Here is a 144179-nt window from a genome sequence, read left to right on the forward strand (position 1 = left end):
GGGCGCCTTCTCTCCCCTTTCCAGGTCAATCCGAGGGTCATTGTCGACGACCTCCGGAACACGGCCTGGAAGAACCAAGGGGCGTTCACCATCCAAGAGGTGGACAGCGCAGACGGGAGGTTTGTCCTGAATCTCGCTGCTGACAGTGATCGTCGATTTGTGCTAAAGGCGCAACCTTGGCATTTCAAGCGTGACGGTCTCATCTTTGCCAAGTTCGATGGCAAGGGGGACCCAGCAGAGGTCGACCTTGGTGTCATGGCCATATGGGTCCAGGTACGCGATCTTCCATTCGAGCTTAAGACTGAGAGCATAGGGAGGTCTCTTGAGGATCAACTAGGTGAGGTGTTGGAGGTTTCTCACCAAAACCATGTAATTGTTGATAAATACCTGCGGGTGCGTGTCAAGATATTACTGCATGAACCTCTAAAGTGTTCTGTAGAGTTTACACCTCTAGGTAGTTCTAAGGATTTTAAGTATGATGTAAAGTATGAAAAGCTTCCCCTGTACTGTGAGTGTTGTGGCATTGTTGGTCACACTTCTGAGAGGTTTTGTAAAATCCCTCGTGATAAGAGGGTTGTTTGTTATCCTAAAAATCTGAGTGTAGAACCCTACTGGAAGAGCCAAGGCGCTAGTAAGAGGGGTCTCCTCTTCGGGAACTATCTTCGCGACGGCAAGAATTCTTCTTCAGGCACCGTCAACAACACCGCCAAGCCCATGGACGTCGTCAAGGTGGCCACTGTCGTGAGAGGACTCACGGTCTCGGACAAAGGGGCATCCTCATCCGTCAAGTTGACACTCGGCCATGAGGGCCGGGATCGGGGGCTCATGGCGCATGTTCCGGCTGACGCAACACTTGGTCGGGAGGACCAGGCAGGTGCGCTGGCTGTTTCTGGCGAGCGAGACAGGCGGGGCAAAGTGCCTGTGGTGGACCCGCACCATGGAGGACCACACGACCAGGAGGGTGAGGTGCGCCACACTACTGGTCTGGACCAGTCTCTCCTGGGGGTCTGAAGCCCAAATCCTCTCAAGCGCTGGGCATGCCCAGCCTAGTCCCAAATCATGGGCTGATGCTAATAGATTTCTTTTCCAGTCGGGTGTGCCGGAGGCATTAACAAACGCTGTTGCTGCAAGAATGGGTACGGAAGGTGGCGACCCAGAAAATAATGCCCTATGTTTTAAGTTCAGTGCAGGGAAAAACCATACGAAGGGAAGCTCAAAAAAGAGAGAAAAAAAGAAAGGGGGAGCAAACAAAGCTGAGGATGCTCGTAAGAAAGTTTTAGGGAAAAAAGGGGACATTCTTTTGGGGTCCAACCGATGGGTAGTGACTTAGAGTTCTCTTTTGAGAAAGAGATGGACAGCTATGAGCACATGTTATATGGCGATGTAACCGCCTCATCCAAACGGGTGTGTACTGGTAGAGTTGAGGTAGTCCAGGACAAGGAGGGGGTGTTATGCATGTTACAAAGGAGATAGACGAGAAGGAGGAAGAATATACTCCGCAAGGAGTGGAGTCGGTGGGTGAAGAAAAAGATGAGAATGGCGCATCGGCGGCCTCTGAGGAGGAGGACCGACGGACCAAATGAAAATCCTAGGATGGAACTGCCGTGGTATGCTCTCCAACACGGCAGTTCGTGAGCTTCTGGAACTACAGGAGCGTACAAGGGCGGAGTTAATTTTCCTTTCTGAATCCCATTTGAATCCCACAAGTGTAAAGCCGATGAGCTTCGGCGTGTCCTAGGTTTTGATTCTATGTTTGTAGTGGAAAGTGATGGTCGGGCCGGTGGCCTTGTTATGTTTTATCATAAGTCGAATAAAATCGAGTTGAACTATGTATCGTCTTATTTTATTGATGTTCTGTTTATGTATGAGGATGTTGTAAAGTGGCGATTCATGGGCATTTATGGTCATCCGAACTGGAACGAACGTCATTTATCTTGGGATGATATTCGTAATTTACATAGTAAGGGCGACCACCCTTGGGTGGTTTTGGGGGATTTTAATGAAATTTTATATTCCTTGGAAAAGGAGGGCGGTAATGCGAGACCAAATGGAATGATGAGGGACTTCCGTGAATGCCTTATGGACTGTGGGCTGGAAGACTTAGGTTACATGGGCTATCCTTTTACTTGGAGTAGAGGTGAAATCCGAGAGCGTCTCGATCGGGCAGTTTGCAATGTAGGGTGGGCACATAAATTTCCTCGTGCAGCGGTGATTAATGAAGAACATGTCCATTCTGATCATCGGCCCCTGGTCTTGGACACGGATTATTTGGATGACAATATTTTCAGACGACCAAAGAGGTGCATGAAGCAATTTGAAGCTAGGTGGTTAAAGGAAGGGACTGTTACTGAAATTGTTAAGGCTTCTTGGGAAAGAGCAAAGTTAGCAGGTATTGGCCCTTCACTAGCTGATCGAACGAGAGCCGTGCATGCCGATTTGCACACTTGGGATCGTGTAACTCTCAAGGGTCCAAAGCGAAGAATTAATAAATTAAAAAAAGAGTTAGAGAGACTGAGGCATGGTCCCTTGAACACAGAATCACGGTGCCGACAGAAGGAGATTATTGTGGTGATTGAGAACCTATTGGACCAAGAGGAAATTTTCTGGCTACAAAGGGGTCGTGCAAACTGGTTGATGCACGGGGATCGTAATACATCGTTCTTCCACAACGCAGCCACGACTAGAAAAAGAGAAATAATATAAAGAAACTTTTAGATGGTTCTGGGATTTGGAGAGAAGGTAAGGAGCCGAAGAATCACATTACTGATTATTTTTCAAAACTCTTCACGTCAGAAGTCCAGCATCTGAATCAAGAGGTTTTGTCCCTAGTTCGTAGGAGAGTGACGACTGAAATGAACAATGCTCTTCTTGCCCCTTATACTGCTGAAGATGTTCGCAAGGCGCTATTCGAGATTGGGGACTTAAAAGCTCCAGGGCCAGATGGACTCCATGCTATCTTCTATAAAAGATTTTGGCCTATGCTTGGGGACGATCTAGTTGAGGAGGTTCTACAAGCCATCAATACGTGTACTATACCAGCTGGTTGGAACGATACTGCAATTGTGATGATCCCAAAGGTTAACACACCGGAAAAAGTAACCCAATTTAGGCCGATCAGTTTATGCAATGTGGTATATAAAATAATTGCAAAGATGGTGGCCTTTCGCTTGAAGGTTCTCCTGCTAGATATTACAAGCCCGACTCAGAGTGCTTTGGTGCCTGGCAGACTAATAATGGATAATATATTGATAGCTTATGAGTGTTTTCACACAATCAAAAATAAAAGAGAAGGTAGAGAGGGCTTGTGTGCTATTAAACTGGATATGCACAAAGCTTATGATAGAGTTGAGTGGCCTTTTTTGAAGGAGATTATGCTGAGACTAGGCTTCCGTCAAGATTGGGTGAAATTAATTAGGCAATGCGTCTCAACGGTCGAATATAGAGTAAGGATTAACGCGGAGGATAGTGAGAGTTTTAAGCCTACAAGGGGTTTGAGGCAGGGTGACCCATTGTCACCATACCTTTTCTTGTTGTGCACAGAGGGATTGAATGCTCTACTTACACGGGCGGAGGAAATTGGAACTATTTCAGGAGTAAAAGTTTGTAGAGATGCCCCGCCCATCACAAACCTTCTCTTTGCGGATGATTCTTTGATTCTCATGAAAGCCAACCAACACAATGCGGAAGCTCTGAAAACAGCGTTAGATTTATACTGTCAGGTGTCGGGACAATTGGTAAGCATTGAAAAATCTAGCATTTTCTTTAGCCCAAACACGAAGGTGGAGATTAGGGAACAATTGTGTATAACGCTGAATATAATGACAGAGGCCCTTAGTGATAAATATTTGGGCTTGCCAGCAAATGTGGGTGTAGATAAAATAGACTGTTTCCAATTTCTGATTGAACTGATTGTCAAGAAAAATAGTGGCTGGAAGGAAAAATTATTGTCTGCCGGGGGAAAGGAGATCCTGCTCAAGGCTGTGATCCAAGCCATACCCACCTATGCAATGTCGGTCTTTAAAATTCCTAAAAAATTGTAAAGGAATCATTGACGCAGTAGCACATTTCTGGTGGGGAGACGAGGAGAACCAGCGGAGGATGCACTGGATGGCCTGGTGGAAAATGTGCGTACCTAAAAACCAAGGAGGGATGGGATTTCGTGATATTCACTGTTTCAATCTGGCACTGCTCGCCAAACAGGCATGGCGCCTTCTGGACAATCCTGATTCTTTGTGTGCCACAATTCTAAGGGCTAAATACTATCCTGATGGCGATTTGTTAAATTCTAAGCAAAAGAAAGGCTCTTCTTTCACCTGGCAAAGTATTATGGCTGGCATAAATTCTCTGAAACATGGCTATATTTGGCGTGTGGGGAATGGACAAAATATAAATATTTGGGAAGATGCCTGGATCCCAAATTGTGATACTAGAAAAGTTGTGACACCTAGGGGGGACAACTGTTAACTAAGGTGGGTGATTTGATTGATCCTGTTTCAAATTCTTGGGACGAAGATCTGATTACACAAACAATGTGGCCCATTGATGTTCAACGGATTCTCTCAATTCCAATCTCGCAACATGATATGCCAGATTTCATTGCTTGGAGTTATACGAAAAATGGTATGTTCTCGGTTCGGTCTACTTATTTTGTGGAGTGGAACCACCAGTATGGAAGTAGACTAAGACATTCTAACGGGATGGGGCAAAGCACAGTTAATCCTATTTGGAGTAAGATATGGAAGTTATCGTGTCCGGCAAAAGTCAAATTTTTATATGGCGTACATTACATGGAACGCTTCCATGTCGGGTTACGCTCGCAAATAGACATATGAAGGTCACACCCATTTGCCCTACTTGCTCTGAGGGTTCTGAAGATACAAAGCATATGCTTTTCCTTTGCAGTAGAGCAAAGGAGGCTTGGACAAGGCTGGGGATGGATGATATCATTGATAAAGCTTGCAAGGTTGACCTTGCTGGAGAGGCGGTGCTGGAATACCTACTACTTCTGCCAGACCAAGATTTGAGGATAATGGGTCATCACAATGTGCGTGAAATGATTGATGTTTCAACATGGTATCTATGGTGGGAAAGATGGAAGTTAGTGCACAAGGAGACAACTCAGAATGCACTTCAGATTTCAATGGGGATTCTAGCCCTTATGTCAAACTTCGTAAATGCATCATCCCCCAAGGCTACTATGAAAAAGGGGGGTTGGTCATGTCCTCCTAGGGGTTTTGTGAAACTTAACGTTGATGCTTATTTTGACCATGACCTACTTAGGGGCACGATGGGGGCGGTTTTGAGAGATGAAAAAGGTAGGTTTATCGCGGGGGGAAACGGGAAGATGGACTATTGCGAAGATGTGTTGATGGCGGAAACCTCGGCTCTTAAATTTGGTATAGCATTGGCGCAAAGGGCGGGATGTAATCGCCTTATTATTAACTCGGACAACCTGGAGGTGATTGATACCATGAAGAACGGAGGACAGTCGGCGGGTGCGGCGGCGGCAATTTTCGACGATTGTTTTCATTATGCTTGTGACTTCGTTGCTACTAGATTCGAGCACTGCAACAGAGAAGCAAATAAAGTAGCTCATAAGCTTGCAAGTTTAGCTAGATTTTCGTTGATTTATGATTGGTTTGAGGAACCTGTAAATGAAATTGTAATGACCCTCACAAATGATGTACTTGCTATCTCTAATGAATAAAGTTTTTATTTATCTCAAAAAAAAGAGGAGAGAGATGAGTGTGGCGATCCAAAAAAAAAACAATGCTAAGCGCGTGAACCTAGGCAAAACATTTAAAGGAAGGAGGCCCACCAATACATGAAGAGCTTTAGTTGCTAAATCATTAAATGAAGCAAGCTTAGCAACCATAAGCTAAGAGCATCTCCAGCCGCGCCCCCAATAGCGCCCACCCCCCCACCCCCAGGCGAATTTTTAGCGCCGGTGGCCGAAAATCGGCCCAGTCGTGGACCTTGTTTTGCGCCGCTTTGGGCCAAATCCAGAGACGGCGATCCCGCCCGGAACCCAAGCGCCCGGGTGTCGCTTGGGGGCGCCGGCAGATGCGAAAAGTGGCGTGGGGCCGCTCTGTCGGCGAGAGGAGGCCCTTTTCCCACCGTTTCCTCCCGCTTCCCCCCTCGGCTTCCCTATCATTCTCCATTCCTCCTGCCAAACTCCGCCTCCTCCCTTCCAAGCCGCCCGCCATGCCGCCGAAGAAGTACGTGATGCCTCGCGCCGCGACGGATCCCACAGCCGCCACCGTCGCCCAGCCGAAGCAAAGGAAGCCGAGGGCGCCGCCGTCCAAGCCCCTGGGCGACCAACGTCGACTGGAAGGCGGATGTGCAAAGCCGGGAGGTCGTCACCGCTGATAGGCGCAACAGGACCAAGAAGGCCAGGGAGAGAGCGGCGCACGCGGCGGCCACGGCGGCGGCGGAGCATGTGGAGCGCGCGGCGGCCGAACAAGCCGAGGCGGCGCGCGCGGCGATGATGAATCCATCCGGTAGGCACGGCCCGCACGCGGCATGGAGCCAGCAAAGCGCCGGCTCTCCGGCCGGGTTCTCGTCGTCGCCACACCCATGGAGCACGCCGTCGCCGGGCTATGCTGATGGTGAAATCCACGGTGGTTTCAACCCCAACATGACCTTTCCCCATGGACGCCCGGTCTAGTGTACGCCCTCGCCCGTGTTCGCCGGCGTGCAGTACCCTCCGTACACGTACTCGCCGCCGGACTACGTAGCTTCAGCGATGCCACCTCTCCGCCGTGGCCTCTACTCGCAGGCCTCCTCCTTGTCGCATCTTGGCGACGTCGACGCGACGGAGGCCGACATGGAAGACATCATCGCAGCCGGCTCGGCCGCCGCCGCCGCTTCCCCCGGGTTCACTACCCAAGACGGCTCGATCAATCTCGGCGACATGGACGCCGAGCTCGACTACGACGAGGAAGAGCCGGAGGAGGACGAAGAGGAGTAGGAGGAGGAGCCGGCGCTGACGAGGAAAGGCAAGAAGAAGAAGAAGAAGAAAGTGTCAGCCAAGATCGGCGAGCCGCGCATCAAGTGGGCGACCAAGGAAGATGAGTGCCTCGCCGAAGCGTGGAAGGTCGTCTGCCTCGACTCGATTACCGGCACGAACCAGAACATCGAGACGTATTGGGACCGCATCAAGGCCGAGTTCGATGAACGCAAGCTCGTCGACCCCTACTTCAAAGGTGTCCACATGAAGCATGGATCGAAGGCGATGGCGAACCATTGGGGGCTCATCCAAACGGCGTGCAACAAATGGCATGGGATCGTCGAGGAGGTCGCGGCTTGCCTGGAGAGCGGCACCATCGTCGAGGATCAGGTATAGCACGCTGTTCTCACCCTATTGCTTTCGCCGTGTGCGCGCCCTTGCGTGCGCTAGCGTCGACTGATGTTCTTTCCTCGGCGCAGCTCCTACGCATGTTCGCCATGTTCTGCGGTGACAACATCGACCAAGAGTTCAAGTACCTCCACGTCTTCAAGCGGATCGACAAGTGCGAGAACTGGGCGACTGTCCGGGGCACCCTCGCCAAGGCCAAGGAGACGTACAAGCCGGACGCGCCGACCCCGGGCGCGGCCGACGGGCGCCCAGATGGCAACAAAGGGGCCAAGAAGGTGAAACACGCCGAGTCGGCTGCTGCACGCGTGCAAGAGTCCATCGAGCATTGCCTCGCCGACGCCAAGACCAGGGCCACCCACCGAGAAGAGAAAATTGAGGCGAGGTGGGATGCTTTGATGACGAACAACGCCCTCAAACTCGACTTGCTCCGGTCCAACGTCGCCGCGAAGAAGAGGAACAACGACCTGGTTTTCTTGATGGGCGGCGCTGACATGCTCCAGAGCGACGACGAGAAGCTCAAGGCGTGGTTCTTGGCGGAGCGAGGCCTCATCCCGAACCAGATACCGGCGACGCCAACACCGCCGCCGCCGCCGCCGCCCAGCCCAACAGACGATGACTCCATGACGCCCAGCAGCACAGAAGCCGCGCCGACCAGTCCAGAAGCCGCGCCGACTCCTCCCAGCCCGCGCACGCCGACGACGCTGCCGAGGTCGAGCTCGACGTTTGATGCATTCCTTTCGCGTCCTTCCTTTTTTTTGTGCGCCGAACTACTGCCTATCCTTTCATTTGATCGCCGAACTATGGCGCCGAATCGCCGAACTATTGCGATGATCGCCGGACTGTGGATTTTTTGGGAGCGGGAACGATTGAGATTGAATATGGGGCGCGTGTCTGGCGCCTTGGGAGGCAGCACCTGGGGCGTGGCTGGGGCGAAACGAACCCCCGGGGCCAATCTAGTGCCGGTTCGCCCCCAGGCCGCTCTTTTTCGATGCCCTGGGGGGGGGGGGCGAACGGCTGAAGATGCTCTAAGCACTTATGCATTGAGGAGTATTGTTGCTAAGCTATTTAATGTGCTTAGCATCTCATCTAAGCACCCATGCATTGACAACCTTACAAACCCATCACAACAAAGAAATGACTCTCCCAGTATGATACTCCCTAAGTCCCAAAATTCTTGTCTTGGATTTGTGTAGATACGGACTAGATTTGTCGGTCCGTATCTACACAAATTCAAGACAAGAATTTTGGGACTGAGGGAGTAGAACCCAACTTTTTTTGTACCCGTGGCAACCTACAGACGGGCCTCATCCATAATGATATTGAGCAAGAAAGGTGGCAGGGCACTCTTATGGCGGAACACACACATTTCACTCATTCCATACGGTCCAACTAATGAGCATAGGGAGAAATGCCATGGCCTTCGGATCATTGGTGTGGGCATCTGAACGCTTGAACCACCAATCCATGGCCGAGCTCTCAAGGTGCCAGCTGGAAGTGTGGATGTTGTCTGAAGGTTTGAGAGGCGAACGGTGAATTCACGCTTGATCCACACTTGTAGAAGAGGTGTGGCTCGGATTCTAAAAAAAAATCTCTTAGAGCAACTCCAACGCGCGGACCCAAACTGTCCGCTCATATTCGTTTGGGTCGAAACGGGTAGAAAATTCGGCCCAACACGACGAGCCAAACAGACGCATGTCCTCTTTTGTCCACGGCGAGACCCATTTCCAGCCGAAATTTGGGCCTCGTTTGCGTCGGCGCGAACACGAAACGGACGCGTGTGACGCCCGCCTACTCCTCTCCCTGGTCCACCAATTGGTGGCACATTGGCCATTCCATCTTCCTCCAATTGACATTCAGCACACCCGGCTGCCTCACTCCGCGTCGCCGCTGCCCAGTTCCGGTGCCCCGGGCCAGCCCCCGCACCCACGTACCGCCCCCTAGCACACCTGTCGCCGCCCTCCTTGTCGCCACCGCTTCGCCCTACCGTCTCCACAACACTCTGACCTTGCCGCGACCAACCCCCACCACCTGCAGCACCCAAGTTCGGCGACCTCGCTCGCCGTATGCCGGCACGCTCACCGGACGCCGGCAGGCCTACTACCTGGTCCAGGGAAGGCGTGAGGCTCTTCACCGGCGAGCTTCTTCTACGACGCCCACAAGCTGTTTCAATGGACTCCGCCGATGAGTTCTTTTTTCACAATTCCATTTGTGACTCGGATGATTCTTCATCCGAAGATGAGGAGCTTGTGGCTGTTGTGTTGGTCATCCATGATCACCTTAGTAGCACCACTGCAGGAATGCCTAGCAGTGGCGGGCGAAAAAAGCCTAGTAATAGCGAGCAAGGCTCTCAGGGGTGCCCACCACCGACCTTCCACCACTGCTAATATGCCATCAGCGGTGGGCGGCCGCCCGCCAGTGGTAGCCCATAAGTAGTGGCATGCACTCTCTACCGCTCGCCATAGAAACTTTATGTAGCAATGGCGGGCACTTCCTGCAGCCCGCCACAGAATTTGGTGCCCTCCACTGTTGATGCGGAGTTGATGCTATTGCAACATATGCACCTGGATCAGATCATCAGTTTGCATGGGATAAATAAATTTTAGTTTTAACATTGATCCACATACAGACACCACATTACAATGATGTCTTATTAATGAAAAGTAGTAGTTATAAAGAAAATAAGTGCATTATAACAATAAACATCTATATGTCGCTCATCACACATAATTAATGGTTTCATGAGTTGTTTAGGAGTGAAAAGAGTGTCAGGCGATGTTCAACACGTAGAGCGTTAGTAGAAGTCGCACATACTGTATGAATTACTAGTGGATGAAACAAACAGGGACTAACGGGCCGCTTGCTCTGGAATCAGAGATTTAGCCTCTCGAAAATCCCATTGAAGTACCTCACCCGACATGGGTATGGTGGTTGGACTCAGACCCGACCAGATTCTCAGTCTCTCATCCGGGGTCGCCTCCGTTAGGATGAACACCACAAGGTCGTTGAACCGCCTCTCTGTTATCTTCTCCATTGCTAGGAGAGAACACTGGGCCATTGGAACACTTCTGACCCAAGCTAACATTGCCTCCCTAAGGTGCCCTGCTCGATACTTGTCCCGCATCCATAGATAGAGCTTCTCCATGTCCGCCACAGATACGCCATCCCACAATTCTTCTCACAGACTCATCTATTATTTTTAGCACACAATAACATTCAAAATAGATACATATAGAAGAGATGACAAAATAAATATATGAACATATGACACACATACATATAAAGTAAAGATCACAAGGTAACAAGGATTGTGTCATGACATAATTTAATGTTCGATATTTTTCTATAAAGCATATATATCCATCCTTCTGCCATAATATCCTTCGACATTTTGATGTTTAATTCTCAACTCTCGTTCTTCTTGACTCTCTACCTCGCACTAGAACGTCCCCTCATCCCTCACTACATGGCGACTGATGATATTCGTGAGCACCCTCTGAAGGCGCTCATACTCTATCCAAAAGTGAGCTAGCTTAACTTCCTTCTCATTCTTTTCGGACCATTTGTGCAACATTGAATCACTTCTCATAAGTGGTCCTGCACGCACATAGTCATCCATGAGGACCATGGCATAGTAGCTAGACATATGCGTGGTTTGGTCTTTTAGTTATTGCCGACAATAGAAGCTAGTGTGAAATCTGAACTGCGGGAATGCTAAGTTCTTATGGTCGGACTTATGACACATCAAAAGAGCAGCATTTAGAACTATTTTCAGAGCTGCCCACGGCTTCTTTGGGTCTCTCCTGGAATCAAAGAAATAGGCTTGGCTACCCTGGGGCATTAGTGCGATGACGATCTAGTGTTCATTGTTGCGTAAAACAATTCAACAATGTTACATGAATGAGATTGATATCGAAGTAGGCAGGTGTTTATGTGCACGCATAAAGGAATAAACTTACATTACGAAGTAAGGAACGACAAAGTTGTGCTTGTGCCGAGGACTATGAAGAATGGTCTTGTGGAGGTAATTCGCGATAAGACACTGACCTTTATCAGAATCAACATTGCCACAATGCATGATATACGGATCAAGGAAGGCAACTTCTTCATTCTGGAGTAATGGATTTGTAGCATGCCATAGCGCCCAAAGCCTCATTAGAGATGGCCTAACTACGTCCATATAGAAAATATTGTCGTTGACCACACTATCAAACGCAAAAGATATTTTATCAGCAGGGAACGCGTTGACAAATCCAAGATTGTCTATGACATTGGCGGTGTAATACATCTCACTCTTTCCTGACGTAGCTACTACGTCTTTGTGTAGAAGCTGAATTTCAATGCTTAGTGTACTCAACTTCTGTTGTGGTAACATTAGTTCACTGGGCATAAACATTTTCCATACACGCAAACTAGTAGAAACATTCACCACATTTTCTTGTGTTGCCTTATTGGAGATAGGTTCATTAGCTGCTTTCTTCTTTCTCTTTCTGCCCTTTTTACGACGCTGAGCTGAGGGGTCCATAGAAGATGGTTCTCCGGGATCCATTTTTTGCGTTTGCTAAATTTAGTGTGAAAATTATGAGTCGTAAAGCACAAAAACCAAAAACTAAAGAAAATTTGACATGACCTTTCCTAACAAGAGGACATAGCAAGTGCCAAAAATTTGGCAAAACAGAAATGAATCGACGTTTCGCGAAAACATTGGCACTCATGTCATAACTAGCAAAGCTAACCACACACTGGAAGGGTTCTACGCAAAAAAATAAAGAACAATTCAACATGAACTTTGCTAATAAGAGGACACGGCGAGTGCCAGAAATTCGGCGAAACAGAAATGAATCGATGTTTCGCGAAAACATTGGCACTCATGTCATAACCTACAACTTTAATTCAACCACAAGAAGGGTTCCTAGGCAAGAAATTTGGTATGTATTTGTAAATTACTAGTCTTTACCCTAAACACATATCTGACCATCATACAAAATAACACTAAGAAACATTGACATGTATTTCTGTGGTGCCCTTGAAATTAATCATGCACTAAACATCCATGCAGCATGCACACTCAAGATCAGTGACTTATGGTATAATATCACATCACAACTCTATGACTCAAACTAAAACAAAGAAATGAAAATATGACAAGCCGGGGTCGTAATACCCGATATAACATCAGAGTTAGGTCACAATTACAAGGGTTCCTTAAGAAGGGAAAAACAAACAAAGACTCGAGATCGAAAAGGCAAGGCCTCCTGCCTGGGACCTTCGAACTACTCCTCGACGTCAAACTCCACGTAGCAATCATCGACGAAGGAACCTACATCAAGGGCTCTACTATCTGATAGCAGCAACCGGGAAGAAGAAAGGGGGTGCAAAGCAACAGTGAGTACTCATCGAAGTACTCGCAAGACTTACATCGGATCTATACTACATATGCATCAGTATCAAAGTAATGGGGTATATCTGTGGACTATGTTGCAGAAATGCTAGAACTAGAAGGGGAAGTTCTATGTAACACAAGGGCAATCATCTTCCAGCAGTAGACAAGAGGAAAGCAAATCATCTTGCAACAAGGGAAGGAGTATGAGCCCATACAATACCAATTTATAATTAACACATCAATACAATACCCTAAGATCCTTCCTCGACTCCCTGCGAGAAAAGATCCGAGGCATTCCATATTATTGAGCAATGTAATTCATCAAGTATCTGGTTCAAGTTGTATAAGATCGGAATACTCTCATATATCCAAGTGCATCCTGTTACTATGGACATGGCTATTCGAATAGTTTTACTTCACTGCAGGGTGCACCACATTACCCGATTTGCTCGATTCCATCTGGCCGGACACACTTTTTTGGGTAATGCCCGACCTTGGATAATCGACACGACATAGTCCTACCTAGGACACGACATAGTCCTACCTAGGCTCTACAGAGATGTCAGCACATCGGTCTATATCCTAAGCGCGAAGGGGTCATGGTCCAATCACCCTAAGCACTCCTGCATGTTGCATGGACGGTCGAGCTTCACCTGATCTGTAGGATATCTGCTGGTCTTCATGCCACATCTCTGAACTATGACATCAGTAGAGCTTTCAGGAGAATCGTATGATGCCGAGGGTCCCATATACCATTATCCAGTGTGGCAGTGAGTGTGTATATGCCAATGGCAGTCTCAGATCAAATACCCAATCTCATTAATGTATTATTAGTAGCTCGCAGACACGAACAAGGCTCATGTCATGGTGACTTGATAACTTGCAGACCCCGACCGACCAGGCCCACTTCTCTCCTGGATGGTCTTCGCCTGCCCTATCACTCTACCAAAGTGCATGTTTTCATGTTGGCTATCAGGACGGGTCCCGAGCTACCACCACATCCTAGGTGGTACCAATAAACAGCTAGGCGCCACCAGAATATCTCGCGGGTGCTCTCCGAGCCGACCCGACTTTAACATTGGGGTTGTCGTGACTCAGGTCCATACCATCAAGGTGAAACATGAGGAATCACCCTTGATAGATTTACACTTGATATATGATACGTCTCCAAAGTATCTACTTTTCCAAACCCTTTTGCCCTTGTTTTGGACTCTAATTTGCATGATTTGAGTGGAACTAACCCGGACTGACGCTGTTTTCAGCAGAATTGCCATGGTATTATTTTTGTGCAGAAATAAAAGTTCTCGGAATGACCTAAAACTTCAAGGAGGCACTTTGTGGAATTAATAAAAAATATGGCGAAAGAATCAACAAAAGGGGGCCACACCCTGGCCACGAGGGTGGGGGCGCACCCCCCAGGGCGCGCCCCCTGCCTCATGGCCCCCCTGGACCTCCACCGACCTCAACTCCAACTCCATATTTTCATGTTCGAGGAGAAAAAACCCAGAGAGAAGGATTCATCACGTTTTACAACACGGAGCCGCCACCAAGCCCAGTTCTTCCTCGGGAGGACTGATCTGGAGTCCGTTTGGGGCTCCAGAGAGGGGAATCTGTCGCCATCGTCATCATCAACCATCCTCCGTCACCAATTCCATGATGCTCACCTCCGTGTGTGAGTAATCCCATCATAGGCTTGCTGGACGGTGATGGGTTGGATGAGATTTACCATGTAGTCGAGTTAGTTTTGTTAGGGTTTGATCCCTAGTATCCATTATGTTCTAAGATTGATGTTGCTATGACTTTGCCATGGTTAATGATTGTCACTAGGGCCCGAGTGTCATGATTTCAGATCTGAACCTATTATGTTTTCATGAATATATGTGAGTTCTTGATCCTATCTTGCAAGTTATAGTCACCTTCTATGTGTTATGATCCGGCAACCCCGAAGTGACAATAATCGGGACCACTCCCAGTGATCATCGTAGTTTGAGGAGTTCATGTATTCACTAAGTGCTAATGCTTTGGTCCGGTTCTCTATTAAAAGGAGGCCTTAATATCCCTTAGTTTCTAATAGGACCCCACTGCCACGGGAGGGTAGGACAAAAGAAGTCATGCAAGTTCTTTTCCATAAGCATGTATGACTATTTTCGGAATACATGCCTACATTATATTGATGAACTGGAGCTAGTTCAGTGTCACCCTATGTTATAACTGTTGCATGATGAATGCTATCCGGCATAATTATCCATCATTGATCCATTGCCTACGAGTTTGTTTAATATTGATCTTTGCTAAGTTACTTCTCCATTGCACTGTTCCGATTGCTACAAAACTGCTACTGTTACTTTTGCCACCGTTACCCTTACTTCCATACTACTTTGCTACTAAATACTTTGCTGGAGATATTAAGTCTTTCAGGTGTGATTGAATTGAGAACTTCGCTGCTAATACTTGCGAATATTCTTTGGCTCCCCTTGTGTTGAATCAATAAATTTGGGTCGAATACTCTACCCTTGAAAACTTTTGCGATCCCCTATACATGTGGGTTATCAAAACCTTTTTCTGGCGCCGTTGCGCGGGAGCATAGCTCTATTCTTTGAGTCACTTGGGATTTATATCTGTTGATCACTATGAGGAATTTGAAAGATCAAAGAAGCAAGATTTTTCCCTCAACTACGAGGGGAGGTAAGGAACTGCCATCTAGCTCTGCACTTGATTCACCTTCTGTTTTGAGTAAACTTGCGACACCTACACCGGCTATTGATTCTAATATGTGGAATGTTATTGATGATGCCACTTCTGCTATGCATGATGCTTAAGATGATACTACTTCTCTGCTTGATAATAATGTGCCACTAGGTGAATTATTTTATGAACAACTTGCTAGGGTTAGAGAGAATGAAATTACTGAAACTGATGATATTAATGAAAGTGATGATGAAGATTCTCCTCCTAGATATGAATTGCCTGCTGTACCTGAGGGTTATGTTATGGATGAAGAAACTGCTAGAGACTTCTTTGCTTGCAATGATAGATATGATCTTAAGAAACGGTTAGCTAAGCTGAAAGAAATGTCTTTGAATGCTAGAATGAAACATGACCCTGATTTTGCTACTTCACCTATTCGTGTTACTGATAAGGATTATGAATTCTCTGTCGATCCTGAGTTAATTACTTTGGTTAAATCCGATCCTTTCTATGGCTATGAATTTAAAATTGTTGTGACACATCTTACTAAACTAAATGATATAGCCACCCTATTTACTCATGAGGAAAAAATTCGCTATTGCTATATTCTTAAGTTGTTTCCTTTCTCACTAAAGGGTGATGCTAAAATATGGTTTAACTCTCTTGCTCCTGGTTGTGTACGTAGCCCCCAGGACATGATTTATTACTTCTATGCAAAATATTTTCCTGCTCATAAGAAACAAGCTGCCTTGCGGGAAATATTTAACTTTGTGCAAATGGAAGAAGAGAGTCTCGCACAAGCTTGGGGGAGGCTTCTCCAATTACTTAATGCTTTGCCTGACCATCCTATCAAGAAAAATAAATTATTGATATCTTTTATAATGGACTAATCGATGCTTCCGGAGACCACCTGGGTAGTTGTGCTGGTTGTGTTTTTAGGGAAAAACTATTGAGCAAGCTGAATTGCTATTGAATAATATATTGAGTAATGATAATGATTGGACCCTTCCTGAACTAACTTGATGTAGGGTGGAACCCTATAGCGACGATCTTTCACGTTTGGAGTGGGATCCCTCGAAGAACACGATGAACACGGGGAAGAACGGGGAGAAATCACAAGGGGAAACACTCAAGAACAAGTCCAAATCACACATCCACTAGACAATCAAACACACAAGATCACAAGGTACATGAACAACAAAGGGAAAGATACAAGGTAAGGTTCATCTCCAAGAGGAGGTCTTGATGATATCCTAGATGGATCTTCCCACAAGGGGGTCTTGATGATATCCTGCAGGATCTTCTCACATGGAGGTCTTGAACTCCATGGGAGTGATAGTCTCTCTCTCTCTCTCAAGAGTAGAGGTAGGAGCAAAGCTCACCTAAGAATGAGCTATCATATTTGCTAACCATAAAAATGGGGAGGAGGAGGTCTATTTATAGTCTAGTGGGCGAAGGGGTAAGTGAGGGGGCGAATGGGTACATGGGCCTCGGCCCGAAACGTTGCACGCAGGCAAGGCCCGGATGATCCGGATGGGGGTCCGGATGATCCGGCCGTCGTCCGGATGATCCGGGAGGTGGCCCGGATGATCCGGCTTCAGGAGAAACCTTCGGGTATCCTCAGCGCGGTTATCCGGATGATCCGGAGGGGGACCCGGATGATCCGGCTGGGTCCGGATGATTCTGACGGCGGTCCGGATGTCCGGGCTAGCTTCAGCCGCTGCTCCGTCTTCTTCTCCTTTCTTTCGTCTTCTCTTCCATGCTTCCCTCGTGGATGGTGTAGACGTACACTTGCGCTCGCACTCCTCCTCGACATCCCTGAGGTTCCGACAATACCTATGCATGCACACGGGAGAAGTGTCAAGTAGTATACCATCCTCAAGAGTGTCAAGTGAGCACGTGTAAAGGAGATGATTCACCTTTGTGTATGTGAAGTAGATGTCGCACGTGTCACTTGCCAAATGGACTCTTGACATGGTGATGTCCGTAGGATGCTCCGCATCATCCCCTCCCCCTTGGGAAAGATCCGACCTCGGATCGAAAACCAAATCACCATGGGAAAGAGATGGCTTCGCCGTGAGGAAGTGGACGTTCACCAAGTACTCATCATCTTCAAGCTCGCAATGGGCACTCTCCAATGTCGCACCGTCTTGGGATTCCTTCAAAATGATCAAGAACAACAAACACTTGGATAAACAAATGTGGTTAGCGTTAGTGCAAAACCAAGCATTCAAGAGGTGACTCACCAAACAAGTGTTGTCATCAAGCATAGCGTATTGTTTGACAAAGGATTGTGACATGGCATGTAAGCACATAAATTGAGCACAAGGAAAGATATCATGGGGACAAGCATGTAAATGTGAGGTAGAGATGCAAATATGTGTGACAAGAGCATAAGTATCCACCTCAAGTTCATAGCAAACATGGGCAAAGCGCTCAATGAAAGGTCTATGGTAGGCATAGGAATCATTCACAACACCAAATAAGATAAGATGTCTAAACACATGGGTCAAGTGCAAGACAATCGAAACATATTGTGCATAAGGTGTAGTGAATATAGTGTGGCACTCAACACAATAGAAAGAGCAATTGTTCATCATGTGTGAGGCAATCAAGTCAAGCATGTGACATGCAAAGGGACATGACATATGTGAAGAAATGATATTGGTGCAACCAACCATATGATAGTAGCAAGTAGTCCAAGAATTGGATGCAACACACAAGGCATATATATCATGATGCATGGGAATGTGATAATGGCAAGTCAAAGCAAGATCTCTAGCAAGTGCACAATCAAGTGGTCCAAGATGACCAATAAGTCTCACGGTGCAAGCAACACAAGTAGTATTATCCGCATTATCCATGCTCAAGAAAGATGTCACCTTGAAGGCATGTCCTTGTGCATTCTTCACAATGTCCTTGAAGTGGTAGGAAGTATGGTGTACAAGCGTGTCGTCATCGAGTGTATGAGGCTCGCTCTCAAGAGCTCGAATGGTCAACTCACGTGAAGTGGAAGTCGACACGAAGTCCAAGTATCCTACACATGCACAAGACAAAAGAAAGAATGTATGCACATGGTAGATAAACACATCATCCATCATGATGGTTCTCATCTTTTGCACATAACCATTAGAAGCACAAGTGCATGAATAATATGATGCAACAATGGCAATATTCATGGCACTAGGTATATGGTGCAAAGAAGTAAGACAAGCATGCTTCACAAGAATTATGTCAAAATCTCCAAATATATGCAAGAATGCTATGGGGGCAATCTCATGAGCAAGAAGAGAATCATTGTTGCACTCAATACATGGCAAATCTAGCATGAGAGAGGCAACACATGGAGATATATGACACGAAGCAATATGAATCATGTGCAAAGCATATAGATGGTTGTCATCAACCGCATGAGATGAGCACTTATAACACAAGAGACAATGATCAAGATATATCATGTGAGAGGCATGAGCATATATGTCATCAACCCAAGAAAGCAAGTAGTGGAACATGGGTGATGCAATATAGAGAGCATTCATAGCTATCAAATCAAGCAAGCTAGTAGTGCGAAGATGCAACATACTAGGAGGAATCATGGCAAACATGTCATTGGTGCAAATAGTGGGCATGAATAATTCACAAGTCATAGCACAAGCATGAAAGCAAGATATGAGTACAATATCATGAATGTATGGCGAGAGGCCATATGTGAATAGCAATGGGTCATCATGACTCTCCCAACACAACAAGCATCAATAGAATGGGGCACATGATAAACATGGCAAAAGCAACAAGGATCTCCACCAAGCATGCAAATACACATAGGAATACCATAATGGAGAATCATGGGTAGATGCAAACAAGGGTCACAATTGCATGGCAAAGGCATAGAAGCAAGCATAGCATGCAAAGTGAACACGGTAAAATGAGCATAATGTGAGAAGTGGTAAATGGCCCATAGCCGTGTGAGAGCCAAGTAGAGGAGTTGCGCGTAGTCCTTGCGCGAAGGGAACGGTGGTAAGGATAGTCCACGGGATCCCAAATCGTCATTGCTCTCAAGAGCTCGTTTTGTCAACTCGTGGGATTGCGAAGTTGACAAGTATTCATGGGTACCTACAGAAAAGAGACACAAACGAAAGAAATTGTGTGTGTGGTAAATGTACACATCATCCATCATGATGTGTCTGTGCACATGTGAGTTAGCACAAGATAGGCATCGCTCAAAGAAATTTGATGCATGGTATAAGAACATGTCATCCATCATGAAAGAATAGTTATTATGTATGACACGATGGGGACACAAATTGACCAAACAAGTATATGGCACATCAACAGCATGTTTATTCATGGGTAGCATATGTTGCACACAAGTATGGGGATCATGCAATGAATGGGATGGATCAAAATCTCCTAAAATGTATGAGGAAACTATGGGGGTCTCCTCATGAGCAATATCGGAAACATCACATGGAGAAAATGGACAACATCCAAAACAATGCATATCCGAAGCTAGGTGGTCATGGCATGGCATATGAGATAAATGATGCAAAGGGAGCATATCAATATCATCACAAGAGAAACAAATGCCAATAACCATGGGCTTGTCATCTATGCCATATGTGCAAATTGGGTTTATTTTAATGGCATATGCATAGTCACTATGAAGAGATTGCAAATAAGACATATGGTTGATCTCATGCATAGCATATGACAAGTCAAGCGGATTATCAAACATGATGTGACCTAAAGAATTGTCACAAGAAATCCTATGTAACATGGCATCACAACTAATAGACTCCACAATAGAATCATCATACTCATCATAAATGGGCAAATCATCGCATGGGGAAATCATACTAGCATGAAGCATGGCAATAGGTGGATCAACATCATGCAAGCAATCAATGTCAAGAATGTCCACTAGTGGGACTAGAGCATCACCGTCACCTTTGTTACCTTTGTCATTCCACTCAAGTGGTGTAGGTGAGGTGGGAAAGACCAAATGGTGGTCATCATCATCATATTGATGGAACCATGTGGGCGGTGCATCATAATCCACCATGGCCATCGTCTTGTCCAAAGGGAGGACGAAGTCGTCGAGGATCGGCGCATCATCGTAAATGGGACCTAGCACCAAACGAGAAGACACAATAGAGGTAGAGGTCAAGTTGTTAATGGCCTCATGAGACCTATCAACTATCTCACTCTCTCTATGTGGTGGTTCACTCACTCCCTCAAAATAGGTGCACTCAAACTCACGTATGGTGGAGTCACTCATCTCACTCAAGTGGTGGGGGTTGTGGCTCTCCTCACATGGGAATTGTGGCAACTCATCATATACGGGGCTAGTGGTGAAGTCACTCTCACTCTCAATATGGTGGCACAAGTCACTCAAGTCATCATACATCGCCGTGGTCGAATGGAAGATCCCATGCTCAACCATCTCATCATCGTCGCCGTGGATGAAGGCCGAAGATGGCACATCATCACTCTCCTCCATGACCGAAGGGAAAATCCCATGCTCTATCATCTCGTCACCGCCGCCGTAGATGAAGGCCGAAGATGGCACATCATCACTCTCGCTTCCAAAGATGGAAGCATCATCCTTGCTCGCCACCTTGTCACTCGCCTCCAAAGCTTGGTCCTTGAGGGTCTCCGTAGTCGTACTCGTCGCCGCACCGTCTTGAAAAAGAGTCGAAGTAGACTCGGCACCATCAATGCCACAAAGAGGGATGGCGGTGAAGTCAAACTTGGGAGCATCGTCTTGGAGCTCGTCGGGCTTGGACATCTTGGTGGTACTAGCCTCATGCTTGTCGTAGAGCTTGGTCGCCGCGAAGTTTGCTTGGGGTGGAGAAGCCTTGGCCTTCATGAGTTCTTGTTCCGCCTTGAGAGCACCAATGTAGTAGTCGTCGATGGACTTGTAGTTCTCGAGGAAGATGGTCTTGGAGATGTCGTTGTGCAATCCCATCATGAAGTGGAACTTCATCAAATGGGGTCGTCCACGCCGGCTCGTCGCAAGGCAATCATCATCTCCTTGAAGTACTTGTCGATGGACTTGGATCCTTGGATGGTGTTCTCCAATTGGCGTCGAAGTTGTTCCGTGTAGGTTGGAGGCACAAACTCTCGCCGCAAAGCTCTCTTCGTCTTGGGCCAACTCATGTCGTAGTACTCCGAAGGTGTGTGAAGCCACCAGACAAGGCGTAGTCATGGAAGTTTCTTGTGGCGCACTTCACTTGATCTTCAGGAGGAACTTGATGTAGCTTGAGGTAGTCGTCCATCAAACGCTCCCACTCAAGGTACTCCTCGGGTTCTTGAGTCCCATAGAAAGGAATCATGTGGTCGATGTCGAGGTCGTAGTAGCTCGTGGAAGTCGCGGACTTGAGCTTGGGGAGCTTCTCTTGAGCGTAGTCTTGGGGTTCTTGTTGGCGAAGATGCCGTATGTCCGTACGCGAAGATGCCTTGAAGTTGCTTGGCGAAGATGCCAAGGGAGATGGTGAAGTCATTGAGCGGTTGTTGATGTAGGGCTCTTGACCTTCACGTTCTTGTTGGTGATGGTGTAGATGCCGATGTGATCTTGCCGAAGATGGTAGCTCGGAAGCATGTGCTCTTGAGCGTCTTCTCGATGAGGAAGATCGCTTGTAGGACTTGATGAGGGCTTTGATCTCCTCCATTTTAGCTTGCATCTTGGCGTTGGAGTTGTTGTTCATGGCATCAAACTCGTCGTTGTTGTTGTAGACCGAAGATGAAATGCCTTGCCTATCCATCACAAGACTCGAGTAGAGGTGAGTAGGAAATGAGATAAACAATACCAAGTTACCTTTTCCCAAAGTTGAGGATGTATCTCGTTTCACTCAATGTGAGATGAAAGAATAGTGGAATTGGTACCGGACTTGTTCACTCACACCTATCAAGTAAAGCTTATGGTAGAGCTCGGTGAGGATAGTGGCACAAAAATTTGATGCAAAATGTTAGCAAGAGTCAATAATGTTGAAAGAGATTCACAAATTCGCAAGCGAAACAAGTAGACCAATAGCAATATGTGGCTCACGGAAACACACACACGGATAGATAAATGGGGTCGTGCAACCAAGGAATGAGCACAAAATGTGGAATCCACGGAAAACGCTCGTGTTGCACAACTCAAGAGAGACGCTAGCACGATTGCTCAATAGGCGGATACGACACTTGTGCACAACCTATAAGATGCAAAATGGATAAACTTTCTATCCCAAGTATGCTATATATGTATGGTTCCCGGTGTTTCTCACACAATGATCCAAGATGATCAAATATGATACCGTATGATATATTGTGATGCTATGGCTATTGCTTACAAGCTCTTTGGTCTCTTTCTTTTGCTTAAAAGCTTTATTCTCTTTTTTTTCTATGGCCACTTTTGCACAATGCACAAACCAAGATAGCAATTGTGTATATGCGGGAACAAACTTGAGGCACAATGGATGGTATGATACCAAGATGATATGGTATGTATGCAATGGATGGTGTAGACCGCTAATGTGCACAAGTCACGTTGCCGGCAATACTCAAATGGCTAGTCTCGATAGGCAAGTAACGCAAAATGGGCTAGGGGTTAACAATGCAATTGCAAGGGAATATACAAAGGTGTCGTCGAGGTTACCGTCCTTTGCGATGATGAGTGGCGGTGTTCTTGGTGTAGATACCAAGATGATGGAGACTCGTCCCTAAGTAGCCGAAACACCTTAGGAAACGGAAAAACCGCAAACTCAAAATCTCAAATGACAAATGTCAAATGGTGGTAGCGGAAAGCGGTAATGGTGTTGCACTAGGCAATGCGGAAGTGGAATGATGGGCTATACACGAGTCGGAGTTGAATTTGCCGTCCCTAAGTAGCCGAAACACCTTAGGAGACACAAGCCACAACTCAAACAAAATTGGGTTAAGTTGGGGTTGAAATGTATGGTGGGCACGTCTATGCGGAAGTGGTGGTGGTGGTTGATGAAGAAGCAATTGTCCCTAAGTAGCCGAAACACCTTAGGAGACTCTAGTCACAACTCAAACAACCACATATGCAATGGGGAACAAAATGGGTTAGGTTGCGGAAGTCGGAGGTGGTAATGCGGATGATATGGTGGAGGGCCTAGGCAAACTTGCCAAATTTCAGAAAATATGATGGATTCAAATGATGTTGGTGGTATTTTTGTGGGATAGGGGATGTCAATAGCTTCAAAACGAGCTAAAGAACGTCAAAAACGGAGTTCGGATGAATTAGTTACGGCCAAAACAAGATTTCAGCCGAGTCAGTGTCAGGGTTAACCGGACATCCGGGAGGAGGTCCGGATGATCCGGGCTAGGTCCGGATGATCCAGGTGTACAGCCGGATGATCCGGGTTCGTCAGCTCTGGTTCTGTTTTCTGGGTGCGTGGGGTATCCGGACGTTCGGGAGAGGGTCCAGCTGATCCGGGAGAAGGTCCGGATGATCCGGGCAGGTCAAACTGCTCGGGATTTCCTCTCGGGGACGAATTTTTGGGCGGAAATGGATGATTTTCGGGGCAAAATTTGAGGGATTTCGTGGATGGGAGGTGGGGAAACTTGGGGAAATGCTAGATCCACTTGAAACCAAGCAAATCCATGGATCAAAATCAACAAAACATCATCAAACCAACAAATCACAAAAAAATTTGAGGCTATTTTTGGTGGGGATTTTCGAATTTAGGACGAAAACAACAAAATCAAGCTAGAAAAAGAGCGGTAGGGGCTCCAAAAACGTGATCAACGTGGCTCATGATATGATGATGTAGGGTGGAACCCTATAGCGACGATCTTTCACGTTTGGAGTGGGATCCCTCGAAGAACACGATGAACACGGGGAAGAACGGGGAGAAATCACAAGGGGAAACACTCAAGAACAAGTCCAAATCACACATCCACTAGACAATCAAACACACAAGGTCACAAGGTACATGAACAACTAAGGGAAAGATACAAGGTAAGGTTCATCTCCAAGAGGAGGTCTTGATGATATCCTAGATGGATCTTCCCACAAGGGGGTCTTGATGATATCCCGCAGGATCTTCTCACATGGAGGTCTTGAACTCCATGGGAGTGATAGTCTCTCTCTCTCAAGAGTAGAGGTAGGAGCAAAGCTCACCTAAGAATGAGCTATCATATTTGCTAACCCTAAAAATGGGGAGGAGGAGGTCTATTTATAGTCTAGTGGGCGAAGGGGTAAGTGAGGGGGCGAATGGGTACATGGGCCTCGGCCCGAAACGTTGCACGCAGGCAAGGCCCGGATGATCCGGATGGGGGTCCGGATGATCCGGCCGTCGTCCGGATGATCCGGGAGGTGGCCTGGATGATCCGGCTTCAGGAGAAACCTTCGGGTATCCTCAGCGCGGTTATCCGGATGATCCGGAGGGGGACCCGGATGATCTGGCTGGGTCCGGATGATCCGGACGGCGGTCCGGATGTCCGGGCTAGCTTAAGCCGCTGCTCCGTCTTCTTCTCCTTTCTTTCGTCTTCTCTTCCATGCTTCCCTCGCGGATGGTGCAGACGTACACTTGCGCTCGCACTCCTCCTCGACATCCGTGAGGTTCCGACAATACCTATGCATGCACATGGGAGAAGTGTCAAGTAGTATACCATCCTCGAGAGTGTCAAGTGAGCACGTGTAAAGGAGATGATTCACCTTTGTGTATGTGAAGTAGATGTCGCACGTGTCACTTGCCAAATGGACTCTTGACATGGTGATGTCCGTAGGATGCTCCGCATCATAACTCCTAAGCCAACTCCGAAAAGGGGTATTCTATTTCTCAGTCCTGAAGATATGCAAGAGGCAAAGAAATCTATGAAATAAAAAGGTATTAAAGCTGAAGACGTTAAGAATTTACCACCTATTGAAGAGATACATGGTCTTGATAACCCGACACAGGTAGTAAAGGTGAATTCTCTCTGTAGATTTGATAAGGGTGAAATCCCACCTACTAAGTTTGCTAGCCAATGCTTGGTTGGTTTTATAATTTTATTGTTAAACAATAAGATGTAACATCCCAAAATTCTAAATTTTGGAATGTTATATTAAATAGATAATTTTGATTGATTGTTTGATTGTGGTGTGGTTGCTTGCGTGAAAGAGTGAAATTTGAAACTTTATGAAAGTTCAATGAGAGGGAATAAAAGGACTTTCCCAAACTTTCATCTTTGCATTTATGATCTCCATGAATTCAAATTCTTTCAAATACAAAACTCTCGAGAGAAGATGATATGACTTCTTCCATTTAATTAAATGAAAAAGGGGTTTCAACAGATTTGAATTTCATTTGGAAATATTTTCAATTCGGAAACTCTAAGCAACTCAATGATTTTCATGAGAGAAGATAAAATGACTTCTTCAAAACATATGGAATTTGAGTTGGAAGTTTAAAAGAATCAAATTTAAAGTCCCTTTGAAATTATTTTCAATTTGGAGTTATTTGGTTTTTATTCAAATTATTTTTCTCCAAAAATAAAATATATGGAAAATAGGGTAAAATGATTCCCTACATTAGAAAATCGGAGAGAAATGAGTTTGAAATCATTTTGGTATTTTAAAATATTATATTTGATTTTTAAATTAACTAGTAGCACTGTTTGCTTTATTTAAATTTTTGAGGAATTTATTTGATGCTAGAAAAATGTTCATGTTGTAGAAAATCTTTTTCTAAAATTTTTTATATATAATATGCCTATATATCATTTTTATTATTTGTTGTTTATTCTTATTTAGTTCTTTGAAAAATTATTCAAAAAAAAACTTCCTTCCGCCGACTGGGCCGGCCCAGCTCCAGCCAGGCCGCGGCCCAGCCCAGCGCGCCGCCCTTCTCCTTCGCCGAGCTGGAGTCTCGCTCGGGCACGCCGCCGCACCGCCCTCGGAGGCCGTGCCGCCTCCAGGCTCCTCCGCCGCCTTTGCCCCTCCTCCACGCCATCGTCGCCCCCCCTATAAATTCCTCCGCCCCGGACCCCCTCTTCTCCTCGTCCGCGCTGCTGCCTATCTCGCATCGTGCCGCCATCTGCCGCCGCTCGCTGCCCCCTCTGCTGCCGCTCCCAAGCAGTGCCGCGCCGCAGCATTCCGCCCCGCCGCTCGCAGCGCGGCCCCGCCCCGCATCGCCCCGTGTCGCCCCGCACCGCATTGCCCCTCGCCCGCCAGAGCCTACTCGCCTCGCCGCTGCAAGCCGCGCGCTGCCATCGAAGCCCGCCGCTACAGAATGCCGCAGGAAACCTCCGCGGCCAGTTTATTTCCCCGAACCGGTATAACTGCAACCGCCCCGGTTTTCATTTACTTAGTTCGGTTTTTTTCTAGATCGGGTTTTCCTAGAAAACCTAGATATGTTTTTTTTGGCTTAGTTATTTAGTGAACGTCCGTTGTTTAGTTTCCGAAAACGAACGTTCGTTATTTAGTTTTTTCTTTTTCTGTTAGTTTTAGTCAGGGACCTGTCCGTGATTATTTATTTGTTAGTTTAGCCCCTAGACTTCAATCTAGCATTACTTTTTGCTCGTTAGTCGGAATTAGACGAAACCAACGCCCACTTCTTTGTTATGATCCCCTCTATCTAGTAAAACAACTTAAAAATATTTTTGAAAGTTTAAATTTTGGTTTCAAACAGATTTGAATTGAGACTTCTTTTGTTCATAACTCGGGTTTTTATAACTCCGATTTAGTTGATTCTTTGTGCAAATCGAAGCTCTTGACCTAAACTTTCTGAGAAGGCCAAATTCACTAAATTTTGGTACTATTAGAAATTATTTTCTGTTGCAAGAATTAATTGTTTGTTTTCGTAGTTTTCCGAGATCTTTTCTTCGATTCTTTTGCATGATTGCTTATGTGTATTTACTATTGATTGCTTACGATAGATGGAATGGAGTGTGACGAGTAGAACTATCAGGAGTTATGAGTGCGAAGGATCTTCATCAATAGTACATGCAAGTTCACACTTTAATCATAGTTTTCATACCTAGTTTTTATGCATTAGTTTCAACCCTCAAACATTGCATGAGTAGGTTTGATAACATGTGGGTACTGGGATGTAGTTGATGAGGTAGGAACCTGTTGTCTTATATTCAAACCCTTGGGTCTTACAATGTTATGCTTATACTACTATGCTATGCTCGTAGACGTGGTTGGTTTGAGAGAATTCATGAAAGATGAGAGAGATATTGTTAACTAAGGGAAACTTAAGGTGGCTACTTAAATACACATCTAGGTGGATTGGTTAGGGCACCCTGGAGCACCCGGTGGTTTGCCCGGGTTCCTGGAGAACCCAGTGCTTGCCCAAGGGGATCCCGGAGTACCCGTGTGATCACCCTATGGAATGCCACCCAGGCTCAAAGGGATCATAAGATTATTCATGCTAGAAACTTCCGTGTGCAGCCAGAAGCCATTATGGGCTCTGGCATAGTTGAGTAAGTTGTGTGAGCTCTTGAAGAGGTGAACTAGCAGATATAGGGGGATTGTAGGTGTACCGGTCCGCCCGGAGTAGCGAGTAAATGCTTCTGAAAGACTGTGTCTCGGTCATCCCGTTCTCAAACACCTGGCAGTGCGAGCACTTCAAGGGAGGCGATCGAGTCTTGTGGGGAAAAGTGCGCAAACCTCTGCAGAGTGTATAAACTAATCATGATTAGCCGTGTCCCCGGTTATGGACATCTTGAGTATCTGGTACTTGAATTATTACGTTGATCTCATCACTCTACTTAATAAATTTGTTGGGTTGTTCATGTTAATTTGGGATTGAGTTGGGGTTACCTTCTCAATATTTTCAACAAATTTTGTAGTTAAATAAAATATATTCCTTTGTTGTAGGGAAAAATTGGCTTTATGCAAAAATTAAACTTAGAGCCTCCACCAGCCAAATATGCATATAGAAGTAGTTATTATTCATCATTATCCTATGGTGTGAATTTGCCAGTACTTTCAATGTACTGACCTACATGTTTGCAACGTCTCATGTTGCAGGAATCTTACAACGAGTAAGTGATACGTTAGGGTTACGATGCCTACACTCAACTTTGCCGTTGGCGTTGTTGGGAACTCCACAACCTTGTTGTTACTTCCGCTATATGGATTGAGGTAATAGTATCTACGTAATTGTATACATGTGATTTACCTCTGTTATAAATCCTCGAGTACTGTGTGTGTCAGCATACTGATCCAGGGATGACACGTAAGCACAGAGGCTTGACCGTTTGAGGTTGGGTCATTGCAAGATGGTATCGGAGCACATGTTGACTATAGGACGCGACCCCTAGAAATTGGCAAGCCCATAGGAAAGGATTTCTCAAAAACTTTATTTTCAAAAGAGATCCCTCAACTCTCATCTTTTCTAAAGCTTTACCAAATACTTTCCTGTCATCTCAAATAGTTAGACTATACCCCTTTCCTCTTTTTATCACACGAAAATTCGACTGATGAAACCACTCCAAGAAGGACAAGATATTAGAAAACGGAGACCACTTTAGAACAAAGAGGATTTTATGGTGCATTAGAGTAACTGAAACTACAACGGTTGAAGACTCCGATGACTCGGAAAATTTGAAGGCTCTGATTGGATTCACTTAAGAATTTCTTTACTGAAGAATCCCTGGCTTCCATATTTTAGATGAAGAACTTCACTCTAAACCAAAGACAACGCTATGAAGATTTTTCCCTGTGGCCCAGCCCTTATGGAACTTGTAAGACTATTGAACCTGCCTGAGATCAAGGCGTGTCAGAGGAAGACCAGAACATGGAGAATCAAAACTCAAATTTTGGTCGTCAAAGAAAACCCCAAGGCAGGATGAGATCAACTATGGAATGGTAGCTCATGGAAGAGACATGGGCATAAACACGGATATCCATGATGCTATCGCTCGCTTGTGCTATCGTCACCACGCTGAGTTAAGCATACATTTCTTCGGAAGGATTGGATGGTAGAAGGCTAATGCCTATTGCCTTGGCGAACGAGCGAAAGATGAAGTTTTAATCTTGGCTGGTGTATCACCAGGATCTAGAGTATTACATCAAGAAATTTTAAGATGGACCTGCAGGAAGCCATATTTGACAAGAAAGTATTTTGGGAAGAACTCATGACCCAAAAGCTGAAAGTAGCCAAGCTGGAGTAGCAAAGCCTCGAGATACCAGAGGTTCGTCGGGAAATGAAGGATAGTAGGACCATGGTTCATGCCAATGATGTTGAAACCCACAAGTTTGGAACGCAACTCCAGAAATATTAAAGGACGTCACGAGAGACTTCGCGTCAACAGAGATGATCTGGCAAAAGAACTCGAGAAGGAAAAGTACGATCAGAAGAAGCCATCAGAGACATGAACAAGACTTGAGGAGTTTGGTGACTCTGAAGATTTATTGACCTTTAGAAGACCAAACCCCTGTTATATACCTACGTTAGATGCGACGATTGTGAGTTGTCATTTGTTTGATGTTTTTCCGATGGCCACAAAATAAAACCCGTCTCTTCAAAACTATCATTTGTATTGTGTATATCCCTCTCTCTCCAACCTTATCTTGTCCTTACCCAAAACCCTTGGAACCAATAGAGGATGAATGGAGATGAACTCATATTTTTAGAACTGATGACTCAATTGGAGACGGACTGATGGATTCAGAACATGGAAGATCACATGAAGAATAACACTATAGTCGGAAAGGATATGACCCAGCATGCTCTTTAGTGCTTTGAAAGAGGTGCTGCTACTTGGTGGAGGATGTACCAAACCATCAATGGATGGCAAAGAGTAACCACTTGGAAAGAATTTAAGTTGACTATGCTAAAGACTCGTCTTGTGTCCCCGAATTTGAAGCGTTATGGAAATGATATGAAGAAACCTTGTGCATGCAAGATTTGTGGAGCAATAGGACACAACCATAAAGAACACAAGGATGAATGCCCTCATTGTGAAGAAAGTCACCTAGCTGAAGAATGCCCAAGGCAGATTACTTGTTTCTTGTGTCAAGGGACTACCCACTACCCTGCTCAGTGTCACATTTACCCCATGGTACAAAGAACCATCGAGTAGAAGAAAGAAGCAATGAAAGGAGCACTCAAGGAAACTTTATAAGAACATTGTGATGAAGGAAGAGGTGGAGGGCACACCTGAAGAAGACCCAATTAAAACCTACACCAAGTCATGTTATTCATGTGGAGAAGAAGGACACGTCTCCCAGAGTTGTCTGAAGGGGGATTTAGTAGCATTCCCGATAATGGAAGTAGAGTATGACCCATAGGAAATAGAAGCTTTGATTGGCACAGAAAAGTCCAGGAAGAGAAATAGATTGGATTCTAGGAACAACCCAATTTCTACAAGGAAGGACCGGAGTCATATCACATGTTTCAGGTGCAAAGATTCAGGGCACTACTTCAGCGGTTGCCCAAAAAGGAAGCCGAGGACCCTAGGAGGCTATGTAATCACAAGGAAACCTCGAGACTTGTCAGAAGTAATATGTTTCCGTTGTAATGAAGCAGGGAACTTTGCCAGAGATTGTCCCAATGAGGATATTCGTGTTAAATAGTTGAGTCTGTGAGGAATATAGTAGTAGTAGTGGGAACATTTCTTTTTATTATTGAGGTGTTGAGTTGAGGCATGTCATGGAAATGCAGGAGATTGTAATGATTAGAGAATCAATAAAGTTAGTATCGTTGGTACTGATTTTATGAGTTGTTACTCTATGTAGAAGAATTTTGACCATTTTCGAGGATATGAGAAATATAGTCTATGGAAGAATTTGTGCATTTCAAGGGTGATAGTACCCTGTGAGGACACTTGACCCCTGGAAAAGATAATGATATTCCATGGAGTGGACTTTGGACAAAATAAGTATGAGTTTTATGTCGATATGTGGGATACCCCAAGGATATGAAGAGATGAAGTACTATTGGATATAAAGGAGGTATAATGTTGGTAATATGGAGCAATTGTAACTCCATGATGAGTCTGAGTGATCACGTCTTAGTTTGGTACAAATAGAAGGAAGGGAGACAATATAATATGATGGATTTAAGAATGCTAGGAAGCTGGGTGTTTGAATAATGATCAGTTGCCCCCGATGATGTGTTCAAGGTTTACAAGTGATGAGATGGGCCATAACCCACATGCCCCAGGACCTGCCAAGAAGCAAGCACACTCTTGCTGAAGGAAAAACCCTGGAATAGGATATGCCTTTATCAACAGACGATCTTATAGGACTAACACAAAACCTGAGAGTTGTGAAGGAATGATAGATGTTGGTTTGGCTTGCAGAATCCATGGATTTATCTGAACTTGGTTCGTCGACAAGAGAAATTCTGCAACACATGTGAGGATGACCGAGTGTTAGAATGCGAGATTCACTAAACCATATACAAGCTAATGATTTGGGTGCGGGATGGATTGATAACCATACCGACTTACTCTTATTATTCGCTTTGATATATGGGATGGTAAATCTGAGTGACTTACCCATAGTAGAGAGACGACGATCAAAACCTTGTTTAAACCTTAGAATGGTATGACAATTTTCCCTTCTACAAGGTAGCTGTTGCCAATGTCATACAGTGAGAATGAAACCAAGACCCATTTCCTGCAGGAGAAACCATAAATTCTTGACCGCCATGAGATATCGATATTTGTTTAGTATTCGCGTCAGACCTGTCAGCAAAGAAGATCCAGTCCCTGAAGAACCTTACCAAGATAAAAGGACGGAAGAATTGACGAAAAAGGTTATGCCACTATCGGAAGATCCCAGAGGAGGAATTATCCTGAAGATCTAAGAAGATCGACACTGTCAACAATAAGGATTGAGTATATGCATGTTTCTAAGGGTGGTAGCACCCCAGACCCTCTGTGGCGATCAATAGATTTTGAGGAGACCCTGAACCTAACCTAATTCCTGTTAGCCTCTCTGAATCTCGAGGACGAGATTCATATTAAGGGTGGTAGGTTTGTAACATCCCAAAATTCTAAATTTTGGAATGTTATATTAAATAGATAGTTTTGATTGATTGTTTCATTGTGGTGTGGTTGTTTATGTGAAAGACTGAAATTTGAAACTTTATGGAAGTTAAATGAGAGGGAATAAAAGGACTTTCCCAAACTTTCATTTATGCATTTATGATCTCCACGAATTCAAATTCTTTCAAATACAAAACTCTGGAGAGAAGATGATATGACTTCTTCCATTTAATTAAATGAAAAAGGGTTTTGAAAAGATTTGAATTTCATTTGGAAATATTTTCAATTCAGAAACTCTAAGCAACTCAATGATTTTCATGAGAGAAGATAAAATGACTTCTTCAAAACATATGGAATATGAGTTGGAAGTTTAAAAGAATCAAATTTAAAGTCCCTTTGAAATTATTTTCAATTTGGAGTTATTTGGTTTTTATTCAAATTATTTTTCTCCAAAAATAAAATATATGGAAAATAGAGTAAAATGATTCCCTACATTAGAAAATTGGAGAGAAATGAGTTTCAAATCATTTTGGTATTTTAAAATATTTTATTTGGTTTTCAAATGAACCCGTAGCACTGTTTGCTTTATTTAAATTTTTGAGGAATTTATTTGACGCTAGAAAAATGTTCATGTTGTGGAAAATCTTTTTCTGAAAATTTCGATATATAATATGCCTATATACCATTTTTATTATTTGTTGTTTATTCTTATTTAGTTCTGTGAAAAATTATTCAAAAACAAATTCCATCCGTCAACAAGGCCGGCCCAGCACCAGCCAGGCCGCAGCCCAGCCTGCGCGCCGCCCGTCTCCTTCCTCGAGCTGGAGTCCCGCTCGGGCACGCCGCCATCGGAGGCCGTGCCGCCTCTGGACTCCTCCGCCGCCTTTGCCCCTCCTCCATGCCACTGTCGCCCCCCCCCCTCTATAAATCCCTCTGCCCCGGACCCCCTCTTCTCCTCGTCCACGCCACCGCCTCTCTCGCATCGCGCCGCCACCTGCCGCTCCCAAGTAGCGCGGCACCGCTGCACTCTGCCCCGCCGCTCGTAGCGCCGCCCCGCCCCGCGTCGTCCCGCGCCGCATCGCCCCTCGCCCGCCGGAGCCGCCTCGCCTCGCCGCTGCAAGCTGCGTGCCATCGCCGAAGCCCGCCGTCGCAGAAAGCCACCGAAAACCTTCGCTGCCGGTTTATTTCCCCGAACCGGTATAACCGCAACCGCCCCAGTTTTCATTTACTTAGTTCAGTTTTTTCTAGATCGGTTTTTCCTAGAAAACCTAGATCTGTTTTTAGGTTTAGTTATTTAGTGAACGTCCGCTGTTTAGTTTCAGAAAACGAACGTTCGTTATTAGTTTTTTCTTTGTATGTTAGTTTTAGTCAGGGACCTATCGATGATTATTTATTTTTCAGTTTAGCCCCTAGACTTCATTCTAGCATTACTTTTTGCTCGTTAGTCAGAATTAGACGAAACCAACGCCCAATTCTTTGTTATGATCCCCTATATCGGGTAAAACATCTTAAACATATTTTTCATAGTTTAAAATTTGGTTTCAAACAGATTTGAATTCAAACTTCTTTTGTTCATAACTCGAGTTTTATAACTCCGATTTAGTTGATTCTTTGTGCAAATCGAAGCTCTTGACCTAAACTTTTTGATAAGGACAAATTCACTCAATTTTGGTATTATTAGAAATTATTTTCCATTGCAAGAGTTAATTGCTTGTTTTCGTAGTTTTCCGAGATCTTTTCTTCAATTATTTTGCATGATTGCTTATGTGTGGTTACTATTGATTGCTTACGATAGATTGAACGGAGTGTGACGAGTAGAACTATTAGGAGTTATGAGTGCGAAGGATCTTCATAAAAAGTATAGGCAAGTTCACACTTTGATCATATTTTTCATACCCATTTTTTATGCATTAGTTTCAACCCTCAAACATTGCATTAGTAGGTTTGGTAACATGTGGGTACTGTGAAGTAGTTGACGAGGTAGGAACCTATTGTCTTATATTCAAACCATTGGGTGTTACAATGTTATGCTTATACTACTATGCTATGCTCATAGACGTGGTTGGTTTGAGAGAATTCATGAAAGATGAGAGAGATATTGTTAACTAAGGGAAACTTAAGGTGGCTACTTAAATACACATGTGGGTGGATTGGTTGGGGCACCCTGGAGCACACAGTGGTTTGCCCGGGCACCTGGAGAACCTAGTGCTTGCCCAAGGGGATCCCGGAGTACCCATGTGATCACCCTATGGAATGCCACCCAGGTTCAAAGGGATCATAAGATTATTCATGCTAGGAACTTCCATGTGCAGCCACAAGCCATTATGGGCTCTGGCATAGTTGAGTAAGTTGTGTGAGCTCTTGAAGAGGTGGAATAGCTGATGTAGGGGGATTGTAGGTGTACCAGTCCGCCCGGAGTAGAGAGTAAATGCTTCTGAAAGACTGTGTCTTGGTCATCCTGTTCTTAAACACCTGGCAGTGCGAGGACTTCAAGGGAGGCGATCGAGTCTTGTGGGGAAAAGTACGCAAACCTCTGCAGAGTGTATAAACTAATCATGATTAGTCGTGTCCCTGGTTATGGACTTCTTGAGTATCTCGTACTTGAATTATTATGTTGATCTCATCACTCTACTTAATAAATTTGTTGGGTTGTTCATGTTAATTTGGGATTGAGTTGGGGTTACCTTCTCAATATTTTCAACAAATTTTGTAGTTAAATAAAATATATTCCTTTGTTGTAGGAAAAAATTGGCTTTATGCAAAAATTAAACTTAGAGCCTCCACCAGCCAAATATGCATATAGAAGTAGTTATTATTTATCATTATCCTATGGTGTGAATTTGCCAGTACATTCAATGTACTGACCTACATGGCTGCAACGTCTCATGTTGCAGGAATCTTACGACGAGTAAGTGATACGTTAGGGTTACGATGTCTACACTCAACTTTGCCGTTGGCGTTGTTGGGAACTCCACAACCTTGTTGTTACTTCCGCTATATGGATTGAGGTAATAGTATTCACGTTACTGTATACATGTGATTTACCTCTGTTATAAATCCTTGAGTACTGTGTGTGTCAGCATACTGATCCAGGGATGACACGTAAGCACAGAGGCTTGACCGTTTGAGGTCGGCTCACTACAGAAGACTTCAATGCTTATTTTGGTAGAAAATTGAAACGTAATGCTTATATGGTTGAACACTTGAGTGATTATATGTCTAGAGTTAAAAGTGATCTTAAACTTATTAGTAAACATGCTTCCACGGTTACGACTCAAGTAGAACAAGTACTTAAGGCACAAGATGATTTGCTTAGTGAGTTAAATAATAAGAACAATGATAATGATGTTAGAGTTATGACTAGAGGTGGTAAAATGACTCAGGAACCTTTGTATCCCGAGGGCCATCCTAAGAGAGTTGAGCAAGATTCTCAGAGAATTAATACTGATACACCTAGTCCTTCTAATAAAAAAAGGAATAAGGATAGGACTTTGCATGCTTCTAGTGAACCTGTTATAGACACAACTGAGAATCCCAATGGTATTTTTATTTCTGATGCTGAAACACAATCTGGTGATGAACATGAACCTAGTGATTATGTTAATGATGATGTTCATGTTGATGCTCAACCTAGTAATGATAATGATGTAGAGATTGAACCTGTTGTTGATCTTGATAACCCATAATCAAAGAATCAACACTATGATAAGGGAGACTTTGTTGCTAGGAAGCACGGTAAAGAAAGAGAACCATGGGTTCAGAAACCCATGCCTTTTCCTCCTAAGCCATCCAAGAAAAAGGATGATGAGGATTTTGAGCGCTGTGCTGAAATGATTAGACCTATCTTTTTGCGTATGCGTTTGACTGATATGCTTAAAATGAATCCCTATGCTAAGTATATGAAAGATATTATTACAAATAAAAGAAAGATACCGGAAGCTGAAATTTCCACCATGCTTGCTAATTATACATTTAAGGATGGAGTACCAACTATACCATGCTCCATTAAAAGAAACTATGTTAAAACTGCTTTATGTGATCTTGGAGCCAGTGTTAGTGTTATGCCCTTCTCTTTATATCGTAGACTGATTTGAATAAGTTGACACCTACTGAAATCTCTTTGCAAATGGCTAATAAATCAACCGCTATACCCATCGGTATTTGTGAGGATGTGCCTGTTGTGGTTGCAAATGTTACTATTTTAACGGACTTTGTTATTCTTGATATTCCCGAGGACAACAGTATGTCGATCATCCTTGCTAGACCCTTTTTGAATACTGCAGGGGCTGTTATTGATTTCAACAAAGGCAATTGTCGGTGTCAAAACCGGCGGATCTCGAGTAGGGGGTCCCGAACTGTGCGTCTAGGCGGATGGTAACAGGAGACAAGGGACACGATGTTTTTACCCAGGTTCGGGCCCTCTCGATGGAGGTAAAACCCTACTCCTGCTTGATTAATATTGATGATATGGGTAGTACAAGAGTAGATCTACCACGAGATCGGAGTGGCTAAACCCTAGAATCTAGCCTATGGTATGATTGTTGTTCGTCCTACGGACTAAAACTCTCCGGTTTATATAAACACCGGAGAGGACTAGGGTTACACAGAGTCGGTTACAATGGGAGGAGATCTTCATATCGTATCGCCAAGCTTGCCTTTCACACCAAGGAAAGTCCCATCCGGACACGGGACGGAGTCTTCAATCTTGTATCTTCATAGTCCAGGAGTCCGGCCAAAGGTCTTAGTCCGGCCATCCGGACACCCCCTAATCCAGGACTCCCTCAGTAGCCCCTGAACCAGGCTTCAATGACGACGAGTCCGGCGCGCAAGTTATCTTCGGCATTGAAAGGCGGGTTCCTCCTCCGAATATTCCATAGAAGATGTTGAACACCAGGGTAGTGTTTGGCTCTGCAAAATAAGTTCCATGTTCCACCGTAGAGAGAATAATATTTGCATAAATCGAATCTGCTGACGTATTCCGCGGCGTGACATCATGCCATGGCCAGGCTTTTATTCATTTTACCGTTCCACCTCGGCGCGTTTAGCGAGGTGGTTTTCTGGGCACATCTTGTCAAAGCAGAGATCATGTCCCCTTATCCCGAGATTCTCATCAATACGGGCGTGGGTAACCCAACCGTGACTTAGGTATGACTCCCTAATTGAAAGCGAGTCTCAAACGGTTATGAGGAGGGCTCTTGGTATTCACCTCCTCTATAAAGGAACCAAGGCCCGGCTCCCTTGTTCTTAAACCAATCAAATCCGCCCCTCGCTTCGAGTTCCAACACCCAAAGCTCTAGTTTTAGGCGCTTCGGACCTTCGAAGATGTCCGGCTCCGACCCTCAAGGCCGGTGGATGCCTTCCTCCATTACGGAAGAAGATGTGCGAAAGTTAAGAGATGCCAGGTATCTAATCGGCGAAATCTCGCATAGACTGCCTACTCAAGGGCAAGCTGTTCCCGCTCCCCAGCCTGGTGAAAGCGTGGTGTTCGCATCTCACTTCCTTCGGGGACTAGGCTTCCCGATCGATCCCTTTGTGAGGGGGCTTATGTTTTACTACGGGCTGGAGTTCCACGACCTAGCTCCGGAGTCCATCCTCCAGATCTCATCATTCATTGTCGTGTGCGAGGCCTTCCTCCATATCACCCCTCACTTTGGATTGTGGCTAAAAACTTTCAAAGTGGAACCGAAAATGATCGAGGGGCAGCATGCTGAGTGCGGAGGGGCTATAATAAGCAAGATGGACGACGCTCCATGGCCCGAAGGCTCTTTTCAAGAGGAGCTCGGCTTATGGCAACGGGACTGGTTTTACATCACAGCCCCTAGGGGCACCACATGGGTGGCACCGCCTACTTTTCGCTCGGGTCCCCCACCACGGCTGGCGTCATGGGTTAATGAAGGACTTATCTGGGGGCCGTCAAAAGACGTGCACCTGCTGCAGGGCCGTATTCAAGATCTTCTAGAAAGAGATATCAATCTGACCGTAGTGGCGCAAGTCATGGTGATTCGCCGCACACTGCCCTGCAAACGTCGACCTCTCCGCCTGTGGGAGTTCAATCCGGAGGGACCACGAGTCCTACAACATTTCATGGGAATGACACCCATGGAGATGTACAAATTGTTCTTCGGATCACAAGCAAGGTGTCCGGATTTGTCCGAGCATGCAGGTCTAAGCTGCAACCGCCTGGATGCTAAAGTAAGTAGCCCCGTATTTGAACACACCATCCATATTTTATCAAATCTACCCTTTAACAGAGTTGCCCTTTGAATAGGAGTGGATAGCGAAGGCGAAGCTTATCAGGTGTCCAGCCCCCCTGCCCGAGACCGTATCGAATCCCATGCTAACCAGGATGCTGGAGGCCGCGCCATTTGCGGAAGGCAAAGGGGGGAACCAAGGAGCTACCGCCTCCACGAAGGAGGCCATTAGGAAGGGAAGAATCGAAAATTCTCCCGACCAGGGAAAGAAAAGGACTGCCTCTGGAGACCCGGAGGTGATAACCTCAAAACGGGGAAAGAAATCTTCATCAAAGGGTTCGGCACCGGAGAACGCCCCAGCCGAATCGCCCCCTAAAGGGGACCCGCTCCCCCCCCCCCCGAGGCGTAAGTGAAGGGAGAGGTTCCATAATGAATCACATTCATGTTTTATTCCTGAGGAAAATAACTGAAACATTATCTTGCAGTTCGGATCTCAACCCTTCTCAGCAGAGCTCATCTTCATGGGATCTTCGTCCAGAGATGATAGAGAGCGAAGCGCCTCCTCTTGTTCCACCGTCTCACGAGGCTGGCGACCCCGAGGTATCGTCCTGGAGGGTTTTTTCAAGTCCGGACCCTGGGAAAGGTCGTCAGACTAGTCCGGCACCCTCTTGCGTGCCGGCGGAGGGGCTGAAGGATCTACTTATTAGGGCGTCCATCTCAGAAGAACACCGTATGTTGATGGATACGGTGATTGGAAGGATTTCATCCGCGGAAAGCGGATTGTACGAGGCTGCCCGGAGTTTACTAACAGGCTTTGAGGTATGTAAAAAGGTGTACTTTTTGGAAAAGCCGCATATTAAATGTGCCCTGTATGAATAGTAGCCCCTGAGACTCTGTGTGTCGTCACGAGTGACGGCGCACAGAGGATCATAACCCCAGGTATAATGTGCCGCCTATTCCATGAAGGTGGCGAGGCGTTCGGTGGCTAGCCGGACTGATGAATCTGCCGAACTAAAGCGGCAACTTGACGTAGCAGATGCCGACATTGCGCTTGTACATAATCGGCTAGACGAGGCTCAAGGTATGTTCAAAAGACACCCAGTAATAGGAGCTTGATGCTCGGGCCTTATATATTTTTTATGTAGATGGTGCTGCTACCGTGGAGAACCTTCGGGCGGAACTTGCCCGAGCAAAGGAGCAAGCAAGGAAGAGTGATGCGGCTGCCGTTAAAGCGGCTAAAGAGCTCAAAGCCGAACATGTTGCTCACTGCCAGAGCAAGAAGGAAATGGCCGAGATGGCCATAAAATTGAAGGATGCTACCGACCGCTGTAGATTGCTTGAACAAGAAGATAGGGCGGCTCAGAAGGGTTTTGAAAAGATCACTACCGAAGCCAAGGATACTCGCTCTGCCATGAGAGCGATGAAGGAGGAGCTGCGTCAGGCCGGAGATATCACGTCTGGAAAGCCTTATATGCTGCGGATGAAGTTCGGAGACCCCAAGTATGCTCCATTAGACCGACAGTGGAGTTCGGAAAATGCTTATCTGGATTTAGCCGCAAGTGCGGCGGACGCGACCGAACACTTCCGCAGCCGAGGTGACGATGAATTGGAAGAGCTTTTTTGGTCGCAGTACCACAATCTAGAACGCCCACTGTCTGAATCCGACCGTTTAGCCGCCTGGGCAGAGCTGAACAGATTATCCGGACTCGCCATGAAGTATGTTGCGGGTCGTAGCCAGAGCCGAAGAGTTATTTTGGCTTGGTGCAGCAATTCCTTGGTTCGGTGCCGCATGCTGATGCAATGAAGAGGTCGGCGTGCATAGAGGGCGCACAGATGGCTCTTGCCCGTGTCAAGACATACTAGGCAGATATGAAGGCCAGTATTGTTGCGTCCCAGGATTCGGACGAAAGCTGAGTACCTGCCAAGCACTATTTTGAGGAAGTTCTTCCTGGCGCTCGTATAATAGAGTCGCAGTGCTCGAAGGATGTTGTGTTCGAATAGCTTATACTATTTGTAAGACGAACTGTTTTTTTATGAAAAAAGCTTTTTTATACTTGTGCTTGCAAGAATCAAGATGCCTCCTGTGCGGCCGTTTAATGTATATATTTGTATATAACCTGAAAGATGGCAGTCGTTGGCTTCAGCCCCCACGCATAGAATGCGGGGGTGTTCGCAAAAAGGCGCCTTTTCACACTTAATCCAACGTCTTGGTCCTACAAAGGAGGTGGTGGCGTGGCGAACTAGGCAACCGGACTATAATGCTTTATCACTTTCACTTAGCCATAGGAGTTTGACAGTGGGACTACTGAATAGCCCCTAGGTGCACCGTGCTCGCCCGAATTCGGGGCGCGAGTGTGCCTGACCGGGAAGCGGCCCTTCGTTAATGCGGGGGAATCCTAAAGATTCCGAAAGTCATCGAGTGGTTGAACAGTCTCTCGCTATATCATGACAGTCAGTTTTGGGCTTTCTCTACTGAGGTGCTCACCCGGCCGAACCGGGGCACAATCGCAGTAGTTCTCCTAGTGCCGCGTTAGCCGATATAACGGAATGTAAGGCAGCAAAACACAGGAGCCGGGCAAACCCAACATTTGACCAAAGACATGATTCGGAGCTGATGCATATAGGGCCAAACTCGCGACGCCGAACACTCCCTAAGGTATTCGGTCTTTGTGAAGACGGGCCGAAATAGAGCCCTTGGTAAAAAAGCCCCTAGTGTCCAGGTATGTGCAAAAATTCTGGCGTGGCCACATGCCAAGACGCCAGCCTCCTCCTCGGCTATAGAGAAAACCGGGGGATGTTGTCAACAAGAGACAGTAAAAAAGGTTTACGCAGCGTTTTAATCTGAAAAGAATCCTTGGAACGGGTCCCTGCTACACGTCTACGCCTGTGTCTCCGTTGTGCCGTATCCTGGACGGGCGTAGCATGATGTTCGTCTGCGAAAGAGAGGAACTTAGTAAAAAATAAGCGTGCGAGAAATCTATATCGAAATAAACAAGATATAGTTGGAGCAAGAGTTGGGCCGTATTGTGTCCGAGCGTGAGCACGCGGAGCCCCTTGCATGAGGGTATGCGGCTATTTGAGCATGTTGATGTCGGACTCGTCTAGCCGTGTTCGGGGTAGTAGGGCTGGATTTGTGGGCGGCTGTCTAGGCAGCTGCACCCCTGCCCGTACTTTTGGGGATCAATTTATGTTCCCTTGTAATGAAATGATGCCCTTTGGACTGGGCATTTTAAGTGTAAGGGATGCGTAGTGCGGTATTGCGTTAAAGCGGGCGAAAGCTTCACATCCCAGTAGCGCTTGATAGCGACTTACGAACGGGGCGATGTGGAATGTTAGCATTTCGCTTCGGAAGTTGTCGGGTGATCTGAACGTGACTTCTAACGTAAGGGAACCCATACTTGGGGTATCCGAACCTGGCGTTACTCCTCGAAAGGAAGTGTTGCCGAGGTGGATTACGACTGGGTTTACCCCGAGTTTGCGGATTGTGTCCTGATATAACAGGTTCAAGTCGCTGCCGCCGTCCATAAGGGCGTTTATAAATTGGAGTCCGTTAGTGATTGGATTTAGGACCAAGGCAGTCCAGCCTGCGTTCTGGTCTCCTCTAGAGTAATCCTGATGATCGAAGGTGATTGGTTGTAACAACCAGTGGGGTTGCTCCTCCGGGGCTGGCTGTACGGCGCGTGTCATTGTAGGTGCCGTTCTATTCTTCCCTTTCGTCACATGAAGTAGATTTACTGTCTTGACTTCTTGTGGGAACTTCTTTTGTTCTCCGGTGATCTGCTCGTGGGGTGCATCGTCATCTTCGCTTGGTGTGTTGAGCCCCTTGTGTTCGGCGTTGAGCTTGCCGGACTGCTTAAAGACCCAACAATCTCTGTGGGTATGGTTTGCAGGTCTCCCCGGAGTGCTGTGGATTTGACATATTTTGTCCACAATTTTGTTGAGGTTGGATAGCTCGTCCCTATCGTCTTTGGGGGGCAGCTTTTTCTGATTTTGCCGAGAGCTTTTGAATCCGGCGTTTACTGCCGTGCTCATCGGGCTGTTGTCCTTTATCCGGCGCGGTTCTTTGTTACGGCGCGACTTCCCATTCCCATCTCTGGGTTCGGATGTATTCGGGTCGCTGGTGCTGCTTCTTGCCAACCAGCTACCCTCTCCTGCACAGAAGCGGGTCATGAGGCTTGTTAACGCGACCATTGCTCGCGGCTTTTCTTGGCCGAGGTTTCTGGCGAGCCATTCGTCTCGGACGCTATGTTTGAAAGCTGCTAGGGCCTCTGCGTCCGGACAGTCGACTATCTGATTCTTTTTGATAAGGAATCTGTTCCAGAGCTTCCGGGCTGACTCTCCGGGCTGCTGAGTTATATGACTCAGATCATCTGCATCCGGGGGCCGGACATAGGTCCCTTGAAAATTTGCCCAGAAAGCATCCTCAAGAACTGCCTAACTTCCCATGGTGTTTTCGGGAAGGCTTTTAAGCCAATGTCGGGCTGGCCCTTTGAGCTTAAGGGGTAAGTATTTTATGGCGTGGAGGTCGTCTCCTCTGGCCATGTGTATGTGGAGGATGTAGTCCTCGATCCAGACTCCAGGGTCTGTTGTTCCGTCGTATGCTTCTATGTTTACTGGCTTGAATCCGGCTGGGAATTCATGATCCATCACCTCACCGGTAAAACATAGGGGGTGTGCGGCGCCCCTGTATTTAGGCGTGCCGCGATGTTCGGGTATTTTTTGCGTTGCATCACTCATTGGAGCTTGCTTTCTTGGCCTATAGATCGATCTGGTTGGGCCAGTTTTCTGATGTGAATTCTTGGACGGATCGCACGCCATATTGAATGCGGCATCCTTTGATGCGTGAGATTGATCGTAGGGTCGTCTATCCGACCTTGTGGCTTCCTTATTTTTTGACTGTGGGGGCTTTATGGCCTCTTCGTCAAATTCTGGTAGTAGTTTCCGCTTCGGATAGCTCTTTGTGTGGCGACTATTGCCGTACTTGTGTGCGGTATTGAGTACTTTGCCCCATCTGATCCTGAGTGCATCTTCCACTGTCTTGAGCCACCGCTTCTGCTTTCTCAGGCTACATGCAGTGGCGACGAGCCTTTGTAGGAGGTTCTGATGTTCCAGCAATTTGTCTGGTGTGAGGTCGTCCGGGCTATTATCTTTCCCGGGGATTGGTTGTTCGGATTGTCCGCCCTGCTTGGACGGATGCTCGATGGCATGTTCATCGTCCGTTGAGTCACCCTGCTCTATGGCTGGGACTTTATCGAGGTGGGGCTTGGCCTTGCGCTTACGCCGCCGCTTTGATTGTTTTTCAGGGGAGCGATCCCTGCCCGCATCCTTTTGGTCCTCGTTGTCGTTTCTGTTGTATGTGTCCACCATGCATACATCGTATGATGAGGTGGTTTTCCGGAGCCCTATAGGTGTTGGTTCTTGATCATCTCCTTTATCGGCGTCCATACCGTTGATATCTTCGGAGTCGAAATCGAGCATGTCGGTTATATCTTCGACAATGGCTATCAAGTGGGTGGTGGTGGGTTTCGAACTTCGTCGTCCGCATCCCAACCACCCCGACCGTAGTCCGGCCGGGGTTCTTTTAACAAAGAGAGGGACTTTAGTGAATTTAGGATATCTCCAAAGGGCGAGTGCTGAAAGACGTCCGCGGCGGTGAACTCTGTGATCGGAGCCCGATCGGGCTCGATCGAAAGGGGTGCAGAATATTCAGAGTCCGGAACGGAGCCCGGCACCTTGGAGTTACCGGCCTTGCAAAGGACTTGGCTGGTATTCGGCTCTATAGCCGCAGAGATTGCGGCTCCTGGGCGGCGTCCAACTGTCCGTCCCTGGCTAGCACAGTCGGCTCCAAACTAATGGTCGGAGTGAACACCTGAGCGGCGCTCTGGTCGCTGTCCGGCGGCAGAGCTAGATCATGCCCATCGAGACAGTGCGGCGCGCCAGGTCGTGGCCCGAATCCGTCGAAGATCAAGTCTCCGCGGGTGTCGGCCATGTAGTTTAAGCTTTCAAACCTGACCTGACGGCCAGGGGCGTAGCTTTCGATCTACTCCAGATGGCCAAACGAGTCGGCCCGCAGTGCAAAGCCGCCGAATATGAAGATCTGTCCGGGGAGAAGAGTCTCATCCTGGACCGTATCGCGATTGTCCAGCGAAGAAGCCATCGGGCCTAAAGGCAACGACACAGAGGAATTCTCAATGAAAGCACCAATGTCGGTGTCAAAACCGGCGGATCTCGGGTAGGGGGTCCCGAACTATGCGTCTAGGCGGATGGTAATAGGAGACAAGGGACACGATGTTTTTACCCAGGTTCGGGCCCTCTCAATGGAGGTAAAACCCTACTCCTGCTTGATTAATATTGATGATATGGGTAGTACAAGAGTAGATCTACCACGAGATCGGAGTGACTAAACCCTAGAATCTAGCCTATGGTATGATTGTTGTTTGTCCTACGGACTAAAACTCTCCGGTTTATATAGACACCGGAGAGGACTAGGGTTACACAGAGTCGGTTACAATGGGAGGAGATCTTCATATCGTATCGCCAAGCTTGCCTTCCACGCCAAGGAAAGTCCCATCCGGACACCGGACGGAGTCTTCAATCTTGTATCTTCATAGTCCGGGAGTCTGGCCAAAGGTCTTAGTCCGGCCATTCGGACACCCCCTAATCCAGGAATCCCTCAGCAATGTCATTTTTCATGTTAATGGTAATGAGCATACGGTACACTTTCCGAAGAAACAACCTCAAGTTCCTAGTATCAACTCTATTGGAAAATTTTCAACTATTACTATTGGAGGTTTTGAATTCCCTCTTCCTACTGTCAAAAAGAAATATGCTATTCTTATTGTTGGGGACATGCATATTGTAAGTGCATCTAGTGCCCCTTAGTGATTTTGGTGTATTGAAGACTTATAGGTTAAGGGACTAATGTGTTTATGAGTGTACACATGTCTATAAGTCTATGAGGAGTTTGATATTTACTGAGAAAGTCGACCCCTAAAAATGAATATCTTCGATTGAAGATTTTGGTATTCCTGAAGACTTTCATGAAGACTTTGAAAGTGAAGAAATTGGTGTGTCCATGAAGACTTGATATTCATGAAAGGAATATGAAGCTTGAAGAGTTTCGTTTTCATAGTTTTGTTTTTCTCTTTCTTGAGTCATAGGAAACACCGTACTGTTAAAGGGGGTCGAGGAAATACTAAGGAAAATTTTCCATGTGATGCTCAACTCAAAATCCTACACCTACCAATCCCTTCGAGGGAAGCCATTGGAAATCTCATACAGTTCAGTCAATTTCCTCAGTGACAGAGACAAAGTTCTTCTGGTCGCTGAGGAATTTGTTCTGACTGAGGAGTTAGGAATTCGCCAGTGCAGATTGCCTACATAGTGAGGAACATGATAGCCCTGAGGAATTTGAGAGTCAAAATTCCGACCGTTGCTATGCTGCGCGCCAGCTGTCCCAAAATATCTTATCCACCTAACGGTCATATCATCAAAGGGCATTTATGTCTTATCATGTCAGGTTGCTCCCTAGGCTATAAATAGCCGCCCCTACAACCACTAGCTGGTTGGCAGCTCCGAGAGAAACTGCCACTTGTCATTTGAGAGCAACCCATCCTCCGAGGACTTTGAGCGAAAATCATCGAGTGAGGAAAAACCCAAACCCAAACACCTACAAACCCAAAGTGATTGAGCATCACTGAAGAGATTAATCCTGTGTGGATCTGACGCTTGTTACCTTTGAAGACTGTGCTTCTTCTAGACGGTTAGGCGTCATGGTCTAGAGCATCCAACAGGAATTGTGGATCACCGAGTGACCGAAGTCTGTGAAGGTTTGGAAGTCGCCTGAAGACTTACCACGAGTGATTGGACGAGGTCTATGTGACCTTCGTTCAAGGAGAATACGACGAGGACTTGGTGTCCTGAGCTGCGTGCTCAGCGACTGGGTGTTCGGGACTGTGTGTCCTCGAGTTTAAATACTCAGCCGCTCCAACCAGACGTACAATTGAGACAACAGTTGGAACTGGTCTACCAAATCATTGTCTTCACCAACCTTAATGGTTCTATTTCCTCAACTCTTTCATTTCTTCATTACTGTGTTGAGTGATTGTTCATATCTGTGTTTGAAGACTTTGACTAAAGACTTTCTCAATTTCCTCAGTTCAATTTCTTCAGTCCGTTTGCCTTCATCTTGTGTTATCCTGTGTTTACGCTTTCTGTACTCTATTTTTGTCTTCATTTCATCATGATGACTATGTGTGTATTCTGTCATGGTTAGTTCTGAGTACTTATTCCGCTGCAAGTAGTTCTTCGCTAAGGAATTTCCTCACCGGCAAATTCCTCAGTGAAGAATTCATAAAAATCACCTATTCACCCCCTCTAGTCGATATAACACACTTTCAATTGGTATCCGAGCAAGGTACTCTCTTGTTCTGTGTGATTTTGGTTCAACCACCTGGAGTTCTAGTTATGTCGACCGCAGGTATGATCGAGGTCTCTGCTGGGTGTCCTACCTTCGATGGCACGGACTACCCCTACTGGAAGAATAAGATGCGAATGCATCTTGAAGCAATTGACAACGATCTCTGGTACGTTGTGGAAAATGGTGTTCCCTCAGTCACACCTTCCCTGAATGTTGCTGATGTGAAGAGATTCAAGAAACTCGATTCTCAAGCGAAGAATATCATATGTGGTCATCTGAGTAAAGGGCAGTATAGTAGAGTGAGTGCTTTGGAAACTGCTAAGCTTATCTGGGATAGGCTCTCCAAAGTAAAGAAAGGAGTCTCAACTCAACGTGACTCTAGTGTTGACGTTCTTCGCAATCTCTTCAACCGCTTCAAAAGACTCGACAATGAAAATGTTCAGCAAACCTTCGATCGCCTCACTGATATCTCAAATGAGCTTCAAGCGCTCGGTGCCACTGACATCACCGACCATGAGGTGGTGAAGAAATTGCTGAGATCACTCGATTCTTCATTTGACACTCTGACACTGATGATTCAAGAGCGTGCTGATTATAAGTCACTAGATCCCGCTGATATCCTCGAGAGGCTAAATACTCATGAGTTCCAACTTGCTGAAAAGAGAGATCTCTATGGTTCAAGCTATGGCAAAACACGTGCCCTGAAGGCCAAGGCAGTGTCTGAATCTGAATGTGAAGATTCTGGTAGTAGCCTTGGTGATCCTGAAGAATTGAGCCAGGAGCTAGCATTGCTTGTGAAGAATTTCCAAAAGTTATCAAGACGTGGTCGCTTTGGAAAATCTTCAAGGAGTAGTGATTCCTCATCAAGTGACTATAAGAGAAGGCTATGCCACAAATGCAAGAAGCCTGGTCACTACATTCAAGATTGTCCTGAGTGGCACAAGGAATTAAAGAAGAAGAAATACAAGGATTATAGTTCTGATGATGCCAAGAAGAAGAAGAAATCTTCAAAGTCTTCATCATCAAAATCCTCAAAGTCTTCATCCCACAAGAAGAGCAGCTCCTAGAAGGCTCGGGCATTCATTGGCAAGGAAATGGATTCTGAGGCTGAATCTGAGGATCATGAGGAAGAGGAGCCATCCGAGGAGTCTGAGTCAGGTGTGGCAAGTCTAGCTCTTGCTACCGCATTTGTCAGCAAGTCTATCTTCAACTCTAAAGAAAATGGCAACACCAACAACGCTGATAAAGGCAATGACGACTACGCTCCCACCTATTGCTTCATGGCAAAGGCTGCTAATGTAACTAAATACTCCTCCTCTGAATCAAGTGAGGATGAATCTGATGAAAATCTTAAGACTAGCTACTCTAAACTTGCTAAGATTGTTGTGAAACAACAAAAGGCTATTGAAAAACTTCAAAACACGCTAGACAAAAGTGATGATATGTTGGGTGATGAAATGGACCGCACTAAAGACTTAACTGAAAATCTTTAGAGACTTCAGTCTAAGTTTGACAACCTTCAAAGTCATCATAAAACTCTCTTATCTGATCACGAGAAGCTTTCTTATGAATTTCTTCAAAGAAAGCAAGATCTTGAGAAGCTAAGAGTGAGTTATGAAGATCTTCAGAAGGAGCGCGATTCATTACTTGCTCAACAAATCAGCGCTACTCAGGAAGAATTTGACCCTCCATGCTTAAAGTGCATTGAACATGAATCTGCTAATTCTTCACCTGAATGTTCAAATGCTTCAAATGTTACAAATTCTTCACCTGCCTCTGCTATCACTAATTCCTCATGTGAGGACATTGCTAGTATCACTGACGATGTAGGGCTGAAGGAATTTTAGATGACAGGCATGTACAAAAGCCTCAAAGGGCATCAGACTCTTTGTGATGTGCTTAAAGAAGCAGATCCTCAACAGGAACCCTAGGAAAGAGGGTATTGCCTTTGAGAGGAAACTCAATGCTGATAGAACATATTGGAAGCCTGAGCAGTACCCCAAAACTTCATGGGTTGCTGCAAAGGGACCTCCATTTGATCCATCTAACTTATCTGGCTTTACATGTGAATGTCCTCATTCTTCTGATGAGTCATTTTGACTCCAACTATAAACTGTTCAAAAATCAGAATGGTGAAGTATTTGCTAGATATGTTGGCACTAACTGCAGGAACGGTTCCCCTATGAAGAAAATCTGGGTTCCCAAAAGTTATGTTGAAAGTCTTCAGGTGTATGTCCTCACGACACCACCAGTGAAGAATTGGAACCCCAGATCAAACTCTTCATATGGACCAAATTCTTCATATGGATCCAAGTCCTCATATGGACAAAATTCCTCACGTAGATCAAATTTCTCAAATGGATCAAAGTCCTCATATGAACATCATCGTGCTAACCTTCTGTTTCGCAGGGTAGAGCTAAGGGCTATGAATATGCGCATTATTCTTCAAATCATTATGTTCATAAGTCCTCGAAGAATTTCTCTCCTTATTCATATGCTTACCCTAACCCCTCTTATCTGATGCAAAGTGGACTAGCTTCTATGCCACCTTTCTCATATGGTGCTCGCAGAGTGATGAATTCTTTGCCACCCCTTCAGATGTGGGTGGTGAAGAAAAAGAACTAACTTCTTCCGCAGGGTCAGGTCTCCAGACGTGCTTTAACGTCTGAAGAATTTGCTGGGGGCCTGACAAAATGCCTGAGAGGACGCAGGCAAATCATGATGAAATGAACTTTCATTTCACACTCCTCACACTTCTTGTCTGTGCTATTGCTTGATGAAATTGAACTGATGAAATTGACGTCATATTCTTCACTGATGAAGTATATGAGTTCGTAAGATGCACTAATTCATCTGCAGGATGATCAGCCCAAAGCAAATGAGTGGGTCCTCGATAGTGGATGTACAAATCACATGACTGGTGACAAGAACCTATTGATGGATGCTCCCTTAACACCGTCACATCTGAAGCATATCATCTTCGCTGACAAAGGAAAAAGTCAGGTATTGGGTCTAGGTAAGGTTGCGATCTCAAAGGATCGACACATGGACAAAGTCATGCTTGTCGAGTCCTTAGGATACAACCTCATGTCTGTCTCAGTGCTTTGTGATCTCGATATGGTTGTTGTCTTTGGAAGATATCGTTGTGTTGTGATCATGGAAGCTGACCATTCGAAAGTCTTTGAAGGCTTTAGGAGAGGAGATCTGTATATTGTTGATTTCTCTACAGGACCACAACCAGTCGTGTGCTTACTGGCAAAAGCTTCAGAAGGCTGGCTATGGCATCAACGACTTGGTCACGCAGGCATGAGGAATTTGCACACGCTTGCGAAGAAGAAGCATGTCATTAGCATTGATAATGTCAAATTCCACAAGGATCACTTGTGTGGTGCCTGTGAAGCTGGAAAAATGACCAAGGCCAAGCATCCAGCGAAGACTATCATGACCACTACTCGTCCATTCGAATTGCTTGACATGGATCTCTTTGGTCCTAATCATTATTCTGCTGTTTCAAATGATGCATCTCTATATGGCTTTGTTATTGTTGATGACTATTCTCGTTACACATGGGTACACATTGTCACTTACAAACATGAAGTGCAGGAAATCTTCAAACGATTTTCCTCGAGGGCTTCAACCAACTTGGTTGTGAAGATCAAGCACATCAGAACTGATAATGGGACTGAGTTCAAGAATTCCGGTCTTGATGGTTATCTTGATGAACTTGGTATTACTCATGAGTTATCTGCTCCTTATACTCCTCAGCAAAATGGTGTCGTGGAGCGCAAGAACAGAACCCTCGCTAAAATGGCTCGCACTATGCTTGATGAATACAAGACGCCTCGTCGTTTCTGGATTGAGCCAATTGATACTGCGTGCCACGTCATCAATCGGGTATATCTTCACAAATTCTTCAAGAAGACTGCCTATGAACTTGTCACTGACAAGAAACCCAAATGTGAGTTATTTCAAAGTCTTCAGTGCTAAATGTTGGATTAGTGATCCTCATCACAATGCTAAATTCGCACCAAAAGCACATGAAGGTTTTATGCTTGGTTACGGAAAGGAATTGCACACCTACAGAGTCTTCAACAACGCTCTTCACAAGGTTGTTGAAACTGTAGATGTGCAGTTCGATGAAACTAATGGCTCGCAAAGAGAGCACCTACCTTCTGTGATAGATGAACCAGCACCTGAGGATTCTATCAAGTTCAAGGCTACTGAGGATGTCATTCCTACCGAAGAATCTACTGAAGAATCCATTCTAGAACGCGAAGATCGTCGAGCTAATGCACCTGAGGAAAATGCTGAAGAAAATGGTGCTGAAGAAAATGCTGATCAAGTTCCTCGATGACAACCAGCTCATCCTCGTGTTGCAAAAGAAGTGCAAGTTGAAAAGATCATCGATGAAATTGAAGCAACAGGTCCTCTCACTCGCTCAAAAGCTTCACATTTATCTAACTTTTGTGGGCACTATGCTTTTGTCTCCATCACAGAGCCCACTAAGGTAGATGAAGCATTTCTAGAGCCTGAGTGGATTCAGGCCATGCAAGAAGAATTACATCAGTTCGATCTCAACAATGTCTGGGAACTGGTCAAACATCCAGATCCTCGCAAGCATAATATCATTGGCATAAAGTGGATCTACCGCAACAAGCAAGATGAAAATGGCCTTGTGGTGAGGAATAAGGCACGACTTGTAGCTCAAGGCTACACATAGGTTTTGAAGATCCAAAGAATCCTGACAAAGTCTTCAGACTCAACAAGGCCCTCTATGGCCTCAAGCAGGCCCCTCGGGTGTGGTATGATACTTTGAAGGAATTCTTCATGAAGAATGGCTTCACACCCGGTTCACTCGACCCTACTCTCTTTACTAAACCTTATGATGGTGAACTGTTTGTGTGCCAAATATACGTTGATGATATTATCTTTGGCTGTACTGACCAACGTTATAGTGATGAATTTGCCTATATAATGAGTGAAGAATATCAAATGTCTATGATGGGAGAGTTGAAATTCTTCTTAGGTCTTCAAATTCGTCAACAGCACAATGGCATATTCATATCTCAGGAGAAATACCTCAAGGATGTTCTGAGGAAATTCGGCATGCAAGATTGCAAAGGAGTCAAAATTCCTATGCCCACAAATGGCCATCTATGCACTGATGAAAATGGTATTGACTTCGATCACAAGGTATACCGCTCCATGATTGGTTCTTTATTGTACTTATGTGCATCTAGGCCAGATATAATGCTTAGTGTTTGCATGTGTGTCCGATTTCAAGCAACACTGAAGGAATCACACCATAAGGCTGTGAAGCATATTCTTCGATATCTAGCTCACACACCAACACTAGGACTATGGTACCCCAAGGGCTCTACTTTTGATCTCATTGGATATTCTGACTCTGACTATGCTAGTGATCGTGTGGACCACAAGTCAACATCTGGTACTTGTCATTTCCTCGGACGATCTTTGGTCTGTTGGTCCTCGAAGAAACAGAACTGCGTATCACTGTCTACTGCGGAAGCTGAGTACATTGCTGCTGGTTCTTGCTGTGCTCAATTGCTGTGGATGAAGCAAACTCTCAAGGACTATGGCATCAACATGAAGAATGTGCCTCTCTACTGTGACAATGAAAGTGCCATCAAGATTGCTCACAACCCAGTTCAGCACTCGAAGACAAAGCACATTCAGATTCGTCATCATTTTCTTCACGATCATGTGTTGAAGGGCGACATCTTTATTGATCATGTGAAGACTGAAGAACAGCTAGCCGATATCTTCACAAAGCCCTTGGGTGCGAAGAGATTTAGCAAGTTGCGGTGTGAGGTAAATATCTTAGAGTCTTCGAATGTTCTTTGAAAAAGGACACTCATCCTAACACTTATGCAAAATTGATGACTTAGATGTGCAACACATGAAGAAACGTTTTTCTTCAATCAATGAAGAATAACACTATAAGTATGAAGAAATTAATGAAGAATTTGATTCTTAGAACCCTACGACAATTGTACGCGGTGTCTGAAATCATCATTCTTATACGGTGGGTCACGCCACCACCAAAGTTGAAAATCTTTATTTTTGAAATTCCTCCGTTTTGAAATTCTTCAGTTTTTCAAATTCTTCAACTTTGCAAAATCTTCACTGTTTCCGTCGCTTTTCTTCATTAGCTATATATATTTATATGAGTTTATGTCCTATACAACATTCACTTATGGCTATTTCTTAAAGTTGCATTTTTTGCTAAGTGAATGTGATCGGACCCTTTCCCCTCTATGCTATACTCAACCCAATCTATTCACAAATTCTTCATGTGCGTTCTATTTGAAACTCGTTAAAAATCTTCACTGTGTCCTTGTCAGCTGAAGAAATTGCGAACGAAACTTAAAATCTTATCTTATCCAAATTTTCGGTTTTGCCGCTCAAACCGTCCCGTATCCCACGATAGAATTATCTATTCACCCACGATCTAACACGATCTCCACTTTTCTGTACATGGGTGACACATGTCAAGCGAATGAGAAGGGTCAGGGGCACGTTCGTCCTAAATCTTCGGGCAAACAGTCTTTCATTGCGACTATAAATACCCCCCTCACGCCTTCCTCACTTCCTTTACTCAGCTCGACCGCTCTCTCTCTCACTTGAGCTTCTCAAACCCTAGCACCGCCGCTACTCCATCGTCAGTGGTGAGGAAGAGCTTCACTGCCTCGACCTCGTCGCCGTCGTACTCGCGCCGGCCGCGGAAATCTTCACTCTCCCGCCGCCGTAGCGGTCTTCCTCCGCCAAGTTAGGGCGTGGAAGATCTGAACTGACGAGCTTCAAATCTACACTTCTCAGTTCATCGTGTTCTTCATCAAGGGTAATTAAAAGTTACTTTTACTGCCCTCTTTGATTCAAATTTTCTCAACAAAATCTTCAAAGGTGTTTTATTCTTCAAATCCTCACACACAAAACACCTCACTAGTCATCTGCTCTTGATTTGTTTCTCTAAGCATCATTTTTCTTCAAGATTCCTCAATTGTGTGGATCCTCAATCTATACAACTTTGGAACCTAAGACAATGAACGCTTAGTGAAATTCTTCAAGACTCATCTGGTCAAATTCCTCAAACTTGTTCTTTTTGAAAACCTTCTGAGAACGCATATGACCTCTTCAAATTCCTCGCAACTATACTCTGTTCACAGGTACTCATGTCCGCTGCTGAATCACTAGGTTCTCATCAACTTAACTCATTTGCAGTGTTCCTCGAAGAAAAGTTGCATACTTCTTCAGAGAATTCGATTGTTCAAATCCCTCAACTGAAGAATATGGCAGACGGTAAGAAACCACAGAAAGGACGAAAGAGGCCTGAGGTCATGACTGCGTTTGAAATACCTGAGGACATCTATGCTGACTATTGCACACCTGATGAGGCTAAGTTCGGAAAGGAGAACAAAAATCAGCGCAAGGTGCGCATATAGAAGATTGAAAGGAGATGGGCAAGAGAATGGAGGGAGTACAGATATGTAACTCCAAAGTATATGAAGAAATTCGCACTAAATCCTCCATGCCCAAGAGCTCCATTGGCACCTGGCCAAGAAGTTGGTAAGACAAGCCAAATAAGCAGTGAGGAAATTCAATGAAGACTCTGCTACTGCTGCTGCCACTGAGGCCTCTGTCAGGCCTAGAAAATCAATGGCAAAGAAGCCCGCTCACAAGCCAAGTGCTTCACCAACTGTGCCCTCACGGCCAAGTTCCTCAGCAATGCCCTCACGGCCAGAATCTTCAAAGCCCTCACGGCCAGATTCTTCAAAGCCCTCACAGCCAGTTCCTCATGCTGCTCCTGCTCCTCCAAAGTCCTCAGCTCCTTCCCCAAAGTCCTCAGTTGCTCCGGCAAAGTCCTCAATACCTGTACATCTGGCCACGTGCCAAAGGACTGCAGGCATCTCTATTGCCTCTGGTGTCTCAGCGAGTTCCTGAGCTGCACCAAACTCTTCATCAGGCCCCACTCTGCTGAAGACAAAGGCAACAACTGGTCGAGGTCCTCGGCCAAATCTGAAGAAGAAATAGGTTGCCTTCCAAGTGCCATATGACGATGAAGTTGATGATGATGAACTTGCAGAAATCATGAGAGACAGGCAAGAAAGGGCCGCTAGAGCCAAAGGCACAAATGTGCCACTGCTTTTGGATCCAAAGGCGATCCTCGACTACATTGATATCTGGCACAAGGACCCAAACACTCCTATGCCTGATTTTCATTTGACTCCTGGCCAAAGTCACATGCTGACCCATTTCATCACTGAAGAGAAATGGAAATTTGAGAAGGCTAGGCAAATCAAGAAGGCTCAGTTCAGGAAAGAGAAGTTCCTGAGGAAAAACGTTGTCAAAATGACAACTGATGAACTCCTCAAGATCCAGTCTGAAATCAAAGCCCTCAGGGATGATTTCAATGCTTATTATGCTGATTGGCAAGGAGCCAAAGTCAGGTTCGTTAAACTGACTGAGAAGTTCACCAATGTTGCAGCCCCATCGCAACAAGAAATTCCTCAAGCTGAAGCTTCTACTCAGCAAACTGAAGAACATGCCAGCACCGCTGATGACTTTCAGGCTGCTGATGAAAATGCTAGTTCCAGGGCTGATGACTCCATTCCAGCCGCTGAAGACATTGCCAGGGCATCCACTAGTGGTGCGCCTGAAGAAAATGAAGAAGTCAGGGCAACTGCATCAGTTGCACCTGAGGAAATTCAAACAGATTCCTCAGCTCCTCCTGCGCCTACACCAACTCCTACCCTTCCATCCGCATCAAATGTGAGGAAGACCAAGGCCGCAGAGAGAGCTGCAGTGAAGAAAAGGAAAGCATCATCTGCTTCAGATTCTTCAGCTCCGAAGAAAATCAAGCCTATGACCAGCTCACTTGAAAATCCAATTGATGTTGTTCCGATTTCCACCATGCCATCAAAGGACCTTGTTCCTTTTGGTGAAGAATATGTGATCCCTAGCGGATCTGATGAAGAAAATCATTCTGCTGGTTCGTCAGAGCAGATTGATGAAGAAATTGAAGTGGATGCGATCCCTTCAACGCCTGTTGCTTCCTCGCCAATGCCTCAGTTCACAGCTGAAGAGGCTGGCGTTGAAGAAATTGAAGATGAAGACGTGGATATTGGATGCACTACGCCTGTGATGAATGATGACTTTTGGGAAAGTCCGCATCCCAATTCTCCACTCTTCACCCCAATACAACAAATACCTCAGTCCCCTGCACCAACCGTTCAAATGGGCTCTGAAGAAACTCATCCCACATCGTCCGTGCATGAAGAAATTCCAGCCACTAGTGCTGAAGAAACTACTGCTGCTGATCCTTTGAACACGCAGACTGCCACTGAAGAGGAACCAGAAATTCCTCAGCCTGAAGAACCGGAGATTGCGATTCCTGAGGTTGTGATGCAACTCACTGACACTCCTCTGCCCAAGCCAAAGGATCCATTCTCAAAGAAGAAAAAGTTCAAGGCTGAAGATTTCTTCAACGAGCATGTGTTTTTCACATACTACTGTAAGTGCATCTAGTGCCCCTTAGTGATTTTGGTGTATTGAAGACTTATAGGTTAAGGGACTAATGCGTTTGTGAGTGTACACAGGTCTATAAGTCTATGAGGAGTTTGATATTTACAGAGAAAGTCGACCCCTAAAAATGAAGTTCTTCAACTGAAGATTTTGATATTCTGAAGACTTTCTAAAGACTTTGAAAGTGAAGAAATTGGTGTGACCTTGAAGACTTGGTATTCATTTGTGGAACATGAAGCGTGAAGACTTTTGTTTTCGTAGTTTCATTTTCTCTTTCTTGAGTCATAGGAAACACCGTACTGTTAAAGGGGGTCGAGGAAATACTAAGGAAAAATTTCCATGTGATGCTCAACTCAAAATCCTACACCTACCAATCCCTTCGAGTGAAGCCTTTGGAAATCTCATACAGTTCAGTCACTTTCTTCAGTGACAGAGACGAAGTTCTTCTGGTCGCTGATGAATTTGTCCTGACTGAAGAGTTAGGAATTCGTCAGTGCGAATTACCTACACAGTGAGGAACATGATAGCCCTGAGGAATTTGAGAGTCAAATTTCCGACCGTTGCTGTGCTGCGCGCCAGCTATCCCAAAATATCTTATCCACCTAACGGTCATATCATTGAGGGGCATTTATGTCTTATCATGTCGGGCTGCTCCCTAGGCTATAAATAGCCGCCCCCTACAACCACTAGCTGGTTGGCTGCTCCGAGAGAACTTGACACTTGTCATTTGAGAGCAACCCATCCTCCGAGGACTTTGAGCGAAAATCATCAAGTGAGGAAAACCCAAAACCAAACCCCAACAAACCCAAAGTGATTGAGCATCACTGAAGAAAGTGATCCTGCGTGGATCCGACGCTTGTTACCTTTGAAGACTGTGCTTCTTCCAGACGGTTAGGCGTCAAGGTCTAGAGCATCCAAGAGGAATTGTGGATCGCCGAGTGACCAAGTCTGTGAAGGTTTGGAAGTCGCCTGAAGACTTACCACGAGTGATTGGACAAGATCTGTGTGATCTTAGTTCAAGGAGAATACGGTGAGGACTGGGTGTCGTGAGCTGCATGCTCAGCGACTGGGTGTCCGGGACTGTGTGTCCTCGAGTTTAAATACTCAGCCGCTCCAACCAGACGTACAACTGAGACAACAGTTGGAACTGGTCTACCAAATCATTGTCTTCACCAACCTAACTGGTTCTATTTCCTCAACCCTTTCATTTCCTCATTACTGTGTTGAGTGTTTGTTCATATCTGTGTTTGAAGACTTTGACTGAAGACTTTCTCAATTTCCTCAGTTCAATTTCTTCAGTCTGTATGTCTTCATCTTGTGTTATCCTGTGATTACGCTTTCTGTACTCTGTGCTAGTCTTCATTTCATCATGATGACCATGCTTGTATTCTGTTATGCTTACTTCTGAGTACTTATTCTGCTACTAATAGTTCTTCGCTAAGGAATTTCCTCACCGGCAAATTCCTCAGTGAAGAATTCATAAAAATCGCCTATTCACCCCCCCTCTAGTCGACATAACGCACTTTCAATTGGTATCAGAGCAAGGTACTCCCTTGTTCTGTGTGATTTTGGTTTAACCGCCTGGAGTTTTAGTTATGTCGACCGCATGTATGATCAAGGTCTCGGCTGGGTGTCCTACCTTTGATGGGACGGACTACCCCTACTGGAAAAACAAGATGTGAATGCATCTAGAGGCAATTGACAACGATCTCTGGTATGTTGTGGAAAATGGTGTTCCCTCTGTCTCACCCTCACTGAACGCTACCGATGTGAAGAGATTCAAGCAACTCGATTCTCAAGCGAAGAATATCATATGTGGCCATCTGAGTAAAGGACAGTATGGAAGAGTGAGTGCTTTGGAAACTGCTAAGCTTATCTGGGATGGGCTGTCCAAAGTGAATGAAGGAGTCTCAACTCAGCGTGACTCTCGAGTTGATGTTCTTCGGAATCTCTTCAACCGCTTCAAAAGACTCAACAATGAAAATGTCCAACAAACCTTTGATCGCCTCACTGACATCTCAAATGAGCTTCAAGCCCTCGGTGCCACTGACATCACTGACCATGAGGTGGTGAAGAAACTGTTGAGATCGCTTGATTCCTCATTTGATACTCTGGGTCTGATGATACAAGAACGGGCTGACTACAAGTCTCTTGATCCTGCCGATATCCTCGAAAGGCTAAATACTCACGAGTTCCAGCTTGCTGAAAAGAGAGATCTCTATGGTTCGAGCTATGGCAAACCACGTGCCCTGAAGGCCAAGGTTGTGTCTGAGTCTGAATGTGAGGATTCTGGTAGTAGCCTTGGTGATCCTGAAGAATTGAGCCAGGAGCTAGCACTGCTCGTGAAGAAATTCCAGAAGTTCTCAAGACGTGGTTGCTTTGGAAAATCCTCAAGAAGTAGTGATTCCTCATCAAGTGACTATAAGAGAAGGCTGTGTCACAAATGCAAGAAACCTGGTCATTATATTCAAGATTGTCCTTAGTGGGAAAAGGAATTGAAGAAGAAGAAATACAAGGATTACAGTTCTGATGATGCGAAGAAGAAGAAGAAATCATCAAAATCTTCGTCATCAAAATCCTCGAAGTCTTCATCTCACAAGAAGAGCAGCTCCAAGAAGGCTCGGGCATTCATTGGCAAGGAAATGGACTCTGAAGCTGAATCTGAGTAACATGAGGAAGAGGAGGCGTCTGAAGAATCTGAATCTGGTGTGGCGAGTCTGGCCTTCGCTACTGCCTTCGTTAGCAAGTCCATCTTCAACACTGAAGAAACTGACCCCACCGACAAGCCTGATGAAGATAATGATGACTACGCTCCCACCTATTGCTTCATGGCAAAAGGTGCAAAGGTACTCAAATACACCTCCTCTGAATCTAGTGAAAATGAATCTGATGAGAATCTCAAGCCCAACTACTCTAAACTTGCTAAGATTGCTGTAAAATAACAAAGAGCTTTTGAAAAGGTTCAAAACATGCTAGACAAAAGTGATGATATGTTGGGTGAAGAAATGGATCGCACTAAAGCCCTGACTGAAAATCTTCAGAGACTTCGGTCTAGGTTTGATAACCTTCAAGGTCATCATAACACTCTCTTGTCTGATCATGAGAAACTTTCTTATGAATTTCTTCAAAGAAAGCAAGATCTTGAGAAGCTAAGAGTGAGTTATGAAGATCTTCAGAGGGAGCGCGATTCATTACTAGCTCAACAATTCAGCGCTTCTCAGGAAGAATTTGTTCCTCCATGCTTAAAGTGCATTGAACGTGAATCTGCTAATTCTTCACCTGAATGTTCAAATGCTTCAACTGTTACAAATTCTTCACCTGCCTCTGCTATCACTAATTCCTCATCTAAGGACATTGCTAGTATCACTGATGATGCAGGGCTGAAGGGATTGTACATGACAGGCATGTACTAAAGCCTCAAAGGGCATCAGATTCTTTGTGATGTGCTCAAAAAGCAGATCCTCAACAAAAACCCAAGGGAAGAGGGTATCGCCTTTGAGAGGAAACTCAATGCTGATGGAACATATTGGAAGCCTGAGCAGTACCCCAAAATCTCATGGGTTGCTGCAAAGGGACCTCCAGTTGATCCATCCAACTTATCTGGCTTTACATGTGAATCTCCTCATTCTTCTGATGAGTCATTTGAATCCAACTATAAACTGTTCAAAAATCAGAATGGTGAAGTATTTGCTAGATATGTTGGGACTAACTGCAAGAACGATTCCCCTATGAAGAAAATCTGGGTTCCCAAAAGTTATGTTGAAAGTCTTCAGGTAAATGTCCTCATGACATCACCTGTGAAGAACAGGAACCCCAGATCAAACTCTTCATATGGACCAAATTCTTCATATGGATCCAAGTCCTCATACGGACAAAATTCCTCACGTGGATCAAATTCCTCAAATGGATCAAAGTCCTCATATGACTATCATCGTGCTAACAACTCTGTTTCGCAGGGTAGAGCTAAGGGCTATGAATATGCACATTATTCTTCAAACCATTATGTTCATAAGTCCTCGAAGAATTTCTCTGCTTATTCATATGCTTACCCTAACCCCTCTTATGTGAAACGAAATGGTTTGGCTTCTATGCCACCATTCTCGTATGGTGCTCGCAGAGTGATGAACTCTTTGCCACCCCTTCAGATGTGGGTGGTGAAGAAAAAGAACTAATCTCTTCTGCAGGTTCAGGTCTCCAGACGTGTCTTAACGTCTGAAGAATTTGCTGGGGACCTGACAAAATTGCCTGAAAGGACGCAGGCGAATCATGATGAAATAAACTTTCACACGTCCTCCTACTGCTATATCTGTTTACTGCTTGATGAAATTCATCTAATGAACTTGATATCATATTCTTCATTGATGAAGCATATGAGATTGTAAGTTACACTAATTCATCTGCAGGATGATCAACCCAAAACCACTGAATGGGTCCTCGATAGTGGATGTACAAATCACATGACTGGTGACAAGAATCTTTTGATGGATGCTCCCTTATCACCGTCACATCTGAAGCACATCATCTTTGTTGACAAAGGCAAAAGTCAGGTATTGGGTCTTGGTAAGGTTGCGATCTCTAAGGATAAACACATGGACAAAGTCATGCTTGTTGAGTCCTTAGGATACAACCTCATGTCAGTCTCAATGCTTTGTGATCTTGATATGGTTGTTGTCTTTGGCAAGTATCGTTGTGTTGTGATTATGGAAGCTGACAATTGCAAAGTCTTTGAAGGCTTTAGGAGAGGAGATTTGTATATTGTTGATTTCTCCACAGGACCACAACCAGCCGTGTGTCTACTTGCAAAAGCTTCAGAAGGATGGCTATGGCATCGACGACTTGGTCACGCAGGCATGAGGAATTTGCACACGCTTGCGAAGAAGAAGCATGTCATTGGCATTGAGAATGTCAAATTCCTCAAGGATCACTTATGCGGAGCCTGTGAAGCTGGAAAAATGACCAAGGCCAAGCATCCAGCGAAGACTATCATGACCACTACTCGTCCATTCGAATTGCTTCACATGGACCACTTCGGACCTAATCATTACTCAACAGTCACTAATGCTGCATCTCTATATGGTTTTGTCATTGTTGATGATTACTCTCGATATACATGGGTACACATTGTTACTTACAAACATGAAGTGCAGGAAGTCTTCAAACGTTTTTCCTCGAGGGCTTCAACCAACTTTGGTGTGAAGATCAAGCACATCAGAAGTGACAATGGAACTAAGTTCAAGAATTCCGGTCTTGATGACTATCTTGATGAACTTGGTATTACTCATGAGTTATCTGCTCCCTATACTCCTCAGCAAAATGGCGTCGTGGAGCGCAAGAACAGAACTCTTGTTGAGACGGCTCGCACTATGCTTGATGAATACAAAACGCCTCATCGTTTTTGGATTGATTGAATTGATACTGCGTGCCACATCATCAACAGAGTATATCTTCACAAATTCTTCAAGAAGACGGCCTATGAACTCCTCACTGACAAGAAACCCAATGTGAGTTATTTCAAAGTCTTCGGTGCTAAATGTTAGATTAGAGATCCTCACCACAACTCTAAATTTGCACCGAAAGCACATGAAGGTTTTATGCTTGGTTACGGAAAGGATAAGCACACCTACAGAGTCTTCAACATTGTTCTTCACAAAATTGTTGACACTGTAGATGTGCGGTTCGATGAAACTAATGGCTCGCAAAGAGAGCACCTACCTTCTGTGTTAGATGAACCAGCACTTGAGGATTCTTTCAAGTTCAAGGCAACTGAGGATGTCATTCCTACTGAAGAATTTGCTGAAGAATTCATTCCAGTTCATGAAGAACATCGAGCTGATACAGCTGAAGAAAATGCTGAGGAAAATGGTGCTGAAGAAAATGCTGACCAAACTCCTCAGCGACAACCAGCTCATCCTCGCGTTGCAAAAGAAGTGCAAGTGGAGAAGATCATCGATGACATTAGAGCACCAGGTCCTCTCACACGCTCAAAAGCTTCACATTTATCTAACTTTTGTGGGCACTATGCTTTTGTCTCTATCACAGAGCCCACCAAGGTAGATGAAGCATTTTTGGAGCCGGAGTGGATTCAGGCTATGCAAGAAGAATTACATCAGTTCGAGCTCCACAATGTCTGGGAACTGGTCAAACGTCCAGATCCTCGCAAGCATAATATAATTGGCACAAAGTGGATCTACCGCAACAAGCAAGATGAGAATGGCCTTGTGGTGAGGAATAAGGCACGACTGGTAGCTCAAGGCTACACACAGGTTGAAGGAATTGATTTCGATGAAACTTTTGCACCTGTTGCTAGACTTGAGGCTATTCGCATATTACTTGCTTATGCTAACCATCATTATATCATCTTATATCAAATGGATGTGAAAAGTGCATTCCTCAATGGTAAGCTTGAGGAAGAAGTATATGTTGCTCAACCCCCAGGTTTTGAAGATCCAAAGAATCCTGACAAAGTCTTTAGACTTAATAAGGCCCTATATGGCCTCAAGCAAGCCCCTCGGGCGTGGTATGATACATTGAAGGAATTCTTCGTGAAGAATGGCTTCACACCCGGTTCACTCGACCCTACTCTCTTTACTAAATCTTATGATGGTGAACTGTTTGTGTGCCAAATATATGTTGATGATATTATCGTTGGCTATACTGACCAACGTTATAGTGATGAATTTGCCTATATGATGAGTGAAGAATATCAAATGTCTATGATGGGAGAGTTGAAATTCTTCTTAGGTCTTCAAATTCGTCAACAGCGCAATGGCATATACATATCTCAGGAGAAATACCTCAAAGATGTACTGAGGAAATTCGGCATGCAAGATTGCAAAGGCGTCAAAATTCCTATGCCCACAAATGGCCATCTATGCACTGATGAAAATGGTATTGACTTCGATCACAAGGTATACCGCTCCATGATTGGTTCTTTATTGTACTTATGTGCATCTAGGCCAGATATAACGCTTAGTGTTTGCATGTGTGCCCGATTTCAAACTGCACCGAAGGAATCACACCATAAGGCTGTGAAGCATATTCTTCGATATCTAGCTCACACACCAACACTAGGATTATGGTACCCCAAGGGCTCTACTTTTGATCTCATTGGATATTCTGACTCTGACTATGCTGGTGATTGTGTGGACCGCAAGTCAACTTCTGGGACTTGTCATTTCTTCAGACGATCTTTGGTCTGTTGGTCCTCGAAGAAACAGAACTGCGTATCACTGTCCACTGCGGAAGCTGAATACATTGTTGCTGGCTCTTGCTGTGCTCAACTGCTTTGGATGAAGCAAACACTCAAGGACTATGGCGTCAATGTGAAGAATGTGCCTCTCCTCTGCGACAATGAGAGTGCCATCAAGATTGCTCACAACCCAGTTCAGCACTCGAAGACAAAGCACATTCAGATTCGTCATCATTTTCTTCGTGATCATGTGTTGAAGGGCGACATCTCCATCGAGCACGTGAAGACTGAAGAACAGCTAGCTGATATCTTCACTAAGCCCTTGGATGAGAAGAGATTTAGCAAGTTGCGGTGTGAGCTAAATATCTTAGAATCTTCGAATGTTCTTTGAAAAGGACACACATCCTAACACTTATGCAAAATTGATGACTTAGATGTGCAACACATGAAGAAACGTTTTTCTTCAATCAATGAAGAATAACACTCTAAGTGTGAAGAAATTAATGAAGAATTTGATTCTCAGAACCCTACGACAATTGTACGCGGTGTCTGAAATCATCATTCTTATACGGTGGGTCACGCCACCACAAAAAGTTGAAAATCTTCAATTTGAGTTTTTCCTCAGTTTTTCAAATTCTTCAACTTTTCAAAATCTTCACTGTTTCCTTCGTTTTTCTTCATTGGCTATATATATATATATATATATATATATGAGTTTATGTCCTCTACAACATTCACTTATAGCTATTTCTTCAAGTTGTTTTTTCTGCTAAGTGAATGTGATCGGACCCTTCCCCCTCTATGCTATACTCAACCCAATCTATTCACAAATTCTTCATGTGCGTTCTATTTGAAACTCGTTCAAAATCTTCACTGTGTCCTTGTCAGCTGAAGAAATTGCGAACGAAACTTTAAAACAAATCTTATCCAAATTTTTGGTTCTGCCGCTCAAACCGTTCCGCATCACATGATGCATTATTTTACTCACCCACGATCGTACACGATCTCCACTACACAGTACGTGGGTGACACATGTCGTGAGAAGGAGAATGGTCAGGGGCAAGTTCATCCTAAATCTTCGGGCGAACAGATTTTCACTGCCTCTATAAATACCCCTCTCTCCATCCTCACTTCTTTTTACTCCGCTCGACCTCTCTCTCCCGCTCGAGCTCCTCAAACCCTAGCGCCGCCGCTAGTCCATCATCGCCGGTGAGGAAGAGCTTCACTGCCTCGACCTCGTCGCCGTCGTACTCACGCCGACCGCGGAAATCTTCACTCCGCCGCCGCCGTAGTTGTCTTCCTCTGCCAAGTTAGGGCGTGGAAGATATGAACAGACGAGCTTCACATCTACAACACCCAGTTCGTCGTGTTCTCCATTTAGGGTAATTAAAAGTTACTTTTACTACCCTCGTTGATCCAAATTTTACACTACAAAATCTTCAAAGGTGTTTATAATTCAAAATTTCACACATATGAACACCTCACATCATATGATCTTGAACTGTTTCTCTAAGCAATCATTTTCTTCAAGATTCCCTAATTGTGTGGATCTTCGATCTGTATAACTCTGGAACCTAAGACAAGAATGCTTAGTGAAATTCCTCAAGGTTCATCTGGTCAAATTCCTCAAAACTTGTTCTTTTCGAAAAACCTTCTCAGAACGCATATGACCTCTCGAATTCCTCGCACCTGTACTCTGTTCACAGGTACTCATGTCTGCTGCTGAATCACTAGGTTCTCATCAACTTAACTCATTTGCAGCGTTCCTCGAAGAAAAACTGCATACTTCTTCAGAGAACTCGATTGTTCAAATTCCTCAACTGAAGAATTTGGCAGACGGTAAGAAGCTGCAGAAAGGAGGAAAGAAACCTAAGGTTATGACTGCGTTTGAAATCCCTGAGGAAATTTATGCTGACTATTGCACAACTGATGAAGCAAAATTTGGCAAAGAAAACAAAAATCAGCGCAAGGTGTGCATTCAGAAGATTGAACGGAGATGGGCAAGGGAATGGAGGGAATACAAATATGTGACTCCAAAGTACATGAGGAAATTCACCCTCAATCATCCATGCCCAAGAGCTCCATTGGCACCTGGCCAAGTAGCTGACCCCACAAGCATCAAACGTGGTGAGGACTTTCCTGAAGAATGGGCTAAGTGCCAAGCTAAATTGGCAAGACAAGCCAAGGAGGCAGTGAAGAAATTCAATGAGGATTCTGGCAGTGCTACTGCTACTGAGACCTCGGTCAAACCGAGGAAATCCATGCCAAAGAAGCCCGCTCGTAAGCCAAGTGCTTCACCAACAGTGACCTCACGGCAAATTCCTCACACTGCTACAGCTCCACCAAAGTCCTCAACAGCTCCTTCAAAGTCCTCAGCTCCTGTGCATCTGGCTACATGTCAAAGGACTGCTGGTTTCTCGATTGCCTCTGGTGTTTCAGCCAGTTCCTCAGCTGCACCAATTTCCTCATCAGGCCCCACACTATTGAAGACCAAAGCAACAGCTGGACGAGGTCCTCGGCCAAGTCCAAAGAAGAAAAAGGTTGCATTCCATGTGCCTTCTGATGATGAAGCTTCTGATGATGAACTTGCAGAAATCATCAGAGACAGACATGTGAAGGCCGCTAGAGCCAAAGGCACATCTGTGCCACTGCTTTTGGATCCGAGGAAAATCCTCGATTATATTGATCTCTGGCACAAGGATCCAAACACCCCAATGCCTGTTTTCATCTGACCCCTGGACAAAGTCATATGTTGACCCATTTCATCACTGAAGAGAAATGGAAATTTGAAAAGGCAAGAGAGATCAAGAAAGCTCAATACAGAAAGGAGAAGTTCCTGAAGAAAAACATTGTCAGAATGACACCTGAGGAACTTCTCAAGGTCCAGACTGAAATTCAAGACCTCAACAAAAACTTCGATGCTTATTATGCTGATTGGCAAGGGGCCAAAGTCAGATTCATCAACCTGACAAAGAAATTCACCAATGTTGCTGCCCCAACGCAACATGAAATTCCTCAGGCTGGAGCCTCAGCTCAGCCGACTGAAGAACATGCCAGCACCGCTGATGAAGTTCAGGCTGCTGATGAAAATGCCAGTTCCAGGGCTGATGATCCCATTCCAGCCGCTGAAGAAATTGCAAGGGCATCCACTAGTGGTGCGCCTGAAGAAACTGAAGAGATAGGAGCAACTGCATCAGTTGCGCCTGAAGAAATTCATCCAGATTCCTCAGCTCCTCCTGCGCCAACACCAACTCCAATTCTTCCATCTGCCTCTGATGTGAAGAAAACCAAGGCTGCAGAACGAGCTCCTGTGAAGAAACGGAAAGCATCCGCTGCGTCAAATTCTTCGGCTGCGAAGAAAATGAAGCCAATGACCAGCTCACTCGAAAATCCAATTGATGCTGTTCCGATTTCCTCCATGCCATCAAAGGACCTTGTTCCTTTTGGAGAAGACTATGAGATCCCAAGCGGATCTGATGAAGAAAATCATTCTGCTGCTTCGTCAAAGCATATTGATGAAGAAATTGAAGTGGAAGCAATCCCTTCAACCCCAATCATTTCCTCGCCTATGCCTCAGTTCACAGCTGAAGAGGCCGGTGTTGAGGAACTTTAAGAAGATGTGGATATTGGAAGCATAACGCCAGTGATGAACGATGACTTTTGGGAAAGTCAGCATCCAAATTCTCCACTCTTCACCCCAATCCAACAGATACCTCAGTCCCCTGCTCCAACTGTTCAAATGGGCTCTGAAGAAACTCATCCCACTTCATCTGTCCATGAAGAAATTCCAGCCACTGGTGCTGATGAACCTGCTGCTGCTGATCCTCAGACTGCACCTGTTGAGGAACAAGAAATTCCTCAGCCTGAAGAACCTGAGCTCGCGATTCCTGAGGTGGTGATGCAACTCACTGACACCCCTCTGCCAAAGCAAAAGAATCCGTTCTCAAGCAAACAGAAGTTCAAGGCTGAAGATTTCTTTGCCGAGCACGTATTCTTCACTGATTATAATCCATATGATTCTGCTCGCATAAGGAAGAGGCATTTCTGGACTGCCAGCCAAGCCAATTTCTATTCCTCAGTGCTCTTCAACAAAGACAAAGTCTTCAATCATGCACATATTCCTCATGTGGACATGGAGTCTCTGCCCGGATTTGAGCCAGTCCTCAGTGTTCTTCACGATGCAGGACTTCTGAATTTCTGCATTGATATCTGTGACTGGAATGAAGAACTCATTCTTCAACTCTATGCAACTCTGCACATCACCGGAGACTCTGAAGACGTGAACTCAAGGGTATTAGACTAGATGTCTGAAAATACTCATTACAAGGCACCAACAACTGAATTGCTTCGTGCTGTACCACTCAGTCCTCCACTTGATGGTGCTCGTTGTATCTACAACGAACCAGAACTTTCAAATCACTATATGCAAGTGCTGATAAGCCTTTGAAGCCAAGGCAGGCCCCAAGAACCAAATTCCTCGTCAAGGAATTATTGTATGTGCCTCAGACTGTCTATCGAATTCTGACGAAGACAATGAGTCCTATCAAAGGCCACGACTCAAATGATGAAGAAGTCGTTGGCATCATGAAGAATATGCTTTTCAACATCATTCATGGCGTTCCCGTCAACTTCCATGATTTCGTCATGAGGACTCTGGCCAATACTGCTATGTCACCGTTCGAGCTGAAGCCCTATGCTCCTTGGATTATGAGATTCATCAGGGCTAGATCTTCACTGAATTACAAAGCTGACACTCTGAACCACGGTAGCTACTTGCCTCCCATTGCAGTCCTCAAACGGACAGTTTCATCAGCTGATGATAAAGGCAAGGCTGCTGCTGTGATCGATGAAGGCATTCGTCCATTGGATGGTCAATTTCGTAAGGCTGCATCTTACTCTACCAATGATGATTCTGCCACACATGACTCTGCCGCAAATACCTCAGCCAAGCAAAATCCTCAAGCCACAGCACCCAGGGTGATGACTGACCGTGAGTTACTCCTCAGTCTTCATCAGAAGGTTGATCGCAATCACAAATGGGTAAAGCGTCAGTTTGGTGCACTTCTTCACAATATGACCTCAACACACAATGCAGTGAAGAAGAACCAATACTACCTTCATGAAACCTTCAACCGCACCTGGGCTGTCCTCACTCATGTCTATAGCGCTGAAGAACTGAAGACTATGGGTCTCAAGGAAGAATTTGACTGATCTGCACCTCCTCCGAAGAAATTCAAGAGGGTCAAAATTCCTCCACTGGTAGCCAGCTCTTATTCTTCATCGTGTGACACTGATGAGTATGAAGATTTGGACGACACTGCGGCAGGCCCTGCTACAACAAACAACCCCGACAACACTGGCGCTCCTCCATTGACTTGAAATTCTTCAGGGGCGTTAGTCCTCAGTTTCAATCCTTTTGGTCATTTGATGACAAAGGGGGAGAAATCTAAGTTAGTCTTCAAGCGGGTCTACATTAAGGGCATTTTTTAAGTTACAACTCTCGTTCTTCTGAAACTTTTATTTGGATCGAGTTGTAATCTTAAACCCGATGGTGCGCTGATACTTTTGTTGCATTATGCTTTGCATGCTTATTCCTCGTTAATGACATTGCACGCATGCTGAATCTCATCAGGCACCATATTTCATCATGCATTTCAAATTCTTCATATTATATATCAAATGCGTGTATGAATTACAAGATATAGGGGGAGATCTCCATGATTCACCTCTTCAAATGTCCATTGCCTCAAAAGCAATTTCCTCACTATGCACATCTTCAGGGGGAGTTCTTCTATATCTTGTAATCAAATTCCTCAATATCAGTGTATACACTTCATATGTTTATCCCCGTTGAAAACTTAACCTATGTTGTCATCAGTCACCAAAAAGGGGGAGATTGTAAGTGCATCTAGTGCCCCTTAGTGATTTGGTGTATTGAAGACTTATAGGTTAAGGGACTAATGCGTTTGTGAGTGTACACAGGTCTATAAGTCTATGAGGAGTTTGATATTTACATAGAAAGTCGACCCCTAAAAATGAAGTTCTTCAACTGAAGACTTTGATATTCTGAAGACTTTCTGAAGACTTTGAAAGTGAAGAAATTGGTGTGACCTTGAAGACTTGGTATTCATTTGTGGAACATGAAGCGTGAAGACTTTTGTTTTCGTAGTTTCATTTTCTCTTTCTTGAGTCATAGGAATCACCGTACTGTTAAAGGGGCTCGAGGAAATACTAAGGAAAAATTTCCATGTGATGCTCAACTCAAAATCCTACACCTACCAATCCCTTCGAGTGAAGCCTTTGGAAATCTCATACAGTTCAGTCACTTTCTTCAGTGACAGAGACGAAGTTCTTCTGGTCGCTGATGAATTTGTTCTGACTGAAGAGTTAGGAATTCGTGAGTGCGAATTACCTACACAGTGAGGACCATGATGGCCCTGAGGAATTTGAGAGTCAAATTTCCGACCGTTGCTGTGTTGCGCGCCAGCTGCCCCAAAATATCTTATCCACCTAACGGTCATATCATTGAGGGGCATTTATGTCTTATCATGTCGGGCTGCTCCCTAGGCTATAAATAGCCGCCCCCTACAACCACTAGCTGGTTGGCTCCTCCGAGAGAACTTGACACTTGTCATTTGAGAGCAACCCATCCTCCGAGGACTTTGAGCGAAAATCATCAAGTGAGGAAAACCCAAAACCAAACCCCTACAAACCCAAAGTGATTGAGCATCACTGAAGAAATTGATCCTGCGTGGATCCGACGCTTGTTACCTTTGAAGACTGTGCTTCTTCCAAACGGTTAGGCATCAAGGTCTAGAGCATCCAAGAGGAATTGTGGATCACCCAGTGACCAAGTCTGTGAAGGTTTGGAAGTCGCCTGAAGACTTACCACGAGTGATTGGACAAGATCTGTGTGATCTTAGTTCAAGGAGAATACGGTGAGGACTGGGTGTCGTGAGCTGCATGCTCAGCGACTGGGTGTCCGGGACTGTGTGTCCTCGAGTTTAAATACTCAGACGCTCCAACCAGACGTACAACTGAGACAGCAATTGGAACTGGTCTACCAAATCATTGTCTTCACCAACCTAACTGGTTCTATTTCCTCAACCCTTTCATTTCCTCATTACTGTGTTGAGTGTTTGCTCATATCTGTGCTTGAAGACTTTCACTGAAGACTTTCTCAATTTCCTCAGTTCAATTTCTTCAGTCTGTATGTCTTCATCTTGTGTTATCCTGTGATTATGCTTTCTGTACTCTGTGCTAGTCTTCATTTCATCATGATGACCATGCTTGTATTCTGTTATGCTTACTTCTGAGTACTTATTCCGCTGCTAATAGTTCTTCGCTAAGGAATTTCCTCACCGGCAAATTCCTCAGTGAAGAATTCATAAAAATCGCCTATTCACCCCCCCCTCTAGTCGACATAACGCACTTTCAACTACAATCCCTATGATTCTGCTCGCATAAGGAAGAGGCGTTTCCGGACTGCTAGTCAAGCCAATTTCTATTCCTTAGTGCTATTCAACAAAGACAAAGTCTTCGATCATGAACACATTCCTCACGTGGACATGGAATCTCTGCCGGGCTTCGAGCCAGTCCTCAGTGTTCTTCACGATGCTGGATTGCTAAATTTCTGCACTGACATCTGTGATTGGAATGAAGAACTCATTCTTCAATTCTATGCAACGCTGCACATCACAGGAAATTCTGAAGATGTGAACTCATGGGTGCTGGACTGGATGTCAGAAAATACTCACTACAAGGCACCTGCAACTGAATTGCTTCGTGCCCTCCCACTCAGTCCTCCCCTTGAAGGTGCTCGTTGCATCTACAACGAACCTGAGCTTACAAATCATTACATGCAAGTGCTGATGAAGCCCTTGAAGCCAGGGCAAGCCCCTCGAACCAAATTCCTCGTCAAGGAATTACTGTATGTGCCATGGACTATCTATCGCATTCTGACAAAGACAATGAGTCCTATCAAAGGCCACGACTCAAATGATGAAGAAGTCGTTGGCATCATGAAGAATATACTTTTCAATATCATTCATGGCGTTCCTGTCAACTTCCATGATTTCTTCATGAGGACTCTGGTGGATATTGCTATGTCACCATTTGAGCTGAAGCCTTATGCACCACGGATTATGAGGTTCATCAGGACAAGGTCTTCACTCAATTACAAGGCTGATACTCTGAACCACGATAGCTACTTGCCTCCAATTGAAGTCCTCAAACGGACATTTTCCTCAGCTGATGACAAAGGCAAGGCAACTGTTGTGATAGATGAAGGCATTCGTCCATTGGATGGTCAATTTTGCAAGGCTGCATCCTACTCCACCAATGATGACTCTGCCACACATGACTCTTCCGCCAACACCTCTGCCAAGCAAATTCCTCAAGCCACAGCACCCAGGGTGATGACTGATTGTGAGTTACTCCTCAGTCTTCATCAGAAAGTTGATCGCAATCATAAATGGGTCAAGCGTTAGTTTGGTTCAATTCTTCACAACATGATGTCAACACACAATGAAGTGAAGAAAAACCACCACTACCTCCATGAAACCTTCAACCGTACCTGGGCTATTCTATCTCATGTCTACAGCGCAGAAGATCTGAAGAGAGTGGGTCTCAAGGAAGAATTTGACTGGTTTGCACCTCCACCAAAGAAATTCAAGAAGGTCAAGGTTCCTTCCTTGGTGGCCAGCTCCTATTCTTCATCGCGCGACACTGATGAAAATGAAGACTTGGACGACACCGCGGCAGGCCCTACTACAACAACTGACCCAAACAACGCTGACGCTCCTCCATCAACTTGATATTCTTCAGGGGCGTTAGTCCTCAGTTTCGATCCTTTTGGTCATCCGATGACAAAGGGGGAGAAATCTGAGTTAGTCTTCAAGCGGGTCTATTATATGGGTGTTTTTTTGCTAAGTTACAACTCTCGCTCTTCTGAAACTTTTATTGGATCGAGTTGTAATCTTAAACCCGATGGTGCTCTGATACTTTTGATGCACTGTGCTCTGATACTTTTGATGCGTTATTTTGCATGCTTGTTCCTCGTTAATATTATTGCACGCATGCTGAATATCTTCAGGCACCATATTTCATCATGCATTTCAAATTCTTCATATTATATGTCAAATGCATGTATGAATTACAAGATATAGGGGGAGATCTCCATGATTCAACTCTTCAAGTGTGCATTGCTTCGAAAGCAAATTCCTCACTATGCACATCTTCAGGGGGAGTTCTTCTATATCTTGCAATCAAATTCCTCAATATCAGTACTTACACTTCATATGTTTATCCCCATTGAAAACTTAACCTATATTGTCATCAATCACCAAAAAGGGGGAGATTGTAAGTGCATCTAGTGCCCCTTAGTGATTTTGGTGTATTAAAGACTTATAGGTTAAGGGACTAATGTGTTTATGAGTGTACACAGGTCTATAAGTCTATGAGGAGTTTGATATTTACTGAGAAAGTCGACCCCTAAAAATGAATATCTTTGACTGAAGATTTTGGTATTCCTGAAGACTTTCATGAAGACTTTGAAAGTGAAGAAATTGGTGTGTCCGTGAAGACTTGATATTCATGCAAGGAATATGAAGCTTGAAGACTTTCGTTTTCATAGTTTTGTTTTTCTCTTTCTTGAGTCATAGGAAACACCGTCCTGTTAAAGGGGGTCAAGGAAATACTAAGGAAAAATTTCCATGTGATGCTCAACTCAAAATCCTACACCTACCAATCCCTTCGAGTGAAGCCTTTGGAAATCTCATACAGTTCAGTCAATTTCTTCAGTGACAGAGACGAAGTTCTTATGGTCGCTGAGGAATTTGTTCTGACTGAGGAGTTAGGAATTCGCCAGTGCAGATTGCCTACACAGTGAGGAACATGATAGCCCTGAGGAATTTGAGAGTCAAAATTCCGACCATTGTTGTGCTGCGCGCCAGCTGTCCCAAAATATCTTATCCACCTAACGGTCATATCATCGAAGGGCATTTATGTCTTATCATGTCGGGCTGCTCCCTAGGCTATAAATAGCCGCCCCCTACAACCACTAGCTGGTTGGCTGCTCCGAGAGAAACTGACACTTGTCATTTGAGAGAAACCCATCCTCCGAGGACTTTGAGCGAAAATCATCGAGTGTGGAAAAACCCAAACCCAAACACCTACAAACCCAAAGTGATTGAGCATCACTGAAGAGATTGATCCTGCATGGATCCGACGCTTGTTACCTTTGAAGACTGTGCTTCTTCCAGACGGTTAGGCGTCATGGTCTAGAGCATCCAAGAGGAATTGTCGATCGCCGAGTGACCGAAGTCTGCGAAGGTTTGGAAGTCGCCTGAAGACTTACCACGAGTGATTGGACGAGGTCTGTGTGACCTTAGTTCAAGGAGAATACAGTGAGTACTTGGTGTCCTGAGCTGCGTGGTCAGCGACTGGGTGTCCGGGACTGTGTGTCCTCGAGTTTAAATACTTAGTCGCTCCAACCAGACGTACAACTGAGACAACAGTTGGAACTGTTCTACCAAATCATTGTCTTCACCAACCTTACTGGTTCTATTTCCTCAACTCTTTCATTTCTTCATTACTGTGTTGAGTGATTGTTCATATCTGTGTTTGAAGACTTTGACTAAAGACTTTCTCAATTTCCTTAGTTCAATTTCTTCAGTCTGTTTGTCTTCATCTTGTGTTATCCTGTGTTTACGCTTTCTGTACTCTATTTTTGTCTTCATTTCATCATGATGACTATGTGTGTATTCTGTCATGCTTACTTCTGAGTACTTATTCTGCTGCAAGTAGTTCTTCGCTAAGGAATTTCCTCACCGGCAAATTCCTCAGTGAAGAATTCATAAAAATCGTCTATTCACCCCCCTCTAGTCGATATAACGCACTTTCACATATCCCCGTTGAGGTAACCTAGTGTTATTTGAAAATTCTCTGGTTTCATGTTACTCGAAAGAGGTTTGTTAACAAGACTTGATTAACCTTGTTAGTGGATTCCTTTTGATGAGCATGAGATGGACGAAGGTAGAAAGCACAACCTTCTGTACCATCCTTTTACTTTATGTTATTTACTTTAAATAAAGCAAAAATATTATTTCTGTCTGTTTTCTGAATTATCCTTGCAATAAAAAATACCCCGAAAATAAAAGTTCTCCAAGTGCCCTAAAATTGATTATGATTTTTATAGAATATTTGGGAATCTCTTGAACTTAGAACACACCAGGGGGACCCACCAGTTGGCCACGAGGGTGGAGGGCGCGCCCCCTACCTCATGAGCCCCACGTGGCCCCCCTCCACTTATTTCAGCACCCACACACTTCGTCTTCCTCCAGAAAAAATCATCCTGTAGCTCAAACTCGTGTTCTTGCTCGTTTTGCTGCCATTTTCGATCTCCTTGCTCAAAGCTCCATTCACAAAACTGCTTTGGGTGATTGTTCTTCGGTGTGGCTCTTCTCCAATGGTCCAATTAGTTTTTGTTATAGTGCTTTATTTATTGCAATTTTTTTGCTGCTGAGGTGACCCTGTTCTTGAGCTTGCATGTCAAATTTATATGGTCCAAAGTAGTTTTAATGCATGATATAGCCTCTAAGCACTCATGGGAGTACTAGCTATCAATCTTGTTGAGTTTGGTTCACTTTTATTTTGAGTCACTAAAAATTTCAAAAAAAAATTCAGAGGAAGAAAAATGTTTAGGAAAATGTACCAAGGTGGTTCTTCAAGGAAGCAAGCACTGAGCCTCGCGATTCGTGAACCGAACCTTGAACCACGAAGAGAAACTCTAGTCCGGCCTTGCGAATGGCCGTCGTATGAATTTATGATCCAAGCAGGCTTCAAAGATGAATTTGATGCGTATGTGCATAATGCTGATCTTGAGGACTTCATACCAGATAAGTGCCGCCAATACTATCACCTCATTGATTCCTTTGTGCGGAGGTTTAACTTTTCATCTAAGCACAACACTCACACTGTTATATTTGACCTCTATGATAAATCATTTACCATGGACCTTGAAGATTTTAACACTGCTTGCAAAATCCCACGGTGGGGCATATTTAGCGAACCTCACAAATTTGAATATAATAATTTCCTTCCTAGCATCACTGTGGGAAAAACTAGAAATATCACACAAGCTACCATAGGGAGCATTCATTTTCCTGCCATACATTACTTTGCTCTCTTTATAGGTAGATGCATTAACGGTAATCATGATCATAGCCACATTTGCGTCCGAGATCTTAGTGTCCTCAAGAGTCTGGTATTAGGTGATAAACGATATAACTTGGGGGCCATTGTTGCACGGAGGTTACATCTTAATGCTAAAGATGAAGATTTATTTGGTGGAATTTATGCAACTCGTTTAGCTGATTATCTTGGTGTATCCATAAGTGAAAATGATATTGAGTTGCCACCTACTTTTCTAGATTATAATGCTATGGTGCACCATCAGTTTCTTGAGAGGAAGGAACAGTGCCTCCAGTACCGACTAATCTTTGACAGACAGCATGTTGTCCATATTAACCTTCCTCCTCCTGCCTTCTTTAACTTTCAGGTAAATGGGAGATATTTTATAACCAGAGAGGAGGCAAATGAATATGAGAGGAAGACGGAGGCTGCTCGCCTCCATGTTGCAGCCCTTCACGCAGTAGTTGCTGCATCTCAGTACAACCCCGACTACAACTTTGCATATTCGCCAGGCCAGCCGTGGCCATAGACCAACTTAGGCCAAAAGCCTAGGCTTGGGGGATTACGTATTTTTCACCGACATTACATTCATGTTCACACACTCATTCTAGTTGTCGGTGTTCATACTTTTTCATTGTATTATCCATGCTAGTTTATTTTCTTTTCTTGCTTTCTTCTTGTGTGTTTGAAAAACTTTGAGAAAAACAAAACAAAAAAATTAGTTATAGCTTTTAGCTAGTTTACTTTCCATGTTAGTAGTAGTAATTCAATAAGAAAACCCAAAAAGATTTCTCGTTCTTCTTTTGCCTGTTGGGAGCTTTCCCGTGTATATAGTTTTTCTCGTTCTTGTTTAATTCCTTCAGAAAAACAAAAACTCCAAAAATATTTCAATGTGTTTCTTTGAAATTATTTTCTTTTCTTTGGGGGACGAGAGGAGAAGACCATGATGAAAATGATGAGTGGCTCTTATATGCATTATTGTTGATCTAACAAAGAGCCCATATTACCTTGTCTTCTCCTTTGAATAAATGTTTGCATATTTTAGCTTAGTCCAATGCACGTGAACTATTATTATTATACACACCATACGGTCGTGCGAGTGAAAGGCAATAATGACGATATATCATGAAATGATTGAGATGAGGAAAAGCTGGTATGAACTCGACCTATCTAGTTTTTGTAAATATGATTAGTTCATGGTTACTGATTTAGCCTATTATGAATGAAACATGTTTGCAATGAAAATTAGAGATTATAGTTACTCATGTCATGCTTAATTAGCTAGGAGTTTATAAAGGTTTACCTTGCGTGCCAACATGCTATTAAAATGGTTGTGATGTAGTATGATAGGGTGGTATCCTCCTTTGAATGATTCGAGTGGCTTGACTTGGCACATGTTCACGCATGTAGTTGAAAAAACCAACATAGCCTCCACGATATTTATGTTCATGGTGATTTATATCCTACTCATGCTTGCACTAATTGTTGGTTAATCCTAATGCATGTTTATGACTGTGTCGCTCTCTAGTTGGTTGCTTCCTAGTCTCTTTCTAGCCTTCACCTGTACTAAGCGGGAATACTGCTTGTGCATCCACTTCCATAAACCCCAAAGTTCTTCCATATGAGTCCACCACCTACCAATATGCGGTATTTACCTGTCGTTCCAAGTAAATTTGCATGTGCCAAACTCTAAAGCTTCAAATGAAATTATGTTTTGTATGCTCGAATAGCTCATGTATCAACTAGGGTTGTCTATATCTTCCATGCTAGGTGGGTTATTCTCACGATGAGTGGACTCTGCTCATCATTCACGAGAAAATATCCGGCAACCGGGATGCCCAGTTCCATGCTCAACTCAAATCAAATCAAAATAATTGCAAACAAAACTCCCCCAAGATTGTTTGTTAGTTGGACGGTACCCGTTGTTTCTGACCAGCCGTGGAATGTGCTTGTTGGTGGTGGGGGAGTATAAACTTTACCATTCTGTTTGGGAACCGCCTATAATGTATGTAGCATGGGAGATATTGAGATCTCTTGGTTGCTATGTTGACAATGAAACTATGCCGCTCAAAATATTATTTATCTCTATTTCAAAACTCGAGCTCTAGCACCTCTGCAAATCCATGCTTCCCTCTGTGAAGGGCTTATCTATTTACTTTTATGCCGATTCATCATCCTCTTATAAAAAGCACTAGTTGGAGAGCACCACTGCCATTTGTATCCATTGTTATTAATTGATATTGAGTATGACTGTGACTGGATCTCTTTTACCATGAATTAAATGTCTAATCAGTCCCCGATATTCAGGGGTGCTCTGCATTTATGTTTTGCGGTCTCAGAAAGGGCTAGCGATATACCATCTTGTTATATCATATCATGATTGTGAATATGGTTAGTTCATGATCTCTGCTGAAAACTTGAATGTTGGCTTTACATATTTGCAACAACAAGATCAAACAGAGTTTGTAAAAGTTTTTCTTTATCACTTTCAGTTTGTCAACTGAATTGCTTAAGGACAAGCAAAGGTTTAAGCTTGGGGGAGTTGATACGTCTCCAACGTATCTACTTTTCCAAACCCTTTTGCCCTTGTTTTGGACTCTAATTTGCATGATTTGAGTGGAACTAACCCGGACTGATGCTGTTTTCAGTAGAATTGCCATGGTGTTATTTTTGTGCAGAAATAAAAGTTCTTGGAATGACCTGAAACTTCACGGAGGCACTTTCTGGACTTAATAAGAAATATTAGCGAAAGAATGAACAGAAGGGGCCCCACACCCTAGCCACGAGGGTGGGGGCACGCCCCCCTAGGGCACACCCCTGCCTCGTGGGCCCCCTGGACCTCCACCGACCTCAACTCCAACTCCATATATTCACGTTCGGGGAGAAAAACCAGAGAGAAGGATTCATCGCATTTTACGATACAGAGCCGCCGCCAAGCCTTGTTCTTCCTCGGGAGGGCTGATCTGGAGTCCATTCGGGGCTCCGGAGAGGGGAATCCGTTGCCATCATCATCATCAACCATCCTCCATCACCAATTTCATGTTTCTCACCACCGTGCATGAGTAATCCCATCGTAGGTTTGCTGGACGGTGATGGGTTGGATGAGATTTACCATGTAATCGAGTTAGTTTTGTTAGGGTTTGATCCCTAGTATCTATTATGTTCTAAGATTGATGTTGCTATGACTTTGCCATGCTTAATGCTTGTCACTAGTGCCCGAGTGCCATGATTTCAGATCTGAACCTATTATGTTTTCATGAATACATGTTAGTTATTGATCCTATCTTGCAAGTTATAGTCACCTACTATGTGATATGATCCAGCAACCCCGAAGTGACAATAATCGGGACCACTCCTGGTGATGACCGTAGTTTGAGGAGTTCATGTATTCAATAAGTGCTAATGCTTTGGTCCGGTTCTCTATTAAAAGGAGGCCTTAATATCCCTTAGTTTCGAATAGGACCTCGCTGCCATGGGAGGGTAGGACAAAAGATGTCTTGCAAGTACTTTTCCATAAGCATGTATGACTATTTTCAGAATACATGCCTACATTATATTGATGAACTGGAGCTAGTTCAGTTTCACCCTATGTTATAACTGTTGCATGATGAATGCTATCTGACATAATTATCCATCATTGATCCATTGCCTACGAGTTCGTTTCATATTGATCTTTGCTAAGTTACTTTTTCATTGCCACTGTTATGATTGCTACAAAACTACTACTGTTACTTTTGCCACCGTTACCGTTACTTCCATACTACTTTGCTACTAAATACTTTGCTGCAAATATTAAGTCTTTCAGGTGTGGTTGAATTGACAACTCAGCTGCTAATACTTGAGAATATTCTTTGGCTCCCCTTATGTCGAATTAATAAATTTGGGTTGCATACTCTACCCTCAAAAACTGTTGTGATCCCCTATACTTGTGGATTATCAATATACTGCACGAAAATGACATCATCGAGGGTGAAATACGAGGAACCACCCTAAGTAAGATCACACTAGGTGTACTGGACTATAGAGTCATCATTGAGAGTGAACAACGAGGAATCACCCTTAGTAAGTTCACCCTTGGTGCGGCTCTGCAGAGTTGTACAATTGCATGGGCCTAAAGGTGTGTTGAGATCTCGCTACAACAGTCAACTTACATGGATTACCAAAATAGTATAGCACAACAACTCGAACAAGGGTGTAGGGTCACTGATGGAACACTAGGATATCTATACTAAGCATATACGATAACAGGTAAAGTATCAATAGTAGGTTAACAAAAGCAGGCTATGCATCAGAATAGGAGCTATCAGAACAACAACAATAGCAAAATCTAATGCAAGAATAAGAGAGAAGGAATGGGCGATATCGGAATGATCAAGGGGGGTTTGCTAGCCAAGAAGCTCTGCGGATGAAAACGAAATCTTTGGAAGTAGGCGACCACCGAATGAACAGTGGTCTTGGAGTCTACCGGAAAGACGTAACGTGAGGTAAATAATAAGTAACATAGCAAGCAAATGCAACATAGATGCAATAGCACGGTAAGATGTGTTGGTGATATGCTCTAATGCATTACTAAGCATTTTAATTAAAGTGAGAAAATATGTGGCTATATTTTCCCGCCTCCAGGTGTCATTGTCTCTATTGATCCAGGCGCAGTTCAAGGTTTGTTATGCTAGAGGTGTTTGATATGGGTGTGGGTAGCATATTCGGATTCGTTATATTTTTCTTATTATTTTTCATATATAAATTATTTTCATCCGAGTTACAGATTATTTTATATCATTTTGCAAACTTTTAATAATATTCTGGAATCCCTAATTTAATTATTAATTTGGATTTAAATGAATAAATTGATATGCGCATGCAGAAGTGCAAACAACATAGTGGGCTAGTGGATGACAGTGGGACCTAGTTGGCCGCTGAGTCAGCAGTCAACTGCTTGCCGTTGAATGGTCAACTGGCTTAGTGGGACCCAACTGTTAGTGACTAATTGTTTAACAAAAAATATAATTGTTTTAATTAGCTAATTTAGCAAGCGGGTCCACAGGTCAGGGTCTCAAAGAGTAACTAAATGAGATTAGGCCCTAACCTAATCAAGGGTCGGACCCACAGGCAGTGGCACAAGGCCACCACATTGTGGTTGTGCTCACGAACAGACGCACACAACAAGGGGCGATAGCGGCCACCGAGGGCACATGATGCGGGGTGCGGCAGGGCGGGCACGACCGGGTGTGGTGAGGCGAGCTGTAGGCAGTGGCGGTAGCAGAAGTAGTAGCGGGGAACAGGTAGCAGCAGCGAGGCCAAGGGCGGGCATGCGTGACGGGCGCTGGTGCGCCAGTAGCGCATGACCAGCGTGCCGCGGGCACGCCAGGACAGGGTCGGGGCGAGCGCGCGGTCAGGAGCGAGCAAGGGCGCGCGTGGGGGGATAGAGAGCTCCGGGGGGCGTTGGTGGTGGCGGCCTACGGCTAGGCATGTATAGGTGACGAGATCGACCAAGAAGAGAGAGGGGAAAGCAGCGCCACACACAACGGTAGTGAGGAGCTACTCGGGGAAGCCGAAAGTGTTGTTGCCGTCGCTCTCCCTTTACCCTAGCTCTCTCTCTCTCTCACCTCGCCTTAGGCCAAACCAAAGCAAGGAAGAAGAAGACACAAGACACGAGATTTTCCGGTCGACGCACGAACGCCGCCACGGGCGCACGAACGCCCGAATCTATTTTTCTCTTTGCAATGTCTACATGGTGCTCAACTCAGTACAAACACACACCCACGACGGCAGCTTTGTAGTCCTACAGCAAACGCAACGCCCACGTTTCTCCAGCTAGCTATCCGCTGCATGCAAACAATCAGCCCGGCCATGCACGCTACGCGCTTGACGCAGCCATCTCCACCGGCCGCTGCTAACAACCTGCTAAACACCGCAACTAATACATGCATGCATGCCCATCTAGCTAGCTCACGTGCTGACCACCACGCCACGCATACCACGAGCACACACGCACACCCATGCACACAGATCACACACACGAGCACATACTCATGGTCACCACCATGGCGTGGCTTAGTACTAACATTCTCCCCCTAAGCCACGACCTCGCCGTTGCCGGAGTTGTTGTAGCTCCTGTCATTGCCATCGTCACGGCCGTGACCCAGCCCGCGGACCCGACCCGGCGCATCGACGCCGGTCGCACCGCCACGGACCCGACCTGACGCACTGATTCCGGTCGCACCGTGCTCCGTCACGACCCCGGCGACATACGCCGAGCTCCATCTCAGCCGGCGACACACGCCTGGCGTCCGTCCGCGCCCCGCACGTCCCGCGCGCACCCGACACGCTCGACGAGCCCGAATGCAACAGTGTGTCCCGCATGTCGCCTCTGCGTCTGACATGGCAGCCGCCACGCCGCGCCTACGTGCCACGCACCTTCCACGGTTGTCGCCCCAAGCCGTCACGACCTCTGCGCCACCACGCAGGTCCTTTGCGACCTCCTCGTCTCCGCGACCGCCGTGCCCTTCGCGCGCACTCCCCATGTCCCCGCGCTCCCGGCCTGCGCTCCCGCCGCGCACGTACGCGATCTGCGCAACCAAGTCCAGCGCCTCGACGCGGTCCACTCCCGCGGTCCCGACGCGCCCGACACGTCCAGTGCGCACCCGTAACATGCACCGGTCGCGCCTGTCTCGCTGCCGCGTCTTATTACCCTGCACCACCGCGGCCTCCATGCCGCCATGCCGTGCTGCGCCGCTGCGTCACCACGCAGCGCCTCGGCGGCCTCCGCGGTCGTCGCACGTACGACGTCACCGCCCGCCATCTCCGCCACGCGCCATGGCAGCCACAGTGCCGCCCACCTCCATAGGCCAACACACGGCCCGGAGCTCCATCGCGCAGCCGCCGGCGAGCGCCGCCATCGCTGCCACGCCTCCGGCACGGCAAACACGCCCAAGACACCAAGCTCTGATACCAATTGTTGTTGCCGTCGCTCTCCCTCTACCCTAGCTCTCTCTCTCTCTCTCTCACCTCGCCTTAGACCAAACCAAAGCAAGGAAGAAGAAGACACAAGACACGAGATTTTCTGGTCGACGCACGAACGCCACCACGGGCGCACGAACGCCCGAATCTATTTTTCTCTTTGCAATGTCTACATGGTGCTGAACTCAGTACAAACACACACCCACGACGGCAGCTTTGTAGTCCTACAGCAAATGCAACGCCCACGTTTCTCCAGCTAGCTATCCGCTGCATGCAAACAATCAGCCCGGCCATGCACGCTACGCGCTTGACGCAGCCATCTCCACCGGCCGCTGCTAACAACCTGCTAAACACCGCAACTAAATACATGCATGCATGCCCATCTAGCTAGCTCACGTGCTGACCACCACGCCACGCATACCACGAGCACACACGCACACCCATGCACACAGATCACACACACGAGCACATACTCATGGTCACCACCATGGAGTGGCTTAGTACTAACATTCTCCCCCTAAGCCACGACCTCGCCGTCGCCGGAGTTGTTGTAGCTCCTGTCATTGCCATCGTCACGGCCATGACCCAGCCCGCGGACCCGACCCGGCGCATCGACGCCGGTCGCACCGCCACGGACCCGACCTGACGCACTGATTCTGGTCGCACCGTGCTCCGTCACGACCCCGGCGACATACGCCGAGCTCCATCTCAGCCGGCGACACACGCCTGGTGTCCCTCCGCGCCCCGCACGTCCCACGCGCACCCGACGCGCTCGGCGAGCCCGAATGCAACAGTGTGTCCCGCACGTCGCCTACGTGCCATGGACCTTCCATGGTTGTCGCCCCGAGCCGTCGCGACCTCTGCGCCACCACGCATGTCCTTTGCGACCTCCTCGTCTCCGCGATCACCGTGCCCTTCGCGCGCACTCCCCACGTCCCCGCGCTCCCGGCCTGCGCTCCCGCCGCGCACGTACGCGATCTGCGCAACCAAGTCCAGCGCCTCGACGCGGTCCACTCCCGCGGTCCCGACGCGCCCGACACGTCCAGTGCGCACCCGTAACACGCACCGGTCGCGCCTGGCTCGGTGCCGCGTCTTATTACCCTGCACCACCGCGGCCTCCATGCCGCCATGCCGTGTTGCGCCGCCGCGTCACCACGCAGCGCCTCGGCGGCCTCCGCGGTCGTCGCACGTACGACGTCACCGCCCGCCACCTCCTCCACGCGCCATGGCAGCCACAGTGCCGCCCACCTCCATAGGCCAACGCACGGCCCGGAGCTCCATCGCGCAGCCGCCGGCGAGCGCCGCCATCGCTGCCACGCCTCCGGCACGGCAAACACGCCCAAGACACCAAGCTCTGATACCAATTGTTATTGCCGTCGCTCTCCCCCTACCCTAGCTCTCTCTCTCTCTCTCACCTCGCCTTAGACCAAACCAAAGCAAGGAAGAAGAAGACACAAGACACGAGATTTTCTGGTCGACGCACGAACGCCGCCACGGGCGCACGAACGCCCGAATCTATTTTTCTCTTTGCAATGTCTACATGGTGCTCAACTCAGTACAAACACACACCCACGACGGCAGCTTTGTAGTCCTACAGCAAACGCAACACCCATGTTTCTCCAGCTAGCTATCCGCTGCATGCAAACAATCAGCCCGTCCATGCACGCTACACGCGCTACGCGCTTGACGCAGCCATCTCCACCGGCCGCTGCTAACAACCTGCTAAACACCGCAACTAATACATGCATGCATGCCCATCTAGCTAGCTCACGTGCTGACCACCACGCCACGCATACCACGAGCACACACGCACACCCATGCACACAGATCACACACACGAGCACATACTCATGGTCACCACCATGGCGTGGCTTAGTACTAACAGAAAGGGGTCGGGGCGGAGCGAGTTGACGACAGTGAGCTTCGGGCATCAAGGTGGAAGACGAGATTGATCCACACATTGCACGGCTCCGAGGCTGAATCTGTCCATGCAGTCGACGTAGTTGATGATGACGAAGCAGCTGGACACGTTCTCAGGCACCGGGAGCTTGATGGGTGCGAGGATGACGAAGTTCATGGCAACGTCGGCTCGGCTACAAGCGGTAAGAGAGGAGGGCGATGCAAGGGAGAAAGGAGGGTGCCTAGGGTTCCGAGGGGGTGTCAGGGGGCGCCGATTGCCGGCACGTGGTCACGGCTGGCGGACAGCCGCCACGGATACCCCCTGCCTCCACTGTAGTGAGAGGTGGGAGACAGGTAAGGTGCGGCTGGGCTGGGCCACACTGTAATGGCTTAGAGCCCATCTATACAGTAGGTTTACCCCTTTTCTTTTATTATTTTCTGTTTTATTTACTTGTTGTTGTTTTGTATTTATTTGGAGCATCAAATGATTTTTGATTATTTATAAAACTTAGCACACAATTCAAACACCACATACCCGCACACAAACTTCCAAATGTTTTGGAAATGTTTAAATAGTTGTTTTATTTCCAAAGGTTAACTTAAATGATATAGGTCCACATTATATTTTACTAGGGATTAACTGGTGAGTGAAATGATGTTAGTTTCAACATGAAAAATGATCAGGGGAATTTATATAATAATGTGAACAATTTAGTTTTATAGTTTGAAGGAATAATAATTTGACTTGTCTTTTTAACTAGAATTTGAGGTTGGTTTGGAACAAAGTGGTGATTAGCAAAATAATTGTGATGGCATGGCAGTCATTATCAGAGTAACAATGCCACATTGCAAGGGGGTGTTACAAATATCCTCCACTAAAAGAAATCTCGTCTCGAGATTTAAGAGGTAGACAAAAATAGAGTGGGGTATTCATCACGAAGATGATCGCCGTGTTCCCACGCGGCTTCATCTTCAGAATGGTTCGACCACTGAACTTTTAGGAACTTCATTGCCTTCTGACGGGTGTGACGTTCAGCTTGATCAAGAATGCGGACCGGATGCTCTTTATATGAGAGGTCTGGTTACAATTCAAGCACTTCATGATCCAGTGCTCGGATAGGATCCTTGAAGCAGTAGCGGAGCTGTGCCACATGAAGACATCGTGAAGCTGAGAAAGATTCAACCGTAGTTCCAATTGGTATGCTAGTTGTCCACATCTTTCGAGAATGGGGAAAGGACCAATGTACCGAGGAGCTAGCTTTCCCTTGATTCTGAAACAGTGAGCACCTTTCATCGGTGTGAGACGAAGATAAGCCTTTTTCCAGGTTGATACACCATTTCTTGGTGATGACGGTCATACTGACTCTTCTGATAAGACTACACGGTCTTTATATTCTCACAAATGCGGACTTGTTCTTCAACATGTTGGATAATATCTGGACCGAAGAGTGGTCATTCCCCAGTTTCTGACCAATTTAGAGGAGTTCGACACTTTCGTCCATAAAGGATGCCATCTTTAGACTAGCTTGATAGCTATTGTTGTATGATAATTCAACATACGAGAGAGACTCCTCCCATTTCTTGCCAAAGGAAATGATACAAGTTGAAAGCATGTCTTCAAGAATTTGGTTGACTCATTCAACTTGACCTTGAAACTAGGGGTGAAAGGTGGTGCTAAAGGACAAATGAGTTCCCATAGCTTCCTGAAAACTTGCCCAAAATCTTAAGGTGAAGAGGCTGCCACGATCTGAGCTGATTACCAACGGAATACCGTGGAATGATACAATTCCGGAAACATACAGATCTGCCAACTGGCTAGAAGTGATAGTTTCCTTGACGGGCAAAAAGTGAGCAACCTTGGGAAGTCGGTCAATGATGACAAGAATAGCATCGTGATCCTTCTATGATTTGGGAAATCAAATGATGAAGTCCATTTCAACATTGTCCCATTTCCATTTAGGAATAGCGAGGGGTTGCAGAGTTCCAGCAGGCCATTCATGTTCTACTTTGATACGATGACAAATGTCACATTCAGCAACATAGAGAGCAATGTCTTGCTTCATGTTAGACTACCAGAGTCTCTGACGAATATCCTGGTACATCTTGGTACTACCAGGTTGAATAAACGGAGGCGTGTCATGAGCTTCCTTCATAACTTTCGAGGTAAAATTCATGTTATCTTTTCTTGGAACCACTAGGCAACCTTTGAAGAACAAGGCGCCTTCATCATCAACGGTGAAGACAGAGGGCCTCCCATCAGCGAGATAATGCGTAATCTTCTCGACTTCATAGTCATAAATCTGAATAGTCTTGATGTTGTGCTCGAGATCTGATTCAACAACTAGGGTATTTAGATAAACCTGAGGAACAATATGGAGGTTCAGCTTGCGGAGTTCTTCGTAAGAAGGGGATGTCCTTGTTGTACCTTAAGGTTGTTGCAAGATGACTTGACACTCAAGGCATCATCCATTACATTAGCCTTGCCTGATGTATACAAGATACCCAAGTTATAGTTTGAGATTTCCTCCAACCATCTTTGCTATCGAAGGTTTAGATCCGGCTGACCGAATAAGTACTTCAGACTTCGACGATCTATGAAGATCTCACAACAATTACCAAGGAGGTAATGTCGCCATAACTTCAGAGCATAAATAACTCTAGCAAGTTTGAGATCATGTGTTGGATAGTTCTCCTCATGAGGACGCAACTAGCAAGAGCCATAAGCAATCACTTTACGCTCTTGCATTAGGGCACAACCTAATCCTTACCGAGAGGCATCGAATAGATCACGAAGTCTTTGTGAGTATCTAGGGGAGCAAGCACCGGTGCAGTAGTCAACTTATCTTTGAGTGTCTGGTAACTTTCCTGGCATTTTGATGTCCACTCAAACTTCTTTCCTTTTTGGAGCAGGTCAGTTAATGGCTTTGCAATCTAGGAGAAGTTCTCAATAAATCGACGGCAATAGTTGACGAGTCGGAGAAAACTTCTAACTTGCTTCACAATTTGAAGAGGGGTCCAATAAAGAATAGCCTGAACTCGTTTTGTATTGACAGCATGACTTTTGCGGAAATCACGTGGCCTAGATAGGTCACTTCAGGTAACCAGAACTCGCACTTGGAGTACTTGGCATAGAGTTGATGTTCACGAAGCTTCTTCAGTACAAGCTGAAGATGTTCGGCATGTTCTTCTTCATTCTTGGAATGGACCAAAATATCATCAAGATAAACCACGATGAATTTGTCGACGTATTCCATGAAGATGTAGTTCATTAATCAGGAGAAGGTGGTTGGTGTTGGGAAACGTTGCATGGAAAACAAAAAATATTCTATGCACACACAATGATCTATCCATGGAGATGCATAGCAATGAGGGGGGAGTGTGTCTACGTACTCTCGTAGACCGTAAGCGGAAGCGTTTCTCAACGCGGTTGATGTAGTCAAACTTTTTCGCGTTTCAACCAATCAAGTACCGAACGCACGACACCTCTGCATTCTGTACACGTTTAGCTCGGTGACGTCCCTCACCTTCTTGATCCAGCAAGTTGTCGAGGTAGTAGGTGAGTTCCGTCAGCACGACGGCGTGGTGATGGTGATGGTGAAGTGATCCACGCAGGGCTTCGCGTAAGCACTACAAAGATATGACCGTGGGAGTAAACGGTGGAGGGGGGCGCCGCACACGGCTAACAATTGTCTGGTTGTGCTAGCCCCCCCCCCCCCCCCCCCGCATATATATAGGTGGGAGGGAGAGGGAAGAGGCCAGGAGGCACCCTAAGTAGGACCGAATCCTACTTGGGTTCCTCCTAGGCCGGCCCCCCCTTCCTTATTTACCGAAGGGGGAAGGAAAGAGGAGGGAGGAGGGAAGGAAGGGGGAGGCCGAATCCCCCCTTTCCTTCTCCCTTCCTCTCTTTCCTTATCCTCTGGTTCAGCCCATATGGGGGGCGCACCAGCCTCTGGTGGCTGGTGCATTTCCCCTCTTGGCCCATTAGGCCCATATCTTTTGTCGAGGGTGCCCGGAACCCCTTCCGGTGACCCGATATGTACCCGGTACCCTCCCGAACACTTCTAGTGTCCGAATACTATCGTCCTCTATATCAATCTTTACCTCTCGACCATTTTGAGACTCCTCATCATGTCTGTGATCTCATCCGGGACTCCAATCTACATTTGGTCACCAAATCACATAACTCATATATTACAATATCGTCATCGAATGTTAAGTGTGCGGACGCTACAGGTTCGAGGACTATGTAGACATGACCGAGACACTTCTCCGGTTAATAACCAATAGAGGAACCTGGATGCCCATATTGGCTCCTACATATTCTACGAAGATCTTTATCGGTCGAGCCATTATGACAACATACTTAATTCCCTTTGTCCATCGGTATGTTACTTGCCCGAGATTCGATCGTCGGTATCTTCATACCTAGTTCAATCTAGTTACCGGCAAGTCTCTTTATTCGTTCTGTAATACATCATCCTGCAACTAAATCATTAGTCACTTTGCTTGCAAGGCTTCTTATGATGTGTATTACCGAGAGGGCCCAGAGATACCTCTCCAATACTCGGAGTGACAAATCCTAACCTCGATCGATGCTAACTCAACAAACACCATCAGAGATACCTGTAGAGCATCTTTATGATCACCAAGTTACATTGTGATGTTTGATAGCACACAAGGCATTCCTCTGGTATCCGGGAGTTGCACAATCTCATAGTTGAAGGAATATGTATTTGACATGAAGAAAGCAATAGCAATAAAACTGAACGATCAATATGCTAAGATAACGGATGGGTCTTTTCCATCACATCATTCTCCTAATGATGTGATCCCGTTATCAAATGACAACTCATGTCCATGATTAGGAAACCTTAACCATCTTTGATCAATGAGCTAGTCAAGTAGAGGCTCACTAGGGACACAATGTTTGTCTATGTATTCACACATGTATTTAGGTTTCCGATCAATACAATTCTAGCATGAATAATAAACATTTATCATGAATAAGGAAATATAAAATAACAACCTTATAATTGCCTCTAGGGCATATTTCCTTCAGTCTCCCACTTGCACTAGAGACAATAATCTAGATTACATTGTAATGATTCTAATACCCATGGAGTCTTGGTGTTGATCATGTTTTGCTCATGGAAGAGGCTTAGTCAACGGGTCTGCCACATTCAGATCCGTATTTATTTTGCAAATCTCTATGTCTCCCTCCTTGACTTGATCACGGATGGAGTTGAAGCGTCTCTTGATGTGTTTGGTTCTTTTGAGAAATCTAGATTCCTTCGCTAAGGAAACTGCTCCAGTATTGTCACAAAAGATTTTCATTGGAGTGCATCCACTAGGTATTACACCTAGATTGGATATGAACTCCTTCATCCAGACTCCTTCATTTGCTGCTTCCGAAGAAGCTATGTACTCCGCTTCACACCTAGATCCTTCCACGACGCTTTGCTTCGAACTACACCAACTGACAGCTCCATCATTCAAAATAAATACATATCCAGTTTGTGACTTAGAGTCATCTTGATTAGTGCCAAAACTAGCATCAACGTAACCATTTACGGCGAGCTCTTTGTCACCTCCATAAACGAGAAACATATCCTTGGTCCTTTTTTAGGTTCTTCAGGATGTTCTTGACCGCTGTCCAGTGATCCACTCCTGGATTACTTTGGTACCTCCCTGCCAGACTTATGGCAAGGCACACATCAGGTCTGGTACATAGTAAAGCATACATGATAGAACCAATGGTTGATGCATTGGGAATGACTTTCATTTTCTCTCTATCTTATGAAGTGGTGGGGCATTAAGTATGACTCAATTTCATACCTTGCAACATAGGCAAGAACCCTGTCTTTGATTGATCCATTTTGAACTTCTTCAAAACTTTGTCAAGGTATGTGCTTTGTGAAAGTCCTATTAAGCATCTTGATCTATCTCTATAGATCTTGATGCCCAATATATAAGCAGCTTCACTGAGGTCTTTCATTGAGAAATTCTTATTCAAGTATCCTTTTTTGCTATCCAGAAATTCTATATCATTTCCAATCAACAATATGTCATCCACATATAATATCAGAAATGTTACAGAGCTACCACTCACTTTCTTGTAAATACATGCTTCACCGTAAGTCTATAAAAAACCATATGCTTTGATCACCTCGTCAAAGCGTATATTCCAACTCTGAGATGCTTGCACCAGTCCATAGATGGATCGCTGGAGCTTGCACACTTTGTTAGCACCTTTAGGATCGACAAAACCTGCTGGTTGCATCATATACAACTCTTCTTTAAGATATCCATTAAGGAATGCAGTTTTGACATCCATTTGCCAGATTTCATAATCATAAAATGCGGCAATTGCTAACATGATCCAGACCGACTTAAGCATCGCTACGGATGAGAAAGTCTCATCGTAGCCAACTCCTTGAACTTGTTGACAACCTTTTGCGATAAGTCGAGCTTTGTAGACAATAACATTACCATCAGCGTCAGTCTTCTTCTTGAAGATCCATTTATTCTCTATGGCTCGCCGATCATTGGGCAAGTCCACCAAAGTCCAGACCTTGTTCTCATACATGGATCCTATCTCAGATTTCATGGTCTCAAGCCATTTATCGGAACCTGGGCTCATCATAGCTTCTTCATAGTTCGTAGGTTCACCATGGTCTAGTAACATGACTTCCAGAATAGGATTACCGTACCACTCTCGTGCAGATCGTCCTCTGCTTAACCTATGAGGTTCGGTAGTAACTTGATCTGAAGTTTCATGATCATCATCATTAGCTTCCTCTCTAGTTGGTTTAGGCATCACGGGAATGGTTTTTTTATGAGCTACTTTCCAATTTGAGAGAAGGTACAATTACCTCATCAAGTTCCTCTTTCCTCCCACTCACTTCTTTCGAGAGAAACTCCTTCTCTAGAAATGTTCCATTCTTAGCAACAAAGATCTTGCCTTCGGATCTGTGGTAGAAGGTGTACCCAATTGTTTCCTTAGGGTATCCTATGAAGACGTACTTCTCCGATTTTGGTTCAAGCTTATCAGGCTGAAGCCTTTTGACATAAGTGTCGCAACCCCAAACTTTAAGAAACGATAGCTTAGGTTTCTAGTTCATACGGTGTCGTCTCAACGGATTTAGACGGTACCCTATTTAACGTGAATGTAGTTGTCTCTAAGCATAACCCCAAAATGATAGTGGTAAATCGGTAAGAGACATCATAGATCGCACCATATCTAATAAAGTATAGTTACGACATCCAGACACACCATTACGCTGTGGTGTTCCAGCTGGTGTGAGTTGTGAAACTATTCCACATTGTTTTAAATGAAGGCCAAACTCGTAACTGAAATATTCGCCTCCATGATCAAATCATAGAAACTTTATTTTCTTGTTACGATGATTCTCCACTTCACTCTAAAATTCTCTGAACTTTTCAAATGTTTTAGGCTTGTGTTTCATTAAGTAGATATACCCATATCTGCTCAAATCATCTGTGAAGGTCAGAAAATAATGATACCTGCCTCGTGCCTCAACACTCGTCGGACCGCATACATCGGTATGTATTATTTCAAATAAGTCATTGGCGTGCTCCATTGTTCCAGAGAACGGAGTTTTAGTCATCTTGCTCATGAGGCATGGTTCGCAAGTATCAAATGATTCATAATCAAGTAATTCCAAAAGTCCATATGCATGGAGTTTCTTCATGTGCTTTGCACCAATATGACCTAAACGGCAGTGCCACAAATATGTTGCACTATCATTATCAACTTTGCATCTTTTGGCATCATTATTATGAATATGGGTATCACCACAATCGAGATTCAAAAGAAATAGACCACTCTTAAAGGGTGCATGACCATAAAAGGTATTACTCATATAAATAGAACAACCATTATTCTCTGACTTAAATGAATAACCGTCTGACAATAAACAAGATCCAGATATAATGTTCATGCTCAACGCTGGCACCAACTAACAATTATTCAGGTCTAAAACTAATCCTAAAGGTAGATGTAAAGGTAGCGTGCCGACGGCGATCACATCGACTTTGGAACCATTCCTGACGCGCATCGTCACCTCGTCCTTAGCCAATCTTTGTTTAATCCATAGCTCTTGCTTCGAGTTACAAATATGAGCAACCAAACCAGTATCAAATACCTAGGCGCTACTACGAGCATTAGTAAGGTACACATCAATAACATGTATATCAAATATACCTTTGTTCACTTTGCCATCCTTCTTATCCACCAAATACTTGGGGCATTTCCGCTTCCATTGACCAGTCCCTTTGTAGTAGAAGCACTCAGTTTCAGGCTTAGGTCCAACTTTGGGCTTCTTCCCAGGAGTGGCAACTTGCTTACCATTCTTCTTGAAGTTCCCATTCTTTCCCTTGCCCTTTTTCTTGAAACTAGTGGTCTTATTAACCATCAACACTTGATGCTCCTTATTGATTTCTACCTCCGCAGCTTTGAGCACTGCGAAGAGCTCGGGAAATGTCTTCTCCATCTGTTGCATGTTATAGTTCATCACGAAGCCTTTGTAGCTGGGTGCTAGTGATTGAAGAACTCTCTCAATAACACTATGATCTGGAAGATTAACTCCCAGTTGAGTCAAGTGATTATGATATCTAGACATTTTGAGTATGTGTTCACTGATAGAACTGTTCTCCTCCATCTTGTAGCTATAGAACTTGCTGGAGACTTTATATCTCTCAACGCGGGCATTTTCTTGAAATATTAAATTTAACTCTTGGAACATATCATATGCTCCATGACGTTCGAAACGTCTTTGAAGTCATGATTCTAAGCCGTAAAGCATGGCACACTGAATTATCAAGATCAGATCGAGCTTGCTAGACGTTCAAAACATCAGCATCTGCTCCTGCAGCAACTAGCTTTTAAATAGCGGATAGCGGACTAGTTGCGGATTAGGGTCCGTGTAGTGGAATGCAGATAGCGGGCGATATTGCGGGCGCTATATCCACATAGCCAATCTTTTAAAAACACTCACAAATTTGAGATTGTTGTGTATATTTCTAGGCCATTGACAAAAAACATGACACTTAATTTGAGAAATCATAATTTATATAAGAATATAAACTATAATTGAACAATATTTGGTGACGCAACCATGCAAGCAAGACACATTTACCAAAACAGATTACACAACAGAATAACAAGGACTTATATAGAGGGCGATATTGCGGATAGCGTACGATATAGCGGTCTAACATGTGATATTGCGCCCACATCATGACAACACGCTATTTTCTAACGCAACCTTAAACTAATAGCGGCATGGTGATGCTACCGCTATTGTGGCTGCAATAGTAGAGGTAGCGGACGCTATTTAAAAGCTTGGCAGTAGGCCTTTCACCTAGCGGTGCATTAAGGACATAATTCTTCTGTGCAGCAATGAGGATAATCCTCAAGTTACGGACCTAGTCCATGTAGTTGCTACCATCATCTTTCAACTTATCTTTCTCTAGGAACGCATTAAAATTCAAGGGAACGGTAGCACGGGCCATTGATCTACAACATAGATATGCAAATACTATCAGGACTAAGTTCATGATCAGTTAAGTTCAGTCAATCAAATTACTTAAGAACTCTGATACGTCCCCAACGTATCTATAATTTTTGATTGTTCCATGCTATTATATTACCCGTTTTGGATGTTTATGGGCTTTACTTTACACTTTTATATCATTTTTGGGACTAACCTACTAACCGGAGGCCCAGCCCGAATTGCTGTTTTTTTGCCTATTTCAGTGTTTCAAAGAAAAGGAATATCAAACGGAGTCTGTCGGGGATATACCCCGCGGTGTAAACCGGCCGGAAGTTAACCCGGCCGGACTTGGCGGTTTATTTGAGACCCCGCTGACACTTGGCGATTCACCGGCGACCCGTTTGGACCTGGCGGTTCACGACTCATTGGTAATCCGGCAGGCGGGTGCGAGGAGCGACAAGACCTGGTGGCCCAACAGGCGATTCATGAAGGCCGGTTCATACTATGGTGGGCCGGTTTAAGAGGAAAGGCATAAGGAATATTTGTCTTACAAGGAGTTAAGACCTGGACTTGTATCCGGTTTGTATTAGAGATAGACTAGTCCTAATCCTAGTAGGACTCCACATGTAACCTGCCCCTTCAACATATATAAGGAGGGGCAGGGCTCCCCAAAGAGGGGAGAGGCTACAAGCAAGAAGAAACAATCTTAGGGCTAGACACAAAGAGGAGAGCCGGTTTACGGCGACTCCCTCGTGATGATAATGAGACCTAGCCTCAAACAGCATGTAGGGTTTTTACCGGATGATGTTTCCCGGGGCCCAAAGCTGTCTAAATCCCTGTCTTGTGTTGCGTCTCTCGATTCCGCTCAACCCCTCTCAAGCTACCACATAGATGTGTTGGCCTCGCGACTAAGTCCGCACACTAAGGACATCTGACGTGTTAATTCCACGACAGTTGGCGCCCACCGTGGGGCCTGCGCACGGTGGTGATGAGTTCTTGGAGGGATCTCCCCAGGGATCGAGGAGTTTGCAATTTTTTTAGATGATGATTTTTAAGATTGAAGTCGAGAAAGAAATTAGGGTTTGGTACTCTGTATGCCGCCAACGCTACGTGAGCTGTCGAATCGGATAGCTATCGCGAGTCGCCGAGATCAGTAAAGAATCACAAGTCGCCGAGACAATCAAAGTTCTGCTGCCCGTGCACTATTACATTGTCTTGAGTCCAGACGGCATTGACTCATATTTGGTATTAATTCCTTTGCGAGAAAGCTGCCGGCATACTGGTACTACCGATTTCAGATGTGAAGGCAAAAAGTGATCCATCCAATGATCCATCAGCACGAGAGAAAAAGTCAAACCAAGAGCGACCCGGACGAGGACATGGACGGGATTGGATTCAGACTCTGCGGTCGTGGCTTCGTTCCGAGCCGGCTGTACGTCGACCTGCCGCTGCATCGGGCCGGCTTGGCCGTTTTTGGCTGAAGCCCCGTCCGCCCCGCCTCTAGCCTCCGTCGTCACGCCTCGTAATGAGCCGCCCGCAACCGCCGTTGAGCCTCCACCTTGGCCTGCTCCCAAGTTGCCGCTGCCAGCTGTGCTAAAGTGGGCCTCGCCTCTGAGCTGCCATTCCCACGGCCTTGACTCTGCTGTGAGCCACTGGCGCGCCTCCGCTTCATCCGCCAGCCTCCTCTGTCGCGACCACAAGCCGACCACTGTCACTAGGTCATCCCGGCCTTGAGTAGCAGTCGCTAAATCGCCAACCGCCTCTGCGCTGGTTCACTGTTAACGTCACATATGTTGATCTCCATGAGTCAACCGCCTCTGATGTGCGCTGCCGCGACCCGTTTCCGAGCTCGCTTTGCCTTGCCGGGGCTCCACCGCGATTGAACCGACACCACTGTTGTCCCTTAGGCCGCAGTGGCCTTGCCTGCACCACTCCGCAGTCACACTCCGCCTAGTGGAGGGCTTATTCAGCCGTGGACGCACCGAGCTTGCTCTGCTGACCAAATAACCCGGCCAAGTGGCTTCCCCTCCGCCTCTGAGTCGTCATCGCCTTAAACCGGCACCCCTGAGCTGCCACCTCCGAGTCAGAAGCCACCACTCGTGTCGCTCCGGCCGTGGACGTGTGCTGTTTTTGCCCGGCGCCTCCAATTCGCCTCAAACTACTGATGATAAACCGCCACAGCAGATCCGCCTTGTTCTGCTCCATGCGGCCATGTGCTGCTCCGGCCTGGCCATCACCGTTGACCCGTCACTCCACTCTCTTTCCCCACCGCAACCTTAAGCCGTCCTTGCCCTTGTTGCGAAATGTCGAGCTCCCCTGCTTCTGCCATAACCCGCCGGCGAGTTGTACCTGCATCACCTCGCCACTAAACCGCCATGGCCTCTTATAGCCGCCGTGGTTGTCTTACTAACCTTACTACAGGCTGCAGGCCTTGCACCAAATTCAGTTGTTGTTTCACTGTATCGCCAGCGTTTCCTCTACCGTAACTACCTCAAGTCCTTGTTTTGAATCCTCAGCTCCTACTCCAAACAGATCAGTCCAAAGCAAGAAACAAATGGGGGAAAGGGAGGGTGGTGGTCGTTGGTTGTATCAGGTGTGCGTGTGCCTGCTGCTGCTATGGCATTAAATTAGACAAACATCACATCTCCTAAGATGAATAGCAAAAGAGCAAAGCTAGTAGTGCTGTGTGCCGTGCACCACTTGGAACTTGCTAAACAGAGAAGGGGATTTTCTCCCCACGTGAAGACCCAAGCCAATACAAAGTACTGACAAAGCTAGTGCCCATTGGTGAATGGGGTGAATATGCATATGATATTGCACGATCAGGCATTGGAAACCGGAGCAGCATACTGGAAATAAGCAACCAGAAGAAGTTGAAGCCCACGAGCCATTCCGGTCGGTTTGCAGGCCATGACTCAATAATTTAAGGGAAAGCTGGACTTAGAGACAGGGTCTGCATACAACGCTGTCGCCCAAGTAAATCAGGTGATATTCATCTAAACATTATTTTTCTTCACACATATTGTTTTTATCAAAGAACAATTACTTGGTCTATGATATTTTTTCCACAGGACCATTATTACAAAAGGTGTTGCAAAAGGGGCGTGAGCAAATATTTTTCACTAGCGCTCATCATGCGCAGATTGCCACCCCTACTACATCAACACACACGGTTGACTTATTGTCCGCCCCCGCAGCCAATTCTCCCATTCGCACAGGCTTACAACGCCGCGGCTGGGTCACCTGTGATTGATTTCAGCTTCTCCATGGTGATCATCCACTCCATGATGAATAACCCCTGGCATGATATATCAGGTGAAATCCATCCAATATATTTTATATTGTATATTGCCTTCTTTAAAAGAGCAATTACTTTGGCCTGCAAAGTTGTCTAATGCAGGACCCTAAACCGCCATATTGGTGCCAATTTAAAGGCCGTCAGAAAATTGTTGGTTCAAAATAAAGATTCCAGTTTAAAATCCGGTTCAAGAGACATCTCTCTCCCGCAAAGCTTTGAAGCTCTCAAATCCGGTTCAAACATCCGGCTCAAGGTAAATTTGTCTCTTACAAAGCTTTTAAGCTCTCAAATCCGGTTCAAAGTTTCGGTTCAAGAAGAATTTATCTCTTGCAAAAAAGTTAAAAATTACCGAAGAGGACCTGCTGCCATGATGCGCGGTTCAAACATGGGTATCCTGCCTTATTGGCCTAATATATTATTGATCACATGGGGGCTTCTGCTTCATAAAGCGGGGTCTCTGTTCTTTTTTACATCATGCGTGGTTACACGGAGGTTCTGTCTTAAAGCGGCCTCCGGTTTACCTCTTGGGTTAGCTTTTCAAAGCACCATGTTATATCACTTGGGGCCTTGGTCGTGTCCGAACCAATGCGACACCTTTTGATAGGCGAAAGCCACCAGATCACTTGGGGACATGGTCAAGTCTGAACCAGTCACGCCTCTTGATCGGCCTAAGGCCACAGAATCACTTGGGGGCTTGGTCGAACCCGAACCATTGCCACGCCTTTTGATCGGCATAAATGCCACGGTTTCATTTGGGGACCTGGCTGACTTGAACCATTGTCACTCCTATTGGGGGCTTGGTCCTGTCCGACCGTGGTAACACCATCTGATCAGCTCAGTAAAGCATGTTTTTTGCAAACGATTTTATCATTGCCTTTGCTTCCATACTTTTTTCATAACTATTATTTGATTTTTGTTGCGGTTTTTAAACCGACATTGTTAATCCGGAGACTATCTGCCCGGTTTGATTTTATGTTACCATCTTATTATGGAGTAAACCGGTGTTCATTAACCCGGCTTGACTTTCAATTACAAATTGTCAGTACATGATCAAATCATAATCCGGAGACTATCCGGCCGGTCTGGTTTGACTACGAGTCGCCAGTATTATATATGGTTAAACCGGTGTTTATCACAACCCGCTACGGTTTTATCATAAACCGGCACAATGTGAGAGGAGATATCATTACTCAAGATTGGGGTTATCACTCTTACTACAAAAAGTTGGTAAACCAATGATGTGATTCAACATCACAGGTATGATATATTTCATTGATTATTCTTAAGTGCAGCCTTGGTTATAAACCTAGGTTATATGTTGGGCATTATGACCTGTCCGGTGGTAAGCCGCCAGGACACTTTAAAATTATTGTATGCAGAGACAGGTTGAATAAAGCATGATGATAAATTATCCGGTGTTTATTAAACCGGCCTGGCTTTGGACTATAAGTCGCCAGTACATATTTGGATTGCGCCATTGGAATCATGCGCTTATAAATCATTGGGTTATATTATTCAAATAGCCAAACTTGGCTGAATTTTCATTATGATATTGAATGAATAAGGTTTTTTCATACCAGGTTATGTTATCTTTAATAACCAACACGGCTGGATTTTTATTATGGTTATCAATGACCAATATTATAATTGAGGTTTTCAAAGTCGCTTTTAGCGCAATGGTTATCATATTATTAATGGATATGATTTATTCTACAATTGAAGGAATAGTCCCGAGTCGCTGCAGGCTTACGACCCGGCACTTGGGAGCTACATTATTTAAGTTGAGATTATATGAAATATGCAAGTCTCATATCGCTGCAAGCATGCACCATGACACTTGGGGGCTAATGCAAAGTAATTTTCTGCTCATATTATTGAAGACCCGACTCATCACATTATAATGAGTCGGCCCTCGGGGGCTACCAATTGCTCCTATCAACAGTTGAAGGTACAAAGCTTTTTATTCATTATATTGAAGGGTCCACTGCTCAATTGGTAAAGCACAAGGCTCTTAACCTTGTGGACGTGGATTCAAGTCCCATGATGGGGGTTACATCATATGATGTTATTTTCATTGAAGTATATATTAAGTCCCAGCTCAATATTATCTTAATGACCCGGCCCTTGGGGGCTACACATCATTGCTCAAATCTACATGATTATACCTACAAAGTCCCTGCTCATTATTGCATAATGACCCGGCCCTTGGGGGCTACACTGGTTGAAGTTTTTATGAGTATAAGACAATTACAAGTCCCAGGTTGCTGCAAGCATGACAACCCGGCACTTGGGGGCTACATAATATGGAGTATTCAGTTTTTACTAAGTGACTGGGATGAACAACATGGATTTCTTCTTAAGTGGCAGTATTTATATTGAAGCAAGTCTTAAGCAATCACTTTGTTCTACTCAAGACTTGGGGGCTACAGGTATTATATTATTATTGAAGAAATATTTTCAAATTCTATGATTGAGCAAACTAGGTTGATCCGGCGTCACCAATCATTATGACCCTGTGGCTGCAACCCGGAGTCATTAATAATCATGAACTGGCATTGGCAACAATCATGAACCAGTGTCTGCAACAATCATGACTCGAAATTATCAAGTTTTTATAACCCGACAGTCTTTGGCAATGATAAAACCGGCAAGTTCTGCATCTTCAAACCGGTTGAATGTCAGATGAGTATTTCAAGACCAATATTTCTTAAACCGGCGCTTTGGAAGCCGAGTCAAGTGGATTATTCTTCACAATATTTTTTCTATAAGAAGCCAACATCAGCAATTTGAGTATGAAGCTGGTTAATGACCCGGATTTTCTAGAAGGAGGAAATGACAAAGGACTTAAGGATGATCAGGTGCCGGTCTACAAGAATTCTTAACCCGGAGCACAACCTGCCAAATTTGTTCTGGTGTTTATTTTGCAGCATAAGTTTACCATGGATAAATCCAAGCTAAACTTGGGGGCTAATGTCGAGGATATACCCCGCGGTGTAAACCGGCCGGAAGTTAACCCGGCCGGACTTGGCGGTTTATTTGAGACCCCGCTGACACTTGGCGGTTCACCAGCGACCCGTTTGGACCTGGCGGTTCACGACTCATTGGTAATCCGGCAGGCGGGTGCGAGGAGCGACAAGACCTGGTGGCCCAACAGGTGATTCATGAAGGCCGGTTCATACTATGGTGGGCCGGTTTAAGAGGAAAGGCATAAGGAATATTTGTCTTACAAGGAGTTAAGACCTGGACTTGTATCCGGTTTGTATTAGAGATAGACTAGTCCTAATCCTAGTAGGACTCCACATGTAACCTGCCCCTTCAACATATAAAAGGAGGGGCAGGGCTCCTCAAAGAGGGGAGAGGCTACAATCAAGAAGAAACAATCTTAGGGATAGACACAAAGAGGAGAGCCGGTTTACGGCGACTCCCTCATGATGATAATGAGACCTAGCCTCAAACAGCATGTAGGGTTTTTACCGGATGATGTTTCCCGGGGCCCGAAGCTGTCTAAATCCCTGTCTTGTGTTGCGTCTCTCGATTCCGCTCAACCCCTCTCAAGCTACCACATAGATGCGTTGGCCTCGCGACTAAGTCCGCACACTAAGGACATCTGACGTGTTAATTCCACGACAGAGTCCAAACGGAATGGAACCTTCGTAAGCGATCTTTTTGGAACAAACGTGATCCAGAGGACTTGGAGTGGAAGTCAAGAAACAAAGGAGGCGGCCACGAGGGTGCCCGGCGCGCCCCGTACAGGTGGGCGTGCCCCCCACCCTCGTGGGCCCCTCGAGCGTCCACCGACCGACTTCTTCCTCCTACATATACCCATGTACCCCGAAAACATCCGAAGCGACCACGAAAACCTAATTCCACCATCGTAACCTTCTGTATCCGCGAGATCCCATCTTGGAGCCTTTGTCGGCGCTCCGCCGGAGGGGGAATCAATCACGGAGGACCTCTACATCATCTCCAAGGCCTCTCCGATGAGTTATGAGTAGTTTACCACAGACCTTCGGGTCCATAGTTATTAGCTAGATGGCTTCTTCTCTCTCTTTGAATCTCAATACAAAGTTCTCCTTGATCTTCTTGGAGATCTATTCGATGTAACTCTTTTTGCGGTGTGTTCGTCGAGATCCGATGAATTGTGGGTTTATGATCAAGTTTATCTATGAGAAATATTTGAGTCTCCTCTGAATTCTTTTATGTGTGATTAAGTTATCTTTGCAAGTCTATTCGAATTATCAGTTTGGTTTGGCCTACTAGATTGATCTTTCTTGCAATGGGAGAAGTGCTTAGCTTTCGATTCAATCTTACGGTGTCCTTTCCCAGTGACAGCAGGGGCAGCAAGGCACGTATTGTATTGTTGCCATCGAGGATAAAAAGATGGGGTTTATATCATATTGCATGAGTTTATCCCTCTACATCACGTCATCTTTCTTAATGCGTTACTCTGTTCTTATGAACTTAATACTCTAGATGTAGGCAGGAGTCGATCGATGTGTGGAGTAATAGTAGTAGATGCATAATCGTTTTGATCTACTTGTCACGGACGTGATGCCTATATACATGATCATGCCTAGATAATCTCATAATTATTCCCTTTTCTATCAATTGCTCGATAGTAATTTGTTCACCCACCGTAATACTTATGCTATCTTGAGAGAAGCCACTAGTGAAACCTATGGCCCCCGGGTCTATCTCTTATCATATAAGCTTTCAATCTACTTTTATTTGCATCTTTACTTTTCCAATCTATATAATAAAATAGCAAAAATATATTTATCTTATCATATTATCTCTATCAGATCTCACTTTCACAAGTGGTCGTGAAGGGATTGACAACCCCTTTATTGCGTTGGTTGCGAGTTCTTGTTTGTTTGTGTAGGTGCATGGGACTTTTGAGGAGCCTCCTACTGGATTGATACCTTGGTTCTCAAAAACTGAGGAAATACTTATGCTACTATTGCTGCATCACCCTTTCCTCTTCAAGGAAAACCAACGCAAGCTCAAGACGTAGCAAGAAGGATTTCTGGCGCCGTTGCCGGGGAGGTCTTTGCTCAAGTCAAGACATACCAAGTACCCATCACAAACTCATCTCCCTCGCACTTACATTATTTGCCATTTGCCTCTCGTTTTCCTCTCCCCCACTACACCCTTGCCGTTTTATTCGCCCTCTCTTTCCCAATCTCCTCTCTCTTTCGCTTGCCCTTTTGTTTGATTGTGTGTTGGATTGCTTGTCGCGATGGCGTAACATAATACCAAATTGTGTGACTTTTCCAATACCAATAATAATGATTTCCTTAGTACTCCGATTGCTCCTCTTAATGATGTTGAGTCTTGTGAAATCAATGCTGCTTTGCTGAATCTTGTTATGAAAGATCAATTCTCCGGCCTTCCTAGTGAAGATGCCACTACCCATCTAAACAACTTTCTTGATGTGTGTGAGATGCAAAAGCAGAAAGACACGGATAATGATATTGTTAAATTGAAGTTATTTCCGTTTTCACTTAGAGATCGTGCTAAAGTTTGGTTTTCATCTTTGCCTAAGAATAGTATTGATTCATGGAATAAGTGCAAAGATGCTTTTATCTCTAAGTATTTTCCTCCCACTAAGATCATCTCTCTTAGGAACGATATTATGAATTTTAAACAACTTGATCATGAGCATGTTGCCCAATCTTGGGAAAGAATGAAATTGATGATTCACACTTGCCCTACTCACGGTTTGAATTTTATGGATGATCATACAAAAAATTTATGCCGCATTGAATTTTTCTTCTAGAAATCTTTATATTCAGCCGTGGGAGGAACGTTCATGGAAATCACCTTAGGAGAAGCTACTAAACTCCTTGATAATATTATGGCTAATTATTCTCAATGGCACACCGAAAGATCTACTAGTAAAAAGGTGCATGATATAGAAGAAATTAATGTTTTGAGTGGAAAGATGGATGAACTTATGAAATTGTTTGCTACTAAGAGTTCTTCTATTGATCCTAATGATATGCCTTTGTCTACTTTGATTGAGAATAATAATGAATCTATGGATGTGAATTTTGTTGGTAGGAATAATTTTGGTAACAATGCTTATAGAGGAAACTTTAATCCTAGACCGTTCCCTAGTAATTCCTCTAATAATTATGGAAATTCCTACAATAATTCTTATGGTAATTATAATAAGATGCCCTATGATTTTGAGAATAGTTTTAAAGAATTTATGATCTCTCAAAAGAATTTTAATTCCCTGCTTGAAGAAAATTGCTTAAAGTTGATGATTTGGCTAGGAACGTTAATAGACTGTCACTTGATGTTGACTCTTTGAAACTTAGATCTACTCCTCCTAAGCATGATATCAATGAGTCTCTCAAAGCTATGAGAATTTCCATTGATGAGTGCAAAGAAAGAACCGCTAGATTGCATGCTAAGAAAGATTGCTTTGTAAAGGCGTGTTCTTCTAGTTTCCATGAAAATAATGATGAAGATCTAAAAGTTATTGATGTGTCCCCTATTAAATCTCTGTTTTGTAATATGAATCTTAATAATGATGGGACTGGAGATGAGTCAACTTTAGTTAAAAGGCGTCCCAATGATTCGGAGTTCTTAGATCTTGATGCTAAATTTGGTAAAAATGGGATTGGAGAGGTCAAGAGTTTAAATAGCATTGAACCCACTATCTTGGATTTCAAGGAATTTAATTATGATAATTGTTCTTTAGAAGGTTGTATTTCCTTGTTGCAATCCATTTTGAATTCTCCTCATGCTTATAGTCAAAATAAAGCCTTTACCAAACATATTATTGATGCCTTGATGCAATCTTATGATGAAAAACTTAATTTGGAGGTTTCTATACCTAGAAAAATTTATGATGAGTGGGAACCTACTATAAAGATTAAAATTAAAGATCATGAGTGTTATGCTTTATGTGATTTGGGTGCTAGTGTTTCCACTATTCCGAAAACTTTATGTGATATTCTAGGTTTCCATGATCTTGATGACTGCTCTTTAAATTTGCACCTTGCGGATTCCACCATTAAAAATCTTATGGGAAGGATCAATGATGTTCTTATTGTTGCAAATAGGAATTATGTGCCCGTAGATTTTATCGTTCTTGACATAGATTGCAATCTTTCTTGTCCTATTATTCTTGATAGACCTTTCCATAGAACGATTGGTGCAATTATTGATATGAAGGAAGGGACTATTATATTCCAATTTCCATTAAGAAAAGTCATGGAGCACTTTCCAAGAAATAAAGTCAAATTACCTTATGAATCTATCATGCGAGCTACTTATAAATTGATTGCCCAAGATGGCACTACCTAGATCTATCCTCGCTTTTATGCCTAGCTAGGGGCGTTAAACGATAGCACTAGTTGGGAGGCAACCCAATTTTATTTTTGTTTTTTGTTTTTGCTTCTGTTTAGTAATAAATTTTTCATCTACCTTCTGTTTATATGTTTTTTCATGTTTTAATTAGTGTTTGTGCCAAGTAGAACCTATAGTATAACCTATGGTGATAGTTAATTTGATTCTGCTGAAAAACAGAAACTTTGCGCGCACGAAAATAATTTTAGTAATTCACAGAAACGTGATTTTGCGTTGATTCATTTTGCTGTAGATCAATAGACAAATTTCCCAGGACTTCCTATTTTGGTAGGAGTTTTAGAGTTCCATAATATTCGAGAGTTACAGGTTGCTACAGACTGTTCTATTTTTGACAGATTCTGTTTTTCGTGTGTTGTTTGCTTATTTTGATGCATCTATGGCTAGTATGTAGGGGTATGAACCATAGAGAAGTTGGAATACTCACCTCAGATCCTTGTAGACCGTTAAATCCTTTGTTGAATTATTATCCAATGGTTTCCTTCACATTCGAAATTCTTGTGAGTTCTTCCCCCGATACCGAATGCCTTTGTTAAATTGTATCCTCTGTTTCGTCAACCATACTCTACTTTACAGCTTGTGTTTTTTACTCCTGAAGATTTTGGTATATGTTCCTAAGATGCCCCTATGGGTTGAACCTATGCCTTCCATAAATCCCGTGAGCCCGAAAGATTTCATGTGTCTTACTCATCTGGTATTTCACCAGGTAAAATTTTTCAACACTAATGCCATTTTTGAAACAAGAATTGAATGAAAGGTTATGGATTGGAAAAGTGGGAGTCGACCTTTAACTTTGTGCTCATGCCCATGGACACGATGTAGATCCTATCATGGAAGCTTCTTGTAATAACATTTTTTTTCTTGATATAATATCATCTGGTAACTATGAATTGATCCTTGGCAATGATGGTTCCAACCATATTTTCTCCTTGATTCCATTTTTCAGACAATTTATTGCACCTGTCGTCTGCCGATCAACACATCTCCACAACCTCTATTTTGATCTTCCTTCGAGTATTACCCTCCAGTATCTCGAGAATATCAAAGAACTGTGTTGCTTCCTATAAGTCTTCTTCTAGTATTGCTTCTCATTGATTTTGGATTTCCCTCGGGTTCTGAGTTATTAGTCACTCGAGAACACCGATAAGTGAATCGATTCCACACTCCGATTCAATAACTCTAAGTAATGTCCGTTGCTTATGAGTTTAATAATCCTTCAAGTAATTCCTAGCCTGATCGTCTATATCATTATCATGCTAAATTTTAACTGTGCTATCTGGTCCTTCTTCCCGGAGCACAATTTTCGATGATGATCTAAGCTTACATCGATATTCGTCGTCACATCATTTCTCCTTTAGCAGCAAGCTTGATTTCATATCCGTGGTTCTAATAACATTTTGCTTCATCATTCCTTTGACTTGATGTCATCGCCGATCGATTACATCTTCCTGAAATCTCTCGACAATTGTATCGTGATCATCATCAACATTCTAAAATCTTCCAGGATATTAGTTGAATTCATGATGAGAAATACCATCATTGCCCTTCGATGATTTGGGTACCATCGACTACATTATTGCCTTCCCTCCAGCATAAACATATTCAGGTTATGGAGCTCCTTGCTATCCAACTTATGTTATACTACCTTGAAGTATTACTATCCCTTATGTCAAGAATGTCGTGAGAATTTCACCACCTCTTAAGAATTCTTGATACAAGTGACATGTATCACCATCACAATCCTAACATTGAACGTGCTGCTCAGTACACATCTCTGGGTACACTTTTTAATCAGTGTTTAATTACGAATGTTTTCCTCGAGCATACTGAGGGAGTCCTGGATTAGGGGGTCCTCGGACAGCCGGACTATATACTTTGGCCGGACTGTTGGACTATGAAGATACAAGATTGAAGACTTCGTCCCGTGTCCGGGTGAGACTCTCCTTTGCGTGGAAGGCAAACTTGGCAATTCGGATATGTACATTTCCTTCTTTGTAACCGACTTTGTGTAACCCTAGCCCCCTCCGGTGTCTATATAAACTGGAGGGTTTAGTCCATAGGACAACAACAATCAGAATCATAGGCTAGCTTCTAGGGTTTAGCCTCTACGATCTCGTGGTAGATCAACTCTTGTAATACTCATATCATCAAGATCAATCAAGCAGGAAGTAGGGTATTACCTCCATCGAGAGGGCCCGAACCCGTGTAAACATTGTGTCCCGCGCCTCCTGTTACCATTAGCCTTAGACGCACAATTCGGGACCCCCTACCCGAGATCTGCCCGTTTTGACACCGACATTGGTGCTTTCATTGAGAGTTCCACTATGAAATCACGGTAAGGCTTGATGGCTCCTTCAATCATCTACAACAATGCGATCCAGGGTGAGGTATTCCTCCCCGGACAGATCTTCGTATTTGGCGGCGTCGTACTGTGGGCCAACTCGCTTGGCCATCTGGAGCAGATCGATAGCTACGCCCCTGGCCATCAGGTCAGGTTTGGAAGCTTGAACTATGCTGCCGACATCCGCGGAGACTTGATCTTCGACGGATTCGAGCCCCTGTCAGGTGCACCGAACAGTCACGTCGAGCATGACTTAGATCTGCCATCGGACGGTGTTCGAGAGATCACGCCTACGGCTACTCCGGCTCTTAATTCTGAGTAGATTGTGCCATCCGAGGACGGGTGGATAGACCCCGCCATGGAGACCGCACACTCATCGGTGCTGGAGCCGAACACAGACTTTACCTCCAAAGAGATCTGTGTCGTTGGACCCTCGGACTTGTCTCCGGCCATAGGTTCTGAACCACGCGTGTCTGTGCCTATCAAATCTGATTGGGGACCGATCATGGAGTTTACCTCCGCGGATATCTTTCAGCATTCACCCTTGGGCGACGTGCTAAATTCACTAAAATCCCTCTCCCTATCAGGAGACTCTTGGCCGAACTATGTCCGGCTTGAGTGGGAAATGGACGACGAAGAAATTCGTTCCCCACCCACCACCCACTTAATAGCCGCTGTCGATGACTTAACCGACATGCTTGACTTCGACTCCGAAGACATCAACGACATGGACGACGATGCAGGAGAAGAACAGGAACCACCGCCCACAGGGCGCTGGACAACCACCTCTTCATATGATATATATATATATATATGGTGGACACCCCCAAAGAAAGCAATGGCGATGAGGCAACGGAGGATAATCCCCTGGAGAAGCAATCTAAGCACCGGCGTCATCGGCGCCGCTCTAAGCCCCGCCAAAGCAAAAATAGCGATACCGGCACAAAAGACGATAGCAATCTGGATGGTGCCAAGACGAAAACAACCCCGCCCGGTCAGGCTTCAAGCAGGTCGAGCGGGAGGATGGGCAAGCTAGCCCTAAGGAACAGGCAACAGATGGAGAACCAGAGGATGACAATTACATGCCCCCGTCCTAAGATGAAGTGAGACTTGGCGATGAAGAATTCATCATGCCTGAGGATCCCGTCGAGCAGGAGCGCTTCAAGCGTCGGCTTATAGCCACTGCAAAAAGCCTGAAGAAGAAGCAGCAACAGCTTCAAGTTGATCAAGATCTGCTAACTGATAGATGGACTGAGGTCCTGGCAGCCAAGGAATATGGACTCGAGCGCCCAACCAAAAGTTACCCAAAGCGTAGTTTGCTACCTCAAATCGAGGAGGAGGCATTAAAGCCTACACTCCCAACGCATGATGCGGCTGACCGGCCACCTTGTGGCCGATACAAAGCGGTGTATCGTCTCGAAGTCCAGCCCGCACCTCACCGCCAAACAAGTAAAAACACGAAGGCCCGAGGCTCCACGCGTGACCTGCGAGACAAATTGAACAACAAAGCAGGACAGTCAAGATCGATCTATGGATCACGGGGGCGCGCCCCAACACTGATGACGACCGTCACGCCAGATATACTAAAAACAAATCCGTTCGGGGCGAATACGACATACCAGACTCATTTGAACTGCGTCATAATGTAGCCCGGCATAGAGGCACCGCACACCCCTTATGCTTCACTGACGAAATAATGGATCATGAATTCCCAGAAGGGTTTAAGCCCGTAAATATCAAGCCCTACGACGGGACTACAGACCCCGCGGTATGGATAGAAGATTTCTTTCTCCACATTCACATTGTCCGCGGGGACGATCTACATGCCCTCAAGTACCTCCCACTAAAACTTAAGGGACCGACTCGGCATTGGCTGAAAGCTTGCCGGCAAACTTCATCGGAAGTTGGGAGAACCTGGCAGACGCATTCCTGGATAACTTCCAGGGCACGTATGTGCGACCACCGGATGCTGACAATTTAAGTCACATAACCCAACATCCCGAAGAGTCAGCCAGGAAATTCTGGACTCGGTTCCTAACTAAAAAGAACCAAATTGTCGATTGTCCGGATGCTGAAGCCCTAGCGGCCTTTAAGCACAATATCCGTGACGAGTGGCTTGCCCGACATCTCGGCCGAGAAAAACCAAAGTCCATGGCAGCCCTCACGACACTCATGACCCGCTTTTGTGCGGGCGAGGATAGCTGGTTGGCTCGTCGTAACAACACAACAAGCAATCCTGGCACATCAGAGGCCAGGGATAACAATAGCAAGCCCCGACGCAATAAACACAAGCGTCGCAAAAAGGGCGATAACACCAAAGACACGACAGTCAATGCCGGATTTTGTGGCTTTAAATCCGGTCAGTGGAAAAAGGCATCGCAAAAGGACAATTCGGGCCCGTCCAGTCTGGATGGCATACTCGAACGTCCATGCCAAATTCATGGCACCCCAGGAACACCAGCCAATCATATCAACAGAGAATGCTGGGTCTTCAAACGAGCCAACAGGTCAAGTGCCACAAACAAGGAGAAGGGGTCTCAAAGCGATAACGACGACGAGGAACCCCGATCACCAAACAAAGGGTGGCAAAGGAGATTTCCCCTGCAAATCAAAAGGGTGAATATGATAAACGCCGTCCACATCCCCAAACGGGAACGGACATGCACTTTTAGGGATGTCGACTTAACGGTGCCAGTCGCCCCACAATATAAACTATGGCCGATCACTTCCGATCATACAGATCGTCCGGCCAATACCAATCAGGGCAATTCAGCCGCACTAGTCCTCGACCCAATAATTGACGGGTTCCACCTCACACGAGGCCTCATGGACGGAGGCAGCAGTCTAAACCTGCTGTATCTAGACACAGTGCGCAAGATGGGTATCGATCTTTCGATAATCAAGCCCACTCAAACCACCTTCAAAGGTATTATACCAGGTGTGGAGGCCCGTTGTACAGGCTCCATCGCCCTTCAGATAGTCTTCGGATCACCGGACAATTACCTCACCGAAGAGTTATTCTTTGACATCGTCCCCTTTCACAGTAATTATCAGGCACTTCTTGGACAAACCGTGTTCGCTCGGTTCAACATGGTGCCACATTACGCCTACCATAAGCTCAAGATGCCCGGTCTGCGTGGCGTCATCACGGTTAATGGCAGGGCCGTACTCCCCCTCGGTGCCGAAGAGCATACCGCCGCTTTAACAGCAGAAGAAACAAGTGGCATCTTTCAATCGAACCTCGAGTCGACGGCCACGCTCCCGGACATCGTCAAAGGAGTCCAAACTACTTCGCGGCAGGATAGCCCGGCTCGTCCGAAGCTCAATTAAACACTCCGGCAAAAGCTAGGACAGGCTACATACTGCGGCTCAACCGCTCTGTGGCACACACACATTTCTTGCATTTTCTTTGCAGGTTGACCTTTGCGTAGGCCAGGACTGGCGACACGGAAACAGCTCGAATGCATAAGGGAATCCTGAGAGATGGCCCTTGACGACCATCCGCACACAACCTCCTCCCACTTGATCTCAATAGGTTCCACAGTCGTATTTCTTTTCTATCACATTACTTGTATTCATACGCCTTGGCGTATTATTAAATTACAAGATGTGGCTTTATATGACGTCTATCTGCTGTTGTTTCTTACTGACACTCTACGTCAAAATGGCATCCGAACATCGTGATATGCCTTAATATGCCAGGGGCTTCCTTGTACCCATAATAGCGGCAATAAAGTCCGAACACCTTCGCGGACATTCGGCACCCCGAACTTATAGCATTATATGCATCAGCTTCGAATCATGTCTTGGGTCAATAGTTGGGTTTTCCCGACTCCCATGTCTTGGTACCTTACGTTCCGCTATATCGGCTAAGGTAGCACAGGGAGAACTACTGCAATTGTGTCCCGGTTCTTCCGGATGAGCACCTTAGTAGAGAAAGCCGAAAACTGATTGTCATGATACGGCGAGAGCTGGTCAGCTGTTCGAGAGGTTGTAAAATCTTTAAATATTTCTTCCACACAATGCCATAACTAATGCAACATGCGATGGATCAGCTTTTCTTCCGATCAGGTCCTTATAGAGCCCCTCGTGCGGCCTTCCGAACACCAGGGGCTGCGCCTACCTTCCTTTTGTCAAACTCCTATGGCTAAGTGAGAGTGATAAAGCCCTATAGTCCGATTGCCTGGTTCGTTGTGCAGAACACCTCCTTCAAGGACCCAACACTGGGATAAAGAGTGCTCAGGTTTATCCCGAACACCCCCGTGCTTCCTACATGGGGGCAGAAGCCGACGACTGGCCAACTCTCAGGATTAATATATAAAATGGCCGCGTAGGAGGAAATACTTTCAAATAACAGTCAATAAATAATAGAAATGACCTTGTTCAACATTACAAAGGACAACACGACTGTATTCATGGAAATACAATGTCCTTGGTACATTGCTCCGCCACAAGACGGGCTCCTTTCAGGACGCTATCATAATATAGCTCAGGCTTGCGGCGCTCCTTCCCCTCCGGCGGCCCCTCGGTCATGAGCTTTTCAGCATCCATCTTCCCCTAGTGCACCTTGGCATGGGCGAAGGCCATTCGCGCACCCTCCATACAGACCGACCGCTTAATGACATCAAGTCGAGGGCAGGCACTCACAAGCCGCTTCACGAGCCGAAGTAGCTGCTTGGAATCAGCTCGGCGAGCCATAACCGGATAATTAAATCCTTCATGGCTAGCTCAGCTGCCTTATGCAGTTCAACCAACTATTTCAGTTGATCGACATAAGGCACCGGATAATTCGGTGCCAGATACTGCAGCCAGAAGAGCTTATCTGCAGTGTTCCTTTCTTCGACTCAGTAGAATTGGGCGGCATCAGATATGCTGCGCGGCAGCTCCGCAAATACCCCTGGAGAACTCCAAACTCAAATTAAAAACATGATTTTCTCCTCAAATACTTACTTTACATGGAAAAAGCCTTACCCGCCGCGATCCTCCTCGCCTCCTGGATCTCCTCCAGGGCGCCTTGGGTTTCCACCCGGGCATCGCGTGTGGCCTAATGAGCCTTGGTGAGTTCAGATTCTTTCTCCATTAAACTCTACTCCAAGGCCTCGCATTTCTTCACAGTGCTACGTCTTGAGCTTGCGTTGGTTTTCCTTGAAAAGGAAAGGGTGATGCAGCAATAGTAGCGTAAGTATTTCCCTCAGTTTTTGAGAACCAAGGTATCAATCTAGTAGGAGGCTCCTCAAAAGTCCCATGATCCTATACAAACAAACAAAGAACTCGCAACCAACGCAATAAAGGGGTTGTCAATCCCTTCACGGCCACTTGCGAAAGCGAGATCTGATAGACCTAGTATAATAAGATAAATATATTTTTGGTATTTTATGATATAGATTGGAAAAGTAAAGATGCAAATAAAAGTAGATTGAAAGCTTTTATGATAAAAGATAGACCTGGGGGCATAGGTTTCACTAGTGGCTTCTCTCAAGATAGCATAAGTATTACAGTGAGTGAACAAATTACTGTCAAGCAATTGATAGAAAAGCGAATAATTATGAAATTATCTAGGCATGATCATGTATATAGGCATCATGTCCGCATCAAGTAGACCGACTCCTGCCTGCATCTACTACTATTACTCCACACATCGACCGCTATCCAGCATGCATCTAGAGTATTAAGTTCATAAGAACAGAGTAACACATTAAGAAAGATGACATGATGTAGAGGGATAAACTCATGCAATATGATATAAACCCCATCTTTTTATCCTCGATGGCAACAATACAATACGTGCCTTGCTGCCCCTACTGTCACTGGGAAAGGACACCGCTAGATTGAACCAAAGCTAAGCACTTCTCCCATTGCAAGAAAGATCAATCTAGTAGGCCAAACCAAACTGATAATTCGTAGAGACTTGCAAAGATAGCTCAATCATACATAAAAGAATTCCGAGGAGATTCAAATATTTCTCATAGATAAACTTGATCATAAACCCACAATTCATCGGATCTCGACCAACACACCGCAAAAAGAGTTACATCGAATAGATCTCCAAGAATATCAAGGAGAACATGGTATTGAGATCCAAAAATAGAGAATAAGCCATCTAGCGAATAACTATGGACCCGAAGGTCTGTGGTAAACTACTCACAACTCATCGGAGGGGCTATGGTGTTGATGTGGAAGCCCTCCATGGTCGATTCCCCCTCCGGCGGAGCGCCGGCGAAGGCTCCAAGATGGGATCTCGCAGATACAGAAGGTTGCGGCGGTGGAATTAGGTTTTCGTGGCTTGTTCTGATGTTCTCGGGGTACGTGGGTATATATAAGAAGAAGAAGTAGGTCGGTGGCCGCCCGAGGGGCCCACGAGATAGGGGCGCACCCTGTAGGGGTGGGCGCGCCTGCACCCTCGTGGCCGCCTCGGCTGCTTCTTGACTTGCACTCCAAGTCCTCTGGATCACGTTCGTTCCAAAAATCACGCTCCCGAAGGTTTCATTGCATTTGGACTCCGTTTGATATTCCTTTTCTTCGAAATACTGAAATAGGCAAAAAGACAGCAATACGGGTTGGGCCTCCGGTTAGTCCCAAAAGTGATATAAATGTGTAAAGTAAAGCCCATAAACATCCAAAACGGGTAATATAATAGCATGGAACAACCAAAAATTATAGATACATTGGAGACGTATCAAGCATCCCCAAGCTTAATTCCTGCTCGTCCTCGAGTAGGTAAATGGTAAAAACAGAATTTTTGATGTGGAATGCTACCTAGCATAATTCTCAATGTAATTTTATTTATTGTGGCATGAACGTTCAGATCCAAATGATTCAAAATAAAAGTTCATATTGATATAATAAATAGTAATACTTCAAGCATACGTAATCAAAGCAATCATGTCTTCTCAAAATAACATGGCCAAAGAAAGGTATCCCTACAAAATCATATAGTCTGGCTGTTGCTCTATCTTCATCACACAAAGTATTTAATCATGCACAACCCCGATGACAAGCCAAGCAATTGTTTCATACTTTAGCAATCTCAAACTTTTTCAATTTTCAACGCAATACATGAGCATGAGCCATGGACATATCACTATATGTGGAATAGAATGGTGGTTGTGGAGAAGACAAAAAAGGAGAAGATAGTCTCACATCAACTAGGCGTATCAACGGGCTATGGAGATGCCCATTAATAGATATCAATGTGAGTGAGTAGGGATTGCCATGCAATGGATGCATTAGAGCTATAAATGTATGAAAGCTCAACAAAAGAAACTAAGTGGGTGTGCATCCAACTTGCTTGCTCACGAAGACCTAGGGCATTTTGAGGAAGCCCATCATTGGAATATACAAGCCAAGTTCTATAATGAAAAATTCCCACTAGTATATGGAAGTGACAACATAGGAGACTCTCTATCATGAAGATCATGGTGCTACTTTGAAGCACAAGTGTGGTAAAAAGGATAGTAGCATTGTCCCTTCTCTCTTTTTCTCTCTTTTTTTTCTTTTTTTCTTTTTTCTTTTTTTCTTTTTTTGGGCCTTTTTTTTTTCTTTTGGCCTTTCTCTTTTTTCCCCTTTTTTTCTTTTGTAAAGTCCGAAGTCTCATCCCGACTTGTGGGGCAATCATAGTCTCCATCATCCTTTCCTCACTGGGACAATACTCTAATAATGAAGATCATCACACTTTTATTTACTTACAACTCAAGATTACAACTCAATACTTAGAACAAGATATGACTCTATATGAATGCCTCCGGCGGTGTACCGGGATATGAAATGAATCAAGAGCGACATGTATAAAAATTATGAAGGTGGCCTTGCCACAAATACGATGTCAACTACATGATCATGCAAAGAGCAATATGACAATGATGATGTGTGTCATATAAACGGAACGGTGGAAAGTTGCATGGAAATATATCTCGGAATGGCTATGGAAATGCCATAATAGGTAGGTATGGTGGTTGTTTTGAGAAAGGTATATGGTGGGTGTATGGTACCGGCAAAAGTTGCGCGGCACAAGAGAGGCTAGCAATGGTGGAAGGTGATAGTGCGTATAATCCATGGACTCACCATTAGTGAAAAGAACTCATATACTTATTGCAAAAATCTACAAGTCATAAAAAAAGTATTACGCGCATGCTCCTAGGGGGATAGATTGGTAGGAAAAGACCATCACTCGTCCCCGACCGCAACTTATAAGGAAGACAATCAATAAATAAAATTGTGCTCCAACTTCATCACAAAGCGGTTCACCATACGTGCATGCTACGGGAATCACAAACTTCAACACAAGCATTCTTTAAATTCATAATCACCCAGCTAGCATGACTTTAATATCACTACCTCCATATCTCAAAACAATTATCAAGTATCAAATTGATCATAGCATCCAATTCACTTTCTATGATAGTTTTTATTATACCCAACTTGGATGCCTACCATTCTAGGACCAATTTTATAACCATAGCAAATACCATGCTGTTCTAAGAGACTCTCAAAATAATATAAGTGAAGCATGAGAGATCAATAATTTCTTCAAAATTAAGCCACCGCCGTGCTCTAAAAGATATAAGTGAAGCACTAGAGTAAAAACTATCAAGCTCAAAAGATATAAGTGAAGCACATAGAGTATTCTAATAAATTCTAATCAAGTGGAATTCTTCCCAAAAGGTGTGTACAGCAAAGATGATTGTGGTAAACTAAAAGCAAAAACTAATATCATACACGATGCTCCAAGCAAAACACATATCATGCCGTGAATAAAAATATAGCTCCAAGTAAAGTTACCAATGAACAAAGATGAAAGAGGGGATGCCTTCCGGGGCATCCCCAAGCTTAGGATTTTGGCTATTCTTGAATATCTTGGGGTTCCATGGTCATCCCCAAGCTTAGGCTTTTGCCACTCCTTATTCCATAGTCCATCAAGTCTTTACCCAAAACTTGAAAACTTCACAACACAAAACTCAACAGGAAATCTCATAAGCTCCGTTAGTGAAAGAAAGCAAAACCACCACATAAGGTACTGCAATGAACTCATTCTTTATTTATATTGGTGTTAAACCTACTGTATTTCAAGTTCTCTATGGTTCATACCACTTAATACTAGCCATAGATGCATCAAAATAAGCAAACAACACACGAAAAACAGAATCTGTCAAAAACAGAACAGTTTGTAACAATCTGTAACCCACGAATACTTCTGTAATTCTAAAAATCCTACCATAAATAAGAAGTCCTGGGCAATTTGTCTATTGATCTACAGCAAAAACAATCAACGCAAAATCACGTTTCTGTGATTTAACAAAAGTATCGTCGTGCGCGCAAAGTTTCTGTTTTTCAGCAGAATCAAATTAAGTATCACCGTAGGTTATCCTATAGGTTCTTCTTGGCACAAACACTAATTAAAACATAAAAACACATCTAAACAGAAGTTAGATGCAAAATTTATTGCTAAACAGAAACAAAAACAAAAAACACAAATAAAATTGGGTTGCCTCCCAACTAGCGCTATCGTTTAACGCACCTAGCTAGGCATAAAAGCGAAGATAGATCTAAGTAGTGCCATCTTTAATTTTTAATTTCTTAGCGGAATCATGCCCGAATCCGGGAGGTTCTTTACACTTCGCTTCATATTCGGAAATTTTTATATCTAAAACATCCAACCATTTATTGCAAAGGGTAATCAACATATTCATGCGGTGAAGATGTCCATTAATATTCTTGAGGGGTTCAAGAGACTTTTGTAAAAAATTTGTTACTTGGCAAATCTTTCCAAAAACTTGTGTCTCTACTTGGGTAGGTTGCGCTCCCCCTTTTTGAGATAGTGTTCCCACTATTCCCTCTATTATTCCATGCGCAAAATTGGGGTCAACTTAGATAAAATTACCCTTGGCAGTACAATCAAAGAGTTGTCTATGGGACATATCTAATCCAACATAAAAGTTGCAAAGTAAAATCCTGAAATTTACCTCTAAAGTACAATTACGATAAGACTCTATCATCCTATACCAAGCATCTTTTAAATTTTCTCCTTGCCTTTGCTTGAAGTGAAGAACTTCAAACTCGGGAGACAAAGGAACGGACAAAGGACTAGCCATTACGACAAGGTAAACGATCTAACACACGAGCAAACAGAAAATGGCAAGCGAAAGAGAGAGGAGATTGGGGAAGAGAGGGCAAATAAAATGGCAAGGGTGAAGTGGGGGAGAGGAAAATGAGAGGCAAATGGCAAATAATGTAAATGCGAGGGAGATGAGTTTGTGATGGGTACTTGGTATGTCTTGACTTGAGCGAAGACGTCCCCGGCAACGGCGCCAGAAAACCTTTTTGCTATGTCTTGAGCTTGCGTTGGTTTTCCTTGAAGAGGAAAGGGTGATGCAGCAATAGTAGCATAAGTATTTCCCTCAGTTTTTGAGAACCAAAGTATCAATCCAGTAGGAGGCTCCTCAAAAGTCCCATGCACCTACACAAACAAACAAAGAACTCGCAACCAACGCAATAAAGGGGTTGTCAATCCCTTCACGGCCACTTGCGAAAGCAAGATTTGATAGAGATAGTATGATAAGATAAATATATTTTTGGTATTTTATGATATAGATTGGAAAAGTAAAGATGCAAATAAAAGTAGATTGAAAGCTTTTATGATAAAAGATAGATCCGGGGGGCATAGGTTTCACTAGTGGCTTCTCTCAAGATAGCATAAGTATTACGGTGGGTGAACAAATTACTGTCAAGCAACTGATAGAAAAGCGAATAATTATGAGATTATCTAGGCATGATCATGTACATAGGAATCACGTCCGCATCAAGTAGACCGACTCCTGCCTGCATCTACAACTATTACTCCACACATCGACCGCTATCCAGCATGCATCTAGAGTATTAAGTTCATAAGAACAGAGTAACACATTAAGAAAGATGACATGATGTATTTGGATAAACTCATGCAATATGATATAAACCCCATCTTTTTATCCTCGATGGCAAGAATACAATACGTGCCTTGCTGCCCATGCTGTCACTAGGAAAGGACACCGCAAGATTGAACCCAAAGCTAAGCACTTCTCCCATGGCAAGAAAGATCAATCTAGTAGGCCAAACCAAACTGATCGAAGAGACTTGCAAAGATAACTCAATCATACATAAAAGAATTCAGAGGAGAGTCTAATATTTCTCATAGATAAACTTGATCATAAACCCACAAATCATCGGATCTCGCCAAACACACCGCAAAAAGAGTTACATCGGATAGATCTCCAAGAAGATCGAGGAGAACATGGTATTGATATCCAAAAATAGAGAAGAATCCATCTAGCTAATAACTATGGACCCGAAGGTCTGTGGTAAACTACTCACAACTCATCGGAGGGGATATGGTGTTGATGTAGAAGCCCTCCATGGTCGATTCCCCCTCCGGTGGAGCGCCGGTGAAGGCTCCAAGATGGGATCTCGTAGATACAGAAGGTTGCGGCGGTGGAATTAGGTTTTCGTGGCTTGTTCTGATGTTCTCAGGGTACGTGGGTATATAGAGGAGAAAGAAGTAGGTCGGTGGCCGCCCGAGGGGCCCACGAGATAGGGGGCACGCCCTCCACCCTCGTGGCCGCCTCGGCTGCTTCTTGACTTGCACTCCAAGTCCTCTGTATCACGTTCGTTCCAAAAATCACGCTCCCGAAGGTTTCATTGCATTTGGACTCCATTTGATATTCCTTTTCTTCGAAATACTGAAATAGGCAAAAAACCAGCAATACAGGCTGGGCCTCCAATTAGTAGGTTAGTCCCAAAAATGATATAAATGTGTAAAGTAAAGCTCATAAACATCCAAAACGGGTAATATAATAGCATGGAACAATCAAAAATTATAGATACATTGGAGACGTATCACACGACCCCTTGAAGCTCTTGCTCAGCTTCAATAACCCTGGCCTCGTGTTTCTCACGAAGGGCCTGCTCTGCGGCTGCCTTTTTGTCGGCCTCGGCCACAGCCTTCTTAAGAGCCTTGACTTCGGACGAAGACCAGTTCACGCCCTTCTCGGTGCAGGACGTAAGCCGCAGGGGGGCTCCAGATCGGAATTCGAGAGCAGCGGCCCATTCCGTGCCGCGCGGCTCAGTGATGTAAAACCACTGCTGCTACCACTCCTTGACGGAATCATTGAAAGTACCTGTTGGCCATGTGAAGTTGGGCATCTTGCTCAACATGGCGCCTCTGCACTTGGCGTCCTCGCCGCTCACTACCTTGGGCTTCACATTGAAAACCTTCAGCCATAAGCCGAAGTGTGGTGGGATGCGGAGAAAGGCCTTGCACACGACCATGATTGTCGAGATGTTGAGGAAGGAATTTGATGTAGGGTGGAACCCTATGTGGATGATCTTTCACGTTTGGAATGGATCCTACGGGGAGACACGAAGAACAAGCGGAAGAACACAGGGAAATCATGGGGAGGAACGAGGGAAAACACTCAACCAACAAGGAATCGGTCACAAAAGTGCTAGATCACCACACACAAAGAGATACACGAGATCCAGAGTCAACAAAGGTAAGGATACAAAGGAACTGTTCTTCTCCGCGAGGAGGCCTTGAATCCACAAGGGGATCTTCCCACGAGGGGGTCTTGAATCCGATAGGATCTACTTCGAAGAGGCCGCGGTCTCTCACGAGGAGGAGATCCGATGGATGAGCGAAGCTCTATCTCTAACTTGAGCTAAATCAACGCTCCCTAAAACGTAGGTGGAGGGGGAGTATATATAGTCTAAGGGGCAAAGGGGTACATGGGCCTCGACCCGGATGCACTGCACGCAGGCAGGGAAGGCTAGATGTCCGGGCGTCGGGCCGGATGTTCGGGCCTTCACGAGGTGCCGGATGTCCGGGCTAGCGGGCCGGATGTCCGGGCTGGAGTGGCCAATGCTTCTGCTCTCTGGATAGCGTGCGCTGGATTTCCGGGCAGGCGCCGGATGTCCGGCGGCTCAGGAAGAGCCGGATGTCCGGGCCTCTGGCCGGATGTCCGGGCTGACGGGGTTCAGCTCCTGGATGCGTTCTGTGATGGGCGCCGGATTTTCGGGCTGTGGCCGGATGTCTGGGCTTGCGGGAAGGGCCGGATGTCCGGGCTGGGGCCGGATATCAGGGGCCTGTAGCAGCTTGCTCTTCTTCCTTCTCCTCTTCCATGCTTGGCCTTTGTCCTTTGATTCTCCATGGTCATCTCGGTTGTACCTGAGTATAGGCAAGGTCCATGCATCAGGTAGTAGCCATGTCTCGCACGTGGAAAGTGACGGTTCGAAGAGGAGTGAATTCACCTTGTGTCCAATGGCGCATAGTCGAGGTCTCATCTTATGTATCCTTGGGGCTTGGAGAGTAGTCGGAGTGTACATGGGGGTGAACGTGGGATGCTCCGCATCATCTCCCCCCCCCCCTTGTGAAAGATCCGACCTCGGATCGTGATCCTCATCACCATGGAAACGGTAGTCATGGACGGACTTGTAGTTGGACGAAGTTGAAGGCATGGCACAATCCAAGTACTCCAAGGTGTAGCCGGAGTGGTATACATGCAATAGAAAAAACACAAACAACACTCGGAAATACCATGGTTAGCGCACACAAAGTGTCCATCATGCAAGAATGAGTCCGTGCGGCAAGATTGGCCGTGACAAAGTGCATGAAGCTTATCAAGATGATCTAGAATGAGATGCAAAGCATTCATGGGAGGAAATGCAATCATTGTGCACACAAATGTGTTGTAAATATGATCAATGCAACCTCGGTGCAAAATGATGTCATAGTGAGATGGTTTATCAAATGCATGAATATGGCAATGGATGCTCAATATGTGTAAGCTATCATGCAATTGATGGTGGACAATATGATCATGATGTATGAATATGCCATCAAGGAAGATCACAACAAATTTGCTAAGGAAATGCACAAGCTCATATATCATGGATGACATGGTAATACACGATGCAACAAGGCAATCATAATGTGAGTCAATCCATGCATAGGGTGCAAACTTGCGGTGAGTACAATATGTCCATCGAGCATGACATGTATGAGCACAATCAACAAATATGGATGTGTTGGTGTACCAATGCTCGATGTCGAGGCAAGAGTGGAGGCTCGAAGGTGCATCCAATAAGTGCGAGCGCTCCTCAATGTGAAGGTCCATAGAGCCAACCTCCAATGTCGCTCCTCCATCCAATAGATGTAACATGTACACAACAAGAAGGAAACAACAATGAAAGAGTGACCCATCCAATATGCTTATTTGAGGATGGCTCAAAGAGAAGGAGTTCACCTTATGAATGTTCCCGAAGATGTTGGAGTTGCACATCATGTATGCCTTCACATAACCAATATATCTCATGACGGTAATGCCTTGTGAATCCTTCAAAATGAAAGGACATGACAAACACTCGGAAAAACAAATGAGGTTAGCGGAAATGCAAAACCTATCATTCGTGTGGTAAGATACCCAACAAGTGTATGCATCATGCTCATCATAAGAAAGGACAAGGGAATTTGGCATGGTATGTAAGCAGATGATGCGATAACAACCAAATACAAGAGGCTCAATCAAACAAGCATGCACCACAAGTATAGTGTCCAAGTCTCCAAGATCAATAAGCATAGCAAGTTGGCACTCAATACAAGGTGATATAAGAGATGCAACTAATGGAGACAAGAGACAATGATCATGACAAATCAAGTGAGAGGCATGAGCATATATGTCATCAACCCAAGAAATCAAGTAATAGTGGAACATGGTTGATGCAACCAAGCAAGCAATCATAGTGATCAAGTCAAGCAAGCTAGTAGTGCGAAGATGCAACATACTAGGAGGAATCATGCCAAGCATGTCATTGGTGCAAATAGTGTGCAAGAATAATTCACATGACATATCACAAGCATGAAAGCAAGATATGAGAAAAATATCATCAATGTATTGGTGAGAAGCCATATGTAAATAGCAATGGGTCATCATGACTCTCCCAACACAACAAGCATCAATAGCATGGGGCACATGATAAACATGGCAATAGTAACAAGGATCTCCACCAAGCATGCAAATACACGTATGAGTATCATAATGGTGAAGCATGGGTATATGCAAGCAAGGGTCACAATTGCATGGTAAAGGCATAGAAGCAAGCATAACATGCAAAGTGAACACAATAGTATGGGCATAAGGTGACAAGTGGTAAATAGCCCATAGCTGTGTGAGAGCCAAGTAGAATATATGCGCGTAGTCGTTGCACGAAGAGAATGGTGGTAAGGACACTTCACGTGATCCCAAAGCATCGTTGCTCTCAAGAGCTCGTTTCGTCAACTCTTGGGATTGAGAGGTTGACGAGTATACATGAGTACCTACACAAAACAAAGACAAAGAGAAAATTGTGTGTGCATGGTATATGTACACATCATCCATCATGATGCGCACATGCATGTGTCGGTTAGCACAAAATAGCCAATGCTCAAATAAATGAGATGCGTGATATAGAAACATGTCATCCATCATGAGAGGTTTGTTATTATGTATAGCATAATGGAGACTCAAATTGTGTAATGCATCACGAGAAATATCTAGAGCATTGTTATTCATGGAATGCATATGATGTACACTATCATGGGAATCATGCAAAGTATGAAATGCATCAAGATCTCCTAATATGTATGAGGAAACTATGGGGGTCTCCTCATGAGCAAGAGTAGAGACATCACGTGGAGAATATTGACAACATCCAAAACAATGCATATTCGAAACAATGTGATCATGGCATGGAATAGTAGATGAATTGCGCAAATCATGTAAAGGAAGCATGGCAATATCATCACATGAAAAACAAAAGCCAATGACCATCATCTCGTCATCTATGCCATAAGTGCAAATGGGATTGATTTTAATGGGGCATGCATAGTTACTATGTTGAGATTGAAATGATGCAATATGGGAGATCTCACTCATAGCATATGACAAGTTCAATGGATTGTCAAACATGAAGTGACCAATAGAATTTTCACAAGATATCCTATGAAGCATAGCATCACAACTAGGCAACTCAACATGCTCATCATCATATTCATCATAAATAGGTAAGTCAAGGCATGAAGAAGTCTCACTAGCATGAAGCATGGCAATAGGTGTGTCAACATCATGGGAGCAATCGATGTCAAGATAGTCCACTAGTGGGACAAGAGAAGCACCATCACCTATGTTACCTTTGGAGCGTCGCTCATGTGTTGTAGGTGAGGTGTTAAAGATCCATTCGTTGTCATCTTTGTCTTGATGGAACCATGTGGGGGGTGTAACATTGTCCACCATGGCCATCGTGATCTCCATTGGAGGAATGGACTCGTCGAGGGTAGGTATCTCGTCATGTAGGAGACCTTGCACCAAAGAAGAAAACACACTAGGAGTAGAGGTTAAGTCGTTAGAAATCAAAGTGGCCTAACATGTCGTGTCAACTACCTCACTCTCTAAGTGTTGTGGCTCACTCACTCCCTCAAGGATGCTCTCACTCATATGGTTGGTGGAGTCACTCGAATGGCGCTCAACCTCACATAGGATGTGTGGCATGCTCTCATGTGTGGGGCTAGTGGTGGTCACACTCATCCTCTCATAGGAAATGCTCTCAATGTCACATATGGTGGAGTCACTCATGTCACTCATGTGGTGGTAGCTCTCCTCACATGACAAATGGGGCATCTCGACATATGTGGGCGACGAAAAGGTGTGGGTACAAATGTCTCCATGCGCGGTCTCGTAGCTTGACTCGGAGTATGAGTCCAATGTGGGCGTCGTCTTCATGTTGTTGAAGAGGTTCGCGCTCGTCGCCATGGTTGAAGGGGATGGCCCTTTCTCGACCGTCTTGTCACCGTCTTGGTGTTGGAGGCCCATATGATGTGGCACCTCATAGCTCGTCTCCATGACAGAAGGGAGTTTCCCATGCTCGGCCATCTTCCTTGAGGGGATTCCGAAGATGGAAGTGTCGCCCTCGCTTGTAGGTGGTCGCCTTGGACTTGATGAAGTCGATGTGGGCGTACACGTGGGAAGTAGGCGAAGATGTCGTACATCCAAAGGCGAAGATGCCTTGATTGCACTTGGCGAAGATGCCGAAGTGGTTGTTGTAGCCGTAGCACCGTCTTGGTGGTGCTCGTCTCGCGGTCTTCTCTTGTGCTTATGAAGCTTCGACTTGGCATGAAGTAGGGCTTGTTGGGACTTGTGCACTTGCGCTTGTGGAGCATCTTCATGATGATGATGTCGTTGTCGTGCTTGAGCTCCTTGGCGTTCTTCGTCATCGTGCACATGATGCTTGAAGGTGACTTGCCCTTCATGACGATGTTGATCACGAACGTGATGGTGGTCGCCATGTAGATGTTGACTTGTACGACTTGCGCTTGCATCTTGTTTGCGCTCCAAAGACTTGTGGCTTGAATGTCGTCGTCTTGAGGATGATGAAGTGGAAGAAGACTTGATCAAGGCCCGAATCTCTTCCATCCTTGCATCTTGCTCCTCTTTATGTGCGGCAAGCTTCTTGTCGATGTAGTCCCTTCTCCTTGCTTCAGAGTGATGAATGTCGATGGAGATGTTCTCGATGCGCTCTTGCAATCTTGATTGTGTGCCTTGCACTTGTCGTTGTAGATCGAAGATAGACGCTTTGGTGATGTAGTTGTTCACGCCGTCGTTGTTGTCGAGGACCAAAGAGGAACTGCCTTGCCTATCCATCACAAGACTCGAGAAAATATGAGTGGGAGAAAGAGAAGAACTTATACCAATGTACCTTGACCGATGTTGACATTGAATCAAGTTCACTCAAATGCAGACAATGAAATAGCACTATTGGTACCAATCCTTGTCGGTTCTCACACCTACACAAGTAAAGCTTATGGAGGAGCTCGGTGAGGATAGTGGCACAAAAATTTAATGCAAAATGTTAGCAAGAGTCAATAATGTTGAAAGAGATTCACAAATTCGCAAGTGAAACAAATGGACCAATAGCAAAGAATGGCACACGGAAACACACACACGGATAGATAAATGGGGTCGTGCAACCAAGGAATGAGCACAAAATGTGGAATCCACGGAAAATGCTCGTGTTGCACAACTCAAGAGAGACGCTAGCATGATTGCTCAATAGGCGGATACGACACTTGTGCACAACCTATAAGATGCAAAATGGATAAACTTTCTATCCCAAGTATGCTATGTATGTATGGTTCCCGGTGTTTCTCTCAAGATGATCCAAGATGATCGGATATGACAATCCTATGTGCAATGTGGTATGATGCTATGGCACTTGCTTACAAGCTTCTTTGCTCTCTTTCTTTTGCTTAAAAGCTTTATTTCTTTTTTTGTATGGCCACTTTGCACAATGCACAAACCAAGATAGCAATTGTGTATATGCGGGAACAAACTTGTGACACAAGATATGATACCAATATATGCACCACAATGATATGGTATATATGCTATGGGAAGTATGATCACTAATGTGCACAAATAATGTTGCCGGCAATACTCAAATGGCTAGTCTCGATAGGCAAGTAACGCAAAATGGTCTAGGGGTTAACAATGCAATGGCAAGAGGAATATACAATGGAGGGATACCACGATACCAAGATGATATGGAGGTTACCGTCCGGCGATGATGAGTAGCGGTGTTCTTGATGTAGATACCAAGATGATGGAGACTCGTCCCTAAGTAGCCGAAACACCTCAGAAAACGGAAAAACCGCGAACTCAAAATCTCAAATGTCAAATGTCAAAATGGTGGTAGCGGAAAGCAGTGGTGGTTTGCACTTGGCAATGCGGAAGTGGTATGATGGGCTATACACGTGTCAAAGTTGAAGTTGCTGTCCCTAAGTAGCCGAAACACCTTAGGAGACACAACTCATAACACAAACAAAATGGGTTAAGTTGCGGTGGCGGAAGTGTATGGTGGGCAAGCCTATGCGGAAGGTATGGTGGTGGTTGATGAAGAAGCAACCGTCCCTAAGTAGCCTAAACACTTTAGGAGACTCAAGTCACTGCTCAAACAACCTCAAATGCTATGGGGAACAAAATGGGTTAGGTTGCGGAAGTCGGTGGTGGCTATGCGGATGATATGATGGATGGCCTAGGCAAACTTGCCAAATTTTCAAAAGTTTGATGGAGTCAAATAATGTTGGTGGTATTTTTGTGGGATGGGGGATGTCAATAGCTTCAAAACGAGCTAAAGAACGTCAAAAACGGACTCCGGATGAATTAGTTATGGTCAAAACGGTGAAACGAAAAAAAACTGAAATCCCAGGGGCCGGACATCTGGGGGTCGGGCCGGATTTCCGGGACCTGATGTCCAGAAACTTGTGCGAAAATGCACTCCAGGAGCCGGATGTCCGGGCTAATGGCCGGATTTCCGGGATGGCCGGATGTCCGGGGCTCGGGCCGGATGTCCGGGCTCCAAATCCGAGGATGAACTCGAGGAACTCGATTTTGGGGCGGAAATTGAAGATTTCGGGGGCAAAATTGCGGAGATTTTGTGGATGGAAGATGGGGAAACTTGGGGAGATGCTAGATCCACTTGAAACCAAGCAAATCTATGGATCAAAATCAACAAAACATCATCAAACCAACAAATCACAAAAAAATTGGGGGCTATTTTTGGTGGGGATTTTCGGGTTTAGGACGAAATCAACAAAATCAAGCTAGAAAAAGAGGGGTAGGGGCTCCAAAAACGTGATCAACGTGGCTCTTGATACCAAGATGATGTAGGGTGGAACCCTATGTGGACGATCTTTCACGTTTGGAGTAGATCCTACGCGGAGACACGAAGAACGAGCGGAAGAACATGAGGAAATCACGGGGAGGAACGAGGGAAAACACTCAACCAACAAGGAGTCTTCGGATTTTGTGTCCGAGGCGCCGCGATGACGGAGGCCGTCCCTGGTCTTCTTGGCCTCCTTCTCGGCCTTCTTCTTTGGCGCCTTGTAAGGCGCCGGGACCAGCATCTTCGTCAGAAGTGGGCCAGCCGGTTCTTCTAGCAGTGGGGCCATACAGTAGATCCGCCCCGCCTTCTTCGCCCAGCCCTAGGAGAGTTGTGGAAAACACATTAAGCGTTTTCCTCAGGATATGCGAATAAAACATGCGAATTGCCAACATAACAGTGACTTACCGAACTTGTAGGGCGGGACAGTTGGTACCCGCGGTCCTCGATGGAGTCCGACCACGATTTGCCGGACTTGAAAAGCACCTTCCAGATGTCCTTATGCGAGGATCCAAAGAGCTCCCGTAGGGTCTGGTGCTTGGCCGGATCGAATTCCCATAAATTGCAAGCTCGGTGTTGACAAGGAAGAATCCGGCGAACTAACATCACCTGGACTACATTGACAAGTTTGATATTCTTATCTTCCATATCCTTGACACGCGTCTGGAGCACCGACAGTTCGTCGGACGAAGACCAGTTCAGGCCCTTCTTGGGCCAGGACGTAAGCCGCAGGGGGGCTCCAGTTCGGAATTCGAGAGCAGCGGCCCATTCCGTGTCGCGCGGCTCAGTGATGTAAAACCACTGCTGCTACCACTCCTTGACGGAATCATTGAAAATACCTGTTGTCCATGTGACGTTGGGCATCTTGCTCACCATGGCACCTCTGCACTTGGCATCCTCACCGCTCACTACCTTGGGCTTCACATTGAAAACCTTCAGCCATAAGCCGTAGTGTGGTGGGATGCGGAGAAAGGCCTTGCACACGACCATGATTGTCAAGATTTTGAGGAAGGAATTTGATGTAGGGTGGAACCCTATGTGGACAATCTTTCACGTTTGGAGTGGATCCTACGGGGAGACATGAAGAACGAGTGGAAGAACACGAGGAAATCACGGGGAGGAACGAGGGAAAACACTCAACCAACAAGGAATCGGTCACACAAGTGCTAGATCACCACACACAAAGAGATACACGAGATCCAAAGTCAACAAAGGTAAGGATACAAAGGAACCGTTCTTCTCCGCGAGGAGGCCTTGAATCCACAAGGGGATCTTCCCACGAGGGGGTCTTGAATCCGATAGGATCTACTCTGAAGAGGCCGCGGTCTCTCACGAGGAGGAGATCCGATGGATGAGCGAAGCTCTATCTCTAACTTGAGCTAAATCAACGCTCCCTAAAACGTAGGTGGAGGGGGAGTATATATAGTCTAAGGGGCAAAGGGGTACATGGGCCTCGACCCGGATGCACTACACGCAGGCAGGGGAGGCCGGATGTCCGGGCGTCGGGCCGGATGTCCGGGCCTTCACGAGGTGGCGGATGTCCGGGCTAGCGGGCCGGATGTCCGGGCTGGAGTGGCCGATGCTTCTGCTCTCTGGATAGCGTGCGCCGGATTTCCGGGCAGGAGCCGGATGTCCGGCGGCTCAGGAAGAGCCGGATGTCCGGGCCTCTGGCCGGATGTCCGGGCTGACGGGGTTCAGCTCCTGGATGCGTTCTGTGATGGGCGCCGGATTTCCGGGCTGTGGCCGGATGTCCGGGCTTGCGGGAAGGGCCGGATCTCCGGGCTGGGGCCGGATGTCCGGGGCCTGTAGCAGCTTGCTCTTCTTCCTTCTCCTCTTCCATGCTTGGCCTTTGTCCTTTGATTCTCCATGGTCATCTCGATTGTACCTGAGTATAGGCAAGGTCCATGCATGAGGTAGTAGCCATGTCTCGCACCTGGAAAGTGACGGTTCGAAGAGGAGTGAATTCACCTTGTGTCCAATGGCGCATAGTCGAGGTCTCATTTTATGTATCCTTGGGGCTTGGAGAGTAGTCGGAGTGTACATGGGGGTGAACGTGGGATGCTCCGCATCAGAATTGGGGGATAGATCATGAAAATCGATCTCGTAATAATACATGACGCCGCGAACGAATAGGTGGAGGGGAAACCCTAGCCCATGAACAAAATGAGGGAGGAATACCACCCTCTAGTGGGGTTCCAGAGTAGGGACGATCTATCCCGCCGTCGGAAGACGGTGGACGATTTTCTTGGCCAGATACCCGGCCTCCTGAAGCTTTTTGACATCCTTCTCCCGGACGATAGAGGCCATCCACTTGCCTCCTGCTTCGGATCCGGACATTTTCGTAAGACCCTTTTGGGCGGAGAAGACGGACGCTTGGGCGCTAGGGCTCGAGCGAGGGGGAATGGATGAGCAGAGGAAGAAGAAGGCATGGGCGAAAAGGGAGCCCTTATCCCCTTATAAAGGCAGCAGGGATCTTGCGCCTCCCCACTTGCCCGGTAAACTCGCTTATTCCCCAAGCGCCACGTTGATGGCGCGGTTGGGTTACTCACACCATATTGATGAGAATCATGTGATAAGGGGACACGATCTTTGCTTCGACAAGACATGCCAAGGAAACTGCCTTGCAATATGTGCAGTAGCTGGTTAAGAAAAATGGTTCGAATAATGACCGGGCCGTGGCGTGATGTCACGCTATGAAAAGTTGTCAGCAGATTAGATTTGTGGAATATTGTGCTCTCTACGGTGGTATATGGAATTTGTTTTGCAGATCCGGACACGATCCTCATATTCAAGATCTTCTATGGAGTATTCAGAGAAGGAACCCGCCTTGCAATGCCGAAGACAATCTACGCGCCGGACTCATCATCATTGAAGCCTGGTTCAGGGGCTACTGAGGGAGTCCTGGATTAGGGGGTCCTCGGACAGCCGGACTATATACTTTGGCCGAACTGTTGGACTATGAAGATAGAAGATTGAGGACTTCGTCCCGTGTCCGGGTGGGACTCTTCTTTGCGTGGAAGGCAAGCTTGGCAATTCGGATATGTAGATTTCCTTCTCTATAACCGACTCTGTGTAACCCTAGCCCCCTCCGGTGTCTATATAAACCGGAAGGTTTAGTCCATAGGACAACAACAATCAGAATCATAGGCTAGCTTCTAGGTTTTAGCCTTTATGATCTCGTGGTAGATCAACTCTTGTAACACACATATCATCAACATCAATCAAGCAGGAAGTAGGGTATTACCTCCATCGAGAGGGCCCGAACCTGGGTAAACATTGTGTCCCCTGCCTCTTGTTACCATTAGCCTTAGACGCACAGTTCGTGACCCCCTACCCGAGATCCTTATGGAAATCTCGATGAATTGTTGCCGAGCCTTCGGCCACTTCCTCATCTTTTCCTTGCTAAAATTGTATGACTTATTTAATAAGTTGTTTCCGATGAATCCTTTATGTATCCAAAGTATGACCTTACCTAATGACCTAGTCAATGTTATCCCGAGACATGACTCTGGTACTCCGAATATCCACAAGAAAATTGGAAGCTCAATGCTAAATGTTTCTTGATGAACTATCAAAACACCATGGTATGGGTAAACCTCATAGATTCATTGCCCCTTTGTCTACATGGTTTCATATTTGGAGCCCTATCATGTATACCATGCTCTGCCTTTCCTTCAGAAAGATATACTCTTGATACTCAGATACAAACACATTTTCCTTTCCGTTGGTCTGATTAATATACTAATCATATTTTCCTTTCCATTGTTTTTCTTAACCTTTCCTATAATCTAACTTATCCGAGCAGAGATAATTCCCTGCTTAGGTAAACACCTCAAAGTACAACTCGGTCAGTAAGACCCTGTTACTACTGTTGATGACATTCCGTTAGCCACCGATGTACAAGAACTTTGCCTCTTGATCTTCCTTGTTACAACGAGCAAGAAAATGGTTCTCTTCATCCCCCGTCCTTGATACCAATGTTGTTGCTGACATAGCTAACAAGCTATCCTATGACATGCCTTGAAATCATGACCGTGCAAGATGTAAGTGCCCTTCCTACTTTTAACCCACATGGTGGGCCCATAACCAACAATTCCACAGGATTGAAACCTGACTCTCATGTACACCCTGTTCCCAGTGTTATTCCTCACGCTTGGCCTCGTAGGTAATTCATGAGCCACCTTCCTACATATCTAATTTGGTATCTGATGCAATATTATTCATGTTGCTCTAGCTCCCTTTCACACTCTGTTCCGGGCAACAAATGATCGCCTATCCACTTGAAACTTCTTAATGCGCCTTCTTACTTTGCTCATGTTGTCTTTCTTGGATTTCAGCTTGAGAGATACCTCTATGTGTCATTCACTAAGATAGCCCCTATGTACCTAATGAAGGAAATATGCCCTAGAGGTAATAATAAAGTTATTATTTATTTCCTTAATTCATGATAAATATTTATTATTCATGCTAGAATTGTATTAACCACAAACATAATACATGTGTGAATACATAGCCAAACATAGTGTCACTAGTATGCCTCTACTTGACTAGCTTGTTGATCAAAGATGGTTAAGGTTTCGTAACCATTGACATGAGTTGTCATTTGATAAACGGGATTATATCATTAGGAGAATGATGTGATTAACTTGACCCATTCCGTTAACTTAGCACTTGATCATTTTAGTTTACTGCTATTGCTTTCTTCATGACTTATACATGTTCCTATGACTATGAGATTATGCAACTCCCGATTACCGGAGGAACACTTTGTGTGCTACCAAACGTCACAACGTAACTGGATGATTATAAAGGTGCTCTACAGGTGTCTCCGATGGTACTTGTTGAGTTGGCATAGATCAAGAATAGGATTTGTTACTCCGATTGTCGGAGAGGTAACTCTGGGCCCTCTCGGTAATGCACATCACTATAAGCCTTGCAAGCAATGTGACTAATGAGTTGGTTGCGGGATGAAGCATTACGCAATGAGTAAAGAGACTTGCTGGTAACGAGATTGAGCTAGGTATTGAGATACCGACGATCGAATCTCGGGCAAGTAACATACCGATGACAAAGGGAACAACGTATGTTGTTATGCGGTTTGACCGATAAATATCTTCGTAGAATATGTAGGAGCCAATATGAGCATCTAGGTTCCGCTATTGGTTATTGACCGGAGACGTGTCTTTGACATGTCGACATAGTTCTCCAACCCGTAGGGTCCGCACGCTTAACGTTTGGTGACGATCGTTATTATGAGTTTATGTGTTTTGATGTACCGAAGGTAGTTCGGAGTCCCGGATATGATCACGGACATGACGAGGAGTCTCGGAATAGTCGAGACATAAAGATCGATATATTGGATGACTATGTTTGGACTTCGGAAGGGTTCTGGCCAAGTTCGGACAAATACCGGAGTACCGGGGGGTTACCGGACCCCCCCGGGAGTGTAATAGGCCTATTGGGCCTTAGTGGAGAAGAGGAGGGGTGGCCAAGACAGGCCGCGCCCCCCTCCCCCTCTAGTCCGAATTGGACAAGGAGGGGGGCGGCGCCCCCCTTTCCTTCCCCCTCTCTCCTCCTTCCCCCTTCTCGTACTCCTACTAGGAAAGGAGGAGTCCTACTCCCGGTGGGAGTAGGACTCCCCCCTTGGCACGCCCTCCTCCTTGGCCGGCCTCCCCCCTAGCTCCTTTATATACGGGGCTAGGGGGGCACCCCAAGACACAATTTGATCATTGATCTTTAACCGTGTGCAGTGCCCCCTCCACCATAATCCACCTCGGTCATATCGTAGTGGTGCTTAGGCAAAGCCCTGCGTCGGTAGCTTCATCAACACCGTCATCACACTGTCGTGCTGACGGAACTCTCCCTCGAAGCTCTACTGGATCGTGAGTTCGTGGGATGTCACCGAGCTAAATGTGTGCAGATTGCGGAGGTGTCGTACATTCGGTACTAGGATCGGTCGATCGTGAAGACGTACGACTACATCAACCGTGTTGTCATAACGCTTCCGCTTACGATCTACGAGGGTACGTTGACGACACTCTCCCCTCTTGTTGCTATGCATCACCATGATCTTGCGTGTGCATAGGATTTTTTTTAAAATTACTACGTTCCCCAACAGTGGCATCCGAGCCAGGTTTATGCGTAGATGTTATATGCACGAGTAGAACACAAGTGAGTTGTGGGCGATACAAGTCATACTGCTTACCAGCATGTCATACTTTGATTTGGCGGTATTGTTGGATGAAGCGGCCCGGACCAACATTACGCGTACGCTTACGCGAGACTGGTTCTACCGACGTGCTTTGCACACAGGTGGCTGGCGGGTGTCGGTTTCTCCAACTTTAGTTGAATCGAGTGTGGCTATGCCCGGTCCTTGTTGAAGGTTAAAGCATCACTAACTTGATGAAATATCATTGTGGTTTTGATGCGTAGGTAAGAACGGTTCTTGATCAGCCCGTAGCAGCCACGTAAAACTTGCAACAACAAAGTAGATGACGTCTAACTTGTTTTTGCAGGGCATGTTGTGATGTGATATGGTCAAGACATGATGCTAAATTTTATTGTATGAGATGATCATGTTTTGTAACAGAGTTATCGACAATTGACAGGAGCCATATGGTTGTCGCTTTATTGTATGCAATGCAATCGCCCTGTAATTGCTTTACTTTATCACTAAATGGTGGCGATAGTCGTAGTAGCAATAGTTGGCGAGATGACAACGATGCTTCGATGGAGATCAAGGTGTCAAGCCGGTGACGATGGTGATCATGACGGTGCTTTGGAGATGGAGATCAAAGGAACAAGATGATGATGGCCATATCATATCACTTATATTGATTGCATGTGATGTTTATCTTTTATGCATCTTATTTTGCTTTGATTGACGGTAGCATTATAAGATGATCTCTCACTAAATTTCAAGGTATAAGTGTTCTCCCTGAGTATGCACCCTTGCCAAAGTTTGTCGTGCCGAGACACCACGTGATGATCGGGTGTGATAAGCTCTACGTTCACATACAACGGGTGCAAGCCAGTTTTGCACACGCAGAAATACTCGGGTTAAACTTGACGAGCCTAGCATATGCAGATATGGCCTCGCAACACTGAGACCGAAAGGTCGAGCGTGAGTCATATAGTAGATATGATCAACATAGTGATGTTCACCATTGAAAACTAATCCATTTCACGTGATGATCGGAACTGGTTTAGTTGATTTGGATCACGTGATCACGTAGATGATTAGAGGGATGTCTGTCTAAGTGGGAGTTCTTAAGTAATTTGATTAATTGAACTTTTAATTTATCATGAACTTAGTACCTGATAGTATTTTGCTTGTCTATGTTGTTGTAGATAGATGGCCCGTGCTGTTGTTCCGTTGAATTTTAATGCGTTCGTTGAGAAAGCTAAGTTGAAAGATGATGGTAGCAATTACATGGACTCGATCCGTAACTTGAGGATTATCCTCATTGCTGCAAAGAAGAATTACGTCCTGGAAGCACCACTAGGTGCAAGACCCGCTGCAGGAGCAATACCGGATGTTGTGAACGTATGGCAAAGCAAACCTGATGACTACTTGATAGTTCAGTGTGCCATGCTTTACGGCTTAGAACCGGGACTTCAATGATGTTCTGAACGTCATGGAGCATATGAGATGTTTCAGGAGTTGAATTTAATATTTCAAGCAAATGCCCGGATTGAGAGATATGAAGTCTCCAATAAGTTCTATAGCTGCAAGATGGAGGAGAATAGTTCTGTCAGTGAACATATACTCAAAATGTCTGGGTATAAGAATCACTTGATTCAACTGGGAGTTAATCATCTTGATGATAGTGTCATTGACAGAATTCTTCAATCACTGCCACCAAGCTACAAGACCTTCGTGATGAACTATAATATGCAAGGGATGGAAAAGACTATTCCCGAGCTCTTCGCAATGCTAAAGGCTGCATAGGTAGAAATCAAGAAGGAGCATCAAGTGTTGATGGTCAACAAGACCACCAGTTTCAAGGAAAAGGGTAAAGGGAAGAAGAAGGGGAACTTCAAGAAGAATGGCAAACAAGTTGCTGCTCAGGAGAAGAAACCCAAGTCTGGACCTAAGCCTGAGACTGAGTGCTTCTACTACAAAGAGACTGGTCACTGGAAGCGGAACTGCCCCAAGTATTTGGCAGATAAGAAGGATGGCAAGGTGAACAAAAGTATATGTGATATACATCTTATTGATGTGTACCTTACTAAAGCTTGTAGTAGCACCTGGGTATTTGATACTGGTTCTGTTGCTAACATTTGCAACTCAAAACAGGGACTATAGATTAAGCGAAGATTGGCTAAGGACGAGGTGACGATGCGCGTGGGAAATGGTTCCAAAGTCGATGTGCTCGCAGTCGGCACGCTACCTCTACATCTACCTTCGGGATTAGCTTTAGACCCGAATAATTGTTACTTGGTGCCAGCGTTAAGCATGAACATTATATCTGGATCTTGTTTGATGTGAGACGGTTATTCATTTAAATCTGAGAATAATGGTTGTTCTATTTATATGAGTAATATCTTTTATGGTCATGCACCCTTGAAGAGCGGTCTATTTTTGTTGAATCTCGATTGTAGTGATACACATATTCATAATGTTGAAACCAAAAGATGCAGAGTTGATAATGATAGTGCAACTTATTTGTGGCACTACCGTTTAGGTCATATTGGTGTAAGCGCATGAAGAAACTCCATATTGATGGACTTTTGGAATCACTTGATTATTAATCACTTGGTACTTGCGAACCATGCCTCATGGGCAAGATGACTAAAACCCCGTTCTCCGGAACAATGGAGCAAGCAACAGATTTGTTGGAAATCATACATACTGATGTGGTCCGATGAATATTGAGGCTCGCGGTGGGTATCGTTATTTTCTCACCTTCACAGATGATTTAAGCAGGTATGGGTATATCTACTTAATGAAACATAAGTCTGAAACATTTGAAAAGTTCAAAGAATTTTAGAGTGAAGTGGAAAATCATCGTAACAAGAAAATAAATTTTCTACGATCTGATCATGGAGGAGAATATTTGAGTTACGAGTTTGGTCTTCATTTGAAACAATGCGGAATAGTTTCGCAACTCATGCCACTCGGAACACCACAGCGTAATGGTGTGTCCAAACGTCGTAATCGCACTTTATTAGATATGGTGCGATCTATGATGTCTCTTACTAATTTACCGCTATCATTTTGGGGTTATGCTTTAGAGACAGCTGCATTCACGTTAAATAGGGCACCATCTAAATCCGGTGAGATGACGCCTTATGAACTGTGGTTCAGCCAGAAACCAAAGTTGTCGTTTCTTCAAGTTTGGGGTTGCGATGCTTATGTGAAAAAACTTCAACCTGATAAGCTCGAGCCGAAATCGGAGAAATGTGTCTTCATAGGATACCAAAGGAGACGGTTGGGTACACCTTCTATCACAGATCCGAAGGAAAGACATCCGTTGCTAAGAATGTGTCTTTTCTAGAGAAGGAGTTTCTCTCAAAAGAAGTGAGTGGGAGGAAAGTAGAACTTGATGAGGTAACTGTACCTGCTCCCTTATTGGAAAGTAGTTCATCACAGAAACCGGTTCCTGTGACACCTACACCAATTAGTGAGGAAGCTAATGATATTGATCAAGAAACTTCAGATCAAGTTACTACCGAACCTCATAGGTCAACCAGAATAAGATCCGCACCAGAGTGGTACGGTAATCCTATTCTGGAGGTCATGTTAATTGACCATGGCGAACCTACAAACTATGAGGAAGCGATGATGAGCCCAGATTCCTTAAAATGGCTTGAGGCCATGAAATCTGAGATGGGATCCATGTATAATAACAAAGTGTGGACTTTGGTTGACTTGCCCGATGATCGGCAAGCCATCGAGAATAAATGGATCTTCAAGAAGAAGACTGACGCTAATGGTAATGTTACTGTCTACAAAACTCGACTTGTTGCGAAAGGTTTTTGACAACTTCAAGGGGTTGACTACGATGAGACTTTCTCACCGGTAGAGATGCTTAAGTCTGTCCGAATCATGTTAGCAATTGCCGCATTTATGATTATGAAATTTGGCAAATGGATGTCAAAACTGCATTCCTGAATTGATTTCTAGAAGAAGAGTTGTATATGATGCAACCAGAAGGTTTTGTCGATCCAAAAGGTGCTAACAAAGTGTGCAAGCTCCAATGATCCATTTATGGACTGGTGCAAGCCTCTTGAAGTTCGAATAAACGTTTTGATAGTGTGATCAAAGCATATGGTTTTATATAGACTTTTGGAGAAGCCTGTATTTACAAGAAAGTGAGTGGGAGCTCTGTAGCATTTCTAATACTATATGTGGATGACATATTGTTGATTGGAAATGATATATAATTTCTGGATAGCATAAAAGGATACTTGAATAAGAGTTTTTCAATGAAAGACCTCGGTGAAATTGCTTATATATTGGGCATCAAGATCTATAGAGATAGATCAAGACACTTAATTGGACTTTCACAAAGCACATACCTTGATAAAGTTTTGAAAAAGTTCAAAATGGATCAAGCAAAGAAAGGGTTCTTGCCTGTGTTACAAGGTGTGAAGTTGAGTCAGACTCAATGCCCAACCACTGCAGAAGATAGATAGAAAAGGAAAAATGTTCCCTATGCTTCAGCCATAGGCTCTATCATGTATGCTATGCTGTGTACCAGACCTGATGTGTGCCTGTCTATTAGTTTAGCAGGGAGGTACCAAAGTAATCCATGAGTGGATCACTGGTCAGCGGTCAAGAACATCCTGAAATACCTGAAAAGGACTAAGGATATGTTTCTCGTTTATGGAGGTGACAAAGAGCTCGTCGGAAATGGTTACGTCGATGCAAGCTTTGACACTGATCTGGGCGATTCTAAATCACAAATCGGATACGTGTTTATATTGAACGGTGGAGCTGTCAGTTGGTGCAGTTCTAAACAAAGCGTCGTGGCGAAATCTACGTGTGAAGCGGAGTACATAGCTTCTTCGGAAGCAACAAATGAAGGAGTTTGGATGAAGGAGTTCATATCCGGTCTAGGTGACATACCTAGTGCATCAGGTCCAATAAAAATCTTTTGTGACAATACTGGTGCAATTGCCTTGGCAAAGGAATCCAGATTTCACAAGAGAACCAAGCACATCAAGAGACGCTTCAATTCCATCCGTGACCAAGTCCAGGTGGGATACATAGAGATTTGCAAGATACATTAGGATCTGAATATTGCAGACCCATTGACTAAGCCTCTCTCACGAGCAAAACATGATCAGCACCAAGACTCCATGGGTGTTAGAATCATTACTGTGTAATCTAGATTATTGACTCTAGTGTAAGTGGGAGACTGAAGGAAATATGCCCTAGAGGCAATAATAAAGTTATTATTTATTTCCTTAATTCATGATAAATGTTTATTATTCATGCTAGAATTGTATTAACCGGAAACATAATACATGTGTGGATACATAGACAAACATAGTATCACTAGTATGCCTCTACTTGACTAGCTCTTTGATCAAAGATGGTTAAGGTTTCCTAACCATTGACATGAGTTGTCATTTGATAAACGGGATCACATCATTAGGAGAATGAGGTGATTGACTTGACCCATTCCGTTAGCTTAGCACTTGATCGTTTTAGTTTACTGCTATTGCTTTTTTCATGACTTATACATGTTACTATGACTATGAGATTATGCAACTCCCGATTACCGGAGGAACACTTTGTGTGCTACCAAAGTCACAACGTAACTAGGAGATTATAAAGGTGCTCTACAGGTGTCTCCGATGGTACTTGTTGAGTTGGCATAGATCAAGATTAGGATTTGTCACTCCGATTGTCAGAGAGGCAAGCAAAGTGACTAATGAGTTAGTTACGGGATGAAGCATTACAGAACGAGTAAAGAGACTTGTCGGTAATGAGATTGAGCTAGGTATTGAGATACCGACGATCGAATCTCGGGCAAGTAACATACCGATGACAAAGGGAACAACGTATGTTGTTATGCGGTTTGACCGATAAAGATCTTCGTAGAATATGTAGGAACCAATAGGAGCATCCAGGTTCTGCTATTGGTTATTGACCGGAGACGTGTCTCGGTCATGTCTACAGAGTTCTCGAACCCGTAGGGTCCGCACACTTAACGTTCGGTGACGATCGGTATTATGAGTTTATGTGTTTTGATGTATCGAAGGTAGTTCGGAGTCCCGGATATGATCACGGACATGACGAGGAGTCTCAAAATGATCGAGACATAAAGATCGATTTATTAGATGACTATGTTTGGACTTCGGAAGGGTTCCAGGCAAGTTCGGACAAATACCGGAGTATCGGGGGGTTACCAGAACCCCCCGGGGAGTGTAATGGGCCTATTGTGCCTTAATGGAGAAGAGGAGGGGCGGCCAGGGCAGGCCGCGCACCCCCTCCCCCTCTAGTCCGAATTGGACAAGGGGGGGATCCCCCCTTTCCTTCCCCCCTCTCTCCCCCTTCCCCCTTCTCCTACTACTAGGAAAGGAGGAGTCCTACTCCCGGTGGGAGTAGGACTCCCCCCTTGGCGCGCCCTCCTCCTTGGTCGGCCGCCTCCCCCCTAGCTCCTTTATATACGGGGGCAGAGGGGCACCCCAAGACAAAAGTTGATCATTGATCTTTAGCCGTGTGTGGTGCCCCCCTCCACCATAATCCACCTCGGTCATATCATAGTGGTGCTTAGGCGAAGCCCTGCATCGGTAGCTTCATCAACACCATCATCACGCTGTCGTGCTGACGGAACTCTCCCTCGAAGCTCTACTGGATCGTGAGTTCGTAGGACATCACCGAGTTGAACGTGTGCAGATCGCGGAGGTGCGGTACGTTCGATACTAGGATCGATCGATCATGAAGACGTATGACTACATCAACCACGTTGTCATAACGCTTCCGCTTAAGGTCTACGAGGGTACGTGGACGACACTCTCCCCTCTCGTTGCTATGCCTCACCATGATGTTGCGTGTGCGTAGGATTTTTTTTGAAATTACTACGTTCCCGAACACCTAACATGTCTCGAGCTCCGTCCTTTCCAAGTTTTCCACCTATTCTTTTTCGTAAGTACGATGAAGATCCAGAAGGAAGAACAAAAACTTCATCATGATGCCCTGTTGCAGCGACATGAAGACATCAACGTAAGGGATCAACTTCTTCGAGAAGAGCAACCCGGAACGAGAAGATCCGTTAGAATTTCGTAACCAACACTTTCCCCCTTACTCCAACTCTTAAATCTCGGGATGAGATTTCTTGTAGTAGAGGAGATTTGTAACGCCTGGATAATTAAGCTACAGTAATCCCCGTTAATGGTTGCCATGTCATCATGGTTACCACTCTAGTTGCCACTTGATAAAATTCAAAGCCATTTCAAATTTAATCTGAAGTCAAAATTAATATTTCTCCAATCAATAAAACTAAAATGTTTGCTTGGTTGAAAATATTCACTAACTATTTGTCATGAATAAGCCAACACTATTTGACATTCCAATTAATCCCTAGGAAATTATAAAGTGAACCAGCAGCATTAAATTGAGCCAATTCAATTTAAATAAATAGTTAACCATTTCAAAATAAACAGTAACTTTGCTGGCTAACTCATTACACAACCTATTATTTATGTGCCAATTATTATATTAAACAAAATCCGTTTGGTAGATCAAAATAATGCAAAACAGTGGAGAAATTACAAAACTGAAAATATAAAGAGAAAACGCCTAAACCTACTGTGCAGCTGGGCTCTATGCAGCCACAGTGCAGACGGCCCAGCCTGTGCATGCCTTTTCCCCTACCTCATGCTACAGGAGGCAGAGGAGGGCGTGTCGTGCATCCACGGCTGCCATGGCCATGGATGGCCTCCACATCGTTCCCCTTGGCCTATAAACATGCCTAACCGCAACCCTAGCCCCCCCTCATCCGTTTCCCCCTTGATCCCCCATCGCCCCCCTTCTCATTTGCTCGAATTCGAGGTCGGAACCTCGCGCGGCTATTGTGCTCGTCATCACCGTCGACGTGGTCACCATCGTCGCCGTCGTGGGAGAAGACGTCCAGGAGATCGGCTTCTGCCAGCTTCGTCCATCCCAGGCACCAGCTCAAGCTGGGACGTCCCATACATTCGCCATCAATGTCATCCTCTCCGCGTACATCATCATCGTCCGCCATCGTTTGCTGCTGCTCTGGTCTGTCCCCGGCCTCCCCGACCTCGCCTTTGTGCTCGTGGTGAGCATCTCTCTTGAATCCCCCCTTTTTTCCACCTCGATCTGTCGTCGTAGGCGTATCCTCGCGAGTTCGGCCGCCATGGCCGAAGCTTCGCGTCTGCGCCCGCATGCCCTACTGCCTGCAGCCGCACCCCTGCGCCTGCCCGCGCTTGCCCCGCGTGCGCCCGCTGCACCTGCTGCCAACCACGCCCACGCTCGCCCTTTGCTAGCCGCTCCTGTGTGTGTCGTTGCCATGGCTGTGCCCTGCGACATGTTGTTGCTGCTACTGCGTCGCTGCTGCCGCCTGCCTCGCTAGGCCGCCCCTGCCACACGCCACTATCGCTGCGCGCGCTTGTGTGCTCGCTTGCCTGCACGCGCTCCTCTTGGCTGCTGCCGACTTGCTTCCTGGCGACATGGCCGTCGGCGCCTGTGTGTGCTCGTACGTGATGCACAACCACACAGTCCCGGTTGTGCCACTTCACGTGGAATAGCCCGTTTAGATTATGGGCTAATTGGATTTTAGTTAGGGAATAATTAGTGGTTAGATTAGTCTATGAACAGATGACGTGTGGACCCACTAGTTTTAATTAGTTTAGTTTTTTATTAGTACATGTGACACTTACAAGTGGGACCTGCCTACACTATTCACCATTGGGCCAGTCAAATATTGACTGGGTCAACCCAGTCAATGGTCCCACCAGTCAGCCACTGGCTGTGTGTACAGTTGGGTACACTTTTGTGTACCTGTAGCAAACACTTATTTTTGAATTAATATAATTTCAAAAAATGATTAAAACTTTTAAAAAATCATACAAAATTATCCGTAACTCGGATGAAAAAGTTTTGTACATGAAAGTTGCTTAGAAAAATTCAACGAATCCGAATACGTGGTTCGTTCATTTGTCACATGCCCATAGCATGCTGAACATGGATCCGTCCACTCTCTTTCATTTGTCCGGACTAAGCCAAACGTCGGGAAAACCCGTTAGGATGTTTCCCCCCTTCATCTATAGTTGTATTATTTATTGTGTTTCCCCTCCGTTACTTCTTTTCGGTAGACCCCGAGACCACGGTTGAACCAGTGATCGACTACTTCACCGTTGAATATCTGTATCTGTCTGTCAAGCTTCCAAGCAAGCAAACCCCCCTTGTTCATTCCGATATCGTCCATTTCTTTCCCTCTCTTGCTTGCATTAGAAGTGGTACTGCTTTTGTATGATCCTATTCTGATGCATAGCCTGTTTTTGTTACCTACTTTCATACCTTACCTGTTTATTCTAAACTACTTAGTATAGGTTGGTTAGAGATCCGTTAGTGAACCCCCCACCTTGTCCCAGTTGCCCCGCTTTATGTTCGATGACTCGATCAACGTGATCGACGTCCAGGCCCCGACACCGCACATCACCTCCCCTTAGTTGTACGACTCTACAAAGTTACTATCGAGTGTTGAGGGTGATACCTCGTTAGCACTTCTGATGTTAACCATGTAGTGTAACTATTCGGTCATGTTCATCAAGGGTGATTCCTCCTTCACCACTCCCGATAATGACTCTATCGTGAAACCCCTCAAGTGTGTACCATCGAGGGTGATTCCTCCAAGTCCATCTTGACGGTTACATTGAGTGGGAATCCATCGAGGGTGATTCCTTAGGTTTCCCCCCTTGCCGTTTTGGACACACGGTTACTTTGACTTACCACAGAACCATGATGACATCGGGTCAGCCCCGAGGGGTACCCGTGAGTGATGTGAAGTAGGGTTGATCTGGAGGATACCCGCAAGTTTTCCATGCGGCGTGGACGAGCATTCTTAGCCCTTGCCACAATTCCATGAGACCGGGCGACGGGACCACATATCGTGGATCATTTATCGTTACCGCACTACCAAGATACTAACGGTTTGGATATTTGATCTGAGTAGGCCTCTGGCCTTTTCGCACTAACCACCACGTGGGAATAAGTATGGGCACTCTGTGTCGTATGTATCAGCTAAAAGCTCAACGAACGTCAGCAATGGAGAGGCACGTGTCGGGTTGGACTAGAACGCCTCGCCTTGTATAAGAGGGGCTAGGTCTGCTCACCGGCCGCGTACACAACGTGCATGAGTGCAAAGGGCCATGGGCCCAAGACCCCTTCGCGCTTAGGATGTAGAACGGTGTGCTGGCCTCTCTGATGAGCCTAGGTAGGACTGCGGTGTGTTGATCAGCCGAGGGCGGTCATGAACTGATGGTGTGTCCGGCCGGAGTTGATCGAGCGTGTTCGATAAGTTGGTGCACCCCTACAGGGAAGTATTATCTATTCGAATAGCCGGGTCACGGTAACGGATGCCTGGAGTTGTATCTCGATCGATACAACTAGAACTGGATACTGAATGCTAAGGCATGTAATGGATATGTGGCTCCGAGATTGCTTTCCCGCAGGGAGTCGGGGAAGGATCTCTGGCGTTATTTCTACAACATGTTTGTTAAATATAAACTGCTATTCTATACTCTTTTGATTGCTGCAAGATGCTTGGAGCTGCTTGAAATGCTAGTCTTCGATAGGCTAGGCTCTCCCCTTCTCTTCTGGCATTCTGTAGTTCAGTCCATATATACTATCCATTTCATTGATACCGATGCATATGTAGTGTAGATCCTTGCTTGCGAGTACTTTGGATGAGTACTCATGGTTGCTTTGCTCCCCTTTTCCACCTTTTTCCATTCTTCCCGAATGCTGCAACCAGATGGTGGAGCCCAGGATCCAGACACCACTTTCGACGATGACTGCTACTACACTGAGGGTGCCTACTACTACGTGGAGGCCGACGACGACCAGGAGTAGTTAGGAGGCTCCCAGACAAGAGGCCTTGCCTTTTTTTTATCGTAGTTGCTTTTGTGCTAGCCTTCTTAAGGAAAACTTATTTAACTCATGTCTGTACTTACATAATGTTGCTTCCACTGA

The sequence above is a fragment of the Triticum aestivum genome, chromosome 2B, assembly GCF_018294505.1.
Source record: "Triticum aestivum cultivar Chinese Spring chromosome 2B, IWGSC CS RefSeq v2.1, whole genome shotgun sequence".
Lineage (NCBI taxonomy): Eukaryota > Viridiplantae > Streptophyta > Magnoliopsida > Poales > Poaceae > Triticum > Triticum aestivum.